Here is a 144,179-nt window from a genome sequence, read left to right as displayed (position 1 = left end):
CCTTAAAAAGACTTTCATCTCGATGTCTCGTCTTTGCACGTGGCTTAATTCCGTTTTTAGTGTCGAAAATGCAAACACTGGCGCAGTTCGCTAGTCTGAATTAGCCTTTGCGAGCATTTTACTTCCACTGCCCGGGCTGGGCCTAGGATGCTGAGTTGGGTCGTTGGTCGACTAAGCTGTTTGAGACCGCAGCTTGGGCCCACCTAACCCCCCACAGCTTGGCAGGTCTAGTACAATTTGTAAATACTTATCCAGAGCCTCTTAAACTTCTCCAGTGTGCATCGCATGGTGTTTGATGGTTGCAGGAAGGGTGTTGAAGAGTCTCGGGGACTATAATGTTTAAGGAGTTCTCCGTTTTCGTGCCTGTCACACCTTTAGAGTCAGAAGTCGTATTCTACATACTTTTCCACTCTCACCGTGCCAGTTACGAAGCTTTTCCAAGTGTAAGTCAGTGGCCTTTCCTTCAAGGATTTTCCAGGGCGTACAGCCCTAGTGATTTTTGACGTTCCCAGTGATTTAGATCCTTTACCAAGTTTATGTAAAATATGAGAGATCTCTGAACACTTTCTAGTTTTGCAGTTTTACCTGCTTTGTAGGGCGATGTTAGAACACAGCAAGACCTCTTGTTCATGAAAGAACTAGTGCCTTGAAAATTATCATCACTGGTTTTTCTTCCTTTGTCTCCAAAGTTTGCAGGATCCACCCCACCATCCCTCTAGGGGAGACAGCTGTTGTTTTGTTGTGGTCGCTGAAGTTTAGATCGTTTGACGTTATTACTTTGAGGTATTTCATTATTTCATTTGTTTCATGACAGTCTGTGTTTGTCCGGTGTTCTATGTTGTTTTTGATGTCTTCATTTTCGCCATACCGGAGGAGCTGAAACTTATCCTTATTAAAAAGCGCATTGTTCTCTGTTATCGAATCAACATCGGTCATTTCCCAGTTCTGGTTATTTAGTAAGATAAATTATGTATGTTAATGGGTCGATCATTGAAATGGTTGGTGAGGCAGACTCCGCACCGTACCGGGCGTGTTAACGCTGACACAATAGTTACAAGCGTAGACATAGTAGTGAATGAAAAGAAAATATTTGATTTAGTCTTTTGTATAATGACAGCGCCGTTTTTTGTTCTGGTTGCTTCGCTACATTAAAGTTGATGGAGCCAGTCATTATCTTGGTGGGGATATGGTCATCCTGTGAAAATTACAATGTCTCTCATTGGAGTACATGGGAAGGAGAAGAGAAAAGGAGACCTGATGGTCCATAACGAGGTTATATGTTGTCAGTGACTAGAGGTAGTGGTAGAGACTGCATTGTAAAGAAGAAGGTTCCTCCCCTCCCGCCTCTTGTGACGTGGTATGTCGACTCCTGATAATAGTGGTTGTCTCAGCAGGTCACGTGTGACCCTGTCCCAGTGGGTCATGGTGTGACCCCGGCTCCCGGTAAACAGCGACTGGCCCATCAGGTCTTGCAGTTGCTAAGTAATTGGCGTCCAGTTTTGGTATGATAATAGCTGTCCACTCTTTAATTACTGCCAGAGGTTTAATGATGATTTAGATTAGCCAGACAATTTGGGGGTGTTGTGAGGTAGTTAGAGGGGGGAAGGTGGACACGGATGGATAGGGATAGCACACTGGGGAGGGGCAAGGGGCTGGACATGGAGGAAGGGGCAAGGGGCTAGACGGGGGAAAGAACTGAACGTTTGAAAGGGTAAGGGGCAAGAGCAGGCCGAGGGGGGGAGGGTGGGGATGGCCACACACGAGGGAACCCGCTCGACATGGGGAAGGGGCAAGGGACATGACCTAGGGGGTTGGAGGAGGGGGGGCTGGACACGGGGAAGGGGCAGGACCCAAGAAGAGGAGGAGGGGGCTGAACATGGGTTAAGAGGAATGGGACATGATCCGGAGTGAGGAGAGAAAGAGAAGGCTAAACATGGGGAAGGGACGAGGGACAGGACCCGGGTGGCCGAGGACGGGGCTGGACGCCGAGGAAAGAGCTGGACATGGGAAGGGACGAGGGACAGGACCCGGGTGGAGAAAGAGGGGCCTGGGTACGGGGGAGGGGGAGGTTGTGAAGTCTGCCTGGTGAAGGGCCAATCCTTCCACCAGATGTTATCAGGTTAATTGCCTCGTTAAATCTTTATGGCTCTTGTGGTTGTCCCGATAGTGTGTTATTATCAGGTGGGCCGCCCTGTGGCCAGGCCTGCAGCCCTCCCCACCCCTGCCCCTCACGCTCCGACCTGGTTAGGCTCAGACTAAATTACACTCCTTCACATTCCTCCGTTATTTCCCCGGCGCCCATATAGTCTCATCCTAATTTCTGTTGTCGCTAACAATCCGAAGCATCGTATCCAGTGTTCGCAGGTGTTCAGTATCGAGGAAGAATGGACAACGTTCATATGATAAAGGCTATTGTCTGACCGTGCTTGATCATCTGTAGTCAGGGAGAAGGCGGCATGAAGATCGTGATATTCAGTGAGAGCTAAATTGGGGTTGTGTTGTAGAGCCCACCACCATGGTCATGCAGTGGAGCTTTTGTCTCGAGAACTTGTGTGTGTGTGTGTGTGTGTGTGTGTGTGTGTGTGTGTGGCGTTCCAGGAATGGGATCCTAGACTTTACATACGTTGCTAGAGCTTTAACAGCGGAATGATCTTCGGTTCATTTTATCCTGTAACGTGCAGAAATAGATCATTGTAGGATGTAAATTTTTTTTTTTTCGTACTAGAGGTAGGGTTCGCTGTGGGTAATGGATCATAGGGATGGGAGTGGAGCCTGCGGTTATCAGACGCTGGTCGACTCTGCTGCGAAGGATGTTACTTTTGGTGTGGTGGGAGTTGTGACTCCTGGGGCGTGGGCGGGGGCGGGCCACCGGGTCCTTCCTCCTGCACTCAGTGACTCACAGGCCAGCACAAGCAGCCCCGCCTCACCTGTGGGTCTAGAGCCCAACCTTACCTTTGTGCTCCCAGCTCTACGTCACCTATTGTGCACAGAGCCCGACCTCACCTGTATGCTCCAAGCCCCGCTTCACCTGTGTGCCCCTAACCGAGTTTTACCTGTGTGCCCCGAGCCCTGCCTTACCTCCGAGTCTCGAGCCTCTCCTGTACGCCCTGAGCCATGCCTCACCTCTGAGCCCCGAGCCCTGCCTCGCCTGTGTTCCCGGCTGGACCTTTAAAGGTGTCTGTGACCTCCGGCCATGAGTGTGTGTGGAGAGTGGAGGGTTGGGGTGGGGGTACTGCTGCTCGTATTTGGCGGTCCGGTTCGCTGATTGGCCGGCGGAGGAACTTAATTATGTTGTTGACAGGGTGAACACATTAGTCAGAACCATCCTTGGCGTTTATAATTGATCCCATTGGCTCAGAGTCGTAAGTTAGGCAGACTGTCTGCCCCCAACCAGCTGATCCAGCCATTCTCCACATGGGCGATATTGACCCATGTATGGACAGTACTTTAGATTTAATAAACTTCAATTTGTATAAATCTTAGTTTTTGAAAGTTATTCGAAATTATTCGCTTATTCGAGTGTAAGAACGACTTACTTTTCACATGTGTGGACAGGAATGTGGGGTGTGTTGTGAAGTGGGATGGGCTAGGTGGGAAGGGGAGGATAGGGACCTGTGGTAGTGTGTGGAATGAGTGGTTGAGGACTGGTGGAGTGGAGGATGAAGACAGGTGGTGGATGGAATGGCTGGTTGAGGACCGATGGAGGGGACAGTGAGGACCTGCTTGTGGGTAGAATGGGTGGTTGAGGACTGGTAGAGGTGAGCGGAGGGACCGGTGGTGGGTTGGAGTGGGTGGAAGCGCCTGGTGTGGTGGTTGGGCGAGGGGGACCCAGTGTGTGGCAGCCCAACTGGGAAGGTCGCAGGGGTCATCTCATGGGTGACGACGCTGGTCTGGTCTCGTTTTCTATGGCAAGACGCGGGAAATCTTGGGTCGTCAGTGACACACACTCGTCTGGAGGTTGAAAATCTTCAGTTGTCTGACATCATCTGGCAGCACTGTAAGGATTCAGATTATTTTCACCAACGTTCCAACCTCTGGAGGACTGAAGTGCGTCTTACTGGATAAGTCGCCATATTTGGATGGATTTTTTTGCGTTCAGTTGGTTACTGCTTCTTGGTTGAGAATAAGGTAGAATCTTTAGAGATATTCCTCATTGAGGTAATAAAGTCCAGAGACGAAAGGTAATGATTCTAATTCATAATGTTGAATAGAATAGTAATGATAAGAATAATAAGAATGAAAATGATAACGATGATAATAGTTATGATTACTGTAATGATAATGGTTAACAGTTTCTATATTTACTTGGTACCCAAGACTAAAAATATAGATATTGCCCACAATACAAACAGTATAGCGATAAAGAGAGGTTAAGGGTTATATATAGTGGTCACAAACACTGGGGTGACAGTACTAATTACTAATTATATTCTCATTGTTTAGGATGCGGATGATCGTGAAACGGGGCTGCAGGAGGGAGTATGGGTTCGACACCCGGACGTTAGTGTAGAGTACGTCACCACCTTTGTATTAATGGAAATTAGAACGGTACCTTTTTAGCTGGATGCCACTGGCGCAGTGGTGTATCCCAACGCTTGGTCGGTGGTCTTCTTCGACCTTTTTTGGTTCGTGAAAACCATCTTTTGTGTTATCAGCGTCCGTCGTCGTACCCCAGCGTGGACGGCACCTGCGGCGTACGCTTCTTCATTTTACGGAAACTTTGTCTTGCGTAGGACTCTGAGACATGGACTTTCGTAGATGGAAATTCTGGCAACCGTCTGTGACAGAGAAAATAGTATAAACATCCGGAGGCCAGAATTGTTTTAATTCATTGCCTGCAGTCATTTGATGCACTGTGAACTATACAGTGGAGGAATGTAAAGAATACCCTGGACAGTTACGGAGTGTAGTAGACCAGGTAGACTGTGGTGCTCCGAAGGCTTGCTGCCTCCAACAGCCTCACTAAACAGAGTACCAAGGTGGCAGCTTGGTCGAGAGCAGAAATGTGTAGGTAGAAAACCTTCGAATTCGTTAAGAAGTTCGTAACTTTTAGTAAGGTAAGTTACACGTTTGCGATTGTCGGACACGATTTTTTTTTTTAGTCCATTTATATTGACGATTAATTGAATGTACGGGGAAGACTGCATCTCCTTCTGCTTCATGTAAATAAAAGTAATTGATAATTTATAATTTGTGTAGGTTTTTTTGACGGCCTAGAAGCATAGAGGAAGGACACGGGAAGGAGCGGACTTGCAAGGAAGGCACGTGCAGTAGAGGGTGTGTTCAGAAAAGCACAACAAAGGAGGAGGTTTAGAAGGAAGACAACAGGCAGGCAGGGGAAGACATGACAGGCAGACACTGTTAGGAGAAAGAGGAAGGCGTGGCAGGAGGGCCCCGTCGTTGATGAGTGTGAGAGGAAGGGCGCTGGTTGAGGAGTCTTAGGCAGGAAGGGGCAAGGCAGACCCTTCCGCAGGAGGAGGGAGGAGGAGGAAGGAGAGGACACCCATCACACAAGTGATGGGCTCCTTGTGCCGCCCGACGCGGTAGGCCGCTCCTGTTGATGGGCAGTGCGGGTGGGACCTCTTAACATGCATGACTCTACGATGTGAGGAACTTTACTGTGTTTTGTATGTCATAGTCATTGTTATTGATATTACTACTGTAATTATCATTACTAATGTTATTCTCTTCTTCCCCAGGTGAGGCTCCGGAGATGAGGTGGCGGCATCGGAGTATGACAAGGTCTGGAGTATGTTATACCAGTTGTATAACCATTTGTGTGTCTTAAGGCAAGATTATACTTCATACCAATGTTCTCAAACGTAGAGGAAACGCAAGTCGTATCAGAATTTCATTTTGGAATCTTTTAATCGTTAATTCGAGCTTGTGATATTTGTGGACCAGTTGATTCTGTACCAGAACTTGTTAGATTGGAAAATGTATATAAGATTAAAGATAAGTTTGTGTACTTGTTGAATCAAGGATGTAAGAAGACGCCCGTGCGTGTCTCAAGGTCACAGGACCCGGACCACTTGGCACAGTGTGCCTGGATAGTGGAGCGGCGGCGGCGGCTCCTGCTGGTCGGTTGTCTGGGGCCGTCGTGGGGCGCGGCTCTCAGGGTGCTGGTGGCCAGGCTGCCCACACAATCTGGTGGCCAGACTGCCCACACAATCTGGTGGCCAGACTGCCCACACACACTGGTGGCGAGACTGCCCACACACACTGGTGGCCACACTGCCCACACACACTAGTAGTTTGGCTGCCAACACACTCTAGTAGCCAGGCTGCTCACACACACTGGTGGCCATGCTGCCCACACACTCTGGTGGCCCGCGCTGCCCACACACTCTGGTGGCCAGGCTGCCCACACACACTGGTGGCCCGCGCTGCCCACACACTCTGGTGGCCAGGCTGCCCACACACACTGGTGGCCAGGTTGCCCACACACTCTGGTGGCCAGGCTGCCCAAACACTCTGGTGGCCGCGCTGCCCACATACTCTGGTGGCCAAGCTGCCCACACGCATTAATGGCCAGGCTGCCCACACACTCTGGTGGCCAGGCTGCCCACACACTCTGGTGGCCGCGCTGCCCACATACTCTGGTGACCAAGCTGCCCACACGCATTAATGGCCAGGCCGGCCACACACTCTGGTGGCTAGGCTGGCCAAACACTCTGGTGGCCAGGTTGCCCTCACACACACTAGTGGCCGCGCTGCCCACACAGTCTTGTGTCCAGGCTGCCACACTCTGGCCCTTTAGCAACATGAAGTTTACTGGTCACTGATAACTGTACCATGACTTGTTCCCTGTAGAGATTTGTACCTCCGAAGTACAGAAGGAAGTCTTTTACTATTCTAGTGCTCCACGTGTGTCCGTGTGCGCGTCCATAGCTGGGTTAAGTTTCACATCTGAGCTCAGTTCTCAGTGACTGTGTGATGTACGGTCAAGTAACTTCACATGCAGATGCATGTTGCCGTGCCCCTCAGCATCGTGCCAGAACTAGGTGGCCTTAACGCGCATTTCACGCCTCAGAGGCGAGCTCCTTACCCGGAGATTATTCTAGTGTTTCTGATTTACATGCTGCCACCGAAGGTAGCTTTGCTGCCACTTTGTCGTAGGAGAAGATTTGCTGTTGTGAATTGTGTGAAATAATAAGCTCCAGGGAGACGGAGGAGGTGGGGAGTCCGGTAGTATCTTAGCCTTGACCTTCCACTACACCCCATCCCCCCATCTGCCTGGTGTGGATATAGTGTGAAGGTGTCAGTTATACAGTGTGTGTACAAGTAGATTTACGCTCTGCGTCTCAGGCGTGGAGTGTTTTGGGGTGTCGAGTGTCGTGGGCGTGGAAAGTCCCGGGCGTGTAGTGTGTCGGGCTTGGAGTGTCTCAGGCGTGGAGTGACTCAGGCATGGTTTGGAATGCCTCAGCGTGGATCGTCAGAGGAGTGGAGTATTTCTGGTGTTGGGTGTCATGGTCGTGGAATGTCCTAGGCGTGGAGTGTCCCGGGCTGGTAGTGCAGGTCAGTGTCACATCCCCGGCCCTCTGTTATACCGCGAGGCGAATCTGTAACTTCCATGTTTCTCATCGAGCCCAGTTTTTCGCTGGCGGGACTGTATGGTGCTGAGTGACACGTGACGCGGAATACTGTAACAAAGTCACAGCAGCTTTGATGGATCGGGTTTGCACCCGGAAGTTACCGTGCACGTCAATAAAGCTGTCTAGCCGTAGGTGGAGCCGGAAGCAATCGGGCACGGCAATGATACTGGCCCTGGGGCGAGGTGGGAGCTATCGTACACGTCAGTCAAGCTCATTCGCCTCGATTTTGGTTTGACTTATGCCGCCCTCAGAGGCGAGTTTATTGTGCCGCTCATGCTCATCCTGTGAGCGGTAGCGCAAAAGGATTATAGAGGTCTTTGTCAGACCCCAGTTGACAGATACTCGTTATGTAGACTGTTACAAAGTTGGTTCATTGCTTAAGCTAACAGTCTCTCATGGTTTACTGACTAGCCTTTTGTTGTGTAAAATTATGAAGAAAAACAGATTTCTCGCCTTCCTTAGCAGATGCCTGCCAATGGCATCATCATACCTACTTATCTACCTTAGAAACTAATTACTGACAGTCTTCACCTGGAACGCTTAACCACAACCAGTGCTCTTAACTGCACTCGCGTTTCCTGTATCGTATCGCACGGTTCTCCACCTCCATACCTTCCACACACCGTCATCCCAGGGGCGGGGCGTGTGCTGGGCTAGCTTGTTATCAGTACGTCCATACACCGTCATCCCGGGATGTTTGATGTGCTGACTTGTTATCACGTCCCACGACTGCATAAGACATTTCCTGTCCCGGGCCGGAATTACCGACAGTGTCACCTCCCAATACCGGAGGCTGGAGTCTCGACTCGTTATGAACCACTGCTCTGGGCGGGACACCTTCTTCACCTGGCGCGCCCCTCCGACAGACGTTTTCTCAGTACTGCATTCTTGAAGTTCGTGATGGAAGGTCGGTTTGGTAGTTACCAGAGCACCGTTGATGTCAGGCAGACTTTGTTACGATACCGCCGCCGGGTAGGAGAACGCCTGTGTTGGTGCTCGTTTAAAGACACATTTCCCTTTGATGTGAAAGTGAGAAGGTGGCCGCTTGTGGCTTCCACACCTGATTGGGACTGTGTCTGTCTGGGGCTCAGGGTAGGCATCAGGAACATAGTTATGAGGATTTGTTTTATAGGGAGAGGCTGGTCCAGTGCTTGGCAGGGTAAGTGGTCCAGAGCATGGCAGGGTAAGTGGTCCAGAGCATGGCAGGGTAATTGGTCTAGGGCATGGCAAAGGAAGAGGTCTTCGTGGCAGTGTGCTTCACGACCCTCATCATCGCCAATACTTCTCCATCCCGCACGTCAGACATCGGACGCGTGAGATATGTGATTATTTTTTTCTTCGTCATGAAGCGAGATTTTGTCATTTTTTATCAAGAAATTATAGAGCACAAATAAGCATGCAACCCTTTGATGAGGGCCGCTGGTTGGCGTTGACGTGTTGCGACTTTATTGTGGGTTAGAACACAGCGCCGGGCCTCGCCGCCACCATACACCAGACGTCACAACCACTGCAAACCACTCCTTACAAACACCATACATCAGACGTCACAACCATTGCACACCACTTGTCACAGCCACCATACACGAGCCCTCACAACCACCACACATCCACAGTCACAACCACTACACTCCACCCGCCTCAGCCATCATAACCATCACACGTTAGTCGTCACAGCCGTCACAACCACATACGCTAGTCGTCACATCGCCACGGCCATCACACACACCAGCTGTCACAGCCATCATACACACCAACTGCCACAGCCGTCACACCATACACAACCGTCACAGCCTTCACGCACCAACCGTCACAGACTCCATACACCAGCTGTCACAGCCAGCACACCCTGACCGTCACAGCCTCTACACACTAGCCGTCACAACCACCACACACCAGCCACAATGCAACTGTGAACACTGACAGTACGTAAAGAAAAATCTTCTGGTATTCCTGTGGTGGAGGGGAGGCGGGGGCACGTACAGTAGCGTGGGTGGAAGGCACAAGGGAGGGGGGGACTGGTTCCTGGCTGGCTTATGGGGCCGCTCTGCTTCCCCGATGTGTCCATTAATTTACCACACGTACTATTACCCCGTCGCCTCGCAGAAGGAGAGAGAATTACTGCTTTTCTTCCATGTGACCTTAATGGAAGTCTATAAAAGGAGAAATTGTATTAGAGGCAGTTCAGAAAGCCGTCTGAGGATCTATAAAACTGGACGATTGACGCTTATCGATATTCTTCGTGGACCTGATGCCACACGGTCATGCAATGCAGCAGTCTCATACCCCACAAGGTGTCCTTCCGTACAGCAGACACTGCTTACCGCCACGAACAGTAGTGTTGCTCATCCCGGCTGGGTAACCTTGTCGGACAACCACAGAGTATCCATCAGTAATCTAGAAATGTCGGGTCGGTTGAATTACTGGGCACTGTGAAGGCTGGTGTATCCGTCAGTACGTGTTGGCGGGTGGACGAGGCTGGGGTGAAAAAGTGTAAACAAAGGAATGAGTGCGTCTGTGGCGTGCAGGAATGTTGGCTGCCGGTGATTGGCGTTGGTTAACACGCTCTTCATCCACGGTCCAACTGCAGCAATACTAATATTTGAAGCTCTCGTTTGCAGTTGTTAGGTCTGAACCATGGTGATGTTAGGCCCTAGAGCTAGGAAAAACTGGAAGTGGGTTTTTCTGTATGTGTAAGTGTGGGAGAGGAAACTGGTAGGGAGGGAGGGAAACCTGGTGGATTGCGGCCACAGATATCGCCAGTAATGTAATCCATTACACTCTGCACGGTTTCCTGGTTCAGTGAGGTGCTCTAGTTATCGCCACGGGCGGTAGATGGTAACCACCCGGCTGGTATGTACTTCATGTGATCAGTTAATATATTGTGATGTCATATCCTTGTCTTTTTACGTAATGTATTACGTAGCTCTCAGCTGTTCCATCACTTCAAGAAGGTTGGAGAGACGCTGGAGAGTTAACAAAACACAGGTGTGAAAAGTACAGACTCCCCAAAAACCTTTGACTTATCTGACCATGAAGCCACGCCTCACAAAATGCATAGAATAGGAAATAGTGGGAATGTGGGAGAATAGACCAAAGAACATCTTGAAAAACAAAGTGCAACGAGTTATGTGACTCAGGCGAATCTTGGAACCACCACGTTAAAGAGCTCTGTTCCTCAAGGAACAGTACTTACACTTCTGCTATCTCACATTTTCTCCTCGGTCATAGATGCAGACACAGACCAAAGCTTCGGATCATTTGCAGTTGATACCAAAGTAATTATAAACATGTCATCCTTTGGAGATTGTGAGAAGCTACAGCTGGATATTAGGCAACTCTTTCGGAGGACCTCGGAGAACAGCATGGTGTTAAAAGGAGATAGTTTCAATTGTGTTGTTACGTGGGAGATAGAAATTTTAAATCCCTTACATAACGCTGGACGACGTCATACAGTACTATATCACAGAGGAGTAATAGAGAGATGCTGGGATAACTGTCAGGTAAACTTACCTTCAGTAAGCACATAACCTCTTCAAAAACGATGTTGGGCTGGATTCTGTGAAGCTTCAAGAAGAGAGAAGTTAAACCCTTCATAGCACCCTTGATAAAACTGTTCATAGCACCTGTGCTATCTTGGGTATAGTACTTTCTTATTCTAACACAACCCTAAAGGGAAGCAACTTACAAGGTAAAGATACGTGCAGAGAGGATTGGATATTGGCATTGACTTGGAAATAAGCATTACCGGTGACGATTGAAATCATGCTTTTCTTTGAAGCGGATTAGGGTAAGGTCTGCGTTCTGCTTCAAAAACAAAATTACTCCGCAAATTACTTACATGATAGTTTATGAAATAAAGAAATTAGAATAGAATAATTTTACTTATCGCCTGCATTGCAGCATGGCAATGACACTGGCATGAGTGGAAATACTGTTTAGAAAATATGAAAAAAAAATTGTATGAAGTTCCTAACTCAAGCAAAACCCATACCAGAGTTCTCCATACTTGACTTATGGGTCGTAGGCCATTCACTGCCTTACATTCTGGGGAGACAGCTGGATAAAGGTTCCTAAATACGATTTGTGGTTTATATGTTTCATGTTATCAAGGTTATGTTGTAGATAGATTCAAGGGTGACAGACTGGTAGATGAACAAAGCGATCCCCAAATGTTTACTGTGCTACACAGGCGACGCAAAAGTGCTACACATACCAGGTGATACAATAATGTAATAATTCAAAAACGTACTCGACACAATCTGCAGACTGCACCTGATGTGCCAGGTTGTGGTGGTTACGCCAGCCAGCCGCCGCGGCCTGAAGTACCCTTGACTGATCAGAGGAGCAACTTACAGCTGGGTCCCAGACTCGGCTGTGGAGACAGACACGAGTTTCCAGAGTCACCTGAAGGTAAACGTAAGACTAGAAACTTTATGAATTGATTCGGAAGCGGGAGTCACACCGTAGTATACTATACCATGTTCACAAAACATGGTAGTAAATCGAACTACTCTCGGTATTTTGCACGTACAGTGTTGCATGTTACCTCTGCTGGTAGATACTGCGCCTTGATGGTGCGGTGTAGCATGCTTATCGTGGGTGGACACGCAGTGTCGTCGGCACACTCTTTTCGTGGACTTCGACTGGCGGGCATGAGACGGGTATTCGTATTTGGCCTTTTTACGCAGTTAGAGCCTTGGGTAGACCATCCGGGTCCATTCACGATGCAGAGAAGAGCCTGCAGTACATGCGGGGCTTGCGGTATACCGGTTCCTGAATGCTTTTGTGGATACCTGGTTGCTATGTGCCTGTGTGGGCTTCATGTGGACGGAAGGTAATATAGAGTGTCTCCCTCTAGCATATTATACTTTGTTTACCACTCCAGGACCCTGCCTACCTCTTGGCCCACAGATTCTATGTGTTTCATTCATAGTGTCATTTGTCAATTACAGTGAAGTGCCTCGAGATCCTGGTTGTGCTTGTCTGCATTCATCAATACTGGTCGTCCTCACAACTTGAGTTAACCTTTTCCTACAAACCTTTGTGCCATTTGTTTATGTATTTTATGTGCTCTGCTTAAAACGTCTCCAGGTGTGTTGCAGGACATAAATTAGCTCGAGAAGATAGTGTTGACACCGTAGTTAAGTGCTTCATCAGGCACGGTGTTATATAATGAGCGAGAGCCACTTCAACGATCCGGACCTGATGTTGTAGCCTTATAGAGGATCTTGACAGCCACGGGTAATGAGCGTGGCGGATATGTTGTGGCGGACCTGGTAGGTGGTGGATCTTGTAGGGAATAAGGAGGGTGTAGGAGGACGACAGTGTGTTTGCTTCACGGGGAAACTGGATGCCATCGTTACGCTTGATTTATAGAGCAGCGATTCTCCTCACCTCACAGCGGGAGTAACCGCAAACTTGAACGATGGATATGCGTCTTTTTGAGCTTAACGACCCAACCAACTTCTTCCTAAACAGTAATTCCCGTGTTGCTCATACCAGGACTCGCCACTTGGCCACAGGACTTCGAGAGGGCCATTGAGAACATGCCCAAGCACTCAACCCCAGGCCCAGACTCTAAGAAATTTGAGTCGATGAAAAACTACAAACCACAGCTTACAGCTTGCACGAGCACTAAACATCCGTGAGATCAAATTCTGGACACTGGGATCATCCCTGAGAGTTTGCAACTTGACTCACATCGCTACATCACTCCACAAAGGAGGAAGCAGAATATTCCCCCAGAACTCCCCCTCAATAGCAGTGACATCGCACATTACTAGAATGTTCCAGTGAGCGCTGAGACTTGAAATGACTGACTTCATGGAATCACTTGATATTCATAACCCAGGACATGGTGTTAGGCCAGTGAACATCATTACTGTCTCATTTGCTTGAACTGTGAACTTGTAGAGGTGCTCGAAGACGAAGAAAAATACTTGTTTCTTGGCAGACAAAAGGCTTGCGATGGGAATGACTGGAAGAATTTGCAGATGGATATACAACACTTCGACCAACAGGTCGCAACACCTTGTAAAATCAGGCTGTCTGGTGCCTCCATGTTAGAAGGCGTTTACTCCAGGAAGAATTGTACTGCATCCATTTTGTTCCTCATTCTCATTTTTGACATTGACGCAAATACGAGTTCATAGAGTCATGTCGTCTTTAGCAGATGATACTAACATAAGCAGGAGAATCTCTTCTGCAGAGTGTTCCCTAAAGTTGCAAACAGATTCAGACAAAATCTTTCCGCTGGGCCACAAAAAACAACATGGTTTTCGATGGGGAGAAGTTCTGACTCCTTCGTTAAAGGTTGGGTTAAGAAGTGGAAACAGTACAAAATATCGGCCAAATACAAACGAAATCATAATACGACTGAACGTCATAAATGACCTTGGAGTAGTTATGGCTGATGCTTTGACCTTCATCTAACACAACAAGGCAACAGTTGCCTCTTCCGGAGAGATGGTAAGCTGGATCTTGAGGACCCTTAAGACAAGAGAGGAAAAATCAATAATGAATTTCCTCGAGCCACTAATTAGCACTCTCATGAATAGAATATTGCCATGTGCTAACACCTTTCAGGATGAGCGAGATTAAAGAGTCAGAAAGTGTGCAAAGATCCATCACGACCCCATATTGACGCTGTAAAGAATCTGAACTGCTGGAAATGACTGGAATGACAAAGGGCCTGACACTGGAGGTATATTAGAATATACACTTAGAGAACCCTGAAAAGCATGGTTCCCTACCTACAATAAAAAATAGTTCCCTATTGACATGACAGGCAATAAACACAGCAGGAAAAAACACCCTAAACTTCTGTGGCGCAAGACTATGCAACACACTGGCTAGAACCATCAGAAACACTCTGGGGTGTACAGTGGGGAAAGTTGCGAAGGTCTTGGATAAGTATTTACAGTGTGTATCAGACCAGCTAGACAGTGGTGGTTATGTGGTCCTGAGGGCCAGTGTCCAGCATCTTTGTCGAGAAATGACCCAACTCAGCAGCTTGGACTCAACCTGTGCTTTGGAGGTAGAAGACCTCCAAATCCTTCTTAAGATAAATCCTTGCAGTGGTTGTGGAGGTGTTGTACCCCTTTAGTTCAGTCGGCGAGCAACCTGTCTTGTATTCACTTTGGTTGTTGGATGCCGCTACCCGTAGGCTTATGCATCCATGACGTCCTGGCTGGTCTGGTACAGTGTTCAGGTTCATTTTCATTTTTCCTTACAGAACACTCCAAAGTGATTCTATCGTCTGCAGGCAGTGTATTAAACAGTTTTTCACCCAAGATGTTTACACTTTTAGTGTACTTGTCTGAAACCTTTCCTCTCAATTTCTCTGGTAATGTTTTACTCAGTCATCTATTATGTCTTCTGTTCCAGTAGGGAACCAGTGTTTAGAGCACCCTTTATTTATATCACCCTATAGTTGTTGGAAGAACGGGATGTACTATTTGGATCAGTGTCCATACGTAATTGGACAGTAGATGTGTATATTAGGCAGGTTGTATTGATGGGCTAAGGACTTACTGTTTTATATAAAGGTGATAGAGTTGGGAAATTTAGGATATAGAAGAAAAGTGTAAGAGAACATGAGTCGTGTAAGTAGATGGTCACATAACTTATTAAAAGGAAAACCTCTGGGTTGAGGATCAGAGATGTTGTGACACTGTTTGGAAGGAGTGTCCGTAAGGCGCATCGCTACCTTTGCAGTGGGTAACTGGAGCTTGGGGGTCACCAGCAAGCTGACAGGGATACTGTTAATCCTTCAGGACGCCGGCAGCGACCACATCCCACCTCCTGGTACAATGATAGTGTCATATAACTGTGTGTGTGTGTGTGGTGCTACAGCACTGCTACACGGTCACAGGACAACGATTCTGCTTATTTTACCAGTCTCGTCGGAGGACGTCATTCCTTGGGAAGTGCTGCCTTCACAGGATGGCAACCTTCGTCATGTTACCTATTACTTGAGATGACGTTTCAAGGTGATTCTCTGCTTCATGGGACGACGACGACGACGACGACGACGACGACGACGACTTTGTAATAACGTAATCATCATTGGACGATAACTCGGAGAACGACGACTCTTTAAACGAATGTCGCATTCGTGAGCCAAGGACGCTGTTTTAGTGATGCTTACTTAATGTGCTGGTGACGATTCTTGGTCATGCTTGCTCTGTGGAACGAAGACTGTGTGTAGTAATGGCTGCTTTCACCACAGTACCATCGGACTAGACCAAGCCATGTTTCCTGGTCAAGGACGAGACTCTTAGAACTCTGTTTCTCCGTTGGAACAAACACTGTCTTCTCGGATGGGATTACCTGGACTGTGATGTGCTCACAGTGTCTAGAACTGACTCTAATGGTCCTACTGCCTTTTTAAACGAGGAAACAAATTGATTCCTAGAACCTGCCGACCTATAACGCTAACATTTACCGGAGCAGTGTTTGAAAGGGTCTTACAAGTAACCAGCTTGCATTATGTAGACATGAGGGCAGAAATATCATGTTTCTTTGTCATTGTTATAAACTTAGAGACACTCTGGCGAGTGTGATCGTGGAATCTGAGCTCACCAAATGTGGGCAACGATAACTCATGATAAGGAAAGACCCCAGTATGTCGTACTGAATCAGGAGAAATCGTTTGCCTGAGCTATGTATCCCCCGGGAGCTATACAACTTCCATGTTCCCTTCCGTCTGTTATTCCTACGTCTGCCAGTGATGCAGACAAACACGACTGCCTAAAATCATCGTCTGCAGGTGGTGTGATGTTCCTTATCATGGTACGTACCTGTTCCTGGACAGGTGTTCCTTCACTTGCTGGAGCCAGAGGCGGGCGTCATACAAAAACTTTTCGTGTTAAACTGCAGAAGTGACCATTATGTGTGGCCTTGTGCTGGGGATATAATTTTGCAGCGGGGTGGTGGGTGGAGGACCCGAACATAGTGTATGTGTGACCGTATTAGTGTTAGGTGTGGCGGAGGGAGAACAGAGTGGGAGGGGATGTGGCACATTGGTTACTCCCTGCTCTCTTCACCCCTTCACCTCCTGCTGCCACACACCACTACCACCTGCTAGCCACTTGTATCGTCATGGATTGTCAATCAGCTACCACCGCGGTCATGTTGACAATCCCTGCCTTGTCCCATGTTGGTACTGCTACCGCCTAGGACCTAATGTAAAGGATCTGTTCACACCTGGTTACGTGCACGACAACACCATCCCTGTTGTGTCCTCTTGCTGTCGTTGCAGTGCCTGGGGCCTGGCCATAGGGGCCAACCTTGTTCAGGTGCACAGTCCATGTCCTTTCCTCTTGTATTCTTAACACGGCGTAGGACCCTCATAATCTGTGCTTACGCCAGGACAGATGCGCAGTCTCTGCATTGCTTTGCAATCAAAAGGTGCTAGTCTCAGTAAACGAAAACTAGACATCCAGGGACAAAAGTTGTTCAATACATTGCCTGTGTACACTAGAATAACTGAACTTACATGTACGGTGTAGATGTTTCACAAGGACCTGGATATGTAATTACTAAGTACACCAGACCAATTTGTATATGGTGAATACGTAGACCTACGGGCCGCGGCCTTCAGTGGCTTGACTGAGTAGAGGAGCAAGACTGCAGTTTCGTCTTGGATTGAGCCGTAGGGGTAGAAACCGACATTAGATGCATGTCAGGTAAGGTGAGGGAAGGTATACCGAGGATATCCCTTAGGGAGTTGTGGCCACATCTGGCGACGTTTATGACCCCAGCCATGTTCCCTTCTGGTTTTCTGTAGCGCTGAAGACAAGCCTGAAAACACCGTGTTTAAACTTTTACCGCATGCACTGTCCATTTTGTGATTATAGCAGTCGTCTTGAAGACCTTCTTAAGGACTTCCTCCACCCAAAGACCCAGTAGCACCATGAACCAACCTGAAGTGTTCCTCAAGTCTGGTTAGATTGACGTTTTCTGGCACGCCCACGATGGGCCCTGAAGCATCGAGAACCCGCCGGAAAAATTGTTTTACATTTGATCAGGTGGAGGAGGCAAGGACCCAAAGGGATCAGCAAGGTCACACCGAAGGCGTTCAAGGTCTTGATGCCCACTCTCCTGCCGCCCTCACAGTCCTTCGACGCCTACAGTATTGTGGTGTCGTTGTTTACAACTTTGACAGCCATGCGTCCAGAGCAGCTTTAAGCGCTGTAGACACTAGAAGGTCGCATGTAGCTACTTTTGTTGCTTGTATGTACCCTCCCTACTCGGCCAACCTTCTGTGGTAAACTCTAGATCTGTTTGTTGACGCAGCCTCACTGTCATCATGATATCCTCACGTGGGCAGGTCAGGCACCTGTCTGGTCTTTCTGGAGTACATCAGGTGGTCTTGCGAAGATGCTGCTTCTGGTGCTTGCAGGCAGCAAGTAGGAGTTATTAGGGCTCCGTCCGTCATTATATTTGACTGTGCCTAAGGCACTTCGTTTTTTTACAGTGATGTTACTTTGCTTGATATTCCAAGCCTGCCATTCCAGAACGAGTTTTTTTTTTTTCCCAGGTTTAGAACGAGTCCTCTCGGTGTTTTCCAAGTGTACATTATGATGCTCCTCTCTTGTCGTGATTCCCATGAATATGATTTGAATGTTTTTAGCCATATTTAGTAGCTTGAATATAGGAGTGAACCACATTCAACAGGCATTGAGTCTAGTGGTTTAAATGTAGTGAACAAGTTTGCTTACTCCCAGTGGTGATGTAAATACCACAGAACTTTCCAGGCACCGCAGTACAGTTGATATGATTACAGTCATCACTAGATTTGCCTCTGATGGTGTGCAGTGCCTCGGATGTAGCGTTAAGTCGTCGTTGCTGAAGGTTGAACTGCTCTCTTGTGTTGGTCTGAAGTGAGGTCTTGGTTATATGTCTTCGGTATGGGGAACCCTGACTGCACTGTGTGTTATATCAATACTGGATTTCTTCCGTTATATTACATAGTAAATGAATAAAGATTCCAATTAAACTTGTTTGTTTTTTACTGCCGTTAGGTAGACGTGGGTAAGACTCTGTAGAACCAAAGTTCATTTGAGTTCAACGTAAGAGTGAGAATGAGGGAAACAAAGGCCCACCAGTGGACTTCAGGGGACCACGCTTTTGTCAGTAAAGGTTCTTGAATACCTGCTTTACTGCCTCCTCTTAGGAACTGTTTGTTAAGAGCTCAGTACCCTACTGCTGACACAGCTGTAAAGCCATTTTCTCCCGAGCTGTATTCACGGTTTGATGGTATGCAGTCTGCCACCTTGCTTAGCACCACGCTTACGCAAACATTTTGATGCGAGTCAAGTTTAGTAATATAAATATATATATATATATATATATATATATATATATATATATATATATATATATATATATATATATATATATATATATAATTCCTATGAGTCCACGGGGAAAATGAAACAATATAAATTACCAAGTGCACTTTTGTGTAATAATCATAACCATCAGGGGAGATACAAGAAAGAAGTGTAAGTCAGCTGATATACGAAGAGACGTAGCTAGAACGCCATTTGGTAAACACATGATTGTTCAAGACAGACAATGAGCGTATCATAAACTTATTATGTGGACAAGAAGGGGAATTGTTTACAAATTTTATCAACTATAAAGCTATCCAATTTGTATAAACCTTCACTAATATAAAGGTTATAATTCTTTGTGTATTTGATAATAGAAGATTCAATGATATTTCTCGTGGTATTGGAGTAAGAGTTAATAACTGAGATGGCATTACTCCAGTCATTTCATTGATCATAGTTTTCAACGAGATTGAACGAGGCATTTGATTCTTCTCCTGTTCTTATACTGTATTTATGTTGCTTAAGTCTAACAGAAAGATCCTTACCAGTCTGCCCAACATAAAACTTAATTTCTACATGGCACTTTATAGATGCATCCAGAAGAATCTTCTGGTGGGTTCCTGATTAAGATATTCTTTATAGTATTATTGTTGCTGAAGGCAACATTTACATTAAAGTATTTAAGCAACATGGGAAGTAAAGTAAAATTATCATCAAAAGGGAGAACTAAAAGATTCTTAGTGTCAATGGGAGCTTTGGGTTCATCTCTCTCTCTCTCTCTCTCTCTCTCTCTCTCTCTCTCTCTCTCTCTATATATATATATATATATATATATATATATATATATATATATATATATATATATATATATATGATTTTTGTATGAGGGACTTCAGTGGATTGTTGGGTGCTTTGTCATGGTCCTCCGTCAGTCTAGCTTTGGGTTAAGTTCAAGTGTCACCTCGAAAAGAGAATATTCCTTGTAACTTCGCATTGCACTGTTTCACATGCATGTTTATTTATTCCGATTTTGTGTTCTACGTGAACATTATATACATTTTATAAACTAATCGGTGATAAAAGAATTTTTCATATAATTTACATATACTAATTAGTAGTAGTAGTTGTAGTAGTAGTAGTAGTAGTAGTAGTATCATGATTATTATTGTGTATCTGTTTGTTTATTCATTTGGTTGGACCAGTTAGGATATTGACGTCAGATATTGTTTGTTGGTGTACAGCAAGTGTGTCAACGAGTTATGGTGATGGTTCCTGCTGTCTGGCTGCCCCTTGTGTGTCGCCCTGTGTAGCGTATTAAGTGTGGCGACCGAGCCTGTAGCCAGAACGGCTGCGGAGAGCGACAGGAGGAGAGGAGAGCAGGTGTGGCGGTTGGGACCGGTCCTTGGGCATGTGGGCGTGAGGACAGGTTTACGATGCCGCCCACGAAGCCGTAGTACTCTAGAGCGTCGCCCGTGCCGCAGCCTAATACGGGGTACCCGTGGGCGTGTGTGGGCTGGGAACGATGACGTTGTAGCGGCTGCCTACATGCCGCTGTAGATCTACGCCTACACACACCCGTCCACGTAGCAATGCACCAACACCACATTTTTGTGCGGCCAGACTGGGATTCCTGCATGGCCAGGCGCACCCGTCACACCCACGCAATCTGTAGGAACGTGTGAGACCCGGCTGGTGTCTGTATGATTCTTGTCCAGTAGATGAGGTGTTCCTGTTACCTTACCTTCTGCATGGCTCCTAAACCCCAGAGATTAGCATGGTTCCATGCTGATAAGCGATATCTTGGTTATTAAGGCAGCTGATTAGGAAGGACCACGACGCTGAGGCTGTGCTCTGTAGAATGCAAACGAGAGAAATGAATAATAGATTATATTCTGAAAATTCTGGAAGACGTAGTTTGCAGTTTATACTTAATAGTTGTTCCCTATTGGCACGCAAGGGATGTAAACTTTTAGGCTAAACATTGCATGTGATAACTCAGCTTTTAATAACAGAAAATGGTACTGGCCCACTTGGCTGAAATTGTGTTATACGTTGCGTGCAGCCATTACGAGCACAATGGACTTTACAGAGTTTAAAAAGAGCCTGGACGATTTTCTACAAACTGCACCAAAACAGCTGAGCTGTGGTGGTTGTGTATGTAGTTTGTAGGCCTTTAGAAGCCTGAATGAATCGCGGAGCAGGACGGCATTCTGTTCTCAAACTGAACCGTGAGGTTAGGCTAGAGGACCTCTGAACCCAGCTGAAGGTGTAGGTAAGGTAACGTAAGAAAACACAAGGAGTCCCGCAGAACGTTAAAGGTTACCTGCACCGGTCTGACACGTTGGAGGCTCCACCGGCCCAGCCTAGCCTGGTGTGGAGGCGTTGCGGACAGTGTCCAGGAAGCTGGTGCTCCTGGATTATTGTTATGCTGGTGTCGCGCTGCTCATGTGTGAGGTAGTGCCCTCTTGTCTCCACCATTGGTAGGTAGATTGGTTTGATGGCTGTAGGCCATCAAGGCGGTCAACGACACCCCCCAGAAAAATCTGTTAACAACTACAAATATCAAACTCTGTTGAGAATTTCTACAGGTGTTGATGATAATTCTAAGACCATACACTCTTATTATGTATATGGCCCTGGTCGCCACCGCCAGGGGCTCATGTGTAATGCCTGGCACAATATTTCAATGCCTTTCTGTAAGCTGGAGGTAGAAGAGCACCACCTTGTGCCACCACAGGGAGGGAGGGAGCCACTCACTGGAGTTGCATTCCACGGAAGATGAACTGTACTTCCTGGTCTCTCTCTCTCTCTCTCTCTCTCTCTCTCTCTCTCTCTCTCTCTCTCTCTCTCTCTCTCTCTCTCTGCGTATTTCACGTCATTTCTGTAAATCTTTCAACATTTGTCAATAGAAATACACAAGCATGCAAGTCCACGTGTCACCTGCCCCTTTGGTGACCCCGAAGTGGCCCCCTGATCCCCTAGTGCCCTCCATAGTACCCTGACGTGACCCCCCTCCCTCTTATACCACAGTATTGCCCCCTGCAGTGATCCTCTGTTACCGCAATCTTGACCCCCTAGTGACTCCCGTAGTGCCCCTTTGGTACCTAATAAAGGCCTTGCTGGATACCCTATATCACTGGTTCTAAACCTTAATCAGTAAGTGTAACTCATGGCCAAGGAGGAAGGCATTATGTACCCTTTCTCAATGGTGACTTAATTTTTTATTGAAATAATTTTATTCTTCATTTCTCTTGATAAATCTTTGCTAGTGCTATGATTAGACGAAACAGCCCAGAGGCATTATACCTGGTGCTCTTCGAAATGTATCTCACGATCCTCCTGAAGAGGCTCCACTTACCCCCTGGGGTTGCATGGACCCACAAGTTGGGAACCTGTACTCTATTTAGTGCCTGTATAGTTACCTTGTAGTACCCTCTGGTAAAGAATCTTAGAGGCACTGGAGAAATAGAAAATGCTGATTTGATACACAGATACTTTGTAAGAACATTTAATAATTGTGACCATTGTGTCATAGCACATAGATTGCGTGAGTTAGGAATAATCGGTAAAGTTTGAAGATGGATATACATCTTTTTATCAAAGATCATAACATGTGGTTGTATATCAGTGCCTCCACTGTGAAAGGGTTGGTTCCCCAAGGAACGATACTTAAGTCCCTTCTGTTCGATTTTCATGTAAGTAACATTGACGCAAACACGAGTCAGTTCCATATTATCCTTTTCTTGATGATAAGTTGGAAAATCTTGTCTGTAGAAGACATTAAGAAACTACAGACTGACACACAAACATAATCTTCCTCTGGGCCATGGAAACTGTCATGCTTAGCAATGGTGATGTATACTGGGTGAGTGATGAAGTTAAGGGCAGGACAGAATACCGGAGGGACACAGACACTGTCATATCATGACTGAATAACGTGAATAAGAGGGGAGTAATGAGAGCTGACGACCGTACCTTCGGCAAGAAATAACGAGATAGTAGTTGCCTCTTCCAGAAAAAAGAATGGTCGGCTGGATCTTGCGGACCTTCAAGACAAGGGAAGGGAAACCAGTGATATGTAGAGCAGAATCTATTCACATTTTTTTAAGTCCACATTCCATTCCCCTCCTTATAGTACAACAGAATAATGTCCCATCCTTGTCTTGATTAGAACACTTAGGATACAATACTGTTGTGTACAAACATACATAACTTTAATAAGTGGGTGAAATTGCAGTTATAGTATTTGGATAACTTTTACGGAACTAAATTACTGGGAACAACTGATATCACCGTGGCTGTATTTTCTAGAGTTTACATGGAGATTTGTATCATTATTTACACCTGAAAAGTCCTAGAAAGTTTGTTCCCCAACTTGTATCAACAAATAATTCCCTGTTGGCGCAATAGGCGTGGTAAAATGTGTAAAATGTTACCCGAACATTAAAAGCACAAAAGGAGAAAAAAAAACCTTGAACATTCGGGGCCCAGAACTATTCAACACGTTGCCGACGACCATCAGGAACACTGTGGTATACACAATGGGGATATGAAGGTGTTCCTGGCTATCCAGACTGGTGGTTACGTGGGCCTGTGGGCCGCTGCTTCCAGTGGTCCACCAACGACCCAACTCAGCAGCTATGAACCATCTCGAGCTGTAGGGGTAAAAGACGTAACAAGACTACCTCAGATATGCTGCTCCTCGGTACCCCTACTGTGACATGATGCCTGTGAAGGAGGGATACGAGGTTTCAGTCAAGGTTATATTGTTCAGTGAAATTTGTGATGAGAGTAAACGTTGCTTGCGTGTCCTGCTGATGAACCTGGGCATATCGGAGACATGGGTAGTGAGTGGTAAGGCATAGGTCTGGGCATGGGGAGTTGGTGGGGGGTATAGGACTTACGGGGAAGAATGTGTTGGTGGTGAGGCTTGAGGACGTGGGTTGGTGGTAAGTGAGGCTTGAGGGACGTGGGTTGGTGGTAAGTGAGGCTTGAGGACGTGGGTTGGTGGTGGCGTGGGTGTTAAGCTTAGGTAAGATAGCGAGCGTGGGTAGAAGGTGGGCATGGCTGTGTAGGTGCATGGTGAGTGTGGGAAGAAAGTTATGAGGGTAGTGGGCGTGGGTCGGCTGTGGGCGTGGTGGGCAGGTGGGAGATAGGATTATGGAGATAGTGGGCGTGGGTCGTGGGGGAACGTGGTGACGTTGAGATAGTGAGCCTGGGGAGGTAGTGTCTTTGGCTGGCTTAGGTTGGACGTGGGTGAATTGTAGGCTTAGGGTGGGCTGTGGCAGTGTCGGCCGAGGGTGGGCTGTGGCTGTGTCAGCCGAGGGTGGGTTTTGACTGCGTCGGCCGAGGGTGGGTTGTGAGTATGCTTGACAGTATCATTATTGTGATATTTATTTGGGTGTTCATTATCTATTGGTCATCCATATTAGTGAACGTGTTTATCCATTATATCCTTCTAGCAAGACGGCACCACCCTTGAGCACGACGGTACAACCCTTGAACAAGATGGTACGACCCTTGAGCACGACGGTACGACCCTTTGGTTATGATAACCCTTAAGAAGGTCAAAGACAAGGTCAGCAAACTCAATGGTCGTACCGTCGGTCTTGCTCAAGGAATTCGAGTTAATAAATGTGATGCTGGAGGCTGTGAGCCCCGTGTGTGTGTGTGTGTGTGTGTGTGTGTGTGTGTGTGGCTAGCCCGGTGGTGCAGAGGAGCCCACCTCGCCCCACCGGCTGGGTCTGGTGCATATCTCATTTTAATCTTGACTACAGCCTTTTACAGAGTTAATTGCTCTGTTGCGTATCTCAAGAGGTAAAGTATAGAGAGGAGGTGGTCGATTGGCGGCCTTAGCCTTGTGTTCATATTGGTCCGGAGTGAGTAGTTGTGATTTAATGGTGAGGAGGGAACTGTGTGTGTTGCCCTCATAGTGTGGGTCAGCCATATGTATGTCTTGGCTCAAGTTTATCCCGTAAATCTTTAAGCGAAACGTGTCTCATTGTTTTACTGTGTAGGTTAAATGGAACGAAGATTAGTGGAATAAAGATGGTTCTGGGGTGTGTCATGTAATTAGGTAAATGAATGAATACGTGTTAATTGGATTAATGCAGCAGTTCGGGTATTGCAGTTGGGAGGTCATGATGGTAACTAGTTCGTTAGGCAATGGCCAGGGATGAAGGACGAGACGTATATGCCTGTGAAAGACAGTGCAAGATGCCGGGCCCAACCTGTGCTGTGTTTGTCTCTGTACACTGACTACATGGGGCTTACAGCTCATACCTGTAACATGACTGTTACTTTGCTGTCAGTATATATATATATATATATATATATATATATATATATATATATATATATATATATATATATATATATATGTATATATATATGTGTGTGTGTGTGTGTGTGTGATTACTGTCTCATCCTTTACGCTGCTATACTGAACACATGAACACCTGTCTAATATTCACTTGTATTTTGTATAACTTAGTTGTATAACCGTCGAGTGCTTGTGAACTGATTAACTTCCGGGGGAATAGTACTTGGTGGTCGAACACGGTGGACGAAGGCTGGGGTGTCCAGGACAGCTGGGGTGAGGAGTCGTCATCTGGTGACACATACGTATCTCTCTTCTCGTGAGAGACGATCAAACTGGGAACAGGGAAAGTTTGAAATGGGATTAATTATTTTGATGAGCACACATGACACCTGTCCTCTGGACGTGTTAGCTCCGCTGATATTCACAAGGTGTGTTACATCGTCTGCCAAATACGTAAGTCCCAGGGGTGGTCCACGACGACAGGTGCAGTCAACCAATGGTTCATAACCCGGATGTATGGGCCTCCACGGTTGCTTCACGAGGTATACGTAACAGTACGATGGCGTAATGAGCGTTACTTGGCCAGTGGTCAGTGTGACCCAGGCGGTGGTGCTGCTGCCGGGGAGGTAAGCCGCTTGTTTACGAGTGCGTGGGGTGGGGTGGGGACGGCTGTGGTTGGCTCTGGCCGGTACTGGTGGCGGCCTTCGCCCAGTACCGGCCAACACCAGTGCAAAGCTCTCTCCTCGTAATACTCAGATCACACACACACACACACACACACACACACACACACACACACACACACACCTCTTTGGCATATTGGTTAGTATTACTGGCCATGAATCCCTGTATGGGTTCGAATCTTGGGCGCGGATGTCGACCTACACCCAACCCAGGTGTTCACCTTCCTCTGGGATAGGTCGATAATTGGATATATGGCTGAGGCTTGGGTGTATGTGTATATACACATATGAGTAAATACATGGCTAGTATATACAAGGTTAAGAGACTGGGCCACGCGAGTGTGAAACTCTCGACCTTTAACACACAAATTGTAATCACACAGGCAGAGTAAGGAAAATGAAGCCGTGTATATTGGATAACCATAACCGGGAATATTGGGCATGGTGTCCATTATGACACTTGCTCTCCCATCGAAGATGTGAACTGTTTCTGGGTAATGGGTTCTGTCTGGTGTGTTCTGATGTTTGTATGGCTTGGGTGGCGAGAGTGAAGCCTGTACAGAGCAAAGGGAGTAACATCTTTTTAGAGACTACACCGACGTTCACAACTTCGCGTTGTTTGTAATGTTGGTCAATGTTGTTGTACGTGGCGTAAAGCATACCTCATTGTGAATACTTGCGTGAATGTTTGTTTGGATGCTTTGCGTGAATGTTATTTTTAAGAATGAAATGATATATACATATGATTTTGAAAGAAACATGACTCAGTAATAACAGAGTACTAGAGGAGGCAATAAATTTAAGTGTGAAAGCAATTGCAAGATTGTTCGAGTGGATGATAATAGTGTGTGAAGTGTTAGAGTCGGGTGTGGGCGATGATGAGGGCGCGAGACGAAAGAACAATGGTGTTGGGCGGGCATCGTGGGACCGTGCCGCCCGCACACCACCCGTCTTGCATGCAGATTGGTCATGCTAATTACTGCCTGAGACGGGAGGTAGAGGCGCCCCGAAGGCCTTGGCATTTATAGTTCAGCCCCAGCATGACACTTTATGTTGGTGCATGACACCCCTGGGCTGCCACCACCGCCTGCATGTGTAGGAGAGGACCGTGGTCATTTGTCTGTGACCAGAATGTAAGTTTAAGAACAAAATTCTTGTTTTAGTTTATCCTTGGTTCTCTAAAACCTAGGAAGCTGTTAAGAACAAAAGACTTTTCTTGATTTAGTTTGTCGTTGGTTTTCTAAATCCTAGGAAAGTATACATTGGTTGGACACGTTGGAGAGGGAGGCGAGGAGTTCCTGTTGGCCCGAGATACGTGAAAGAATCAGTAAAAATATTTTACCGTCGAAATACTGAATCCTCGAGGACCAAGACTATCTAACTCATTGCCTGCAGCCCTCACAAATACTATGGGGTATACAGTGAAGATGATCAAGAAAGTCCTGGGCTAGTATTTACAGAGTGTATGAGACCAGCCTGGCCGTGGCCTCCGCTAGCTGGGTCGACCAACGACCCAACGCAGCACCTTGGCCTCTGCCCAAGCTGTGGGGGTAGAAGACCTCTGAAGTCAATTCTTAGTAAAGTCTATCCTCTTGCATTGCTGGTGGGGCGTGGGTCCCTCGCCATATCCCACACCTTCGTAGTCTCCGCCCGGGTCGTTCCATCCTACCATTTCCCCCCAGGCTAAGGCTGGTGGTAATATAGTGTTAGAGACTTCCCAGAGCCAGGTTTATTCTTCCACAAGTATATACTCACATGCACACGCACATGCAGTGCAGCTGACGTTGAATATTTAATGTGACGTTGCCCAAGACGTGGCTAGAGTCTTGCATGTCTGTAGTGTGTACAATGTTATTGTGCTAGTGACTGCCTGGCCAGCACCTGCTCTCGTGGCCAAATTTTGTTATGTTCTCTGAGGCAGTGCCGCCTGCCTGAATGGTGCTCCTGTCTGTATCCCTCTCTGAATGGTGGCACCTCACCCAGCCTGCCTGTGTCCCTCTCCCTGAATGGTGGCTCCTCACCCTGTCTGTCTGTACCCCTCTCCCTGAATGGTGGCACCTCACCCAGCTTGTCTGTATCCCTCTCCCTGAATGGTGGCACCTCACCCTACCTATCTGTATCGCTCTTCCTGATTGGTGGCTCCTCACCCTGCCCGTCTGTACCCTGCGCCCTGTATGTTAGCTCCTGCTCTTGTCCGTCTATATTCCCGACATGTGTGTTCACACCTGACCCTACCTGTCTGTGTCCCCCGCAACATGTATCCCTTATCCAGCCCATCTGTATATCCCGCCTTGTCTTGCTTATGGACCCTAGAATGATATAGTACTTTTCCTTTCAGTTTAGAACGTTTTACTGCTGCTGCACGTAGTGCTACACGTGGCTTTCTGTTCTCTGTAGTACCCTGCCTGCACCAGGAGGATTCGCTGCCTGTCGTGTCTGTAGCAACTTAACTTTTCTGTATGTTGTTTCTGGCTGAACCCCCTCTCTCTGCACTGTCGGGTTCTCTGACTCTCGCGTGTCCAGCACCTTAACGTTGTGTTCGTGAAACCCCATCATTTCCGTCAGTAGCCACATGCTTCTTCCTCTTGCGGCATCCCTTATTCTCCCGTTATATATGCCATCCCTCTTCCCTGTGTGGCCTCCATCTCTTTCCCTCATGAGGTGTCCCTGTCCCTCTCCGTTCATGTGCCTTTCCTTCCACCTTCCATAAGTCGTTCCTCTTTCGTGGCTGCTCTGCTTCTTGTCCTGGTCTTTGGCCTCTCTTCCCTTCCCATCAGAGCTGAGCACTTCCCCCCTGTTTATGAAGCTACCTACTTCCCCTTCCATTCGGTTCTGCCTTCCTCCCTCTCTTGTCCATGACACCCCACCCACATCTGAGTTTAGTCCCCACCACCTTCCCCTCCCGTCTCTGGCTTCCTGGCCGCAACCTATTTTTTCTCTCGTGTATGCGGCAGCTTCCTCCTCCTCCCTCTCCAGTCTCCTCCTACCCTCCCGCCTGGGAGCTTCACTCCTGTCTCTGCATGCGCTACACTTGATGACATGTTGACAAAGTGAGGAGTGTGCGCACGGTCACAGACCCACGACCGGCCAGGTGCAGTCCGTTTGTCTGGGTCCGATGATGAAGGAACGAGTGTGGGTGTCGTGGTGGAACGCCTTGTTTGTAGGATGGGTGTGGGCTGGGGAGTGGGTATGGGTGGGGCGTGGGATGTATGAGTCGTACCTGCGGGGCTATCATCTCGCCAGCCGTTTCGTTCCACTTCTTCGTTGTTTCATCCGTTGAGTCGCTTTATTTCCCTTCGTTATCTGGTTCATTTGATTATCCCTCAGTAGTCACTCTTTCTCCCTCTATGGTGTAGTGATTGTTTTTATCTTTTTTCATATCCTTTGTTAACCTACTTTTTCCGTATTTTCCCCTGTCTCTCCACGGTACATTGATCCGGATCTTGTAACAGTATGTCTGGCGAGTCTCCACCCTGGCCAGCTCGGTAACATCCGTTGCACGCACTTAATGCCTCCCTTCACTGGTAGCCGACCCACAACGCTCGTCTTGAGGCGCTTCCTGTGTGGCAATGGGTCGAGCCACAGAGTCGAGTGGCTGCTGGAGTGATGGCTGCTCATTATCTATTCATCGATTCTGCGGCTCTAGCTGGCTGGTGGTCCCCAGCTCCAGCCCAAGTGGATCTTGTGGCGTGGTGGGACTGGTGCCAACCATCACCACCTTCACCTTAAAGTGTGTACCACCTGACTTGCCAGCAGTCATGTCCTGCTCACTTGGAATCATGCTTCAGTTAGGCCTAACTTAGAGATGCGCCTCGTTTTCATGTCATCGTTGTTATTCTCACCCAAACTTATTTTTATTACCTTCTGTCTCCTAACATCTATGTATGTTTAGTCCAGATATATGAAGCGACGAAAGAACCCACTCTCCTTTCAAGGATTCGCGACCCGTGGCAGGGAGGGGACGGCAGTTGTAAAAGTGTGAGTAATGATCCCCCAGGTACCCGCATCTGGTGATGAGCCCTCCCCCTTGCACTACACTCGGCTCCTCACCCCCGGACCTCTGGCCGTTATGATGAGCACCTCGTACCTCCCTGATGCTCTTGGTACCCCAGACTGATGGCGGAGGGAGAGGGGCAACACTGTACTTCAGCAGGAAGTTGATGTTCACGATGTCACGTCTTGTGGCGCCTACCTACCTAGGTGAGGCAGGACACGTGGGTCAGCGGTGAGGTGGTGGGTGAGGCAGGAGGGGTAGGTGTGCGGACACATGGATAAGTTATCAAGTGTTGTAACACGTAGGTGTGTGTAGAAGGAATTTGTAGGACAAGGATGATGAGGGAGGAAATGCTTGGCCACGAGGATGAGGGAGTAGGTTCTTGGATGTATCGTAGAGATAAACATATGGATAAGGGAACAGGTGTTGGGCTACCTGAGAGGGACGATGGGTCAAGTGGATGAGGTGGTTGCTGTGACACTTGATGCAGGGAGGAAGGAGGTGGCAAGATCTGTAGGAGTGGGAAGAGATGATGAGGTCTGTCTCTGATCGTTAACCATCCGATACAGCTCTTCAGAATATCCCCTTCACCTTGTTCCCAGGTCGAGTTTAACGACACAGATTTTAACTTGTATGTGTCTTTTCTCTCATGCTCGTCACACGCCTGGGGAGTGAGACGAAGGGGGCTCAGCATTTCTGGTATGATGGAGAAGCAGACGAATTTCAGGTAGAATCTGGACTTCATGTGTGCTCGCGGCCGCCTATCGCGGGTCGATCTAATCTGTCAGTTAAGACCAATATGAAGGGTCTGTATCACACAGGTTATCAGAAGATTATCATCCGGTATTCCACTATTGATAACACAAGGTGTCTTAGTACTACTCACAGTAGCGCCGCAAGTCATGGCACTCGAGATGAAGATTAGAAATGTTAAACCAAAATTTACAATCGTGATTTTACAAGGTATAGCAAACATAGCTACTTCTTATGAGATGTTATTACTGTACTGAAGACTTACAGTGTATGAGGGATTTTGTTCCTTTTAAGATATACTTTTTTTTACTGCTGTAGTGAATGTGAATCTTGTGCTGTGCGTCTTCACCAGGTTCCCGACCTATGTATGTGTACCCCAGGACGATGGACCACGATGCCGAAAACGAAGACATAGGTTTTTGGTGTTAGCTTTCGGATTGAAGATTAAGGTGTACATTTCCATGTGATCTCCTTACACGTACACTGATAATCCATGATCAAGGGAGGTAATTCCAGTACATGGTATTTAGGGGATACTACTGGCCTCTTCCCCTGCTGCCTGGCCAGGTGTATGTACACTGATGAACATACCTGCTGGCCCCTCCACCAGCAGCCTGGCCAGGTGTACATTGGTGACCATATCTGCTGGCTTCCTTACCTGCTGCCTAGCCAGCTTTACATCGATGAACATATCTCTGCCTCTCCACCTGCTACCTGTGTACACTGGTGTCCATACCTGTTGGCTTCCCCACCTGCTGTCTGGCCACTGTGTACCGATAACCATACTTGCTGGCCTGTCTACTTGCTGCCTAGCCAGATGAACACTGGTGACCATACCTCCTAGCCTCCCCACGTACTGCACTGCCTGGCCATATGTACGATGACCGTACCTGCTGGCCTCCCCACCTGCTGCCTGACCAGGTGTACACTGGTGGCTGTACCTGCTGGCGGCCCCCCACCTGCTGCCTGGTCAGGAGGTCATGATGGAGAACGAACGTAGGCAGACGTCAGAAAATATGACACTTGGTAAATTGTTAGAGTTTAGATGGTGGATTATGGGTCAAGATGTTAGGTTAGAGAAGTTGTACCGAGAAAAATGTTGAGAACAAAGATTTGATGAACCACTCACAGAAAGTAATATGCGTTTTGTTGGGGTAGATCTGTCGATGTATGTAATCAATGATATTTTAGACATGCGAACAACTGTAACACGAGGAGGGACTGCTTTACATGTTTGGTTGGGCGTGATAGCTTACCTAGGCTGAACCTGTCTTGGTCATGATGGTGGTGAAGCAGGGATTACGAATGTGACATATCACACACACACACACATCAGGGTGCTGGGAAGTCCTACCTCCACACAGCCAAACCCAGGACCTACCTCTGCATGCATTTATCCTCACAATCACCATCAGTTACCAGCCGACATGTGAGGTTAGCACTGTAATGCTTGCTTGCACGAACCTGTGTTGCGAGGCGACCACCGTTTTATTGGCCAGTATCACTCGGATGTAAATTACCTGGAGATATATATTTTTTCAATCAGGCTTAAGTATCATCAGCTGGAGGTAGGAGGGTGGCCTTGTGTTCGGGGCTGGCCAGGTGGCCGCCATTATCACCACTGTGGCCTTGTGCTGGGGCTGGCCAGGTAGGTGGCCGTCAAGGGTAACTGCCCACTCGGAACAATGCTGTGGCCGTACCTGAACTCCTGTGTATAATTCTTGTATGTACCTCACCGTGGGCTGTCTCCCGCTCCCCCGCCTCCCGTCCATCATCCACTTTTCGGTCATCTCCCACCTGACCATATCCCTCTGAACTTCACTTAGAAGGCCATCTCCTTCAAGACCATCGCTCCCTTGACCATCAACTTGAGGGCCATATTCTCCATGACAGTCTCCCTGAAGGCAATCTCCCCACTAACCATCTCCCCTATTACCATCAGAAGGCCATCTCTCCCGACTGTCTCCTCAAGACCGTCGACCCTTTAGCCACATTCAAAGGCCATCTGCCACTTGACCATCTCTCTCTAGACTGTTTCCCCCTTCGTTGATCCTCAGTGTCCAACTCCACACGACTTGGTAGGGCAAGAAACGACAACTTTATAAACATGATCATGACACCAGCTTCTCATTTGTGTCTGCCTCATTGAAACTAAGATGCTGGCGAGACTTGCTTATATAGATCTTAAACTTATTCTTCTTCTTGACTTCGTCTTCACACTTATTTCCACCATCTCTCTCGCATTTTCGGGATTCTCAGATTATTCTTCTCATATTTTCTCTTTTGCTCGTTTCTGAGTGAAACCTTGGCCCCATTGAGGACTCCTGGAGCCATCCTCATAAAAAGGAAGGGATGATTATATCATACGAGTTGGACCCAAACTCTGACAGTTGATAGAAGGGTAGAATTGTGGCGCTTCTGGTAACTGTGATGGGATTGATACCATATAGTGTTGGCAGTGATGTTGATGAGGGTTGTGTTTTATATTGTTGCAAGTGATGTTGGTGAAGTCAGTGCTGTATAGTGTTGGCAGTGATGTTAGTAAAGTTAGTCTGTATATGGTTGGCAGTGATATTGGCGAAGTTATCGCTATATAGTGTTGGTAGTGATATTGGTTAGGCTAGTGCCTTTTAGTGTTGACCATGATGTCAGCAAGGATTCAGTGTTGACAGTGGTGGTAGGGTGAGCAGCGTTCGTTAGGGTGGTGTTGCTGGGTGGGGTATCAGTGAGTCGAGGGTGAAGACCTTCGTCCAGGTGATGTGTGTGTATGGAGTATATGTGTGTTATAGGCGTGATACACACCTCAACACGCGCCTTCGTATACCACGGCCACCTGCTCCCTCGCTGGCCCGCCATTAATTCGGGTACATGGCTCTACCAGGTACCTGTAGCATACCTAAGGGTTTCACTCAAATCTAGCTTCACTTTTCTCCCCATATGAAGTATCAGCACCGGACGAAAGTTCTTCACGCACCCAGGCTTTGAAGTGAAACATGAACATAGAGCCAGGGTTGAGATAGTTAAGAAGGAGGGTGATCTAAGGTTTCTTTAAGTACAAGATCTCTGTCTTAAAAAGGGACATATGTCTGCATTTCAGAGTGACATAAGGAGGTAAAGAACGCTGAAGCTTATCAGCTTTGGAAAAGTAACAGACACCACAACGGCCACTCTTGAGTTGTCGATGGTCACACAGTAATAGAGTTAGTATATTATAGAATGCAGTATAAACCTGTTGCTTGCCGAGTATTACGTGGTCTAGTTAAGGATGGGGACATACTATTGGCAAGTTTTCGAGAGAAGAATTTGGAGTAATATCTGTAGAAGAGTGAAGGAGGTCCTGCATTGCGACGCACGGTAACTGGGCTGAGTTTTGAGGTTGGATTTGAAGAGTTTATAAGTCGTATTGCCTTAGAATCTCTTCCGTCACTTAATCATGTAGAGCTTTAACCTTCCGATATATGAGGGTAGTTATATATGCGAGGACGATCAAGTCCTTTGTATATTTGATGAGATAAATCTTTCGAGGAGAAGAATCTTCGGCATCTAAAAAGATTTTTCCAGTTTCGTAGAGGTATACTTAGTCATATGTTTAATGTGGGGTTTCTTAGAGATATTGGATGTTGTGGTGATACCAATTGTGTTTATTGCGTTGGGTAATGGAATTGAATAGCCTTCAGTGGAGATGAGAAAATTGTGATGTTTTAGAATAAGAAATGGGATTTAAAGGCATTAAATTTGATTAGGTCACGTTTGCCCAACTGGGAATCCAGTCCTAATTTAGATTCATAAAGTTGTGACGAGACGAGACAGAGAGGGAACAAGAAAAGATAGAGCGGAGTTGAAAGATGTGGAGGAATGCACTGCTGACGAGTCGGCATATGGGTGTATTTGGTTGTTTGTTGAGGAAAGAAAAGCATTGATGAAAATGAGGAAGGTCATAGCAGAATTGACAGATCTTTTAGGGACATCTATTTTGATAGGGTAGGAGGAAGAAGTTGATACATTGACTGTTATGGAGACAAACCGGGCCAGACGGGAAGTTAAAAACGAGAGCACAGTGCAAGAAAGGGAAGCCAAACGGATGTTTAATATGTAGATCACACCACATCAAAAGCTTTCGATATATCATGTGTTGCAACACAGGATTTCCCAGAGTGTATAAAGAATGATAAGTAGACATTACCACCACAGGAAAGAATATCGCCAGTGGATCTATACTTGTGAAAATCATACTGATGCTTAAGGAGTTGAAGAGAGTTTCTGAGACCTTGGAAACAGTTCTTTCGAACCTGCACTCAAAAACAGTTCCTTGTTGGCGCGAATGAATGGAAGATTGTGAAATGTGACCACAGAAATCAGAAGGCGCAGTAACAACAAAACACCTTGAACATCTGTGGCCCAAGACCTTTCAGTACATTGCCTGCAGCCGTCAGAAACGCTTTGTGATGCACATGGGAGAAATTTAAGAGGTTGAGGGCTGCGGCTTCCAACAACTTGGTTGACTAACGATCCAGTCCAGCAGCCAGGACCCAGCGCGGGCTGTTGGGAGGGTGAAGACCCCCGAAGACTTCAGGTATTTACTAGGCCCTTGCCCATACGTTCACGTATCCACCACACAGACCCCCAGCTGGTCTGGTACACCTGGTAAGTGCTTATCCACAACACTTTTGAATTTCCCCACATAGCGTTTCTGGTGTCCTCAGGCAAGTTTTTGATGGTATTGGGCTTGGAAGGTTCAAGACATTTTCTCTCTCTCTCTGCTTATGGCATCGTTTAAGCCCGGTAATTTCGTACAATCTTCCTTACCCATCGTGTTAATGTGAATTATATTTGTCACCCCATAATTGGCTACACTTGTTACATCGCCCTTGGCTGAACAAGTCATCTCAGTTTTGGTTTCATTTTTTACCACACATTTGGCTACACTTTACCGTATTAACCTCGTATATGGCTACACTTTTCTTCTCATATTTGACTACACTGGCGCTGGCAGCCGTCTCGTGCGGCGGGTGCCGGTGGTCCAGTCGTCTCCTGCTGGCCAAACTGAGCCGTCTGCTTTTTCGAAATGTTTAAAGACGACCAGAAAATGTACTTACGAATTACTAGCCGAAGACTTGACTTATAACACTTTTTAGATACCAAAAATCACTTTCGATTGGGGGGTTTCTGCTCCCTTGAACCCCTGACGTGGGGAACGCTGTGTTGAAGGTGAACCTAGTACACACATACACACTGGGCTACACTCGCTGGATCAGTCTTGGTCACATTTGACTCCGCGCCCGTGTTCCTCCACCCCCGTGCCGCCCCTGGGTAACGCACCGCCACCACGGGTGTCACAATTATCCCCGCACCTCAGCCCACGGTGCATTGTTCAGCAGCGTGGAGGTAATGGCGACGACTACAGGGTAGTGGGCGTATCGCTGATGTTTATGTCTCGCCATCTGTTTTTTTCATCTGTGTGGTGGTTATCGCACGGTGTTGGTCTGTCTAATCGCATGGTCTTGGTATTCGCCCATCATTATGCTCGCTGATCACCGTGACTTGAGCCAGACTCGCCATAGACTCAGGCCACCACCATCATGACTAGTTAGTCTGCACCCACCGTGAGTCATTTCACAACCACCCTGTTTGATGTCACATCTATCGTGACCCAGGCCACACACACACACCCTTTGACTGAAGGTAGAGATGCAGTGAGTCAGGCTTTACCCACCTGACTCTGTTACAACTCTAGTGGACCCGCTGCATGAGTCCTGTCCACCGTTACCCATAGCCACAACCATCCTGACTCACGTCGCACTCACCGAGACTAAGGCCACAGCCACGCTGACTAACAGAACACCCGCCATGACTGAGGCCAGAGGCGTGCATGCGTAGCGCTACGTCAGTGTCATTAGTGTCCCATGACGGTAAACTCCTACTGGTACCTGACTGTAATCAACACTTGGGTTCTAGTATAAACCTGTTTTCAAATATTCTAGTCTGGGAGTAAGATCATGGAAGCTGTACGCTCCAGAGCGCACACCGGATAAGGTATACAAGATCCTACAAGCCATGTCCTCAAACCCACACTCAAGATTAATTCCTTCTTGACACAACAGGAGTGGACGACTGAAAGATAATACCCCAAGCATCAAAAGGCGCGATGAGCACAAAACGAGGAAACATCTCAAACATTCAGAACCCAAGACTGTTCAATACATTGCCTACAATCATGAGAAACACTGGGAAGCACAGTGAAGAAATTTAAGACACTCAATTCGTATTAGCAAATTTTACCAGACCACCTGAACTGTGGTCGTCATATGGTCGTGTGGGGCGCAGTCTCCAGTAGCTTTGGTCGACGAACGACCCAACACAGCAGCCTAGGCCCAGCCTCCAGTGGCTACTCAGGGTAAACCCCAGGCACTGCTAGCTGCCTCTTGGCCCATTAATGTTGTTCTATTTATTACCACCATTTACTTGATAATGAACCAACCCCTGTCAGTCTGCTTTATGGTAAACCCGATCGGTTTATCCATAATGGAAAGGACCTTATTAATCAAAATTTTCTCAGATCAATTTTGACATCAGTTTATCCCACCGCTTAATGGATGTGGTGGCACCCACTGACGGCGAGGCGTGCAGAGTGCGGACCCTCCACCAGAGCTGGTAATGAGAGGATGACTGGATGCATGAAACAGTAGAAGCTACGAAGGTTGAGGGAGTGTTGTTTGTAGGGCGCCTCCACCACCCGTGGACACAGCCTCGCGTTAGGGAATCCACGTATGATCTGCGGGACTTCTGAAGCCTCGGGAGAGTTACTGAAGACACCACCCGTGCTGCTGGCTCATGTTGTGGGAGGAGCATGTGACAGTTACGCCGGAAGTGGTGTGTGTGTGTGTACACAAATAGGAATGAAAACATGGTATCTCTCTCTCTCTCTCTCTCTCTCTCTCTATATATATATATATATATATATATATATATATATATATATATATATATATATATATATATATATATATATATAAGGTTAACTGATGGTGCAGCACGAGGGTAAATCTCTCTCCCCGTAGCTCACAAACAGCTCTCAAATAGTAAACACACACACACATTGAAGCGTGAGAGGTAGTCAGGCATGTTTACATATATGTGCCCCGATGTGCGGATAAACAAGACAAAAAGTCCAAGTTGACGGTGTTTTGATGTGCCTATTCGACACAGCCATCCTGTGGGAGCAGATGATGAGGAAATTGATCCATTGTTGGTAGTCTTTACCCTTCCAATCCCCTGAGGGGGTCGAGCCATATGATCAACATGTGTCTGTCTGTCAGTATGTCTTTCTTCCTGCAGGTGGTACACGCACGCACGTGCGCGCATGTGCATGTAAAGTAATTTTCCATGTCTTGGTAATCAGAGAGTGAACCGATGGTTTACATGTCCATGACTTTAAGGCCTTTCCTGAAAAGTTCCTGTGCATGAAGGGAGCATGTCGGTGTGCACACGTGCATGATGCGAGGGTGATCATCGTGCCAGCAGCGCCTGTGTTGGAACCTGAACCTGGGGTAAAGCCCGTCTGATATGACTACCCAACAGGCCAAGTTTCTTCCTGACACTGTAATGAATAGTCCTGCCTGTTGTACTCTGTCACGATCGCGTGACCAAATTACTTTTCGCGTAACTGAAGCAGTTGAGTAGTATCACCGTGTGGTGTTCGTTAAGATGAAAATGCGTTGACTGACGAATCTGACAAATAGTGTGTGTTCGTCAATGTCTCGGTTATACAGTACTGTCATTTTGGTGACGTTAGATGACTCGTTCCTGACGCCTCTGTTCATATGCTGTTGCTGTCTAGCATTGGACCTATCCTGGGCCTGTCACATTTTTTTTTCAGTGCTTTTCTGTAAACTTTTACGTGCGGTATCAGACCATTAACTGATGTAGATTATAGGTGTTCTGTCCTACTGATTACTGTGTTACGTAGATATGTGTCTTTGCCTTGATAGAATATTATTTTGTGTATTGATTTTTAAACCTGTATGTTGTTTGTATATATGTATTTACCCATTGTATGCTTTGTTTCCCCATGTGTAATTCTTAATGTCTTTCTTTACCTTTATTAATAATGATTTTTCTTTGGTTGCACGCAGCACTGGGGATATGGCGAGGTTGGTACTTCCGTCGGTTTGTTGCCCTTCTGTACTTGTGTTGTCGTGATTATAGACCATAAACTGTGTTTGATGGACCTGTAGAGCTATGGAAAGAAGTAATGATGCATGCCTGAGGTTCAGGACCTTATTAAGGGTTTCAGGATTTACTTAGAGGAACTGAAGATCGAATTGATCAGAATTATGGAAACTGAAATTACTAAATTACCTCTGGTGGTGGTGGTGATGGTTCTTTGATTGAGGTGCGTACTAACAGATGATTAGAATAGACCCTGATGTACAGTAAGTGGTTTGTCAGTAAGTGGAGTGAAGCTATTGTTGTAAGTTATGAGGGGACGTGGGTGTGTATAAAGAGGTGGCCATTGTTGTAAGTTATGAGGGGACGTGGCTGGAGAGAGGAATGTGAAGAGGGGTGTTACTGTGACTAAGGGTGGGCACGGTTGTAAGTGAAGATGGGGCGTGGCTGTGGTTTAAGAAGGACTTTGGCTTTATATTAAAAGAGAGCCGTTTTCTGTAGGTGAAGTGAAGGCTTGGATGAAAGCTAAGAGGGGCCACTACTGGTGTGTAAAGGAACAAATATGTAATTGAATAAGGACGGCGCTATGTATGAAGAGGAGACTTTTAAGTAAAGAGTGGGGCATGGCAGATACTTGAGCTGGAGGTGTATGTAAGTGAAGACTTGGCTGGTATTGAAGAGGGGACTTATCTTCAATTGAAGTGGAATTTTTACAGTGAGGAAGGAAAGGGCGTTGATATGTGAAGTGGGAGTGTTGCTGTAAGCAAAGAGGGGATGGTGATATAAGTGAAGAGGAACGTGGTTCTAAGGGAAGAATAGAATGGACGTGGCTGTGAGTGGCCTGGGAGCATTGCTGAAAGTGAAGATGGGGCCTAGCTCTATGTGGAGTGGAGTCTCTGATCTGGATAATGAATGGAAGGGGTTGAACGTCAAGGAGGAATTAAATTTAAGGGGAAAATACGTGGCTGTAATTAAAGAGAAGACTTCGTTGTGTGAGAAGAGAAGATTGTAATTGAAGAGGGGCCGGGGTTAGCTGTTTGTGGAAGAGGGGGCATAACTGTGTAAAGAGGAGACTTTTTTTTTTTTACGTTGGGATGTGTTTGAGCTCTGAGAGGGCGTGGTTATACATAGGGGGATGTGGCTGTATGTGAAGGGGTACGTGAATGAAAGTGAGACGGGAATTGTCAGAAATGAAAGGTCGTGGCTCTGAGTAAAAAGGGAGGCGTGGCTGTGTGTAAATAGGCGTGCCTGCACCTAAAGAGAGATATGTCTGTACGTGAAGAGAGGGTGTACCTGCACTTAAACGACATTGTTGTACATGGAGAAATGACAGTATGTGAACAGGAGACATTGCTGCATGTAAAGAGGAAAAATAACTAAGTGAAGAAGGAAAATGATTGTATGTGAAGAGAGACGTGGCTGTATATGAAGAGACGTCACTGTTTGCGATATAAGTGAAGAGAAGTGGGTGTATATGAGGAGAAACGTGGCTATGTATGAAGAGGAGACGTGATTGTGCAGTAGTGAACATGTGAAGCGAAGACGTGTTCCTGTTGAGGTACACCAAGATGCGCCTAGTTGTAGAGCGAAAACGGATGTAGCTATAAGGGAAGAAGTGAGTGTATGTGTAAGGGAGGAGAATATGTCGTTAAGTGAAGAAAAACATATCTGAGTGAAAAGGGGCGTGACTGTAAATGAAGATGGTCGTGGCAGTAAATGAAAAGGAACGTGGCTCTAAGTTGAGAGAGGTTTGGCTGTAAAGGAAGAGGGGCGTGACTGTAAGTGGTGAGAGGCGTGACTGTAAGTGATGAGGGGCGTGACCGTAAGCAAAGATGGACTTGACTCTGAGTGCAAATGGATGTAGATGTAAGTGAAAAGGGGCCTAGTGTTAGAAAAGGGTAGAGAAGAGAAGGTATTGCTGTCAGAGAAGAGGGGATATGGCTGCATGAAAAGGGGGGCCTGGTTGTCTGAGTTAAGGAGCTTGGCGTTAAGTGAAGAGGGGCGTGACTGCGACACTGAGTCCCTCCTTATAAAAGTGAGCATGACCTCTGTAGCGGTGGAATTGTCTCAGCCGCCTGGTTTATGTGGGTGACTGTGAACTGTGGCGGCGGTGGTGATGGTCGTCATGTTGTCTTAGAGAGAGAGAGAGAGAGAGAGAGAGAGAGAGAGAGAGAGAGAGAGAGAGAGAGAGGTTGACATTAACTCTTTAACCAGTACTTGTAGGTGACTTAACTTCATTGGTAGCCCAGTATGTATGGAAGAGTAGACTGTACAGCTTACCAATGCGGTACTGTGGTTGGAGGAGTACTGCCTGAGTCTGATACTTCCTGTGATCTTCCTCCCCATCCCCATGTAGCCCGCCTCTCATTAACACTTTTCCAGTCGTCTCTCTCAATTTTCCATACCCACCATCAGCGCTTCCAAGTAATTTTCTCCCCCCCCCCCCCCACTCTCTCTCTCTCTCTCTCTCTCTCTCTCTCTCTCTCTCTCTCTCTCTCTCTCTCTCTCTCTCTCTCTCTCTCTCTCTCATACTAGCTTTCCTATGCTGTCCCTCCCTAATACCTCGTTGGCGCTGTTGCTCATGCTGGCACAACAGGTGCTGGTCACGAGTCTACCACACACTAGTACCCCCGACCTCAGCAAGCAACACACTCCCCTCGAATTTGTGGTCAGGTTCTGGAACACTGGTTGGACGTGGTTCTAAGAACCACAGGAAATTCTTCTTTCTTTACCGTGTAGGATCAGGCCTGGTTGCGCCGTCCAACCGCCCATTAAAAACTTCCGCACACCTCTGCCCCCCGCCACCATCACCACCACTACCACACCTGGTAGTCTTGATATATAGGTGCATGTTCAGCCCAGGGGTATGAGGGAGGATAATACTGATACCATACCGTATGAGTACTTGTGTCTGGAGGAGGTGACTGAAGTGATTCCGTTGCTGAGAAATTTAATGAGTCTAGCTGTGAAATGATACTATATCCTCATGAAACAGCGATGATGTCACACTTCATTATAAGATTTCCTTATCCTGTTTCCTCCCCTTGTATGGTACCTCTGTGGTGCCTTAGTCCTGGGAGTCTCCTAAGCCAGTGCCTCCTGCACCAACCACAAAATGCCTCCCAGTGCCAGAATCACACCACCAACATACCATCTTTGGTATATTGTTGACGTGATTAGTTGAGGAAAGTGATCCACACAGTTAGATTTCACGTTTGATTCCCTGTTGATTGAATATGGTGCTTAGAGTTTTGGTATATTTTTAATGTATGATGTAAAGTTACACTCACTCATGTATATACACACCCTTGTTATTTACTTGTCCCATCCTAGTATGTGTTTATCTAGTATTTGCTGATAACGACGAGGAAAATTGAAACAAGATAAGTTCCGAGTGCACTTTCTATGTAGATTACATGTTTAAGGGAGTTACGGAAATTGTGCTCATTTCTGTGTCCCCCTGAAGATGTAATTTACATGAAAGTGCACACGGGACTTATGCTTCAATTTTCCTCATGGTTATCAGCATATATATATATATATATATATATATATATATATATATATATATATATATATATATATGTATTTACTTATCTATTTATTTCACCATACATTCCTCCATTGTTGTACAGTTAGTAATAAATTGTCATCAACCTCTGTACATACAGTTATTATTTATTGTATTAGACTGAAGTGATTATCCCCCATGTCAATTCACTGTATTGATGTATAATCTGTTTGTCCAGGTGAACATTTCTGGATGTATAAAATGCCTTTTTCAGTTTTACGTACATTTCCTACATTGTCCTTATTGTTTCGTTTCTTCAGTTTTACGTACATATCCTTGATCATCATTATCCTCATCGTTTCGTTCTAAGCCTCTGTTGTTTTGTGGTGACGTGTCAGTGTGGTGCGAGGCTACCACATGTTGCACTATTCATTCCCTCCCCCTGTACATACTACCCCCAGTGTGTGTGGCACCACCACCGTGGCCCACCCTCTACAGTATTATCCAATCCCATCCAACCTCCCAGCAGGACTCGTCGTTACCCATCATCATCATGTTGCCGTCCTCCCATCTCCCATTTTTCCCCATCATCACACCCCAGCTACCCCACCCATCACCCTCCCTCCTGCCATGAAGATGGTGATATACTAGAGGCTAACACGTGTGGGCCATTGTCTCCCCCACAGCGCTACACGTGCATTACCGTCTGCAGCAACTTCAGCGACGACCCCGGCGGCTCGCCCGTAGTAAGTGTGTGTGTGTGTAGTGCCTCCCACCCTCACCGCTAGGCCAGGCTAGGCCGGCCACGCTTACTCAACGTCCGCGCTCATGTCTTCTCCTTTAACTTTTGTATCAGTTATGATCGTTTTCTTTCCATCGTATATTTTCTTCGTTATTGTAATGGTTTCCCTCTTGTTTTTTCAAGGAGCACCCTCGTCAAAACTCTGCTTGGTATTTATTTTCGTTTTTTAGTGTAGTGTTTTGGGCAGAACTTGGATTACTAGCGCTGCCCACGTATCGATGTATCATTGCTATTGTTTACTTAATGTCACGACTGTTCGTGTTTGTGATTTTTTTTTCCTTTGGATTTTTTTTGTATGTCTGTAGACATTGTAGCATGTGGTAGTAGTAAGTAGTAGCTAACATGACCATAGAGGACACAGACAGAGAGGGCATCATGACATCCCCGCAGCCTTGTTAGCGTAGCCTCACTGTGCCTGAGTCTCCTCCAGGTATGAGATGTGGACGCCCTCAGGCTCAGGCCAGGCCAGCAAGGTCGGGGTTCACCTCATAACTTGCGTCATCCATAATCATTAGGCACCTAACCCCACCCCCATCCCCTCTCCTCCCCTCCCAAGAGGTCAACACTTCAAACCCTACGGTTAATATGTTAGAATCCGCCTTATCCCTGAGGTTGATTTGTTGAGTCCACTTAACCCCTTGACTTTAACATGTAGAGTCCACCCCATCCCCTGAGGTTAACGTACTGAGTCATCCTCACCCCTTCAGGTTAACATGTTGAATCAGCCTCACTCTCAGAGGTTAACACGTAGAAACCACTACGCCACCTCAGACCAACAGCTAAAACCCGCCATATCCCAAGAGTTCAACTGATAAGAGTCCACCTTACCTCTTGAAGGTCTTCCTCACCCTTTGAAGATATGACAAGGTCCACCTCACCCTTCGAAATTAACAAGTAAAGTCCACCTCTGAAGTTACCGTGTAGAGTCCACGCCATCCTTGATGTTAACACGCAGTCCATATCACTCCCTAAAATTAACACAAGAGTCCACCAAACCCCCTGAGGTCAACTGGTAAAGTCCACATGTAACCCCTGAAATTAACACGCAGACTCCACCTCATCGCTTGAGGCCAGCACATAGAATCTGCCAATCGTGCACCCAATTTTAGCCACCAATATTTATTCCCATGGGTGAGCAATATTCTTATTGTGTCATGATTAAGACAGTCTTTATGGACTTGTTGAAGTCACTTGTGTCTGACAAGTCCGGACTACCATTGGTGATTGGATGCACCTTACCACCTAGCTGTTATGAAGCACCCCCCCCCCCCCAACACACACACACGCACACAAAAGCACATACACCTAGCAGCCTTGACCGCTTGAATATAGCTATAACCACCCTTGATATCCTGGGAGCTTTGACAGTCCAGTAATACAGCTGTAACCAGACTTGATAACCTAGTAGTATAACTGTAACCAGCCTTGATATCTCAGTACTTTAGCTATAACCAGCCTTGATATCCTAGTAGTATAGCTATAACCAGCCTTGATATCCTAGTAGTATAGCTATAACCAGCCTTGATATCCTAGTAGTTTAGCTATAAGCAGCCATGATATCCTAGTAGTATGGCTATAAACAGCCTAGATGTCCTAGTAGTATAGCTATAACCAGCCTTGATACCCTGGTAGTATAGCTATAACCAGCCTTGATATCCCAGTAGTATAGATATAACCAGACGTGATATCCCAGTAGTATAGCTATAACCAGCCTCAACAACCCAGTAATATAGCTAAGAGCAATCATAGCAATGACTCTCCGACCAGACAGGAGCTATGCAAGTGTGTGAGGGTTTGAGGTGGGTGGTTGATCTGGCTTCACACAGGTGAGTAACCCGGTCATGGGGATAGTCAGTCCTCCTGCCAGCCCAGGCTGGGTCAGGACGAGTTCGTGTGTGTGTGTGTGTGTGTGTGTGTGTGTGTGTGTGTAGCAGGACGAAGGCCTGGGAACAGGAGGACGCACTTCCCGCTCACTTTGATCTTGAAGTCAAAGACTTTGACGGGCGTTTCTCATTACTCAGCGAGAGAGGAATGGGTTAAAAAGTAACGATACACTTTTATTCGACGTGAGTTGATAATTAGAAGTATCTGCGGTGCCGAAGGGTATGAAACCAAGATGGTGTGTCTGTCTGTTACAGAAAACCAAGATTACACATTCAATTTGTATCCCATTAACTTTAATTATTTCAAGACATTAAATGGAGAGAAGAAAAGTTTTAGAGATTGGAACAGATTTAACATTTTTTTTCCTCTCTCGCTGTTTGACTATATAAACAGGCATGTCCCTCTTTGACGCCACTATTTTATGACTGTCATAACACGAGCATGAAGCTTCACCGTCACTGTGTCTCGACTCTCATTGGACGAGCTTGTGACGTCACATATGTGCCTGCTCTGGGATTGGATATCAGTTTCAGTCGGGTGTAAGGGGAGCACCAGGGTCGAAACCCTTCCCCTGATCCTTCTGAAACTGATAGATTGTTGTGTCTGGATCTGTCGTCTTGCATGATATTTAACGATGGATTCAAAAGATATGAAATTTTATGTATTTCAGATGATTTATTATTTTAAATGTTGTCAGCAAAATTTATAATCTAGAATAGTAATGACTTTTGTTGATCACACACACACACACACACACACACACACACACACACATGTATATATATATATATATATATATATATATATATATATATATATATATATATATATATATATATGTGTGTGTGTGTGTGTGTGTGTGTGTGTAAAGTACACTAGTAAGGAGTATACACAAGGAAACGGGAAATTATACAAAAGCGCTTGACACTTCATATTTTAAGTTTCCTTGTGGATATATATATATATATATATATATATATATATATATATATATATATATATATATATATATATATATGAATTTGACAGTTATGCCATATAATTGTTTGATGTTGATTTGTTCCATGCAACGTGAAAATTTCTTTGTGCATTAGTATTACTAATAAATGTTTAAAAGTAGTTTTAAGTGTTAGAAAATAGTGTAGGATCCTCCCCATCAGCACAGTAGTGTCTGCAGATGTTTGTCTCAATCATTAGCATACTTCAGGCAGCTGATGTGTCAATTTATTCGTGATTTCGGACACCTGGGGTCACACAGCCACGCTCCTCCCTGGAAACTCGTCAGACTTGCTCCTTGAAGTGACGGTTCACTGATTCTCTGGCCGCGTTTGTCGCGCCCACGACCCAGGGACTCCGACCATTGCGTCGCTGATATTCGCCGTCGTCTGGTCACTCACATTCTCGTCCAGAAATGATCGCCCATAAATATTTGCATTTTATGTTTGCTTCGTCCTCCGTCCTCAGTACCCGGTGAGTACCGGCTCCGTGCACTGCGACATACCACAGGATCGAAGAACAGCAGCAACGTGTGTTGTCTTCACGGATAGGAAAAGTTCCGCTCGTCTTGAGTCCGTTGTCCAAGTGCATTAGTGTGTGTGTGTGTGTATGTCTCTCGTGGAGCCAGAGGGAAGGAACACGATGATTATCCCTTCCAGTACGCCGGTACGGCTCTTGATAACGACGGTACGACTCCTTGGGTAGGATGGCATGGTCTTTAACTAGCCTGGTCTCGTGTCTTAGAGTCGTTCCGTCGTGCTCAAGGGTCCTTACTATCGTAAAGTTATCCTTGTCAGTTGTACTGATAAGGTTTACGTTAACACAAGATTTAGATCGATAAAAAGATTTAAGATCAAGGTGGGAGTAATCCATCGTTGATGATACTGTAATTATATATGTCAAAAACCAGATGCATCATGGAATTAATGATATGCATTAGTTATTCAATTACATGGACCCTAGTGGAACGTCGTCTGTTTTGCTGCAGTTTAAAATTTTGACGAGGCTTTTAATTTGAGCTTCCCATAAGCGCAATGCATCATGCGTCGTGGAGGAAGCCAGAGAAGCTTCTAACCTTCAGTACTGATCGTTGGTCGGGCTGGGGAAAAACCGGGTTTATTTGTGCTGTTGTGTTGGATGTGAGGTGCCGGGAGCCGGTGGAGGACAGCGATGACGGGCCTGACGACCGCTGCTTGTGCACTGGCTCATGTCCGGAGGATTAACTTAACTTGTCATAAACTATCTATTATTCAGGATAGTTCTTATAATTAATCTTTTCTATTAAGTGCGGTTAGTCACGACTGTAGAAATCAAGAGTTCAGTATGTCAGAGGAAATCCTGCCACTAAGTCTGAGATAACTTCACCTCAGCTCTCTTTCCACCTGAGTAAGATGCCTGCTTTCCTTCTGTCTCACCGAGGCTTTGGTCGCTGCGTCTAGCCGCCTTATAAGTTCAGTTCTCTGATTAAACATTGATGAAGGTCATGAAGATACAGAGACGTGTGTAGGTAAGGCAGGGTAGGGGCTGTTGACGGCCATATTTTTCCCAAAGTGACGTCAGTCCGAAATCACGAATAACTCCCCCTTGTACCAATTTCTCTCTCTGACCAGTTGTAACTAATACTCTGTTTTCCCTCTCCCTCCCTTTTACTGTTTCCCCCTTTGCATTACCTCTCCCCTTTTTTCACACCCTTCACGTCCTTCCCATCTTCCTTTCCTTCTCTCGCTTCCCTCTTCCGTGGCTCCTGTTTCTCTCTATCTCTCTCCGCTCACCTCGACTTGCGCCTCTCCAGCGAAGGGTAAGAAAAGAAATGTTTATAATCACATGCAACAGTCGCAGCTCGTTATGTCGCCCAGAATAGATAGTGATAATAATAATGATGATAATAATAATGATAATAATAATAATGATAATAATGAAAATAGTTGGAATAAAGATAATTAAAGTAATGATTCTAATGATAATTCAAAAGATGGGTTTGTACTTTCCGTTTAGTTCCTTTTCGTTGATAGTGTAGAGCCCAGAGGAGCCACCCAGGCCTGAACTCACTCCCTCTCGCCGTCATGACGTTCTTGGAAGGAGGTAAGGTGACGTCACTGACTCATTGCACAGAACGTTCTTGTGAAGTGTCTTCGTGACGTCACCATTATGTAGACCACAGTCATGCTGGTTCCCCTGTAAGACTGATCGTTCGTCATTGATTCCCATTTCAAAGTTTTCACTGCTAGAAATACTTCAAGTTTTCTTCCAGCATATATTATGGGATTTGATTGATTTAAATGAACCCAAAGCAGTTGCTGATGTCAAGAAAGTCGGGGATCCTTACTACACAAGTTGAGTAAGATATGAGACGTGACGGAGGGAGGAAGGTAATAATGGTTGTGGGGATGAGGCCCCGCGCGGTGATGCACCCGCGCGCCGCCAGGGGCGTCTTCAGCAACCTGCTGCGACTGTATATCGTAATCTCGCTCACGCTTCCATTCCCTTTAAGTTGATGCTCTTTCTTTACGCAGGGGTTGTTGTTACGATGCTAATGGTTCAACTGCAGCCCCATCACTGACATGAGGGCATTATGTGTAAGGGTCACGTATCAACAGTAGACATTTGGAACGTTGAAGTGTTTCATAGTGTGTGGCGAGAGGTGTAGGGGATGTTATTGCTTGGTTATTTAATAAGGGAAAGCAGTTGGAATTCAGAACTGATTAGCTAGTGGAAGCAGGTCTTTCTTAAACATACTTATGCTTGTGGATGCTCAACACAACAGAAGTAGGCTGTTGTGGAGAGAGAGAGAGAGAGAGAGAGAGAGAGAGAGAGAGAGAGAGAGAGAGAGAGAGAGGATGATGGGCGGGTGGGAGGAGGAAGGGAGGGTGGTGAGATGGAGGAAGTGAGGGAGGGTGGAGGTAGGCAAGGCACCGTAGGTACGGTGTTTGCACCTGTGACACTGTAACAGCGCCGTTCCAGTGTACGCGTCGTCACGGGTGGGTGTGCATGACCTTGATGTGAGGACAGTGTACATTACTGTGGTTAGTGGGCAGTGGCCAGCATGGGCGGGGCCTCGCCACACGATCATGATGCTGCTATATTGAGTAACTGCTGTCTCTCGTACGCCTTCACACAGGATGATAGGAATGTAGATAATCATTGTCAGTAATGTGAAGGTGCAATGAGTGATAGGAGTATATATAACAATTGTAGGTCCTACATATTGACATGATTGAAATGTGGCGATAGATTTCACGGCTATTTGTGTATGATGGTTTTTTGATGATAGGACTTTGGGGTAATACAGTCAATAGGAAAGATGATAGGAAAGGTAGCCTATGCAGCATGTATTGGGTGGGCTGTTCAAACGTAGGACCAGAAGTTAATCAGTCAGACAGAGGTGAGGAAACAGGTCGTATATAATGTGGGATTAGAGGTCTGCAAATTCTGTTTTATTACGACCAGATGATTACAGAAGCAGTTGTATTGCTTTCATTACTCTTGCCTGCCACCGAGCCTCCCCGTGTCACGCATGTTCTGCCATGTTATTCTTTTCTTGCACAATAAACATTACACTGTACTGAATACTTGTATATTTGTATGATTACCTTCATGTAATATATATATATATATATATATATATATATATATATATATATATATAGATAGCGGTATGACATTTTTCTTTTTACGCGTCTAGTTACACATCCTGTTGTAGTGTTGCTTTCAATGTCCTTTGTAGTTGTACTTTTATTAGAACCACTATTTATTTTTGTAAACATGTTATGTACGTTTATATGTGATATGTATTTGCCTGTTTATGTATGTATTATTACAGCTTTTTGATGTCACAGAATGTGACGCTTTGGTATCATTCTCATTGGCTTTTATTGTGCACTTTGTCATCAAATGAACGATGTAGCTACTGTGTATCCCATGTTCTTATGACACTTTACTAACCTGTTATTTGGTGTGGCTCCTGCAGGCGGGAAAACAAGTGCGGGACCTGTTCGAGGACCTGCGGGACGGCCACAACCTCATCTCCCTGCTGGAGGTGTTGTCGGGCGAGCATCTGCCCCGGGAGCGTGGCCGCCTCCGCTTCCACATGCTCCAGAATGTGCAGCTCACCCTCGACTTCCTGAGGTACCGCAAGGTTAGTGTCCCTACTTATTCCTTCCATGGCCAGACGATTCCTTGTCTTTGCCTTTAGTATTCTTAATCCCATTAGATCTGTCCATCATTAGATCCTTTTTGTAAGGTAACATTAGTTCTGTGTGTCAGGATATGTTGGTGATAATTGGTCATGTTCGTGTCATAAGAGTTTCACATTGCCGTTAGATCCACTAGCCTTGATGATTTTTATGGTACTAGGCTCTTTCGGATGAAGGCCAGTCTCTCTGAGTCCCGTTTGGCTGTTCATGATATCATGAGGCTCCATCTAGAGTGAACATATCATATTGCTTTGAGGTGCCAGTGTGAGTGATCACATGATGTAAATGATCCTATTTGGAGTGAATACATCATAATGTTAGGGGTCCCACTTGGAAGGTAGACCTTATATCAGGAGTGTAAGGTGTTCTTTTGTGTTCTTATGTCCGTCTCTTTCATGGCTTTAAGGCTTTCATAGTGTTATGGTGTCTGTTTGCCACTGGCGGTTTTTTTTTTATTTCCCTCGAGCCAAGTAAACTAGTAAATTGAAATAGAGACCTGGGGAAAAGAGGACAATGTATAAAGCTTCCTGTACCAGATCTAAACTGAAAAAGTTGTGTATAATGTAATTACAGTCTTGTAGGAATGAACCTGAGAGCCAACCACGCCCGCACTGCCTTGAGTCCTCCCCCGCCCATCCTCCCCCAACTCATGCCGTCCCTCCCCAACTCCCACTCACCCTCGTACCAGCCGCTGCCATTTTCCGCACCGAGCTTGGATCATCCACTGCCCCACTTGGTACAACGTAGTGCCCATCAAGACAAAGGTTTCCAATGTGAATGAACAGCTGAGCACACTAGCCTTTGATTCAGTGTTTGCAAACGAAAGTGGAAGTGGGCCGGCTAGGCTGCAGCTTCATGAGGGAGAAACACACCATGTTCTCACGTACATTGTTGACCTCTGCATCGCTCTCCAGATATACGTTGAAAGTGTTCTCTCAGAACTCTCTCCTTAGACCGCCCAGTCATCTGAAAATGAAGGACTTTCGTTCCAGATGCCATGAGTTCTTCGGTATCCTCAAGAAGGCATATTTTATGTATTAAGTAAGTGAAGATATCAAGATTTACATACATGTTCATCTGAAAGGATTAACCTGTGCCCCAAGACATGACCCATTGAATTGGTGGTACGACAGTCATTCAATACAGAGGTTTGCGAACACCACTGACTTTCACAAGTACATCAGAGAGGAATTTTCAAATTAATTATGTTGTTTAAATGAAAAGCCGAGTGAGAGCGCCATCCGTGCGCACAGCGGTGCGCAAGAAAATGAAGTTTCTTTAGCCTCCCCTTACCCAGTCTAGGGAACCTAATAGAAAACGGAAATTAGTCGAGACGTATTGCTGCCAAACACGAGAGCAACCCAAAGGAAACGAGGCTCACAGGTCATGAAGTGAATATTGTAAACAGTCAAGTCGGCCACAGAGGACTGACGTTTGTCTTTATGTCTTGAATGAATTTGTATTCAGAGCAGTTACTCAGGCTACAGGGAGGGTTCATTCATTATTTTGTAGATTACTTGCGGCAGCACAGTAGCGGAAGATGTTTTCAGTCTTCACGATAGCGTTCATTCAAAAGCAGGTCGCCCCATCATTTCTCACTTTCCCATCTCTCATTTCTCAGCTTCACCTCTCTGTTCATCGAGTTGTTTCTGCTGTCTCTCTCCTTCACAGACATTTCTTAGTTCTGTTCCCTTGGAGTTGGCTGTTTGTGTGCCTCAGCCGCTGAGTGGATCATGTAGTACCCAACAGGGCGCAGCATCCCACAGATATTCTTTAAGCTTTGGTAACTTGAGGAGTAGCAGCGTCTGTGTCTGCCTCGTTCCATACACACCCTAAGTTGTCCCGACTCCTGAAATCAAAGGAGATGGTTTATCATCACTTGAGCAACCGGGCATATTTTGTTTCAATAAATGCGACCTTGATGTTGATACCAGAAAAAGTATTAATTGAAAAATAGAAAGCAGGAGGAAAATTGGTGTTTTGGATGATATTATCACACGAAATGAAAGAGGGATGGTAACTTCAGAAATGAGGATGTCCGTAAGAGCAACACAGGTGAACATTTCACGTAAAACAGGACAACTGAGACTGTGACAAGTTTGCCATTCACTACCAGGGGCTAACGGGAAGAGATTATACGTTGTATCTGAATTCCACAGATAATATGGACATGAGATACATCGTCACCATCCCCATCTCGCGTCACAGTTGATCCAAGTGCCAGCGAACCTGTACACCAAGTCAGTTACCGACCATCATTCGTCATGGCAGGAGGGAAATTGGTAATTCGTTTCTCCACAGTAAACGTACGATGGGAAGAGATAAACAGTCAACCATCTTCATTACAGTGGGAATCCCTCGTCAGGGGCAGAACAACAACGGAGTATCTTGACGGTTGTTCGGAAAAGCACTTGAAGTGTGCAGTGGACACGTCCTAGTAAGGAAAGAAACACGGAAGGTCCCATTTTAAACCAGAGCGATACTGACTTTCCTGGAGAAAGAATGGAAGAATGTCTTATCGGGCAGGAGCTCACTCGATAGGTAGAAAAATTCAAAATTCGAAGTGAAAAAGATCGCCAGTATGCCTAATTGTCACTGGAAACTCGGGGGAAAATTACACCAAACGCCGATAACGAGATTTTTTTTACATGCAAAGTTATAATTGAAAACCGCAAGTACCACTGGGCCAATACTGGCCTTAAAGATGGTACACGCACATGAGGAAGTACGAAGGTTGGATGAATTATTGTACCTTGGCCGCCCTGTAGATAAGCATCCTTGGTGAATCACTTAGTGCATGTGGCTACAAGATTCCACACTACACCATTGGACTTTGTGAAAGAGGTTTGGTTGTGCGAGTTTTGTGCACCTAACACAGTGGACGGCCAACCCTTGCGTCTTGCTCCAGACTCCCGGAACTGTGTCATTATGAATGGAAAATTCCATGGTCAGAGACGCTAAACATTATCAGGAGAGAGAGAGAGAGAGAGAGAGAGAGAGAGAGAGAGAGAGAGAGAGAGAGAGAGAGAGAGAGAGAGCGTAGACTTTGGTTGTATTGCAAAAGTAAATGACATAAATAGCACCTTATCTAGAAGGAGATTCATCAAGTCTGCTGACCTCTATATAAGATGGTATATCGTCTCCGAAGAGTTGCGTGTTGGCTGGCTGGCTCGAGTAAGCATCTACGGGTTTCCCTCTCCACTGTCTGGTGACGCTGGAGCACTTGGCTCTTATCGATGGACTGTAGTAACAAATGGAATATCTATTCCATGATCCCAGTCTTACATCTTACTGTGGTTATGTGTGGTAACTACGGGAAAAATTCCTGTTTATTTTGATAAGCTTCTTTTGATATAAGACACCGAGTACTCTGCATTGTGCAGGTTTCCGAGTCTATAAGATCGGCCTTCTGTTCTATAGACTTGGTGGTAGTTAGTCACGCTACAGGATACGATTGAGGCGTTTTTTGTTCGCGAAGCTGTACATTTTGCGTACACTGATGTCTTTCATTGTAACGATACAGTAGTGGCCAAGTTAGAGTGGTCAAATCACGGTACGTTTCTCTACATTTTTTTTTTTTATATATGTGTGTGATTACTATTTGTGTGTATACGGGAAAAGAGTTTTGCAATGGTGTTGCCCCCGTGTCTTAACCGTGTACATATGCATCACGTCTTCCTTCTTAAATCAACACACACAACAGCCATTTGTAATTATCCTAATTAGACTAAGCCATTTATAATCTTCCTCTTTGTAATTATCCTATTTGTAATTACCTCTTTGTAGTTTGCGGGGAATAAGTTTTACAATCGTGGGGCCCCATCTCTCAAACATTCTCTGTCTGTTCCATTCATCCACCATTGTTATACCTTAAAAGTATATCCTTACAATGTGTGTATGTGTGTGTGTGTGTGTGTGTGTGTGTGTGTGTGCGTGTGTGTGTTAAGGTTTATGTTTACACTGTATAACTGGTTTTAGAGCTGATACTAGAATTGACACTGTGCATAGTGTTGTCATGCTAGTCCGATGCAGATTGTGTGGTCTCATGCATAGCGATGTATCCCCTGAGGCAGTGGCCGACGCGCTGGTAGCTGATGTAGTGTTGTCGTAGATACTACAGCTGTGTCCTTGTTATAGGTAGTGTGGACCTGTTGATGCTGTTGTAGACATACTCTTTCAGGTCATCTGGCCTAGTTTATTTCATTATCATGATTATTATTAATATGGTGATGGTGAGGTTGTCAAGGACAATACCTTGTCGCTGGTGTGGGAGATCAGTAGATATGTTCATGTTGTTGTAGAGTACATGATTATCTTGCTTTTGGAGGTGGTATGTCTCTATTGTCGATGTTGGAAATAGTCTGCTCCTGTTGTAGGAGGTACACTATTTATGTTCGTTTTGTAGTTCATGTAGCTTATGTTTGGTGCTGTCCGCGTGCAACGTTGCTGTTGCAGATACAGTTATATAAAGTTTCTGCTGGGTTTATTAAGAAGCTTATTAGTTCTGTTGCTGCAGATGAAGCTGGTGTGGATTAAGCTTATTAATGTTTGTCATGTTATAGATTAAGCTGACTCATGTTCGTAGTGTTGATGTTGCAGATCAACCGTAACTATTAATGTGTATAATGTTATTATCTCAGATTCAGTTGGTTAATGTTTTTGCAATGTTTCAGATCAAGCTTGTGAACATCCGGTGTGAAGACATCGTCGATGGCAACCCCAAGCTGACACTCGGCCTCATCTGGACCATCATCCTCCACTTCCAGGTAGGTGCAGCGTCCTCTCCCACACATTCGTCAAGGCAACGGAGACTTGATAGGGTATTGTCGGAGTAATGACATCTAGGGAAGCTGAGGGACATGTGTTAGTGTCATAGCATACCCCAGCGCTGGAGGGGGTGGTACTGGATTTAGTGTCGTAGTCTGCCCCAACGCTGGAGGGGGAGGTTTGGGGTTTCGTGCCATAACCTTGCAGGAGTGAGAGGTGTGGGGTGGGGCACCACATAGCCAGCTTTGGGCGAGCACCGTGGAGAGGTGTTGCTTCTGTACCACCTCAGGCCTGACAGGTAATAGAGTGTTGACCATATAATCACATGTTGCTTGCAAATAGATCGATGTTCAACATGGCCATTCATGACGGCTTGATGGTTGGCCACGGAAAGCGTACATTATTCTAGGATTACTGATGAAGGGATAAACTTTATATGTAAACAGAATTTACTAATTCGGATAGATTTTGTCATAGACAGTAAAGGTGATAATTCAGGAAGAGTACTTATTTTCCTAAAAAAAATCCTCAGACCCTTGCTACTGTTAACTCTGAAGACCATGTTAATCCTTGTAGCTGGATTGGCATATTACTGTGCGTGTGAGAGAGACGCGTATTCGGTTAATAATGACGATCTACGAAGAAATCTACGGAAAGCACACACAGGAAATCAAACTCTAGCGAAAGATTCCTTGAAATGCGCTGTTGAACGTTAATCCTCGTGTAGTGTAGGAGTAATAGATTTTTTTTTTGATACATACTTGTGTGGATGTGCATGTAGGCCGGCACGGAAAGTAGAGAGGAGCTACAGTGAGGCAGAACAGCTGGTGTCCAGCCACAAACTGCCAGTGATATGCCCGTTACACCAGCACCTCCCTACATTGAGGAACACGTTACTTCAACACGGATTTACAACTCGTTTATTTCGTTTGATAAACGTCCCCGAAAATTTATGAACTACTTGAAGACTAGTTCGAAACGTGGTGGTGGCTGAGGTGTGGAGGCTGGTCGAGCCTCAGTACGTGCTAAACTGTAGATGTTCCAGTTTGGTCCTAATTCAGATGACTGCGCCATGCTTATAACCCGTCGTTTTCTGTTCAGAGTTTATTACATCAATGAGTTTAACACCAGATTTCACTGCTGTAAGGAGTATAGTAGATACCAGAGTAGATAAAAGTGAAGATAGTTGAACAGAGCAACTGGAGAGGAAGATAGTTTAACAAGAAAGGGTCGGTACATAGCGAGGATCTTGGGAATAGTAACGCTAGTCATACTAGACTTCATACCTTTGTCTTCTGTTGGTAGAATAATGACTCTGTCGTGACACCACCTTGCGTGGCACCTCCGAGTTTTTCCTTAGTATGTGTTATTATTCCGAATTGTCTTCAGAATGTTTTTGAACATCAAGGGCGAACTTTTTTCTATTTCTTTCAAAAGTTAAGACTCGTGTAACTAATCATAGGAGAGTATGACAGTAAAATGACATAGTTAACGTTCCGTGAGCTTAGTTTATGGTTCGCTCGTCTTGGACTCTACCTCACGGCTCACCAGGTGAGCTGCAAGACACACGAAGAGGTGCCAGCATAGGGGAGGAGTCAGCGTGGACCACCTACTGGTGAGATGGCTTGAATCCTATGAGTTGAACAATGCTGCCACCAACCGTGGCCCTCAGAGAGCGTGTGCCGAGTCTCATATACACATATGGTTAAGAAGAACTGCTTAGATGAGCACGAACATGCAAATGAACGAGTGATTGAGTGGATGAGACTAAAAATGAGGGGTTAGTTCATAGGAATATTTTTCTGTACGAGGTGTCGTAAAGTTAAGGGTTGAGGGAGGGGGAGATGTGTGGGGAATGGGATGTGGGCTGGCTGTGGGGCGGCTGAGGCGGCGTGTGGGAGGCGGAGGCGGCGTGTGGGCGGGGGATGAGGCGTGTGGGCGTCGCATCGTCCTCCTGGAAAGGGAAAGTAATGTCTCGGTGGACGACTGCCGTACCTGGCCGTCCAGCAGCTTCCTGGAACCCCTGAGTTATACCCCTGGTATTCAGAACCAAATATGGTAAAGGTAGAGTCACCGTCTGTCTGGGTGGACGGGCTCGCCATTCACTGGGGGGCCTCCATGTGATCCATCCCTCGCGTCTTGGCTTCCATGTTCGTTTGTAGTCACTGATATCTTATGCTGGGGGCAAAGCAGCAGCATCAGCCTGGCTGCATCTCACGCCACTTCACTACACTAACTAACCTTAAGAACACATGTTGACTTTTAGACTTGAGCCAGTTATTCTGCAGAGGTTGCGGGCTGCTGTCCGTAGTTACGATGGATAAAAAGATTTTGCGGAGAGTAATTTTTTGTACTGTAAAGCTTCTCTTGACCTAAGGGACCGAACGTTTAAGCAGTCAAACAGCTTTGCAAATAATTCAGGTATATATATATATATATATATATATATATATATATATATATATATATATATACGTGTGTGTGTGTGTGTATTATTTACCTTTTCATACTTGATCGCTGTTTTCCACGTTAACGAGGCAGCGCCAGGAACAGACTAAGAAAGGCCCCATTCACTCACATTCATTCACTAACTGTCATGTGTAATGCACCGAAACCACAGCTCCCTATCCATAATCAGGCACCACAGACCTTTCCATGGTTTACCCCTACCTGTTCACGTGCCCATGTTTAGCCCATTGACAGCACGTCGACCCCTGCATACCACATTGTTCCAATCCACTCCATCCCGTACATGTCTTCACCCTTTTGCATGTTCAGGCCTCGATGACTCAAAATCTCTTTCTTTTTATCCCTCCATCTCCAGTTTGGTCTACCCCTTTTCCTTCTTCCCTTCACTTCTGACGCATGTATCTTCTTTATCAGCCTTTCCTCACTCATTCTCCATATGTCCAAACCATTTCAACACATCCTCTTCATCTCTCTTAACCACGCTTTTTATAACCGCACCTCTCTCTTACCCTTAAATTACCTACTCGATCAAACCACTTCACACCACATATTGTTCTAATTCTATTTTCATTTCCAACACTTCCACCCTCGTCCACACATCCTCGCTCATGCACAGCACATGCCTCGCACCCTCGTCCATACATCCTCGCTCATCCATAGCACATGCCTCGTATTCATATAACAGACATACCCCTTTTCACCCTCCATGATAACGCCCTCTCTATCCACATTCTTCACAGCTTCTAGAACCCTCGCCCCCATGCCCACCCTATGACTCACTTCAGCTTCCATGGTTGCATTCGCCGCCATATCCACTCTCAGGTATATATGACACTCAACCTTCTCTAGTGTTTCTCCATCTAACCTGACCCTCAACCCTGCTAAACCTAATAACTTTCCTTTTTTTCACATTTACCCTTAACTTCCCCCTTTCACAACACTTCCAAGCTCTGTCACCAACTTTTACAGTTTCTTTTTCAAGTCTGCCACCAGTTATGTATCATCAGCTAACAACAACTGGCTCGCTTCCCAAGCTCCTTCACCCCCTACAGACTGCATACTCGCCCCTCATCTAAGACTCTCGCATTTACCTCCCTCACCACCCCATCCATAAACAAATTACACAGCCATGGTGACATCACATACCCCTGCCGCAGACCAACTTTCTCATGGGACCACTCACTCTCCTTTCTTCCCACTCGTACACATGCCTTACACCCTTGATGAAAATCCCCTCTGCTTCTAAAACTTTCCTCCCTCAAGACCTACAAGCCTCGCGTGCACACAAACACACACACACACACACACACACACACACACACACACACACACACACACACACACATTCATATATATGATTCTAGAGCAGGGGTTCTTTACCTATGTATTATGTATATGGACCACTTAGAGACACTCGCTGAGTCTGTGGACCACCTTCACATATCCAGTATTATATCTGGTCGGAAATAACAATCATGAACAAATAATGCCGCTGAAACCCTTACTCGAGGTAGTACTGATGGTAAAACTTATTCATTTAATTATTTTATTTTTTGTATATTAATTCATTTATCCGTATGTGGACCACTGGAAAACGGTCCATGTACCACAGGTTAAGATCCCTTGTTTGGACGCCGCTGAATTAAAGAAATATCTAAACAAGTACACTTGAACATTTGTCATGTGGAGGGACATATTTACGTTTGAAATAACAGGAAATTACTCATGATGATGCGGTGTCTGTCACATACGTGCCTGTATGTGGTAATCGACAGTTTTGGAAAATTTCCAGTTTTGATAATGTTGACATGCAACTGTTGTTGGCGACGTCACCGGGCGATGTTTGGGTGGGTGGCGGGCCCTGCCTCCAATGCTGTTTGCGCCGCGTCAATACTGCCCCGAAATTCACACACGAACGTACGCACAAGGCAAATGTTATGCACTGTCAGGATTCGAGAATGCTGGAGGGTTCTGTTATGGTGTATATTGGCAACGTTATTCATCTGGTTCACTTTCGTCTGCAGAAGATCCCAGATCGATAGAGTAAAGTAGTTTAACCTCACTGTAGTGATATCGTGGGATGGCTTTGTGGATGGTAATGAGGATCTAGCAGACTTTGAAAGAATAGAAATCAAAGGTAATTACTGTATTTGCGCCACTATCATACTTAGGTATTAATGGACTTAGGCTGTGGAAGAAATTGTGCTGCAATCTCTGAGATTATCAGAAAGAACTGGTGTGTGAAAAGAGGAATTTAATAATTCATTGGAATTTAAATCCAGCGTGGGTTGTTTCATCTGGGGGAAAAAATTATGCTGCTGTTCTCGATGTTCAAACGAAAGCTACATCCGAATCTTGTTGAATACAGGCACTTTGATTCTAGGGGAAAGGTTGATAAACTCACGAGTTAAAAAAACAAAAGTAAGAAAGGCTTTTAAATATGCTGGGTTAGAAGTTTGATTAACCAGCCTTATCTAATCTCTAACTGTGGGTGTCTGTTCCTCTCCCAAACCTAGTTTAACCAAGGGACAAGCCTAGGAGTTCACTGGATGAAAGTGACATGTAAACAGAAAATAGCTTCTGCACAGATACCGACTTGAGTGCATATTACCTAATACTGGCTTACGCTTGCGCAAGGGAGAGAGAGGTTGTGTTGATGTACAATTTGGTACGCTATCTCATGTAGTGTAAAGAACATGAATATCGTAAGATCTTATTAAGTTAGCAAGAAAACATGAGAATAATGAAAACTATATAGAATGAGACTGACGTAGGTTCAAAAGAAAGCAAACGTTTGCGTCCACAAAGTGATAGTGTAATACCGAAGCTTTGGTAGATTACTGTAACGAGAGAATGCGTAGATGATGATAAACGAAGGATCATTGACGTCCTCTTGAAAATACAGATCAAAAAGACGTACAACTATAATCTTGGTACATTTTTGAAACGAAACTTTGATATGGCCAAGAGCTGCCCCACAACGACTTCTAAACGTAATCATATTTGCCACTGAAATTCAAAGTCATATTTTCGAGCATCAGAACAGATAATGATTTTTGATAACTACAATAGCTTTAATGCTATACGATAAGGTGATCGGCCCACATATAAGATGGCTTAAGGAAAGTGAATTATTACCGTATGATAAAAGAAAATACTGTGATGTCTGTGTCGAATTTGCAATTTTTCTTTCATTTAGCTGCCCCTAGCCGTGTGAGCCATAGTAATTACCTTAGCGTTCAGGGAGGAAGTATTTTGGCTTTCGACCGTAGCCAGTGTTTTGTCCATTGTTTTGATTGTGATCAGAATAGCAGGTCAGGGAGAGTGAAGGCAAGTGACCGAGATGTGAACATGGCGGTGGTGGTGGTGTTCCTTTCGTAAGTTTATGGACGTTTTGTTAGGCATGTGGGAGAACCCACTATTGTCTTGGTTTTGTTTGATGAATATCTTGTGATAGTAAACTTGATGGTCCCAGCCAAATCTCTGATTAACTTGCCACACGCTATAAAAGGCGGTGATAATTCCTGTAGACTCGTAACAAATGCTTGGCAGTGCTGGAATTTATTTTTTATTGCTTCAGTTTACCAGTAATTCTGTTTGAACCAATAGATATCATGCGTAGACGGGAAAATTGAGTGTAAGCTTTGCGACAAGGTGCTACTCCTTATAATTACAAGAGAATGTGTTGAGAAAAAGACACGCTTGATGGATGAGGCAGGTGAAGTATTTGACGAAAGCGTGTGATACATACTGTGTTTGACAACTGTGTTTGATGCATATCGTGAGGTGTGAGTATTGATGATGGTGGTCGTTGCAGGACCAGACGACGCAGGGAGGAGTGGTTAGGGTCGTGGTGTAGATACTGCACGTGTCGGGGTTGCCTAGAAGGGTCCTGAGAAAGCTGAGAAGGTTATTATAAGCATTTTTATGATGCTGAAGGAATCCTGAGGAAGGAGACGGAATAGATGTAGTGAAAATGAGAGTGGTGAGGGACCACGGAAAAGAAAACGGTGTAAGTGGAAAGATGAAGGTGCTTATGAAGGGTAAGAGACATGCACTTCACGTCAGAGTGTGGGAAGAATGGACAAAGAGAGAACACATGCAAATACTCATAGTTCTTGATACTGATGTTCAGTATGCCTCAGTGTAGTTCGGCATGGTGTGGGTGATGACAGAGAAATTGAAATCGACTGCAAGGCATGTTAGTGTAATTACCGGATTGGTTGCGTATCACGCACTGCTGCTTTGAGAAAGTACGTTTGTTGTTGTTTTGTGCCTGCAAGCTGTATTGGGAGGTTTACTGATTACTCGGGCGTGATAGACTAAGCATGATCAGGCAAAAACGAATTTGGAATTATCTGTGAAGGATAGATTTGGATTCATGCGTAAAGTATGCAGTAGCAGCATCAACATATTTCACGTCACTTTGGACATGGGGTTGGCAAACACAAACACAAAGAGTGTTTGAATTTCTTTTTACTGCTGTCCTAAAAAGAAAAGGAAAGCTTACAAAACACTTAGGGTTGGTTGATCTAGAGTCAGAAGCACAACACAGACCTAGAATTGTACACAGTTACAGAACAGTACCTAATACTTAGGAAAAAAAAAGTAGTCTGCGAACGACTGATTTAAAAGCACGTCATAGCCAGAGTTTGTTCCAGTGTACTGGTGGGGGTGCGTAAGACTGTGATGCTGATTAGCTCAGACTGGTTCCCAGTCCCATATTGTTACGGTGAGGATGGCTGGAACCGTAATGCAGACTGGGTCTGTCCCCCGTAATGACATGCCTGCATTTTCTCTGCCCGGAGAGAAAAGAAGAGTCAGACCTGGGGATACGAGGCGGCTGTGACTACTTGTCGTCCCTGCCTCGCTGATGATCCACGCCCCGCCACACCTGTGTCTACAGCCACACGCGTCTGGCGAAGTGAAAGTCAACCCCTTGAGCACGACGTCACCACCCCTTTACGGCGACGCTACGACTTTTTAAGATAGATGACGGCTTGACTTTTAAAGGTCAAGCCGTCATACATTTTAAGTCGTAATGTCGCAATGTTAAGGGTCATAACGCTGTTCTTAAGGGGTCATTCTTATGGCATTTAGGCCGACCATGTTGTGTGGACTCCGGTAAAGCTACAGGAAGCACTTAGACCCACGCTGAGTTAATGCCTCACGAAATGAGTGAGTTACTGACAACAGAGACGAGAGGAGTAAACCAGGTTATGACCTGGAATAAGGCTTTAGGCTAATAATGTTATGTCCTCCATGAGTCAGGTAGGTGGTAGGGCGAGCAGTAGGCAGGCATTCCTCTTAACGGTCCATTTACCCGCACTCCGCCCACCAGCCGCTCTGTCGTCTCCCCCAACACCTCCCTAACGTCAGCTTTCCAACACTTATGCTTCTTGCGTATCAAAAGAAAATCATGAGAAAGCGCTCTCACTAATGGTTCTTGTACAGTTACATAGGAGGAAAGTTTCCGATGGGCCAGTGCTAGGTTGTCGTAACGGTAGATTAAGACAGTGGTGATGACAGATATTTGAAATACTGGACATTGTCTTTTTTACTTTTCAAAGAAAAAAAAAAAAATGAAGAGAAGGGGGCCAAGTGATGATATTCCCTCAAAGGCTCAGTCCTCTGTTCTTAACGCTACCTCGCAAATGCGGGAAATGGCGAAAATGTGTGTGTGTGTGTGTGTATATATATATATATATATATATATATATATATATATATATATATATATATATATATAATATTTCTTGTCGGAGAGATATATTACTATGGTTTTACATTATCTGTTGTTTTCCCCATGAAATCACGTCGCGGGCTTGGCTTTCAGTTTTGAGACAAGAATTGAACAATTCTGATTTTACAAAGAAATCCATTTTAGATGAACACCGACTTCCCGTTGACCTCCATGGCTTCATCTCAGATCCCAACTGATAACCTGCTTGTAGGGCCATTGTGTCCAGACACACAAAGCGTTGTTATGCTTCAGAAGGATGACAGTAATAGTACTTTGTTTCCCGTGTGTTTTAATGATTCATTTTGGGGATAATCTGTTGTCTGGGTGGTGTGAAGTCGTTTCTGACTGCGGATCCAGAAAGCAGGTAAGTTCGTTTTCAGCGCCAAGATCCAGCGTTGTCGATTACACGAAGTCAAACGCTTATAAGACCATTATCGCTGCTCCATGTGTAGTAGACGAATTCAAATAAGCACAAGTAGAAGCATTTACCATCACACTGGAATGTGTGAAGTAAAACATGTATGTTGAGAAAGTAATAAGATCAGCAGATTACATGATTGTTATAATTACTAGAGCAAGGATAGACTAATAGTATTTTTTCTTATTCTTTCGTTAAGGCTAGGCTACAAGGTACTTTTTTCGGCGTTAGTACTAGGTTAGGCTAAAAGGTGCCTGTTTTTGGCGCTTTGGCCTATCTGGAAATGTAAATTACGAGAATTTTAAAGATTGTGGCCAAAGATTTAGACACAAAGTAAAACACTAGGTCTTAGATTATGAAAAAAGAGCCCTTTAGGATTAGGTTTAATCAAACCCTGCAAGAAATGTTACATCTTATTGTTCATCTAATCAGTAAAACGTACCACATGAAAGACTATGCAATGTTTGTAACACCTATTGTAATTATATAAGTACACTGAGGTCTGACAAAGACCCTTTGTGACCTTTGCGCTACCGCTTACAGGGTAAGTAAGCATGAGGTTCACAATAAATTTACCGTGGATACCGGCACGAAGCAAATCATCTACTGACTGTGACTTTGAACCAGTTGAATTAATCTTTAAGCTGACCTGGTCATAAATAAGCTAGAATGAGGTAAACTTGATGTGTTCTGCTAAGTACATACCTGTCGAGATATTAGATTGTTTTCCTTGTAATGTAGAGATCATCTTGAGAGTGTCCCCAGAGACAGAAGGAAGAGCGTGTGATCCGCGAGTATTTTCACGAGTCGTGTTCATGTGGTTGATGTTACAAGTATTAGGGACAGATCATCGGTTATGGGTTAGTTGTACTTCCTGAGATGAACTAGAGAATCACTGTACTTTTTTCAGTAATAGAATATTTATAAAGTATTGTATTTTTGTGTTTGTCGAATTTGTCTAGCGTTTTTAAAGCGAAAATATTTTTCATTTTCAAAGTGTAATCTGTGCTAAAAGGTTTTCAGACTATAATAGAGAAAACTGTTCACAGAAGCCTAAGTTAACTTTGTCAAGAACTGGGCAACAATTATTATTTGTCTGTGACGTGTGTCTTAGAACGTGTGTGGAGAATTGGTCGTAGGGGAGAGTGGACGTGAGGCCCGGGCCTGCGTGTCTGGACCGTCTGCCGGAGGCATGAACGATAGGCCATGTACAGGGAACAGATGAGGTGTCATGGGCTGATTAGTTGATGCTTCTGTCTCCTTCACCCAACCGTGTGTGCCTCAGGTTAATGCTGCCTGCCGCCCCCCCCCCCCCCCCCCCCCCACACACACACACACACACACACACACACACACACACACACACACACACACTTTATTACTCGGTGTATCGCCTGGCCTTTTCCTCACTACAACCAAATGCTCTTTAACTGTGTGGCCGCCCTGCCGCTCCGTGCTGCGTCCACACACACACAAAGAATTTGACACCACCACATAGGAGGTTGAGTAAGAATCTGGAGCTTCAGGCAGTAAGAAAGGGGAAACTTCTTCAGTGGAGTAGTGGTAAAAAAAGGACTCATGTCAGAGGAGTTAAGGTCAACGCTGGTGCATCGCAGGGACCATTGATCTTGTGCCAGAGGGACAAGATTTATCACTAAATATGTTTACGGGTGATGCTTAGGTCTTGAGGGAAATTAATGATATGTATTGTTTTACGTCGAAGTCCAGAGTTGGTCAGATACAAGGTTGTTGGAACCTAACCTGAATAGATGCAAAGCAATGAGGATGGGACACAGTGAAAGAAGGCGTCCATTCGATTATCACCTGGTAGGAAATACGTTAGTGGGATCTGTATATGGGAGCGACTTAGGAGTCTACATAATTCTATGCTGTAATTCACCTAACGCCAAAGTTTTACGTTATGGGAATTGTAAGAAGGCATACTGTCTGCTGGTAAGATTAGAGACGCATTTAAGTACATTGATAAGGATGTGTCCAGCAGAATACTCATTTCATATATTAAAACAAATTTATAATAGACTTTTGAAGTATGGTCTCCACACTTAAAAAACAAAACATGAGCAACTGATGCAGAAAACCCAGAGGAGGGCAACAAAGATGGTTCCAGAATGCTCACTATGTAACAGAGAAAAGTAAGGAGTGACTTGATCAACCTTTAGCTCCTAAATCAGTCTGGTGACGTCGACAGTGAGTGAATGATTCTGTGAAAGACGAGAAATTAGTGCAACCAGAGACAATGACAAGAAACTAAGCAAGAAACCTGTAAGAAAAAGAGTTTTAAGTAAATAATTCCATATATCGGAGTAGTGGGTGAATGAGATAAGCTAAACGATAAAACTTTAAATACTGACCTTACAAAGGTTTCTGAAGTTGTATTACAGCAATCATAGTGCAAGAGATGAGGTCCGAGTGTGATAGTGTGCAGGAAATGGGGCCCTAATATGATAGTAGAGAGAGTGCATGAGATGAGGCCTCAGTGTGATAGTAGAAACAATTCAAGAATGATGACGTAGTGTGATAGTAAAGAGAATGAAAAAGATGGAACCCCACGAGTGTAAAACTCCCTCCTTGTACTATGCTAAAAGGTAATTACACATTTCACAACTAAAAACGTGAATAATCTCCCAAATAATTCAGATACAGCCAGTATAATGCAGCTTTGGAAGTGGAGGACTCTGTGCCCCTTTGAGACATGACGTCAACAGGTGTGTGTGTGTGTGTGTGTGTGTGTGTGTGTGTGTGGGAGGCCGCGTTCACTGTAGTGAAATGTTGTGTTGTGATCCCGTAGGCTAGGGTGTGTCTGGCAATCGACCTCTTCCATATTTTGTTCGTAAGCTTTGAAGAATTTTCTTTTTCCTGCCCCCAGCGTACACACACACTCACACACACACACACACACACACATATGTATATATATATATATATATATATATATATATATATATATATATATATATATATATATATATATATATATATATATACATTGTGTGTGTGTGTGTGTGTGTGTGTGTGTGTGTGTGTGTGTGCAGTAACGTCACAGTGATGCGTGTCATCCAGTATTTGTTGATAATCAAGAGGAAAAATGAAACACGACAAGCCCCAGGTGCTTGTGGTTTGATACCAAGAATATTTTAGTCCTCCCATGTAGTGATCATCCTACCTTAGTTCCCAGCTTGCATAAATCCTTCACTGTGAAAGTAACTTTCAGCATTAACAATACTTCAATAACTTAATCAAAAACTCGCCAGAATAATCTGCGTGATGTGTTTAAAGAATACCTTGTAAAAGCTGTAATACCTTTTATGTTGGGCAGATTGGTAAGGATCTTCATATTATACTTAATAACAGGACAAGAACCAAATACTTTGCTTAATCATGTTAAAAATCATCACTATTGTACTGCTAGAAATAGTGCTATTTCAAGTGTAACCTTTTACTCCTTGACCAAGAGAAATAGTGAATCATTTCATTAGATACACAAAGAATTGTGACGTGAATATTAGTGAAGGTCTGTATAAGCTGAGTAACTATGTCGTAGGGTAGATATGTAAACGGTTTTCAGTCCTGTCCGCACAGTAAAATGAAATTTTATGACAAGCACAGTGCCAGACCCGAAAACTATAAATCACAAACACTTGTGTACCAACGGCATCTTTGCTCCTCCGCCTCTCATATATATATATATATATATATATATATATATATATATATATATATATATATATATATATATATATATATATATATATATATATATATATATATATATATATAATATATATATATATATATATATATATATATATATACTGACTGTCGTAAGTCTTTTATCTCACTCTCGTATCTCCCATGACGATGTGATCATACACGAAAGTGCGCTCGGGCGTATCGTGTTTCCTTTTCACTCGTGGTTATCACCAAATACTAAATCACGCACACTGTGACTTACTGCAATATATATATATATATATATATATATATATATATATATATATATATATATATATATATATATATAGTAGTGGTTATGTACTTGACAATAACTAGCTCGATATTCAAGTATCATTTCATATTTCTCATATATAGGAGATCATTCAGTAACATTATTGTTTACCATGTTAATGTAACTGTTAAAACACTGGTGTTGAACCAGTTCTCCAAGGACAGAGCTTTTGGTAGTATTGGTAATATATCATGTGGGTTGTGGTCAGATCAGCCCATCATTATCAGAGCGTGGGGTCTTTTTCTCGTGGTTCAGGTTGTGTAAGAAGTTGTTTGTGTGTAGAGGCGTGGGCTGGCTGCCATAGCGACACCTGCACCCCGGGGGACACCACCAGTAATGGAGAGGTGTAGCGTAAGGGCTTACCGGTGTAGTATGTATGTGTGTGTGTGTGTGTGTGTGTGTGTGTGTCTAAGGTGGCTTGCGAGTCAGTGTACGGTAGAGAGAAAGAGAGCTTGATTGCGTGAATGTACCAGGACGAGAAGCAACAGGTGTACACGAGTGGCAGTACTCACGCTACAGATGAGCGTTTACGTATAGTAGCGACCAGCTGGGCCTTGTGTGGAGCCTGGCGCTGCTTACGTTTCACCTTATTAGGGTCCTCCGCCTACGTGCACGGCTACTCCTACGTACGTTCTCTGGAGGGCGAGGGCGTCGCCACACCAGAGCCGACCAACTTTCTCCCGTTGCCCTCTTATAGAATAAGATGGAGTGGTGGGTTGAAATGGCCAGTGATCTAGCAGAAGAGCAATCAGATTCGAACCCCAGGACTGCTGATTGAGGTCAGGCTAGCAGAAACCTCAGGCTGTGTGCTGTCCATGACCCGTCTAAAGGGATTGTGGGCTTGTCATTAGGGACTGAGGCCGGGGACTGTGTTGAGGTTGAATAAAGACTGGATAAAGAGACCAGGTGAGGGGACTGAAGACTCCCTGGGCTCTGAAAAGCAGGAGCTGTATGCTTTCCTGGGGCTGTGAAGGCCAGACACGAAACCCAACAACACAAAATGAACAAAAAAAAGGTTGCACGAGATAATCATTCTCAGCTGAACTAAAGGGGAATATATTTTACCGCGCGTGAAGTTGATACATCTGACATCCACGGAATTGTTCAGCAATCACAGAGATTTCGTCTTTAGAGAGATTCATATCTTTGAGAAAGTGGATGAACTTGTCCGAGTCATACGCTTTAGTGTTCTCATTTGTTAAACTTTGAAGCAGTTATAAGGTATATATTGGGGTACTTTTTCTTCTAATGGCTCCGCGTCTTTTCTACGCTCATCGCAATCCTGTGGTGGTGATATACGCACGTGGTGATGCATAGCTGTGAGTAACAGCCTAGTTGGGTATGTATGTTTGGTCCTGTGCTTTGTGTAGGAGTTCAGGGCATCGATACTCCTGCAGGCCAGTCCTGCCACTCCCGGAGGCCGGTCTTACCACTCCTGGAAGCCATGCTTTCCAGTACCTGCAGGTTTAGGAGGTGTTACCTGTCATTCCAGAAGGCCAGTCCAGCCACTGTTGGCGGCCACACTTGTCTGGAGGTTAGTTCTTACTCTTTCGGAGACGAGTATTGCAAGTGTTTACACTCTCAGGCGTCGGTGCTACCACTTTGGTGGCCAGTCCCGCAACTTTTGAAAACTGCGAGTGACATTCTTTGAGAGCACTTACAATCTTGGAGGCTAATGTTGTCCAGTATTGACATTCTTGGAGACCATTCCTCGAGGTTTGTTCTGGCAGTGTCGGAAGTTATTGTTTCTATCGCAACGTGTTAAAGGTGATTGTTGCTGCTCATGGAGGAGGGCTCCTGCATATTCCTCATTGTCGTTGCTGCCACTGATGAAGACCTGAAGCGTCACTTGTGGAAGTCATTTACATTTTCCTCAAGACGGCGAGACCTTCTTCAGTTTAGGGCTCATACTGACGCTCTAGGTCTATTATGCTTTCATCGGAGGCCCTTCCTCTTCGAGGGCCACTTGTGCCATTCTTTAGAGGCCAGGAATGGTATTTTAGTGAACTAAAACAGTTCCTTTTGGCAGCCAGTACTCCCACAGTTGGAGACGAGCACTGCCACATTTGGAGGCCAGTACTCCCACAGTTGGAGACGAGCACTGCCACAGTAGCAGGCCATTATTGCGACAACTAAAGGCCAGTGCTACCACAGTTTGAAACCATGACCAACCACAGTTGCAGACCAATGCTGCCACAACTGGAGGACAGGACTGCCTCAGTTTGACTAGTACTACCACAGTTGGAGGCCACTACTAACACATTTGGAGGGCAGTGCCACCACATAAAGTTTTTGATACGTGGTAACAAAACCCAGTACTACATCTCACACACAAGCCAGACTTCATCCCCTGTATCGTGTAGTTGTAGTTATGAAAGTCGGTGGAAAAGGGAAAAGTATGGAGAGAGAGAGAGAGAGAGAGAGAGAGAGAGAGAGAGAGAGAGAGAGAGAGAGAGAGAGAAGCGGAAGCACTGTGGGGATGGCCACGTACTCACACGTGACCCAATGTAATCGTCGTACATACAGATGTACCGTCAAACTCGCGATCCAATCTAGGGTGCGCGCGTGTTGCTGTGTTTATTATTTGGGAATATAAGCCATATATATATATATATATATATATATATATATATATATATATATATATATATATATATATATATATATTATCCCTGGGGATAGGGATTAAGAATACTTCCCACGTATTCCCTACGTGTCGTAGAAGGCGACTAAAAGGGGAGGGGGCGGGGGGCTGGAAATCCTCCCCTCTCGTTTTTTTTTTAATTTTCCAAAAGAAGGAACAGAGGGGGCCAGGTGAGGATATTCCAAAAAAGGCCCAGTCCTCTGTTCCTAACGCTACCTCGCTAACGCGGGAAATGGCGAATAGTTTAAAAGAAAAAAAAAAAGAATATATATATATATATATATATATATATATATATATATATATATATATATATATATATATAAGCCATTTATATATATATATATATATATATATATATATATATATATATATATATAGAGAGAGAGAGAGAGAGAGAGAGAGAGAGAGAGAGAGAGAGAGAAGACTTCATACATTTTCCCCATTTCCCGCTTGAGCGGTTTAACGTCAAGAACAGATGACCAAGCCTTGGAGCGAAAATCCTCACTTGGCCGCCTTCTCAGTTCCTCCTTTTGGAAAAGTTAAACAGGAGGGGAGGATTTCCAGCCACCCTCCGCTCCCACCCCTTTTAGTTGCCTTCAAGGTCACGCAGGGAATACGTGGGAAGTATTCTTTCTACCCTCTCCCCAGGGGTAATATATATATATATATATATATATATATATATATATATATATATATATATATATATATATATATATATATATATATTCTTGGAGGCTTACGAGGTTGAAAGCTATGGCACATTCTCCTTGATTTATTTTCCTCTACAGTTTCTATTTGCCTTACAATTTTTTCTGTGGTCTTCTTGAAGTTTCTTCCGGAGTTCACCAGAGAGCAGCGACGTTTCGGTATTACCTTGTTCCATCTTCAGGCTGGATCTGACGGTTTTGTCGTGGGTGGCTACTTATATACGATATATATATATATATATATATATATATATATATATATATATATATATATATATATATATATATATATATATATATATATATTATATATCTGTGTGTGTGTGTGTGTGTGTGTGTATTACAATACCACAAGAAATAAGAAAAATACCCGCATGGATTTTAAAAACATCTAAAACTAGAAACATGGTTGAAGTTTGTCCCTGATGAACCTTAAGTAAATGATTATTCGAGAAGAGTAGCAGTGGAGAAAACCATTAGGATTCATGAAGCAAGACTTGCAGTGAGTTGTATGTACCAGTCCTGCCCTCATGGCAAGATCTTGTCGTAGATACGAGTAGGTAGGTTGGTACCCTCCCTCTACAGTAGAAAGAGGTAATTACACACACACACACACACACACACACACACACACACACAAAACAGTCCAGTCAGTTGCCCACTTATCGACCAGTCCCGAGTGGAGGATGATCACTTGGGTGTAGGCCAACTGCCTCGCCCAAGACTCGAATTCATGCGGGCCCCTGCTGAATCGTGGTCACTAACGCTACCCACTGCACCACAGAGGCCCGAGCGTATGTAGAGGATGTGGATGGTTGTGTAAGACTTTGGTACCTGGATGAGAACAGCTCAGGCTGAACCGAGCCGCACGCACACACTGTGTTCCCGCCTCACTGGTGCCGTGTGGGCGAACACCCTATACAAACACTGAGGTTGTAAACGTAAGACATGTCCGTCCAACAGTCCAACTTGGGAAGTTATTGGCAAACCGTCAAAGAAAATGGGGTTAGGCTTTTGAGAGCTTTGAAATATGTGACATTTCTTCTGGCCTGCTGTGTGTGTATGTGCACATTATCTTGTCACATGTACACAGTTGTCGAAGAAGTACGTTTGGATGTTGTGTGTTGTTTGTATGTAGCATTGCAAAATATTACTTGGATGTAACACACATTGTGAAATATTACTTGGATGTAACACTTACATTGTGTTGGTTGGATGTAACATTGTAACCTTATATGTTGCTTGGATGTACCACTGTCACGTTTTCTTCACGTCACGACGTTACATTTTCGCGTGACATTGGTCGGTAAAATAACTTTTTCAGATTGGCTGATAATTCTGTAGATTGAATGTTAGTTCTGTCGTATGGCAGATGGTCCTGCTGACTAATGTTATTGATTAAGGTGATTATAACGATTTGTCCACTTTCACAAAGCAAGATTTACTTCTCCGTCAAAATATCTTATTTCCATTTTCGTCTGCATTTTTTCTTTCTCTCTCTCTCTCGCCTGTACAGAATCTGACCTCTCCTAGGGCTTTTGTCCATGCTAGGGCCTTTGACTTGAAAAATATGATGGTTACAATATACTATCCTGTCTCGTGGCTCAGAATTATCCCAAATACTTGTGAGTTTAATACACCTCTGTCCTATTGGCAGCACCTGTACTGTACGTGCCCACGAAGAGCATCGTATTATAAAGTGTCAAAAAGATTAAATGAATATGACATTCTGTATTGGATCTGTCTGTCTGTCCATATGTCCATAATTGAGTTGGTGATTTTATAATGTTTCAAGTGCCCGTTTTTCTGTTTTTATTATTCATATATATATATATATATATATATATATATATATATATATATATATATATATATATATATTTCCCTGGGGATAGGGGAGAAAGAATACTTCCCACGTATTCCCTGCGTGTCGTAGAAGGCGACTAAAAGGGAAGGGAGCGGGGGGCTGGAAATCCTCCCCTCTCGTTTTTTTTTTTTTTTTTTTTTTTTTTTTAATTTTCCGAAAGAAGGAACAGAGAAGAGGTCCAGGTGAGGATATTCCCTCAAAGGCCCAGTCCTCTGGTCTTAACGCTACCTCGCTATCGCGGGAAATAGCGAATAGTATCAAAAAAAAAAAATATATATATATATATATATATATATATATATATATATATATATATATATATATATATATAGATAGAATATTTAACATGGGCTGTAACACTGGCTTAAGAAATGTGTCCTTCTGGCTTGGAACAACACATTACGCCCCCATGCGTCCCTACGCGTTACCTTGGGAGGCATTCCAGCGACGGGCGTATGATGGCGCATAATAAGTAGCAGTGGTGCTGGCAGGCAGAGTTGGGCGGCTGACTGTGTCTGCCCCTGCCTGTGCTGGGGTTATCTTCCTGCATTACCATTACTTAGACAACACACACTCGTACGACACCCGTGAGGACAGCGCTGTTTTCAGCATAGCTCCCCAGCTAGATCGTAAATCATCATCGTTCTATCCCCAAAATGATATTAGTTTTACATTGTTTACCTCCACCCACATTTACATCATCTGAAGCACTCGTCATTGACAGCTCCTCTGGCAATGCACGCTTCCATGGTCAGTATGTCATCCAAAAGTAAGATAGCTGTACCAGTACTACACACACACACACACACACACACACACACACACACACACACACACACACATACATACATACATACATACATACATACATACATACATACATACACACACACACACACACACACACACACACACACACACACACACACACACACTTAGGCACCTGGCTTAAGCTGGGATGTTTGTGCGTGTGTGTGTTTACACAAAAGAGTAAAGACATGGTACATAAGTGAAAGGTTAAGAGACGGGCCAACATGAGTGTAAAACTCTCTCCCCGTAACACACAGTTAGCAATTACACACACTACTGACAAGTACTTGAGACTAGGTGTAGCCAAATGACCAGGGTTAGTGCATAACACTTACTGCAGGAAAATCTAAGTTACGAAGAATGAGGTGCGTGTTGTGTGTGAGGTGTAGAGAGTTTATGTTTGTGGCCTGATAGCCAGTAGCCCAGTTGGGGAGAGAAAGACCCTGCCTGTACTGAAGAACAATTCTTGTGCCAATATTGTCCCTACGAGTAGAGTATCGTCGCCTATACTACCCCCAGCAAGGAAAGAATCTCTTGCTCTACTTCCAGGGAAATAGTAACTTTCCCTGTCTTACCCGCCATTGCTAGCGCATGATCTATAACCAGTATCACATCATAAGGCCAGCACTCGTACTGGCACTTCCCACACAAAGGCAATAAGTCTCTGCGTGGACTACCCCTCACGAGGCCAGTACCTCATCGGATGCCTCCATGATAGGAATGTTTCTTGGACCAGAACTCCCACAACAAGGACCTTGCTAGTATTGGGCAAACAAGTACTGCTTATAGTAGCCATTCCAGCACTAACCAGAGTACATGTGCCTACATAACCCTCACAAAGACTGTATCATGAGTGCAAGTCTTAGCGGAACAGCCTTCCTGCTTGGAGGACATCCAAAGGAACAGTCTCAACTCCAGTACCTTCCCTATAAGGACCTCTACCTGTAATACCCCAGCTGGCACTGTATCTTTATCAGTGCTTCCCAAAGGACTAGTATTAGTGCTAATTTCTGATTGCCCACTCCTACAGTTAGATATCTTAGAAGCTATTGAATCAGTCAATAAATGCATTACCCTCATTATCTTAGACTTTTTATCGTCGAAATAACTCATTCATAAAACTATTAATCTATCCCAGTAAATGACGAGAATTAGAAATATTTACCATTTATGACAGGTTTTGCAACATTATGAAAAGATTTTAGGATATTTCGGAATATGTTTACACCCACGAATTTATCACGACTGTTGCGTACTGCGTCTTGGATCTAAGTCGTTATAAAAAAAAAAAAACTATATTTGTATGAAGCAAAGCATAAGTGAATTCGACAAGAAAGATACACAGGTTTACACGAATATAAACTTTACTTATTACTTTGAAGCCTAGCATTACGCGTCGAAGCCTAGCATTACTCGAACCTCTTCATCAAGTGGTAAACTCGGTCGTACTTGATACCCTCATACACCAGACATAAAGCAACAATGTAAATTTTTTGTTCGCCATGAATATAGAGCTGCACGTCGTGTCATATGTTGATATCTCTGCTCGTAAGCTAATCTCGTTCCTGTCCAGTAGAGATGCGAAGTAATATGACGAACAACGGCTTCGAATTAGAATTTCTTATATCAAACTTTTGTTCATTTAGTGTAAGACAGTTCTATTATTATTCACCGGAGTATTAGAAAGAACACGTACTTACTTATGCCTCCCTTTTTGTAGCAGCCATATAGTGCCTTAGTGATCCTGGCAGGTGATACACCTAACGACCATCATGGAAAATATTATTATTATTATTATTATTATTTTTAATGATAGATACTTGATTGCCGTTTCCCGCGTGAGTGAGGTAGCGCCAGGAAACAGACAAAGAAATACCCATCCACTCATATACACACATATATACATACACGCTTATACACGTGCATATTCATACACATACACATCAACATATACACAAATACATACATATACTGACACATACACAGCCATATACATATATACCCATGTACATATTCATACTCGCTTGCGTTCATCCATTCTCGGCGTCACCCCGCCCCACAGGAAACAGCATCGCCACCCCCTGCGTCAACGAGGTAGCGTCAGGAAAACAGACAAAAAAGGCCACGTTCATGCACACTTAGTCTCTAGCTGTCATTCACACACACACACACACACACACACACACACACACACACACACACACACACACACACATATATATATATATATATATATATATATATATATATATATATATATATATATATATATATATATATAAGGGACACTGCCATATTATACTGACAGTTGTACCTGCACATCTCCCAGTACTACCTCCCTTAACGATGGTAACGTTACTTGTACTAACTCCTTAGAAAAGACAGCATAGCTGCCAGTGCTATGTCCACCAGCAGGATCAGTAAACACCATGATGTTGTTGTCACCTTACTGGGCTATAGATACTCATGGTAGTTTGCCCCTCTTGTTGACAGTGAACAGACCAAATGTAAACTTTGCCAGCAAAGTTGTCCCCCACACCCAGCAACATTATTTACGTGACTGTTATAAAAACATTGAGTTCACAGATGATTCTTACCAAAAATTACAAGATATGGGCAAACATTGCATCCATAACAATGTTATGTCTCGGATACTTGAAAAGTATCATGACTTTGGCTATTGTAAATAGTCCTTTTGTTATTCATCTACATACGTAATCCGATCACTGTTGTTCAACTGTTGTAAACTTCACTTACCATGTAATATGCCAAATTATTCATTGCGTTACCCAGACCATGTTAACACATTTCACACTCCGTAACCGATAATGTATTTCAGTATTGAGGGCTAGTCCCTTGACCTTTTGTGCATTCTGTATCCTCTTTTGCAGCAAAGATCAAAATCGAAATCACTGCTGGTGTTGTCGGGACGCTACCTGTGCTGCATCCTACCCTCAGGAACAGTTCCTGTGGTTGCATTCCCCCTCAGGAACAGCTCTTGTGGTTGCATTCCCCCCTCAGGAACACTTCCTGCGCCAGGTAGTTACTACCTAATTTTGAAGACCAGTTTTACCGCCTCATTCTCCCAGGGGGCCGCCTCGTAGGTCATCCCCAGGTCAATTTGAGCGCAGACACACTGGCTGGAGTACACAATGGTACACAGTAATTATTGGGCACAAGCGCAGCGCGCAATCCTGCTCGTGTCAGCGGCCAGCTCTTGCTGCCGCTACCCACGCCCTTCACACCAGACGCTCCGGTCACCACGGTTGCTTCTGTCTTGTGTAGATGGACTACATTTACCGAACTCAATGAGTATGACCGGAAATCATACAGGTTTTTCCTGCATCTTACGAGCGATGTATGGATTTATCGTCTGATTGCTATTTCCCGATTATTTTACTGGGTCGTCCATGGAATATTCGGTCAAGCTTTTCTTACTTTATATATAGATAGGTATTTAATGTACCTGTGGCACTGAGGGTGATTATTTTGCCCTGATGGCTGAAAGTAAGAGTAATTTCAGGTCCTGAAGGTTACCTTTCGACCAGAGAGCGAAAACCGTGCCGGTTGAAAGAGCTGGTGTAGGCTGTGTGTGGGAGTGATGGTGCGCCGCCCTGTGACATTGAGGGTTGCCGTGTAGGCGTAGGCAGGTGTGTCACCAAGAGAGGTGGCGCACCTGTTGATAATACTGCTGTTTCACCGGCTTTCTCAGCATCCTCAGTCTACCAGACGATGCTGGAGGGCGCATCAGAGGAGGACCTGTACCCTAGGGGGCGTGGGGGCGGGTAGTGCTGTATGTGCTGCTGCAGGACCCAGGCTTAAGTGGGAGGGCGAGTTGCCGCGGTGTTATTACTGGCCGTCGACCTCACCTCTCCCGGCAGAGGGAGAAGCCATGTGTAAGAATATCATGAGACAGCGGTAGGGTAGTAAGTCGCGGGAAGGGTTACAGAATCCTTAAACAATTTGTTAACCTGACAAGGTCTGCGGTAAATGTAAAGTGGAAACGACGCGTTGGTCACCCAGCCACCTGGCAGGTAGGCGGGGGTGGGGGACAGGGTTGAGGGGGGCACAGGTGAACTAGAGGACACATGGCCGATTTTTACTTTATATTAATTTCTTATATTTTTATTGGGTAACATTAGTGCGTCATTTCTCATGCAGTGGTCTGAGGTATTTCTACTGAAGTACTAGTATCGCTAAGTGAGTGTTGTAGAGGTTATGGTGTAGCAAATGTAAGATTGTGAGAGAGAGCGGAGGCGGTGCAGGGTGGAGGCGGCGGCGGTGGGGCGGAGGTTCCTCAGTGTGGCTGCCGCGGCCTCAACAACACCACCACTGCGCGCCGCGCTCCCCTCCGTGCCAAACCCCCTGCCTCCCTCCCTTCCTCCTCACTGCCAACTGTGCTCTTATCCTCTGTTAGTGAACTGCTCCGGTGAATGTGACACCAGTGTTAACGATGTATAGATTCCAACGTAGCGGAGGCCCTGGTGGCCGCCTTTTCCTGTCGGGTACGCGGCAGGGTGAAGACAACGACCGAATGTCTGTGCGATCAGGATCCCTGGCTGCCAACGACCACGATGATATAGACCTCCACCAAGTCCTAACCCACCGTCGCCTTACGACAGAGACACAGGCGAGCGGTCAGGACAGTACCCGTGTGGAGCGACGTGGTAAGATCAAGAGCACCACTACCAGGGTGGTCAAGAAGACGACCACTGTGACTCGTGGTGACCAACGCATGGTGGCCGAGGCCATCCTCCGCACCTCAGACACTCACCAAGAAGATATCAACAACGTCTCGCCACAGACCGGATGGCATTCCAGGAACACCAAGCGGCCCAAACTCCAGGCGGTATGTTGAGTATTGGTGTGTAGCCGGGCGCGACGGGCAGGTGGTGTGTTCCGTCAGGTGGTGACACCTGACACCCAGGACGTTCTGTCTCGCCCACTCACACAACCTCCACCATAACCATACCATATACTAACACTTGAGGTAGAAAGTAACAGAACTTTGATGGAAGGTTGAGCACTATTAGAGTGGGCATTGAAGCGCATTTGATAGGGAGAGAGAGCCTGTGGGCGGAAGTGCTGCTGTGTGGGTGAGCCGAGTTCGTGGGAGACCACCCTTATACACCCATCACCCATCGTTTACACCCACAACACATATACATCTCTTCTTATGTCCTGTTATTGTCAGTGCTACCAGGTAGATGGACAGGTTATTCATGGAAATCTTTAGTTGAACTGTAAAAAAAAAAAAAAAAACGTTGATTTGAGTCATGTAAAATGTTGATTCTCATTTCCCAACCCTACTGGCTGATCCTCATCTGTCATGTATCATTCCATTACAATAAACTGTTGATGTGTCACGTATCAGTGTCCCAGTCCCCGGTGACTGGAGGTGGTAACCCCAGCAGGAACTGGTTTGGTCATCCGTTCCCTGGATAGTGTGTGGTTGGCGCGACACATGATACCTTCCGTGTGTTTATACCGGTATGATATTGTGTAGCCAAGCCGGTCTCAACCCAGACTGCTGTGTATTGAGGCTCTGGTAACGAGGGAATATTAAGTTTCTTTGTACACTATACACGGCAACACCATACCAACATGACACGCCAGGATAACTACCTGGAAGCGTTTGAATCACCAGTCAAATGTTTATCCCAAGTTTACGAATGTATGGGAAAGGAACGAAGCTTTCGTCAGTTGTGGTTCGTGAGCAGTGAAGAGCGTGGGCGCGTGTGTGGGAACAACGTGGGCGGCGTGATTCAGGAACGCCCATGCAACAGGTCGGATTATCCAAATACGGAGGGACTCCCTTGGTCCCTGGTCGTCCCGTATTTGGCGCGGCATGACGTCACACACTCGCCACCACAGTGTTTACTGCCTGGACGGTGTGTGGACTGTCAACACCACACGCGGGCTGTTGTAGGAATGACCTTTTAAATGGGTGTGGCGTATGGAAGTTTTATGTTCGTACAGAATAAAGAAAATTTTCGATTCCTTCTTAATTGATATCAGTTTAATGGGCTAGTGTAAGGGGAGGATATGCGTATGGGGGGTGACCGGTGATGTTCAACGGCCATTGATATGGTAGGGGAGGAGGGGCGGTACAACGGCACATTATCATCACGGAAGAACTGCATCAACAACAGCGGGTTTGGGCTATTGTTCATTGTGGCTCGTGAAGCCTGCAGTGCTGCAAAAAGGAATTTTATAATGCACCAGTTTGCTGCTTGCGTTGTAATTGATTTTTGAATGAAAAATCTTAACCACAGGTTTTCTAATTACTTATCATTTTCCATTTTATTATTGACTATTAATTTAATTTTTTATTTATCATTCCACTATGATATCATATATCTTTTCCCAGATCAGAATTGGAAATTTATTTTTTTTCACTAAACTGGTTTATATTGACCAAGAGAGCCAATTAACTTTGATGTCGGAGCTGGGTGGAGCTGTAGCTGCCTGTTTTCAAGCGTGTGTCGTGGGGCACAGATGTCATCATATAAGATTGCTCTTAATTGTGGATGGTAACGTACGTGCAGCGGCCTCAGCTTTACAGCTCAGTCACATGTTAGGCGCCGAGGGACCAGCTGAGACATAGTTATGCAATTACGCTACGCGTCTCGCCTGCATGTGTCACGTATAACACAAGTCCTGCTGGGAAGTCCCACTGCATTGCCACCACTGCCCTCTCTCCCCCACACCGCCGCCACTGTCCTCGTGCTACCATATGACTCCACTGTTCTCGTGTCACCACGCTGCCACCAATATAGTTGTCCCACCATGCCATCACCACTGACCACGCCCCATCACGCCACCACAACTGTCCTCGTTCCACCACACCGTCACCACTGTCCTCGTGCCACTACATCACCACTGTCCTCGTGCTACCACACAACCACCACCACTGCCCTCGTCCTACCACACCACCATCATTGTCCTCGTCGTACCACACCACCACCATTGCCCTCGTCCCACCACGCCATCACCACTGTCCTCGTCCCTCCACACCATCACCAATGTTCTCTTCCCACCACGCCACCACCATTGTCCTCGTCCCACTACACTACTACTGCTGTCTTAGTCCCACCACACCATGACCACTGTCCTCGTCCTACCACCCTTCTACCACTGTCCTAGTCCTTCCACACCATCGCCACTGTCCTTGTCCTTCCACACCATCGCCACTGTCTTCGTCCCACTACACCATCACTATTGTCCTCGTTCCACTCTCCACTACACTACTACCACTGTCCTCTTCCCACTACATCACCACCACTGTCCTTCTCCCACCACACTACCAATACACCACCACTGTCTTCAGCCCAATTTTCCATAATCACAGTCCTCATGTAACCTTATCAGATATACTTCTTTGGTCAGGATTTCTTTTACTGCCTGCCTCTGTCCGTGTTGGACGGTCTGCTTTTGCTTCACTTCCCCTGTACCAAACCGACCTACCGCGTCATGGGTCCTTCATGGCTGTGCTGTCTATGATAGTCTTCCATCCAACATCTTTCATCACGTTTTCTTGATCTCACTCGGTCAAAGGATGTGCCTGCTTCCGGCATCACTTGTTGTGCGTCGACGTCCGTCCGATAACTTCAAACATTTGAATCTTTTCCTCGTGAGCAGCTGCACCAATTTGAACCATGCTGGGCAGGAATGGTCTGTTGGTGGATCCTCTCCTTAAGCTTGGATCAAATTTCAACTACAGCTAAATAGTTTTGAATTATGTAACTATCTTTTTTGTAAAATTTGTAGTTCTGTCGATTTTTTATTTTGTTATTGGGACATATTTTGTAAAGAATTCACATTTTTTTTTTTAATTTCCTCTCAAACCCACGGGCCAGTTTGAAAAGAACTTGACGGAATGGTTCTTGTGTGGTCTCATTTTAGAAATATTTCCCACTATCCCAACCATTATTCAAGATGGCCGCAGTATTTCTAGTGACAGACTTTTCCTCAAATAACCAGAACTTCGTTGTTTTGAGTGAAATTCATCCCAGATCTGAACTATACAAGCTACCTGGTCATGACATGAATTTATATTATTTTTCTGTGAACTGTTTAGTTGTGACAATTTTTTTTTTTAGATTGAGGCTCATATTTTGACAAATTTGAAACTATGTGAACGATAGAGGCTTATATGAACCTCTTCTCTTTATATGCATTCCTGTTATAACGTTTCAGAAGTAAAAAGGATGATAATATTTGAGGCGTTGTTGCTGACGCTGAGGAAACACTGAAGTGTAGCAGTTTGGTAAGGTTAACGTCAGAGACGTACGTTGGGGTAGTGAGGTGCTGGGTTGGTGGATATAACATCAGAGGTGTACGCTGGTGAAGTGAGGAGCTGGGTGGGTGGACGTAACATCAGAGACGTATGCCGGGGGAGAGGAGCTGGCTGGGTGGACGTGTCGTGTCGTGGAGTGTCAAGAGTCATGGTGGGCTGTGCGCCCCTCCGGGGCCTCAACCTTGTGTCGTCTTCACCACACACTTCACGGCTACCACACATTACGTCATTAGTTATGCACTGGGGAGATACTGTCTAGCAATGTTTTTAGCAAAAGGGAAATGATAGGTCGAGGAGAACTCAATGTGATGAAAGCTTGAGGCATTAGTTTGTACTCGTCAGTAAACGTGTAACGGGTCATGTCTCCAGTTAGAGAAAATGGTGACGTGTGTTTCGCCGCTGGAGTGAGAGAACACGTTAAGTTCTTCATTTGTGGTTCGACAGGTTTGCCGGTTAACTCAGAAGTAATTAAAGGTTCAGATGCGACACTCGTGTTTAGGAGTGTGCGATGCGTGTCCATAGCAGGAGTGGGGAGGATAGTCTAGGCAGCGACGGTGGCTGGATGTCGTAGTGGCAACGAAGGCACGAGTGTCGTGTGTATTAGCTACGTTCTGTCGTTGCTCTTACGCTGATGATGAGGCTGATGGAAAACTTAACGCGTTTGTGAAGGTGTACGTGTCAGTGGATATTAGATTCACCTGAGCGTATGGCTTTAGGCTCGTGTTTTGTCATCATATGGCTAGGTATCCCGCAACCTACAGACCTTGTGTTTACTTTCATCAGCTGACTGCCCCGAGCGGTCGCCGCGGTAACCCTCACTGCCCACACACCTGACCACGAGGCTCGGCTGCTGGGGCCGACACCCACACATTGCTGAATTATTATACTTATGACCGATGTTTTAGGACGCTTTGGTGGATTACAGTAATAGTTGGCCCATTAACACTTGCCTCACTATTGAATATTTGCTTGAGATAAGTTTTTGAGTATCTTTCATACATAGATGACTTAAAAATTAGACATTGCAAGAATGTCCTCTTACGAAACTGAAGAGAACCCTCTGTAGCCCACAGGATTTGGTTACCTTACGAAGAATTTGGAGGCTCGAATCTCCCTCCACAGCTTTGGTCTGAGGTCAAGCTGCACGTATGCTTTTTAGCTAGTTGAGCTGTTTGAGGTTTCAGCCCGCACCACTGCATATCGTTCATTTAGATCCGCTCTTCACAAATATTGTAGACCTTATCTTTGATATCGCCATCTCAAACACAATGTAATCTGATCACGACCTAACGCAAGTAAGATCAAGTATGTATGCTAAACCGCCCGGGCAAACAACACGCCACAGTGTAGTGCATTCAGTAATCTCATTTATATAAGTGGGAAGATGTTATCTGTGAAGTGTCTGCGATGCAGTGGGAAACCCTGCTGAATGCCAGAACACCAGAGTAATGTTTAATGTATGACCTAAAAAGCATTTGAGGATACAGCAGAGATGTACGAATGTGAAAGGTCTTGAATCAGAAGAGTTTGTATGTGAAATAGATTTTAGGTAGATGATGAACGAGGTAACAAAAATACAATATTAATTGGTATTAGTGAACCAAAAACCACCTTCAAAATAAACGATCCAACAGACTTCTTCCTGAACAGTCAGCCCCTGTGCTACACATAACATTGTCGCCACTACGCCTCAGGAGGACCATAAAGAAATGCAAAATACCATTTGCAGGAGAATTGGATATCATCTGGAGAAGAACTGCGGACTCTGGCATCGTCGCCGAGAGCTTGAAACTGAGTGACATCGCCTCACTCCAGAAAGCAGGTAGCAAACTATGTGACCCCTCGCCCTATCCCAAACAAACAAGCAATGATATTACACATTATTGTTGAGAGGTTCCTATCATGTATATTGACCAACTTTGTAGAACTGAGTAATGCGCATAACTCAGGACAACATGGCTTCTGGGAGGGTTGATCTCGCTCCTCACTTGTCTGACCACTACGATAAAACATTGTGGAGTCTCCGGAGCACAAACAAAATGCTGGTGATGTACACTGACTTTGCAAAAGCCTTTCATAAATGTGATCCTGATGTCATTTTTATTTATATTGGAGGCTCCAGTCACGGAAAAAAGTCCACAACGAAGCCGAACCTTCATTGAAGCATAGAGAGGATTCTAAAAAAGGAAAAAGGAGAGACGAGGAAAGGTATTTAACAGCTTATAACATGCATAAGATAGGAATAACTAGTAGAATTGGAAGATGGGTATACAACTTTTTGATTAACAGATCACAACACGTAAATCAGGTTGAATCTAGTTCCTCCACGATAAAAACCATCGCACTTTTTATGTTCCTCACTCACATATCTGACGAGTCACAGTTTCATGCTATCCAGCTCCTCCAGTATTGTGAGAACGAAGAGAATAAAAGCAGCACAGAATACTGGACGGTTACAACTACTGTGATATCACGACTAACCCTCAAGAGAGAAGAGGAGAAATCAGGGATGGCGCTTTTAAGCGCTAATACTTTGACGAAATAAATACTGTTGTGTGCTACCATCACCTCCAAAGTACTGGGAACGACATAAAACTCTGAGGCTGTATTCCCTGGAGCGTGGACTGGAAACATCATCGTTATTTACTCGTAGAAAATCCTGGAAGGTCTGGTCCACATCCCATTCTTAAAAAGAAACCAAAAACAAAAAAAAGAAGCCGGCTACCATGACAGGAATTGAGGATTTAGATATTACCACTAAAATTAAAAGGCGCGATACGCACAGGAGAAAGTACCTTAAACGTCTGGTTACCCGTTACCATTAGAAACATTATTAGATGCACAATGGAGGTGAAATTTACGGTCCTGGGTAATTAACAGAGTTGCGCCAGACCACCCAACCTATGGTGGTTATGTGGGCGTGCGGGTCGGCCTCCAACAACTTGGTCGACCAACCAATTAACTCAGCAGCTTGGACTCAGTCTGTGGTGTGGGGGTGGAAGACTTCCGAAGATTACTCCAGATGATCGAAGACTTTGTAGACAATATCCACTGTGCTCGTCTCTACTTCGTTTTCTTTTTTCCGGCCCCAGTTTTGTGTAGCATCTTACACACAGAAATCGCTTGGTCTGTTGTGGTCTTCATCCGTCTGCTCGTTGTCGGGAATCGCACCTTAACTTGAATCTGACCTTCGTCCTACCGTGAACAGTCCCAGCATTAGAATTTAATGGCTTAAGACCCATATTTCTCATTTGGATTATGCTCGAGTTATGCCTTTATATTAAGTTTAACCTAGAAGTGAATCTCGTTGATGATTTGAAGAACATTTCACGTTTAACCATGGAATTTAATACCGATGCATTTTCATATTCTCAAAATAAAGGAACATTCCATCGATTCGTATTTCTTTCGCAGGAACTCGGATAAAAAATGTCAGGGTTACCAGCACAAATCAGTCTGGAGGCGACATGATCGTTTGAACACCCACCTCGTCTTCTGTTATGCTTATGTCACTTTTTATTTTCATTGGTCGTATTTTACTAGTTGGAAAAAGTTTCAGAATATACATTGGAAACTTTACCTACCAGGATTTCCCACGTGTAGATTATATCTCTTCCGTCTGCACTATGGAGATAGGGTCTTAGGGATTTCAATCGCCCTCAGTGATTTGAAATTTTAGACTTTCAGGGTTCTTGGTGAATGTTCTGTGCACATAATTGAGAATCTGGCTCACCTTTAAGAGATATGTTGGCTTGAGACGATATTTCTGGGCCACAGAGTATACGGACATCGAAGAGTGACATCATCTGTCTTTGATAAAGGTTACTTCTGATGTTACTCAACTTTTGCATCACTTCATCATTATTTTTTCTTTTCCTCCAGTATTCTCGACCAGTTTTTCTACCTTCATTTCTGTACAAGTTTGGATCGGTAATTTTCCCCGTACGGAAGCAGTTGAAACATATTTCCAGTTTAGGGCATGTTACTCTCACTGGCTCACTGGGATCATATATATTGTGCACTAGGACAAAGAAGGTATATAGTAAGTGCAGCAGGGCTGAGAAAGAAAGCTTCGTGTGGTAAAAAGACTACGTGACGGTATTGCAGGACATGTCAGCGATATGGGATAGAAGGAACATTACATTTTGGAAATGTTAGTGATGTGGGAGGGAATAGAGAAGTGGGAATGATGGTGCCATACAGTTTGGGAGGGAAAGTGAGTGTAGTAGATTTATGTGTGAGGAAATTTATTTTGAAGATGTAGAGGAAGACTGTTTATATTTAAATGGAAGAGTAAGGCTTCATGATAATTGGAGGATACTTTGGAATGTGGAGGGAAAAAGCTTAGTGCGGGGTAGAGGGTACAGTGCCTCATTGGAAAGACTGATGATACAGGAGGAGGTTCTTGTAGCTTATGGAAGGGCAAGCCTGTATTGTGGGCTGGAGGTTGTAGTAGAAGATGAAGGGAAAGTAGCTAATGTAGCTGTGACAGTCACTACTCACCTTGGAAGGAGAGCTTCCAGGCAGTATCCTTGAAATTCAAAGTGACGGTAATTCGCCTCATCTGCGACGCCTCAGACCTGGTCGACCCTCGCTTAGTGGTCAGACAGGGTCTGGCCGACGACTTGGGCCGCGAGGCTAGGCGATGGTGGCATGCGTGGGCTGTGGACCAGAGGGGTCATGTACGAGAGCTGAGGTTATCGCACGGCCAGGAGCCTCTGCTTGTCATGTTTCCTAGGATACTGACGCGTAATAATACACACTAATTAGGTTTAGCAAAGTCGTGCATATGAACACACTCTTGTTTTAGCCCGTGAAGTTGGCATGTGGGGAGTTGATGTGGATGTGTAGTTTCATGTAGTAGGTTGTAAGACTGTAGAGTTGTGTGTTATGGTGTAGGAAGGTCCCTTCATAACTATGCTGAAGTGTACATTCTTGATGTGTGAAGGTCCTCCCGTGGTGGATGTGTAGGGTGTGGGTCCATGCTCGAGGAGTCGTTGCGATAACTACAGACGCCTCGCTGGGCACAGCTGGTGGAGACTGACACAGCTTCTCATCAAGTGCTGGTATGTGTCCATGGGGTGTGTCATCAGCTGCTGGTGTGTGTCCAGGGGTGTCATCAGCTGCTGGTATGTGTCCATGGGGTGTGTCACCAGCTGCTGGTGTGTGTGTCCAGGGGTGTGTCATCAGCTGCTGGTGTGTGTCCATGGGGTGTGTCATCAGCTGTTGGTGTGTGTATAGGGGTGTGTCACGAGGTGATAATTTGTGTTCAAGAGTGTGTCATCAGCTGTTGGTGTGTGTCTAAGGAGTGTGTCATCAGCTGCTGGTTTGTGTCACCAGCTGATGGTGTGTGTGTGTGTGTGTGTGTGTGTGTGTGCGTGTGTGTTTGTGTGTCTAGGGGGTGTGTCATCAACTGCTGGTGTGTGTCCATGGGGTGTGTCACCAGCTGATGGTGTGTGTCCAGGGGGTGTGTCACCAGCTGATGGTGTGTGTCCAGGGGGTGTGTCACCAGCTGATGGTGTGTGTGTGTGTATGGGGTGTGTCACCAGTTGCTGGTGTGTGTCCAAGGGGGTGTGTCACCAGCTGATGGTGTGTGTCCAGGGGGTGTGTCACCAGCTGATGGTGTGTGTGTGTGTATGGGGTGTGTCACCAGTTGCTGGTGTGTGTCCAAGGGGGTGTGTCACCAGCTGCTGGTGTGTGTCCAGGGGGTGTGTCACCAGATGTTGGTGTGTGTCCAGGGGGTGTGTCACCAGCTGCTGGTGTGTGTCCAAGGGGGTGTGTCACCAGCTGCTGGTGTGTGTCCAGGTGTGGCACCAGCTGCTGGTGTGTGTCCAGGGGGTGTGTGTCATCAGCTGCTTGTGTGTGTCCAGTGGTTATGTCACCAGCTGCTGGCGTGTGTGTCTAGGGGGTGTGCCTTCTGCTGCTGATGTGTACTGCGGTTGTGTCACCAGCTGCTGGTGTGTGTCCTGTAGTTATGTCACCAGCTGCTGATGTGTCCTGAGGGGAGTAGCGCACAGTTGGCCCTGGCCTGACGCTGCATGAGTGCACATCAGTCACAACACTGTCATGGCTCTCCTTGGCATAGAAAGTTACGTTTCATGCATTTAAAACATCAGATGTATCAGACGATGTTGAGACAGTCTACCTCAGACGTTTAATGATATATAAGCTTATTGAAATAATCTCTGGTTCTGAACTGCTGCAATAAGCTCTCTGACACGTTTATACATATATCTGACGACTTACTTGAAGCCAGTTTGTAACTGTGGTTTATTTGGTGGGAGAGCCTTCGACATGGAGAGGCAGGTGGTGTGTAGACGGTAGCTCGGGTATATAGTCTCGGCTGGTGGGTCAGGGAACGCTGGTGGGACCAGTGCTGGACGCCAGGTCAGTGTCTCCCCCCACGGCACAGTCGTGCTTGCTTTCCCAGTACAAACGTACAAGTTTTTGTTGTTGGTTTGTGTGAGAGGTGAGCTGATGAGTAAGGCGGGGGTGGGAGAGTAGGGAGGGGAGAGGGGTTGTGGGGAAGGCTGGTCATGATCGTGACCTGATTGTAGCAGGGGCCGACCTTGGTGACGTCACCTTCTTAGCAGGTATCCCCGGTGCTGGGGCTGGGCACAGTAAGTGCCTGGCTTGCTGGTGAAGGACTGTGAGATATATGACTAATTTGAGGAGATGCTGCAACCTGAGGAGCACTCAGCGAGTGACAGTTGTCCTGCGGAGGTGTTGTGTGCTCTGGGCTGGAGACGCGTGTACTGCCAGTCATCAGTGACATGAGTGACGGTGGAAGCTTTCCCTGCTCCAGGAACTTCCAGTTATCATTGAGCTTGAGGCTGTGGAATATTTGCACTCCCATTAAGATTAATCAAGCGATGGTGCTGAAGATGAGGGATCTTAGCCAGTGGCAGAGTCTGAGTTGCGGTGGACGGTGGAGGGACACGGAGGTCAAGGTTGACTTGACCGGGTTCCAGTCCCTCCTGACTCCAGCTCTCTCCTCGTTTTCTTTACACCACCTTCGCCTCTTGCCCTTCCCTCAGTAAGTTGCAGCGTGTCGTTTCTCTGTTTGCCCGCCCGTTTTATTGATCTGCAGCCAGTTTAGGAAGCAGTCTGCCTTCGTCGTAACACTCCCGGACGCTGCTAGGGAAACATTTTTGATGTTAACTGCGACGGGAGATTGTTACTTGACTCACGGAACGCCCTAGTATGTGTGAGAGAGAGAGAGAGAGAGAGAGAGAGAGAGAGAGAGAGAGAGAGAGAGAGAGAGAGAGAGAGAGAGAGAGAGATTCTTAATCACTTGCGAGTACTTGCTACGAGATTTTGCCAAAAGGCACGGGTAACGCAAAGCGCTCACCGTAGGAAAATCTGTGAATTCCGAAGAACGAGTCATGTCATGTGTTATGCGCGAGATGGAGAGATTGTTTTTCTAGACTGAATGCGTCCGTGTGGTCGATGAGGACGGAGAGATTGCACAGTTCAGCATGGAGGAGGCCGGCGTGCGAGCAACAGCATTAGCTTCGGCGGAAGTAACGGCGGCAGGGTCAGCGAACCGCCCCCACCGCACCGCCCGCCTTCCACGACCCACACCTCCTCCTCCTCTTGCTCCAGACTCTGGGCTCTTCCGCCCTGAGGTCTCCTGGGTCCTGCTCCCCACACATGAACCATTTCACCTGGGTCCTCCCGCCTTTACATGAACTAGTACACTTAGTTCTGCCGTCCTCACGTGAACCAGTTCACCAGGGTGGGGCTTCACTAGAGCTGGCAGTCACCTGCCTCACCACAGCAGGAGGCGAGGGTCGTCCGGTTTACGGTGGTTCTTGAGGTGCCTTTCAGGAAGAGACGGAGGCTGTCTTAAGAGCCACGGACCTGTATTAGGCTACCCTGGGAGCCTCAGACCTGTCCTAGGTTATCCTTTGAACCAGAAGTCTGGCCTGTCACCTTATGAACTTTAGACCTGTCCTAGCCTGTCCTAGGGGCCATATGAGCTTGTCAAGTTGCTCTAAGGCCTGCTCTTGGCTACCTGTTGAGCCTCATACTTTTGTAGGTTAATTTGGGAGCCAGGGACCTGGCGTAAGCTACCCTGGGAGCGTTGGACCTGACCGAGGCTAACCTAAGAGCCCTGTACCTGTCCTATGTTATCTTGAGAGTCGGGGTCCTGTCTTAGGCTATGCTAGGGGTTTCAGATCTGGCTTACGCTCCCGTGGGAGCCTGGGACCTGGCATAGACTATCCTGGGGCCTGACCTGGACTACCATGGCAGTCTCAGACCTGACCTGGTCTATATTCACACGGCCATCGTGGTCATGAGCTGATTGCGTTTCCGGTAGAATCTAGTGACGCACGTGGTGTGCGTTGTGTACGTGCGTGTTGTGTACGTGTATGTTGTGTACGTGTATGCTCAGTACGTGTATGCTGTGTACGTGTGTGTTGTGTACGTGTATGATGTGTTATTCTGTGTATGTGTGTTATGTAAGTGTGTGTCGTGTACGTGTGTTGTGTACATATATGTTCTGTTCACACGGTAAAAAAAAAGTATCCGGATAATTCCGATGAATTTAGAAATTTTCAATACGATTCGTGTTGTCTCTATAGGCATGTCCATCGAAATATGAAATTGATATAACATTTATTATGGCAAATGACAAGAAATGTCTCTGGCAATTGATGCATTACACTATCGTGAAAGCAGGGATACCAGTGTGAGGCCAGACCAATGAGCATTTTTCAAAATCCTTCTTCCACACAAAAAGTGGTAAGATACTTTTTTACTGTGTGTACGTGTGTGCCTGAGTGAATGTGTGTGTGTGTGTGTGTGTGTGTGTGTGTGTGTGTGTGTGTATGTGTGTGTGTGTGTGTGTGTGTTGGAACTGTTTGGATTTATGTTTGTGTCATGTTTGTCAATAGCGTGGTGTATCTCGATTTGTTTGGGTCCGTGTGTGTGTGTGTGTGTGTGTGTGTACACGTACATGCGTGCCACAGTGAACGTGACCTGCACGGTCATAAGGGCAGGGAAGCGGGGGGGGTAGGGGGAGGTACTTGGAGCCCTGTGGTACGATTATTACAGGCGCCGCTCCATCGCTGTCTCCAATTAGCATACTTATTCGTCACATGTGAGGCAGGGAACCGTGGAGGTTGTCTCACTTGCCCTGCGTGTGTTGGGCGCTGGTCTCGCTATATGTCATTAACGCTCTACCTCCGGAGCTCTGGTTCATGTCTTTATTCTTTGTCTCTTACTTTCGTTCTCTTCACCAGAGATGGCCTTTGGCAAGGCATGGTTAGCCCGTGCCACGTTGTGTGTGTGTGTGTGTGTGTGTGTGTGTGTGTGTGTGTGTGTGTGTGTGTGTGTGTGATAGAATTAACAGAATTTTAGAGAGACGTGTTCTGAACAATGATGATTCTGTAATGCATAAATACATATTAAATGTACTTTGCACACACTGAAGTTATTACGTATATTAATAACATTCTGTTGTAATAGCTGCTTAGTCTGTATCCATTGTGAACCTGAAACAAAAATGACATTTTTCTTGAACTTGACCAAAATCGTTGTGAGCTTTTGTTAAACTCGTTTGTCATGTCCCAGATCCGTTTCTATACTAAGTTGAACACCATCAGCGGAAGTAGATTACAGTGAAGTGAGAACAAGTGAGGCCAGTGATGTGCAGTGCATAGTGCAGCCTGTGCCAGGCGGAAGATGCTGGCATCAAGCTTTTTTATGTTGCTCATCAGGAAAAGAAAGCAAGATGGCGTCTCTGGGATGCAGGAAATGTGCTATGACTTGCCGTATTTTGTAGTAATTATGTCTTTCGATAGTATTAATCGGTCGAGTGAATCATTAGTAAAAGGTCTTTGATGTGAACACTCGATCGGAGTCTCTCTCTCTCTCTCTCTCTCTCTCTCTCTCTCTCTCTCTCTCTCTCTCTCTCTCTCTCTCTCTCTCTCTCTCTCTCTCTCGTGTGATGTAGGTGACATCACTCATGGAATATGAAGGTGTGGCTGGTCCGTCAAGCTCTGAGTGCGGGGTCTCGGGTAAGGCCAGCGTCTCTTATTATCAAGCTGCATTCAGTGTTGCTTCCACTGGGCAAACCTTGCCACACTACTGGCAAGGGGAAGCTCCAATGTTACGTTACGAACCGTGTCAATCCACTAAGAATAATGATACATTAGCTTAATTATCATATCTTCCTCAGCGTCGGCTGTGCATTTAAGATCCACAGTATATTACAGAGGAAATGGCCACGCTGTCTGTAATATTATGTCTTTTAGTGAACGCGTCTTGTACTTACAAGTAATGTTAACGGTACCAGCATTACGAAGCCTTTTAGAAAACAGTCGTGGATGACAGCTTTCTCTTCAGGTGTGCTCGCTCAGTATACTTAAGAATGGTGATTACTCGTGTACACTGACCTAAACAGGTCTGCTGCAGCAGGGAGTCGTCACTTAAGTTTTCAGTCAATTGTAACTGACCTCTGAATTGCCACCTGATTTCATTCCTTTGCTGTGCATGAACACTACAGTACGGCCAAGCTTCATTCCTCAGTCGTGCGTGCACACAATTGCTGCCAAATTTCATTTCTTGATCGTATTTGAGCCCTGAAATACGGCCAAATGTCATGCCTCCTTCCTACGTAAACACTAAGTTACAGCCAAATTTAGTTCCTAAATCGTATGTAAACACTAAAATAGAGCCAAATTTCATTCCTAAATCGTAGGTAAACACCAGAATAAAGCCAGGTTTCATTTATCAGCTGTATGTGAACTCTGACATACAGGTGAATGCCATTCTTCAGTCGTATGTGAGCACTGAAATAGCCAAGTTTCATTCCTCGGTCATGCGTGAACACGAGAAGTAGAGCCAAGTTTCTTTTCTCGGTCGCGCTAAAATAGGCTAGAAAATGACGGTCTTCCGTGTGGCGAAAATATGAGCGCTCACCACACAGACTGAGCGAATACTGTGACGCGGAGAAGCGTGAGGGTCCGAGGGTGATAACGTCAGATTCTCATGACTAGGCAGTCATGAGGAGCCTCATCTGTCCCCATAAGCGGTGATGAAAATATGACTTTCCGACACAGACAACGGGAAAGAAAGCCAAAGAGGGCAACCATGGGTGAGGTATTGAGAAAGGTTCCCGAGATCCGAGGCAGGAGTGAAAACTCCTCCAGCAGGTGAAGGAAAGGAAGGACAGGTACTGTATCCCTGAAACATGACCCTTCTAGAAAACCCTTACTGCTGGCAGACGAGGTAAAGCATCGTTGGTATTTACTGCACTGCGTTTATCGGCCGAAATGTCTTTATGTTCTTGCTAGTCTCCTGGCGGGATGAATAATGTAGGACGGACAGTTTTGAGGCGCCTTACACAGCATACGATGACCTCATAGCAACGTCATCAGGAGTACAATATTAACCAAAATACCTTCGGCTCAAGCACGATAACTTCTGAGTTTGCTCTGGAAATTTATCTCGAAATAGAAGGAATGTCGTTAAATACACGGGGAGTGTGATGCAGGTTCCGTGGACCGGATACAGGGACAGGCTGATGACTCAGAACTTGGCAACGGTCCACAAGTACAGTCCGGACACGTCTGAGGGAGAGGTGTTGTGACTCGTCGTATGGGTAGGCCTACCCGCCACGGGAGAGGTCAGGGACACGGCGTGTGTCCCGGCGCTTGACGGAGCACGAGGTTTGCGTGTGGGAGTGTCGGCACACAGACTGGGGTAGTAGAGCAAGGTTGTAGCTGCTACCGAGCGTAACTTGTGATGGCGGTGGTGGTTGCGTGCAACACTTGGCAAGACCACAAGCCTCCCCTCCCTTCCCTCCCTCTTACACCATCACCCGCTACCTCTACACTCTCACACTTATTTATACTCAAGCCGCCCTCACCACGTACGGGGAGCGTGTCTTCCAACCCGGAGTGCCCCCCGAGAACTGGGGCCGCTTCTCACACCGCCATCACCGCACGACGCCACCTCCGCCTCCACTGTATTATCATATTGCTCACATTATGTTTATAGTCCACTCGCGACTTTTGATGACGTTGGCTCCTGTTGAGGAAAATGACAAGTAATTTATACCGAATATTTTATTCGTTTGGCTCCAAGAGCGAATTTATTTGGGAGCGCTGCTGGCCATATAAATAATCTTTTCGGAATTTCTTGCTCGTAAATCCAGAAATATATCAGTTACACGACGGGAAATGGTAGCGATAATGAAGAGGGTCTGAGTGGCAGCAGACGACGGAGGAGGGCGGGCCGCAGACGATCGTACCTCGTGATGATCCACAGCAGGTGGAAACCGAGCGAGAGTTAAGATAATCGATGTTCTCATCACAGCGTCATTTGCCGGTGGTAGGGCCACTTTCGCTTGCCTGCAGAACGTGAGCGTTTGTCTCTTAATGCGACGGCGAGAAGAGATGACGTCATGTGGTGGCGCTGGCTGAGACTATCCCCCCCACCCCCCTTCCCCACCACCTCTCCCTCCTTTCTACCTTCGTTGTCAGTTTGTCGTCGTCCTTATTATCATCATCGTCATCTCCCGTTCACATCCACCTTTCACGTTTACAGCCCCACCACCTCCACTCTCTTTCGACGAAGCTGTTTGGCGTTTAATGATAATGAAATGTTTTCAATCATCAGTACACCCAACACATGTGTGTGAATCACGGTCGTTGGCAGTGCGTGTGGGGGACAGAGCCCGGGCCGCTCCCCCTCCTCTCCACCAGACGAGAATGAATATATGATATTTGTCCTGGCTAGTGGTATGATGAGTTGTACTCCAACACTGGTGACCAAACTCAGCAGGCGGTGGTGCTGCCACCAGAAGAAATTGTATTTCATTTTTTGACACATCCATTACATGGTACTGGTAACGTCACGAGAGTCTACACTTTAGACAGACCACAGACCCCTGAGTGACGACTCTCCCTGTGGGAGATAGATACTCCTGTCACACACGGCTCTCGCCCGTCTCTGGATCACTGGCGGTGAAAATGGTGCTCTCGGCTCTAGTCATGGCAGGATACTGATAATGAGCGTCTTACTACTCTGGATCATAACTTCTTACTGACTTAATGATATGTTTATAGTTACGTCTGACGGGGCTACCACAAAAGTTGGTCTTCCGTTTTCTTTTTAGAGGCAGTGTACGTGTTGTGAATAATGCCTGGTCTTGGGTTATAAGGTTAACAGTCGTATTATTGGTTGATCTCTGGGGTAGGGAGGAGGATTAAGGTCTTCTTCAGACATCATACAGACACCAACAGTGATAAGTAGTACATGAATTATCAGCATACGTATTGTTGACGCTACCACCACTCCATAATGAAATCCTGACTTAATATCGTCAATAATGAGTGTTAGATAAAGTTAGTAGCAAGATCGATAGTAATACTGCCTCCCAGCCATCATACTTCAAAACTTTGTCGCTAAGGCCACGACTGGAAGACGTTGAAATATTCACCAGTAGGTATAAGCAGTCTGGAAGTATTGGGATGAGAAAGACATACTTTTCTAGTGTGGCTTTCTCCCGCCTCCCTCATGTGCCGAGGGAACTGCACCCAGCGAGGAGCTGCCTAACTTGTCTCACCAGCCCGGCTGGTGTGACTGCTGCTTGGGTCGTCTGCCACAAGGTTGACTGGTGCTGCAACTGACTGACTGACTGGTTAGGTGACATTGGTAAGGTGACATTGATAGGTTGATAAGGAAGGAAAAGCCTGTGACTACTTAATACACTGCCGGCAGCCATTTTAAACGACGATTAAGTATCCACAGACTGAGCTAAACCAAGCAAGATGTGTTAGTATCGTCGGCCTACGGACCGTGGCCTACAGTAATCTGACTGGGTGAAGGAGCAACACAGCAGTCATGGTCTCAGACTGAACTGTTATCGGGGAGGGGAGAGAACTCCGAAACCATCGTAATGTGTATGTAAGATGAGGGTGGGAAGGTAAGGCAGACGGCTGGTTCGATAGGGAGAAAGTAAAGGAAACGGAGGAGGAAGGGGAGAGGTACACTTGTGAGGAAGAGAGTAGGAGGGAGAGGGAGAGAGGGGTGGGGGAAGTGGTGTTAGGGAAGGAACGGCCGAGGTAGAGCAGGTGCAGCGGCAGCCTGGGGGAGGGTATGCTGGGTCACAGGCGTCCCACCTCCCTGCTGCTGTCCCTCCCCTGCTGATCTCCTGTGTCCTTCACCCGCCCTGCTCCTCCTGCACCCCTCCCATCATGTCCCCTGCTGTTGCGCCTCCCACCATGTTTCGTGCTGCTGCCCCTCCCACTCCACCAGCTCCTGCTGTTGCTGCTGCTCACATCTACACCCTATTATATCCTCTCTGCTCCCACGTCATCAGTTCCTATCCCGCTTGACATAAATCCGTCATAAGAGTTCCTCTTGCTGTTCCTACTCTCCTCTCCTCTCAGACCGCAGAATAATACCCTCATTATGTCGAACTGTTCACTTCACATCCCGGGACCAATTTTTTTCCTCCTTCTGCTCCCAAGTAGCGTTATTGCGATGACTTCCGGCATAGAAACATTTTCTTGTTCATCATAAAGACGGTGATCAACTGCAGAAAATGAACATTTACTGGAACATGTGGTAAAGACGTTAAATTGCGTGACGATGACAGTGTGTGTGTGTTTGTGTGTGGTGTGTGCGTGTGTGTGTGTGTGTGTGTGGACGAGTCTGTTGATAACAATATGAATTAGAGAGGCGGCCTTCAAGTGAAGCAGCGAGGCAAAGTGGAGAGATAGGTGGTTGTCTGGGGAGTGACGAGGTTAGATAATACTAGTCCCTAAGTTGCCACCATCAGGGAAGTCAAGTACACATGACGAAGACAATGGCTCACCACACTGTTTGTTCAGCTGTTGGAGCATGCTGGGGGTGAGGGACGGCAGGAGGTGTTACTTATGACGCCCCTGGACACTGCCCTCAACCCTCCCGGAAATATCACGAGGTTCAGCTCCTGCTCCTCTCATCACCAGGCTCACTCTTGCCGTAAACAGAATGAGAGGTTTGGTTGTAATGGTAGGATTGTATGTGGACTGTACATAGATGTGGGTCGTCAGTTCGGTGGTGTGTTTCCCCGCCAGAGATGCTCTGTACATTATGTGCAGAAGGCACACGTGTGTGTGTCTACAGTTCCTGATTGCGTGTTATGGGGAGAGATTGATTTGATTTGTGCCGGTGACTTATTAGTGTCATCACATTTTACGTCTTTTTACCTTATGTACACACACACACACACCACACCACACACACACACACACACACACACACACACACACACACACACACACACACACACACACACACACACACCAACCTACGCCAGGTGTACTTGTGTGCATTGCTTTTTGATGTATACTCCCAACACAGCAGCAGTTAGCGCTTCCTTACGAAAAAGGTAATTCACTGGGAAGGTGACCTTGTATAAGGTCTTCTGCTGGGATTGTGCAGGGATGGGGGGGGGGAGAAGTCTGGATTCTCCGGTGAGGAGGACGGTTTACGGAGGACGGGGTGGGGTGAAGTATGTGGCATAGAATGGGTGGTGGAGGTGAGGGTGCGTGGGGGAGGCACGATGGACTTCGTTAGGGGGTGTGGTAGAGTTCGAGAAAGGAGGGAAGACGGAGTGTGGTGAGGGAAGGTTCAGGCAGGAAGCACGGTGGGTGGCTGTGAGGCACAAGTGTGCGACGGATGACATCATCCTGCTCGTCTTTGTCCCGCCTCCTCCCGGGCTGGGCGGGGCCGCGTCTGGAGCACCTCGTCATGGTCCGCAGCAGGAGGGTTACAGGATCACCTTGCAGGGCTGTGCCGCGGGGGATGGGAACCCTGCGGGGACGTACCGCGAAGAGTTGGCAGCCTGCAAGGCCATGTCACGGGGTTGAGCAACTTGAGTAGCCATGCTGCGGTGGGTGATGGGTCGCCTGCGGGGCCTGCCTGCGGGCCTGCCCGCGAGGGTTGGGCAGCTTGCGAGGCCGCCCCACGAGGGTTGGGCAGCCTGCAGAACCGTACTGCGAGAGGTGGGCAACCTGCGAGACTGCATCGCGGGTAGTGGGCAGCCTGCGGAAATGGTGGGCGACCTACAGTGTTCTCAGACTCTCGTTTGTAATAGTTGGTCGTGAGCAGGTAGTCAGGCTCAGGGGATGAGGTATAGTACCTGGTGTGCAAGGAACTCGAGAACTTGTTTGATAATAATATTGGAGGGGATAACGTGAATACTGAACTGTTTAGATCTTGAGTAAGCCACAAGGGATACAGAGGGAGTGCCCAGATCGTTGTGGTGGAGGGGGGGGGGGGGGGGGGGGGGGGGGGGGGGAATTGGCCAGTTAAGGAGGGTCAACGCGCTATGTGGTCACGAGTCACAATCCAACCTTTGACCCAGAATCCTGGATGACTCATCTCCTCGGTGACTGGCCATTGTGGAATAAGATCTTCTTTCGTATATATATATATATATATATATATATATATATATATATATATATATATATATATATATATATATATATATATCCATTTCTATCACGGGCAAAATTGTGATCCTTTCCATATATATATATATATGGAAAGGATCACAATTTTGCCCGTGATAGAAATGGATATATATATATATATATATATATATATATATATATATATATATATATATATATATTTTTTTTTTTTTTTTTCCAAAAGAAGGAACAGAGGGGGCCAGGTGAGGATATTCCAAAAAAGGCCCAGTCCTCTGTTCTTAACGCTACCTCGCTAACCCGGGAAATGGCAAATAGTTTAAAAGAAAAGATATATATATATATATATATATATATATATATATATATATATATATCTCATTTGAGTGCCTTAAGTACTTGTGAGTCTGTGACTGGACATGGCAGCGGATGGGACCATTGGGGCTGAATCGAGTCATAGCTTAGAGGAGGGGATGCCAGGGTCTTGCTGGGTGCACAAAGGAGAGGATGGAGACCTGCGTCCGTTAGGGCAAAGATGGGACGGTCTGAAGGAAGGTTAGTTCTGACAGTTTTATGGACGAGTCTTTTTCCTTGAAGGAAAACGGAAACAGGAGGGCGGACATGCTTGAAATGAAGTGACTGTGGACGATATGTCGTGTGAAGTGGGTTGACCGCTTAGGGAATGACAGTGTGAGAGATGAATGTGGTAGTGAGCGGAGTCTAATTGAAAGGGCCAACCAGAGTGTGCTATAATGACTTGGACATTTGGAGAGGATGATTGTAGGAAGACAGACTGAGAGGACTGATGTGTCTGAAGTGAGGGAGCGAGGAGGAGGCTGAGGAGACGGAGATGATGATGGAAGGTTGAAGTGAAGGGAACTTTAAGGGTATCGGGGCCTGAACATTCCGGAGGGTGAGAATTGTGTATGGAATATGATGAATTCGATTGATGTGATATAGGGGGCCGACATGCTGTCACTCGACTGACCAGGACATATGAATCTGTCAAGATAAATCATGGATTAATATCTGAGGCTTTGCTGTGATGGTAGTCGCTGGTTTCGACACATTAAACATGACAGTTAATGCAGTTGCGTGAATATGGGGCCGTTGTTTGTTTCTTCCAAACGCTTAGATAAAGGCACCAATCTTCTAGTTATCGTTAAAGGGATGTTATATAGAGTGCCGGATTCCACCGGCTTTAGGTTACGCTGCAGGGGAAGAGTAATCTTTAGCGCGGTTGTATCGTCATTAGGTGACAACTGAGAGTCGTCTCCTCAAAGAACTTCTCTCTTCATAGGAGTCTATCGTGTCCCTGCTACAGATCGAAGCGCAACCTTGGAACTGTAGGAGGTCCTAGATGGAATTTCGGGGTTATAACCCAAGACACCTTTGTAAAACGGGCCTGAAGGTTGTGTGATATGATATGAAGGGGCAATATGCGCTTTAATTTAAGGTGTATTGTTGTCATATCTGATAATGAGAGTTATGGTACAGCGTGTTGTTGTTAACACTTGTATGCATATATTGTTCTCATCTTATGAAGACGTGTAATGCGCTGGTTGACTTTGGATATTAATGTCTCCGTTTTTATGTGTGTTACAGATCTCGGACATCATGGTGGGCCAGGAAGAGAACCTGACAGCCAAGGAGGCGCTGCTTCGGTGGGCTCGCACCACCACCCACAAGTACCCCAACGTGGACGTCAAGAACTTCACCACCTCGTGGAGGGATGGCCTCGCCTTCGTCGCCATCATCCACAGAAACAGGCAAGTGCCCCCTCCCTCAGGTGCTCTTCCTACACCATTCCTGCGCACCACAGCCGCCGTACTTACCAGAACACTTGAACTACCACTGCAGTGCTGCGTCGTGGACATGTGATCGGTTGGCTGCCGTAAGCCGCGGATCGGTATGGTCGGTGTAGCCATGAAGTGAATGCGGTAGTAGGTATCACTTACCATGGACACTCCTGTCATGTTTTCTTTCCGTCATCGCCAACATAGTGGCCCTTACCCAGAGTTGTCACGGTGTCTGGTGTCAGCTGGACTCCTACTGTCAATGCAGTTGTCACATGTGCCGGCACCGTGTGCAGGCCTCTGCGGTCAGTGTCGTCATCCGTATTGTATTGACCGCCACGTTATGCCCCGCCCTACCCTGCCTCACCACCCACTCCTAGCGGGCCAGAGGTGCGGGCGGCTGTGGTCTCAGACGTTAGGCCTCCGCGAACATTCTAGGTCCCGAGGGATCAAGACTTAGTCTTGGTTATGTGGTTGTTATTACATCCATATTTTAACAATGACAGGGTTACTTTACACGCATCCTCAAGACGCATATTTTTTATTCTTCAATATTATGATTTTCAAAATCTAATAACAGCGTCGCTGACGTTATACCGAACGCCTGACCATTCATTATACGATTTTTGAGTCTTTGTTTGACGGTGTGTGTGTGTGTTGTGTGTGTGTGTGTGTGTGTGTTTGTGTATACATAAGCCTTTATCAGAGTGTCTTACAGATCCTCGTTTTTACTTCCTCTGCCTTTGGTGACAGGGTAGTCGTGTGTTATCGTGTTGGTCATTCCTCTTCACTCTCCCCCCAGGAATAATATCAGGAATGATTTGTTGTATCCTGTGTTAGGTGGCTGCTGAAGAGAAAACAGACATATCATCCTTATGATAGATGGGCGGCGACGGTAAACACTTGGCTTTGTTTATGATTGATCAGGGCGAGCGAGGATGACGATGATCACCTCTGACAAGCGAAGACCTCCGCCACCTGGTTTTGTGGAATATCATATAAAAGTAGATTTTGGCGAGAAAAAAATGTATTTCAAGCTTTGTATAGGAAGTAGAAGCGTATCGAATAAGCCTACTAATTCGTCGTTTGCAGTGTTATGAGGGCAACGTGTGTCTGAGGCACGGGTGTTGTGACTGTGAGGGTGACTGTAACGTGTGTGGTGCTGAGCTCGCTCGGAGTGCATTGTCTTCAGATATTATTGACCTGTGAATCAGCGCGTGGCGTCAGCATGGGTGAGCGTGACTAGGCATCATCCGTCCTCATGACGCCAAGCATTTACGTCGCCAAAGATGCCGGTGGCTCTTGCTAGCAGAGGTAGTTGACAGTGTTAGCAGTGCTGCGTAGGACATGGGTTGGATGACGCATCTTGCGAACTCCCGTCTTCCAGTAGCGACAGCTCCCAGAGAACGTGTATGATGAACCTTGTCCTTGACCCGCAGTATGTTTACGGAAGACCTGGGTTTACGTAGGCGTTAATGTCTTCCAAGGTAGTATGGTAACACTGTACGTGTATTACTGATATGTCATTCATGTTACACTATTGTTTTGTGTATATATTTAACACATGTATATTCTAGACTAACGTTGTTATCCACATTGCTGTATATTTTTAATGTCTAAAACTCTCAGTGTACTAGCAGTCTGCCACACCATCATCTCTTCAGCTTCCGTACTGTAGCTGGCTTTACCGCATGACACAGTAACACTTTTTTAACCTGCGTCATCACCAAGTGCTGTACACACACACACACACACACACACACACACACACACACACACACAACGTACCTGGCCTGGGCGTAGTAGCCACCTGAACAAACCCACGTGTTGTCATTCCACCTGAGTAAACATTAGATTTTTTTCTTTTAATAAACATCGACTTGCCCACATATTGTGAAATATACATATTTACTTTCTGCTTGTAGAGAGACCCACAGAGCTACACGATACATTTAAAGTAACATATATCATGGAAGTACACGCGCATGGCTACTTAACTGTGATTAAACCCAACTGGTTATATGTTAAAAGTTTAAAAGAAAATCCTTGCTGGTAGCGACTGATGTGTAAATAAACTCGGTGGATAAATGAACCCATGTGGGTTGCTTACTGTCCAGCATCACCGTCACCTGTCTTACTCCTCCAGCGAAGTCATCCTAACCAGAAGTTCATCCCGAAGTGGGGCCACCGAGCCTGAGAGGTCTGATCCAGGGGCCCCTGAACCTGTGCCGTAAGTCGCCCCGCCACAACCCCAATCCTTTTTGCTCATCCCAAACCCTTTTAGCACGGCCTCATGTCTCCTGGTCATGCCCAACCTGCACTTGCTGCGGCTTGAGAGGTAAACATGCTATATGTGGGTCTGGTCTGTCATGGAACACGATCTTAGCTCATGGACGAATTTAGGAATTTGCCTGTCCAGCAGTCTTGTGTAAGACGCTGGGATTCTTCTCGGCTGTGGAAGTGAGTGGTAGTCGTCGTTGTAACAGTCAGGGTTGGTCATGCGAACAGTAAGCCACTTCACGAAGTCATCTACAAATGATTGAGGGGTCGACTTTGTGAACAGCATGGTTGTATCTTCCATATTATACCTAAAATTCATAATTACTGATGTTTGAAGAGCGTAGAGTGACTCTGTGATGTGGGTAGTATTAGTCCGGTTAGCAGCAAGCTGAAGAAATGTACACGAGTACTGATGAAACGTGTGGTTATAGGTACTACATTCGCAGAACTGGTGACTTGAACCGGGAGCAGACCTCAGAGGCAGTGTTAAGGTTTCTCATGGACGTGTTCAGCTTGGAATGTTGCCTACCTAAAGGGAACTTTGCCAGTAAACATTGCCACCGGGTGTCATATGTTCTGCTGGAGTGTTTGTTCCCCTCGAGCCATGACGCATTATTTGTTTAGCTGAGCGTCAAACAATGTCCCAGCCATGGGTGTTGTTGGCTCTGTATTTCATAAATGTAAGATGAAGTTGCATTGAAATGCATCACCAGGTTCACAAGGGAGAGACGACGGTTGTAATCAATCAGTTCATGTTCTTTGTGTGGCAGGTTGATTCTGTTCCATGGTTAGAGATTCCGTGGCCTTGGAGGCTGTAATTCAGTTATTCCTCGTCTTTGACTGTGTTGGATTGCGTTGTGACCCTGGTCTTGGTGATTGTCGATGGTGGCTGGTGTTTTCATATGGTCCAGTGTTAGTATCGCCAGTGTCGGGTACAACAGGCAGAGAGTACGTGTGATGGTGGTGTGGGCGACGGCTGTGCGTGAGGCGGTGCCGACTGGCGTCACGGTGGCCCCATTACAGCTGGTTAACCGTCATTTGGACGTTAACAACCACCGCTGGACCTCATTGTTGCTGGATGGTGGTAGTGAGAACCGCCGGAAATGATTACGTTTTAGAATTTGATATGCTGTTACAATGTGTTCCTAAATATCACGGATTTGTGACACTCGTATGAGGAAACAGGATGAGGGAAGGTTATGCTTCAGGTCGACAGGGGTGAGGTGAGGTTGTTATGACATATTGTCGGGTTTATAGGGATAGTATTTCTCCTGTTTACATAGGTCTGTCGTAAGTCATATGCTTTACGTTGTATTATTTCATAAGACATAGTTCAGGCAGGATTACTTCCTCATAGTTACATTTGAGACAGTCGTAGAGCAGTTACCTCCAGTGAGGGCAGTGGAACAGTCACAATATGGTCGAGCGGAAACTTGATTGAATACGACACCACAGAACTGGTCCCTGGTGTGGTTACCAGGGCGTACATCACGACCCATGAGTGAGGGGCGGTGGGTGGAGTTCAGCCAAATAAGTGTGACCTTGGCCTCCCTTCCACCCACCTTCCTCCAACTCCTTCCTTACTCCCCCCCCCCCCCCCCAACCTCCTGTTATTGCCATGCACCAAGCCGCGCCTGCTGCACCAGAGATGGTTCCAGGCTCCTCCTGTAGTGCGACCCCACCCATAGTCCTCCCTCACGACGACCCCCCCCCCCCTTTCTCTGCTGTTTCCTTGATCTGGCTTTCGTGTGGCATTTTCTCCTCTCCCTCTACCTTCATTACGTCTCTGTTTTGATGTACAAATTTGTGTTCCTACCAAGTCCGGTGCATGACCTAGCTTCAAGTGTCAGGCGCATGCATGACTACCGTTGACCCCTTATGTGTCAGCATGGCATGTGTCAGAAGATTTGTCTGTCATATTGTCACGGATTTCCAGGAAGTGTTTTTTTGTGATGTTCTGATGGTGCCGCCTAGTGTGTTGTTTCGTGATTGTGTTGAGAGGGAGTTCTCGATGACCAGTGTAGTTCAGCCAGGTGAGCGGTGCCCATTTGTGGGAATTCGTGAGCGTTGGTGGCTCAGCAGTAGCCCAGCCCTCACAGCTCAGCTGCCGGACACGCTCCCTGGCTCACTCACGTCATCGGAAAAAATCCTTATCTTGACGCTGGTGTTGCCAACCCTTCTTGCCTTGCTTTCTGTGCTTAATCCTGTTTTTACTATGTTGTTGTTGGAGCTAAACCTGTGAATTACGGTTTTATTATTCCGTAATTAGTTTTTTCAGTAGTACGTCGAAATAGCCAGTCACTTCAAAACAAAGATGAATTTAAACCCCTGCTCTTTATATCTGTTCTTTATGTTCAGTTTCAGGAAAGTTTGCTTCTGTGTCTCTGTCCCTTTTTCTCTCGAACCACATTGTTCACCAGATCATCATTAACACAGTTACAGATACTAACAAGATAAAACCGGTTGCCCCTGACTTGTATGTATCATATGTGGTGTCTAACCCCGATGTTGTACCTGTGTCCGCAGACCCGACCTGGTGGACTGGCGTGGCCTTCGTCAGCGCGCCCCACGGGAGCGTCTCGAGACAGCCTTCCACGTCATGGAGCGCGAGTACGGCGTTACGCGACTTCTCGACCCAGAAGGTGAGTTTGATGGCTGTAGGTTTAAGTTCCATACCCTCGGCTAATGCCTTAAGGTGCTTAAAGATACAGAGTAGTTGTAGGGTTGAATTGTAGATTTTCTATATTATTTCAGTGTATAAGTCTGAAAACAGTATAGCTACCAAGGTTCGATGGAATTCGAAATGAGTTATTACCACAGTTGTATCGGAAAGATTGTTGTCTTTTTCTTCGCATAAGATCCTCTCCTCACGCCATATCCTTTGTCTTAAATCTTTGAAATACCATCAAGATTTTTTTTTGTTCATGTTGAAAAACAGGAGAAAGTGTGACTCACTTATTTGACGATACTCCTTTAAAGAAATATTTGCACTTACATGAGGCATGGAGAAGCTAAAGGGATAAGTTATTATTTACCCAATATGAAGTGGTCATGAAAGTGATAACACAGTGAAAGTGCAAGAAAATCTGGTAATTCTGCTGAGGGGAACCTTTGAACGGATAACCAAAAATATATTGACCATCTGAACATTATTATTTTGCTCGTGAGGGAATTATCAGACCAATGCCTACTAATTTTCCTTTAACTACATGACTTAGGAGGATCAGTGACCATAAATGTTCGTAATATACATGATCGAAACATGTACGATGAAGTCAGACGAAGTTGTAAATGGCTGTTGGGGACATTCCTTTCGTCAATAAGCACTTACAACGTACAGAGAATAGAACACATTGGGGTGATACATAACTGAAATGTTATTGTTTTGAAATAAGAGGTGTAAAACTCCAGATTTTCTAAATATTTTTATTGTATATTTTCTTTTCTTTTAATAATGTATTTCATTTTTCTACACAAATGTTCAGTACTCGGGTATATTTTACGAACAAGAGCAAGAAAATTTTCAGTGTAGCGTACAGCAAACGATAAGAAGATAGTGATATCTTGTAATTCGATTGAGAGAAGGTTCTTTAACCCTCCTCCTATAACTGATGACTTTCCAGTCTTAGTAGAGTCATTGCCAGTCAAGTAAAGCATCCATACTAGTACATGACAGTATCCAGATGAAATGTATATGAATTCTTCATCCTGTGCTTCAAAATGGAAAGCGCGGCAAGTGTAGCAGTACTCTTATTGTTGACAGACTAATCAGTATAACCATCAGAACTCAGAACAAAGAAATAACGCGAACTGCAAGTTTTAAAACCACCATAGACTACCCAGTAGAGAAATTGAAAACGGGGATATATATATGTATATATATATATATATATATATATATATATATATATATATATATATATATATCTTTCTTTTTTCTTTCAAACTATTCGCCATTTCCCGCATCAGCGAGGTAGCGTTAAGAACAGAGGACTGAGCCTCTGAGGGACTACCCTCACCTGGCCCAATTCTCTGTTCCTTCTTTTGGAAAATTAAAAAAAAAACGAGAGGGGAGGATTTCCAGCCCCCCGCTCCCTCCCCTTTTAGTCGCCTTCTACGACACGCAGGGAATACGTGGGAAGTATTCTTGCTCCCCTATCCCCAGGGATAATATATATATATATATATATATATATATATATATATATATATATATATATATATATTCATATATATATATATATATATATATATATATATATATATATATATATATATATATATATTTTCCCTCAATGGCCCAGTCCTCTGTTCTCAACGCTACCTCGCTAATGCGGGAAATGGCGAATAGTATGAAAAAAAAGAAAAAAATATATATATATAACTATACATTCTAATGTCTATATACATATACATACACAGACATATACGTATATGCACATGTACATATTCATACATGCTGCCTTCATCCATTCTTGCCGCCACCCCGCCACACATGAAATGGCACCTCCCTCTCCTCCGCGTGCGCGCGAGGTATCGCTAGGAAAAGACAACAAAGGCCACATTCGTTCACACACAGTCTCTAGCTGTCATGTGTAATGCACCGAAACCACAGCTTCCTTTCCACATCCAGGCCCCATAAAACTTTCCATGTTTTACCTCAGACGCTTCAAATGATCTGGTTCAGTCCAGCACGTCGACCCCGGTATACCACATCGTTCCAATTCACTCTATTCCATGCGCCCCTTTCACCCTTCTGTATGTTCAGGCCCCGATCGCTCAGAATCTTTTTCACTCCATCCTTCCACCTCCAATTTGGTCTCCCACTTCTCATTCCCTCCACCTCTGACACACATATCCTTTGTCAATCTTTCCTCACTCATTCTGTCAATGTGACCAAACCATTTCAATACACCCTCTTCTGCTCTCTCAACCACAGGTCTTTTTATTACCACACAACTCTCTCACCCTTTCATTACTTACTCGATCAAACCACCTCTCACCACATGTTCTCAAACATCTCATTTGCAACACATCCACCCTTCGCACAACCCTATCTATAGCCCACGCCTCACAGCCGTATAACATTGTTGGAACCAGTGGTTCCAATATATATATATATATATATATATATATATATATATATATATATATATATATATATATATATATATATATAAACTTTGCAGTCAATATTATCAAAATACTTCATTGAAAATGATAATGGGTAACCTGACCAACTCCATAGGAGCAAGCAAGTAGTTCAACCAAAGCTGCCTTCCTAAAAAACATTGTGTACAGTTGGACCAGCCAGGATTGTTAACCAGAGACCGCCTGTAGTGGCGTACTGGGGGATCAAGAGGTAAGAAACAGAATATCGGAAAAACGCGTTATTTTTTTTTTTCACTTATGTTAATGTTTTAGGTGATGGTAGTTAGGTTGCAGTCGCTGTGTATATAGCGTAGCCTTGATTTCCATCCTTGCCTCTCTCTTGGAGCCACCACGGACGGTCTGTGATAGGCTACGACCCCAATGTGTGCATGTTCTGTGTAGAAGCGCACAGGGTTAAGCATAGCTGTCGGTCTGGACTGTCCTGCCGTTCACACTACAGTGTATCTTGTAACTTAAGAAGGTCTTTGATATAGATAACCTTGGAGCTGTGACTCATGCTCGAAGGAAACAACAGGCGCAGTTAGTCAGTAAAAGACACCTCGACAAATCTGTCGCAGAGCGTTACAGGATTCATCGTTTCTACTCTTAAATTCTAACTCCTCCAAAACTTTTGCGTTCTTTTAGGGCTCTTCCTTTATCTGTTTCCGATAACGACTTACACTCCATATGGATCCTCTATGGATGACTGCAGAATTAGGCGGGCATTTTCCTGTATCGAAGACACGAAGATGTAAAAAATTATCTATTATGTGGATGATAAAGATATTGGGATTAGAAACGAATATATTTCATAGTTCTCTTTGTATTGCAGAAGAGGTGCATTATAGGCGGGGCTCTTGAGTGTGGGAAGATTCCACTGGTGATGACCATAAAGCAGTTGTCCCGCTAGCGAAGATAATTGGTTGGTTATTGAAAACCTCTAGAATCAACGACGCAAGACAAGTCATGACTTCACAGTACTTTTCTCCTACCTGGGAAACTGTTGCGTCACAGGACATTATATTTTAAAGCTGACGAGCACACTTGTAAAGTTCTTATAGTAGATATTGTCGTGCTTACAGAGATTTGATGAAATTACCATACGTGTAAGTTAGAAACACTCAAGCTAATTATGCCAAGTTGTAGAGCTAGTAAGGGGCCGTAAAACTACTATCAGTTATGCTAGGGCCATTCTTTCGGTGAATAGTGGTCATGACGCCCTTGTGTGTCTGAGGCAGCCATGAGGAGCCAGGCTGGGCGTCTTTTAAAGGTCTGTTTCTGTGCTGACGCCTTCCCATGGTGCCGCATACTCTGCACTTCTACCAGTTAGGCTGTGCGTCACTCAAGACAGTGTCACCTCTTCACTTACCCTAGCACAGTCAGCATTCTCCATTGGAAAAGACCAGTGCAGATAGGCTCCTGGGAGATAAGCCTGATGGAGGAGGGTGCTGGTGGACAAGGGATTAGAAGCCAAGGCTGATAGCCCTGTGGCCTTCATATTTACGAAGTCCCTCCATTCTCTCACGGCTATGATAACTCACAGCTGCACGTGAATTGTGTAGAAGAACAAAACTATGTGTTTGCATGTAGCATATAGGTCGGGGTCAAGGTGTGGTCGTTCCTGTACACTGGCTCAGCACACGAGTTACCCCTGAAGGCTTCGTTGTATGCATGTCTTTAGATATGAGATGGTTACAGAGGGAGTAGGAACATTGTCAACTCCAGGTCGAGCGACTTTGTGTACAACTTCTAAGTCTACCCTGGGAGTCACTCGTCTGTCCCCTGCCCGTGTGTGGATGGCTGCCGGGGTTTCGACGAAGTGTTAGTGATACTTGATGCAAGTTCAGAGGTGTGGTGGTCGTCATGATGAAGCACAAGATCGTAGTAGTGATAGGTAAGGCGGGCAGTTTGTCCGGAGCGAGAGTGTAAGAAAGCTAGAGTGGTGTCATTTCTTGAATGGTACCCCTTACCCAAACATGGTTAACGCCTCTATGGTGTACCTACAAGTATGGGTTTATTTATTGTACGTCCGGCAGCACAGTTCATGCTTTTAAGAATGGAATGGATTCCTTCAGATTGAAAAGTATGACCAAAATATCTTGCTTAACTTGACTATAGATTTATTTGAATGGTTTGCCGTATGCATTTACTGACGGCTGACAGAAATGTTTGTTGACACATTAGTTGGTGGGGACGTAGTATGTGCTATCAGGTGTTGGCATAGTGAAGGCAAGGGCGTATTTGGGTGTTTCCTGCCCGCCCGGAAACCCACATCCGTCACATGTTTACATGGCACCTCTCGAAAGTACCTGTTTTTATCCAACCTCTACCCTACAGCGAGTCCTTGGCCACCAGGTTCGACTCACTCCCCAGTATTCACCCCTGGGTACGCCTTCAGACAGGAGACAGTGGGTGCAGGCAGGCCAGCAATAAGTGCACACCCACTTTTATTGCTCTCTGCCTCCCTACAGTGTCGCCTTGTTGACCATATAAGTCAAGCTGAAAGTGAAAGTTTCACTTTTGCCTTTATATAGGCGTTAAGCCGCACACTTGACCCGGAGCCAGTTTTTGTGCTGCAGCGATGTTGGACCGGATGGTGAGGGGTAGCGCATTATCTCATTGATAATAAGCTGCGAGGGTTACTAAGAGAGCTTATGTGATGCGCTTGTTAGGATGTAGCGCGTTATAGCAGTAAAGAAAATTTTCAGTCAACATCGTCAGGTTTTGACATACTGTGTTTTGGCGGTTTACAAAGACCGTTATTAGAAACCAGGAGTATACAGATGAGCTGTCGAACCGGCTTTCAGAAGACACCAGGTCATTCAGCCTTTTCATGTTTGGGAGCATCATGACCTGCAGGTCATATTGCAGTGTTGAGGTTAGGGTGAGCACCGCAGGTCACGTTGGGTCAGGGATTGAGGCAGAGTATGACTCATTTCTCTCCTGGCCGGGGTGACGTGACTGCACTGTCCACTGCTAAGAGCCACACCCCGGTCCTTTCCCGGGTTCTCTCCGCTGCTATCAGGTGGTGGAGTTTAGGAGCCCATGGGTGACAAGCCTCGTGATGCTGGGGATCAATAGATCATTGTAAAGACTCTTTTTATGAATAATTTTCACTTACACTAACTGAGATATCATTTATTATGCTGAAGAAGTATTATTTAAACGTTTAAGCTGGAGAGTTGAACCTTGCACGTAAATACGTACAGATTTAAAGTTACAGTTACCTATTGAAAGTTGAAGTCTTCCAGAGTTAAATGGTGAATTGATGAATAGATGTATGTATGATGGTAAGTCAGTAATGTATTGTCAATCCATGCACAGTAAAGGAACAACAACAGCATGGAAATTCAGCCTCCCAGCACGACAGTTTATGGAGCGACGCGTCGGTAATGTAATGAACCGAGACGATGGGGCGGGCAATAGGTGGAGAGGGCGGAGCTCTGGTTGTGACAATGCTGCTATCGGGAGCCAGTCGACACACACACACACACCAGCAGTAATGCTTTGTACATTGCTGAAAAACTTAGCATTGGTAGGACTACCGGAGCCGGCCCAGCCGTAGCATACACTTGGGCTGGACACAGGATATCTCTCACTAGTATTGGATACCGGATATACAGTATTAATGTTGATAACCATATTTAGTTCATTATTATCCTTAACTAGATAGTTGTTTTGTTTCTTCAAAAAACTCACTTTTCTAAAACGTAGGTTACATTCAGTGCATTTGTTTTTGTGGTAAAAGGATTTGAGACCAGGCAATGCAGTGGCTATAGTAGTTGAAACTGACAACGCAGTGGCCCAGGCTAGAGTAGTTAACAGATTTTTAAGGCTATTTAAGATGCCAGTAATGGGAGGTTTAATGGCGATGACGCATACCAACAATGAAAGAACCCAGGTGCCGATGATCCCACTGGTGTTTGGTGTCGCATGGTTGCCAGGAAGCCCTTTTTTTTTCTTCTGTATCCCAACGTGGTGAGCGGTAGGCCACCAGCCAATCAGCACGAAGCAACATATACCAGTAAGCACGCGCTTTGTCGGGGTTGCGTGGATGACTCTACCAACGTCTCATTTCTCTCCAAAGTTTTTTCTTGCCGTGATACTCGTAAAGATATAACATGGATCGTAGAAACCCTGGGTTATATCTAAGGTTATTTCTGACGAGTACGTTTTATTTTCTTCCCGGTGATTCGGGCAGATGAATGCCTCCACGAGAAATTGGGCGCCTCGCCTCTCTTTATCTTGAAGATAATCTTGTTTTTGTCCGGCTAGTGTTTCATACATTTGTAAGAAATATTTGGTTTATTATTTATTTCTGTAGAAAGGTTTAAGTATAGATAATGCGTCACATTATAAACAAAAACGTACTTAAGTCAATTTACTACTCAGGCATCGCACCAAACTCCGACAAAGTGGGATGCTCATTGGTCATCTTTGCGCTCTACTGATTCTTGGATTGCATGCCACTTACTCTCCTAGGATGCAGTGAATGATGGTGGGGAAAGGAAAAGAAATCGTTCCTGGTTACCACCAGCTGACCGCAGTGCACGCAGTAGTTTCTTTTTTTTTTTTTTCAAGCTTTGCGGAAGCTTGATAAGCTCACTGACTCAAGTTAAGGGTGTAAGAGCGATTACTGGCGGTGAGCAGTATTGAAATAGTTATTAACCATAGGGTTAGATTTGATGATGGTTAACGTGATAGTTTGTTACTGATGCACTGAATGAATCCGTTGTGGATTCTTAGATCATGACCAGAACTGCCTTTATTGTAGATGTGTGCGTGCGTATACATTGCTTCATGATATATAAAATGGACTTCATGAAGGACATTAATATGATACCTGGAGGTACTAGTGTCTTCGATAGTATAAGGGTTGCCAACATTGTCAAGTTATGTAGCCATTTCATTATACTGCATTATTGAAAATGTTAGAAATATCGATAAAGTAACATTTGACTTTTCAGTCCAGTTAGTAGTATTCTTTATTCAAAGGAATTGCCATAACCTCTCTGTCATCCTGTGATACGTCTTTCTGACCATTTAGATAAGGGCATCGCTGACAACTTCTGTCGCTGTACCTTTCCTTCACTTTTCGGTTTTGGCGTTACTGTAGTTGTTTCTCGCGAATGCAAAGCAACTCTCATTGGTTCCTGTTTCTCCTCTAACTCTGCTACATTTCGTCACCCACTGATGCATCTCGTAAACTATTCTTTTTCCCTTTCCCGTGATCTCATTTCGAAGTCCGAAAATCCCTTCTCTCGCAAGGCTCATGTCCTGATGGCATCCATCCCTGTGTACTGAAAGAATGTGTCTCTGAGTGAACTTGCTCCTGTGTTTGCTCGTTTGTTCCGTTTCTGTTTAAAAAGCAGAACTTTTCCTTCTTGGAAGTATGCGTTGGTACATCCCATCGTTAAGTGGGGTAACCGTTCTAAACCCCCTAACAGTCGTCCTATTACTTTGGCATCTACAATTTTCAGTTTTTGAATCCCTTCTCCGCTCTCATAACCTCATACAACTTGAACCTCGCAATCTTCTTTCTGATCACCAGTAAGGCGAGATCCACTGGTAATATTCTTTCATATTTTATTGATGTCTGGTCATCATCCCTTAAAGATTTTGGTGAGTCATGTGTAGTTGCTCTTGACATATCCAGAGCTTTTTACTGGATGTGGCATCGGGGTCTTATCTCTAAGCTCTCTTCCATTGGCTTCCCTCCCTCACTTACCTCCCTGATATCCAGCTTCCTCTTTGGCCGATCTATCTCCGTAGTTATTGACGGATCAACCTCTCTCCCTTTTTCCATCAACAGCGATGTCCTATAAGGTTTTGTGCTATCTCATATATATATATATATATATATATATATATATATATATATATATATATATATATATATATATATATATATATATATATATTTTTTTTTCTACTTTGTATCACGATATTTTTCTTCAACAAATGAAAAAAATATCACTCGTTTGCTGATGACTCAGCACTGTATTCCTCCATATCCTTCAATTTTGCTGCTGCTCCTCTCATGCGATCTGCATCTCGTCTCGTCACAACTTCCTCAGTAAACTGGGACGAAATCTGGTTAAGTTTGATGCCTCCAAGACCCAGTTTCTGCCCATCTCTCTGTCAGAAATTTCACACAGCTTTCCCCTCTCCTTCGACGGTTCTGTGAGTACACCTCTTGACTAGGTGAAATGCTTCGTGTTACGGTAACATCCACTCTTTATTGGAAACCCCACATGACGGAAATAGTTAAGTCTGCTTAAAAAACAAGGGGGGGAGGGAGTCCTGTTTAGATGTAGAAATTTCTTTTCCATAGTTGTTCCATTTATACAAAGGATTGTTCCGTCCATACATGAAGTACAGATCTCACATCTGGGGTGGTTCGATTACTACTTCCTTACTTGAGAGGGTGAAGTCGAAAGCGGTCTGACTTATAAACTATCCCAGGCTAACTTTAAAACCTTACCCACTTGCCTTACGCCGCAATGTTGGTGCACTTTCCCTCTTCTGTAGGTATTAATTTGATTTTTGCTCCCGATAGCTGGCTGCTTGTGTGCCCCCATCACTAGCTAGGCCACGAAATACTTGACAAACTGCTGCGTCACAGGATCACTGTGTGGCCGTTAGCAACTCATGGTTGGACCGTTTTGATAACTGTTTCTCTCCCTACATCTCGAGATATGGAACACAACCCTTTCACGTCTTTCCCAGTAACAGTGACTTGGCACGTTTTATAAAAAACAGTTATTTTACTTCCTCCAGAATTCGTACAACTCTCCCTTGTCTCTTCCTTTTCCCATTTCATTAACACTATTTTGTTTATAGCTCAGCCTTCTCTATATTTTAATTAAGGCCCAGTCTTGATGTGGACTTTTTGCCCGTGACTTGAGCCTCCAACGAAACAAAAGGCTGCAAAGATGCATACTGTTATACTGAAAATAATGCAGACTGACGTATTCCTCTTAATACCCGGATGTGAGAAGGCCCGTTACTATCATGGCGTCAGGCACCGTCCAAGTCAATAGCGACAAAAGTAATGCGGAGGTTACACAAGAAACGAACCCCCTGGATGTCTGTAGCTTAATGGGTGCCATATACTGAGTGGTCACTCGCCATGAATAAACTAATCTACAGCCTTATGTCTGAGGATCGGTCATGTAGCGGGTGAGTAATGGACGGTTTACGTCAGGAGTGATTGACGGCACATCACCCTTGGGGGAAGGCACCAGAGACCCCTCCGCATACATCATGGACCGTATTAGGCCAGGACTGGGCCCCAACACACACTGGACGACTTTTGGCTTGGTGCTGGGCTACTGGGGCACAGGTAGTCGGGGAGAATCCTGGAGGACAGGTAGTTGGGAAGACTCCCTTACACAAGTAGTCAGGGTGACCCCTGGCGCACAAGACTAATCAGGACTAAGGTTTGACTCATGAGGCACTTTACTAGACAGGACGGAGGCTAGACTCCTTGCGTAGTAGGCTGGTATTGGGTAGGAGGCTAGTCTTAGGTAGGAAGCTAGTCTTGGTTAGTAGGCTAGTCGAAATGACGGTTAGTTCCCTGAGATAGTCGACTAATTGTGATAGATGTTAACCTTCTGGGGCAACAGGCTGGTTGGGATGGAAGTTAGACACCATGGACATGTAGTGTACTGAACCGGACGATCAAATAGGCTGTAATGGACTCGGAAGTGAGAACTGGGAAAGTCAGGGGAGAGTTTGATAACTGGGTCACTGAGGTAGTTGAGGTAGAGGTAAGATGCGGGAGGTGCTGCGATTGCCAGAACAGTAGTCTCAAGGGATGAGCTCGCACGGCACTCAGGTATCTAGGATAAGAAAATACATGTAGACTCGTGGGTCACATAAGTATTCGGGGGTGGAATTGAACTCTCAGGTCTTGGAAGAAGTGAGGGAACGGCTGGACACGGGAGTACCTCGATGATCGGGGTCCAACATGGGAGGATGCTGTGGTGTATGGTGGTCTCGACGTGTTTCTCTGCTTGTGCTCTTCGCCCCTCACACTACGTGTATGCATACTGTTCGTCATGTACGGTGGATAATTTCAGAACTCCAGTTCCAGTGAAGACAGTGCCTCTAATCTGTACCTTTTTATTCATAGGATTTTGACTTTGTTAATGAGAATGGAGGTGATTCTAGATTTTGTTACTGTCTGCTGTTAGATATAAGTTTGTGAGACGTGCTAGTAAAACGGAGATTATATTGAACTCATGGAAGTGTGGAGGCCGAAGAGAACTGATGACAGTCAAATTATTATCTGAAAGGTAAAAGTGTGTAGAATTGGTCGTATATATACTTGAAGACTACCTCAATGTGGTTATTTTCGTAAGAGCGTGAGTGAGTAAGTGAGAATCATTACTGACCAGAGGGATTTCCTGTGGTCATACTGTTCTACATGCGCCACCTTCAGTACCATTCAGAGCCGCATTGGTGTACGAAGCTCCGAACGCCGGGGATTATTTACAATCTCTAACGCTTCGTCATGACTTGGCGAGGGCAAAATTTTCAGTTTATCTACATCTTGATGTAATGTATGGACTAAGAAACAGCTTATATATTCAAGCTTTATTGTTTATCACTGTAAAACTTGAGGCTTATGTTATTATCGAGAAAGCTTTAAGACAGAAGAGAAAACTTTCGTGTATCTGGCGAGGCTGATGGATGGTGTGTTTGTCTTCCTGCAGATGTTGATACCCCAGAACCAGACGAGAAGTCGCTGATTACGTACGTGTCGCAGCTCTATGAGATTTTCCCAGAGCCACCCAGCATACACCCACTCTTCAGTATTGTGAGTACAGCACTCAGTAGTGAGGCTTCAGCGCACAAAGTCCCCTTTTTAATGTATTTTTGAAGTATTCGAAGAAGTGTTGGAAGTGTATGTTGTGAAGACATGAGTGACGGTAATGTTATGTACACATACTCTTATATTGACGCATCACTTTGTTTTGTTCAGGAGGCACAGCGCAAACTCGAGGAGTACCGAGAAATGGCAACCACACTGCTACACTGGATCCGTGAACACATCTCCATCATGAAGGACCGACACTTCCCCACCAACACCGTCGAGCTCAAGAGGATGGCCCAGGAGAGTACCAGGTGAGGCACCCGTCTGGAGCATAAAGACTGAATCACTGGAGTTATTTTACGTAGTTGGGATTCCTATGTGAATACTGTGTATCTCTATCTCGCCCTGTTCATATTTTGATTGAGAGGGTTGAACGGTTCATCACTTGAGTGAGCATTTGGTACCCCCATAACTGCAGTTCTTATCCTTGCCTCTTCGTTTTCGTTCAGATTCCGACAAGAAGAAGTGCCACCCCGACTCCGTGACAAGAACAACTGCCAACGCTTGTACCGTGAGATCCAGAAGTTACTTGATGGCACGGGCTTCCTAGAGGACGAACTGACTCCCGAACTGCACTACAACAACGTCGACTCCGAGTGGAACAAGCTCATGTCCCTCTACCAGGAGAGAGATGATGCACTACATGACTCTTTGTCTGGGTAAAACATTTATGTGACTTCGTTCTCAAGTTAATAATTTGACTCATTGAAATTATAGAAAGTGAAAATAAAGAAATAGGTGTCTGTAAACGCTTCTTTTTGTGCTTCTAATCTGTTCCCCTGTCTCTCTAGTGCTGATAGACTTCAACGACTGGCTGAGAAGGTGCACCGAGAGATCAAGCAGACAGAGGTAACTCTGGAAGAGGTAGAAATCCGTATTGAGGACGAGGCGAGAAGAGTAGAACGCCTCCATCCTATGGATGCCAAACGAAACTGTGATGCTCTTGACGGAGAACTTGCTCAGTGTGAAGACACCATCAAGACCCTCCACTCGGACGTGAAGCTCCTGCGTGAGGGCAAATACCACGAAGCTCCCACGCTCCACAAGAGGTAGGGGAACTGTCTAGAAAAGTTTGTGTGTGTTCTGTTAGAGTTACGATGCCGTATCTGGAGTCTTTCACCATTTACCTTGGTTGGATGATGACCTTCTTACCCGTAAACATAATAGTCTGTAATGGCTAAATTTCTGGTTGATTCATTTCCCCACCAGCCGTTGCCTATGTGTTCTCAGTACTTACATTCAGCGGTAACTAATTCATGTTGACTTCTTCCCCCCCAGGGTCGTGAAGCTGGAGGAGCGATACGTTAGCGTACGCACGTTGTTCGAGAACCGCTTGCTAATAGTTTTGAACAACAGATCGTTTACGCAACAAGAGTCGTACACGACAACGAAGAGAATAGTAGTGTCCGAATCCCGACTTGTCGAAACGAACGAACACTTCCGGTTCCTCCAGGAGTGTATCAACTGGTGTAAAGACAAACTCGTGAGTAATATAGTGACAGTTTACGTGGAGAGTTTAAATGAACGTATATCAGTCACGAGAACCATACTATGAATGTAGCAAAACATCTAAGTGTGATGGAATGGATGTATCTTTACAGAAAAAGCTGAACGATAGCGAATACGGCAACGACCTGGCTGCTGTGGAGAAGGAGTACGACAGCCACCAGAAGGAACACAAGATCATCCATCAGTTCCACACTAACGTGGACCAGTGCGCCGCCGCAGAGGTAACGGTTAACACATTCCTGCTTACTCGAGACTCGCGCGGCATTTCATAAAAAGTCTACGGCATTATGCATAAGAGTCGGCCAGATATCATATGATGTATCGAGTTTGTACAGTTGATAGGTTCTTATTTCCTGTTGAATTCTCCATATTTCAGGTTAGATCTACGTACTGCTTTCACGAAGAACCAGTGGTTGTGTTGTGCATTTGTCAGTGGTAATTTTTGATATTAGGTAAATGAATATATATATATATATATATATATATATATATATATATATATATATATATATATATATATATATATATATATAATTTCTGTAGTTTTAGATTAAACTCGTGATGTTTCACCTTTCCAGAACAACTTCAGTGGCGAGGAACACACTGTGTACATCAACTTGCTGTCGCAGCTGCGGAAGATCTATGCTGAACTCCTCTCGCTGAGCAACAAGCGTGTGTCTGACCTGCACAGCCTGCTAGACTTCCTGCAGGCCGCCACCCAGGAGCTCATCTGGCTCAATGAGCGGGAGGAACAAGAGCTCAACAGAGACTGGGCCAATAAAAGTCTTAACATCTCCGACGTGGAGCGATATTACGAGGCAAGTCGTCCACTGGGATACATTTTGATACAGAACATTCATAATGACTAAACATTATACATATTTTTGTATATCTATTGCAAATGACGTGTGTAACATGTTATACTGTCCGTTGCAGAAACTGATGGGCGAGCTGGAGAAGAGAGAAGTGCAGTTTAGTGCCGTCCAGGACCGTGGTAACAGCTTAGTTATCGGGCACCACCCAGCCAGTAAGACAGTGGAGGCGTACCTTGCTGCCATGCAGACTCAGTGGCAGTGGCTCTTGGAGCTGACACTGTGCCTTGAGACCCATCTACAACATGCTTCCCACTACCATACCTTCTTCACCGACATTGCCAACGCAGAGCAATGGATAATGGCGTAAGTAACAACGTCAAATGCTTGAACTGACTTTCTGAAATTGTTTTGTTCAGATTCTGATTTTTGTGCAGATTTCAGAGACACACGAATTTGTTTACTCAATTGCAGGCAAGACGAGAAACTGAATACAACTTTCTCTGTGACGGACTTCGGTCTTGATGATGGAGAGCAGCTGTTGCGGGAGATGCAGGACGTCCGCGAGGAGTTGGCTCAGTTCAACACCACTGTGGATGAGCTCATCAACAGAGCCAAGTCTGTGGTTCCCCTCAAGCAGCGCAGGCAGACCCTGAAACAACCCACAACTGTGACAGCGATCTGCAACTACAAGAAGATGGATGTAAGTACCGTGTGATGCAGTTGTAGTGTCTGTGTATCTCCTGCCTTTATTTCCACAGTGTTACGGGTGTTACTCCGGGAAATTGTGAACTCTTGTCTGTCACGGTAAGTCATTACTGAGCTGTAAGACATCTGATGAATAGGATGATGACTCATTTTATCAAGCAAGTACTTGTGACTCCACGAAATATTCATAGTTCGTCTGATTGTGGGTGCGCTGCGAGTGACCAGTCACTTTCGGAGTTGTATCATCGTAATCCAGTCTCATCGAAGTAATTGCTCCAGAGGAGTGCATCGCAGCCTTGAAGCTGCAGGATCCCTTGGAGAAGGGGAAATGGCTGTCAAGTGTTCCTCCCTGCTCAAGGTTACTATCTTTTCTATCTGCCTCACAAACTCCATCAACACACGTTTCATGTACCATTGGCCTTATCGTGGGTCCTTAGCCACTGCCTCTTTAGTTCCAGGTGTTCCTTCGTAGATTTGGATTTGCTTTTCTATGGTGCATTTATTTACCAGCCATGTCCCTTTCCATTACCATGTGATAGCTTTCTACCTCTGCTGGGTTACTTTTTGTTTCCCGCTGGTTCTTTTCAGTTCCAGTGGTTCTCTTTTCATCCCCCTGTTGCTTTTCTACTCCTCTTGGCTGTTCTTTTTCAATCTTTTCCATCCTTTTTGAGTTCCGTTCCTTCTATTTCCCCTCATCATACGTATTTTGTGCCCCTTTAAACTCCTTTCGTACTACTTTGCGTTTTTTAGCCTTTAAGAGAACCTTTTTTTTCTACCTCTTTAGTTAGTCAACCACTCTTGGATTCCCTTTCTCTTTTTCATGCCTGTTTACCACTTGGGTCTTTATCTGCCCTGTTTTGTTCCCCCTCTCTTGCTCTTGGGTTCGTTTCTAACGTTCCTTCTGCCCCTTGTTGCCTGCGTGGGTTCCTTTCTGCTGCTTCTGGGTTACTTTTGCCTAATTTTTGTTAATTTGTGTCCTCTGGGCTTCGGTTCTTTGTTCTTTTGCGTTCCATTTTGTTTCTGATTCTCGTCCTCCACATTCCTCCCGTCTCGTGTTCCATTTCAGGGTTTCCTCCCTCTCCTCTGTCGTCGTTGGGTGTAGGAAACCCTCTACTCTAGGTTCATGTCGTCGTTGGGTGTCTCTTTAGTCCCTCTCTTTTCATTCATTTTTTTTGTCTCCCTGGATTCCTTTCTACATTCATATTTGTCTCTTCATTTTTCAGTAGTGTCATAATGTGCTTCATTGGTTCAGTTTTGCTCCTCTTGCGTACCTCTACTTCACATGTTTTTTGAAGCTCAAATTGTTTTTGTTTCTCCATTTCTATAGGAGTTCGCAAGACTTTCTTTCTAGTTGATCAGAACTCATTTCCAGCCAGTTTTCTCCATCCGTTATTTTTCCTCCGTATTTCCTGTTTCACTCGAGGTTTACGGTCTTTCCGCAGTACGGGGGTTAAGATGAAGGCTCTGTTCTGCCCTTTTGTTTTATTCTGTTCGTTGGGTAGATGAAAATGGCAGGTTTACGTGTGTGTGTGTTGGTCATTCACTGTGTTTGTTGTATTTGTGTTGTCATTCTCTATGTTGGTTTGGCAAGGAAATCACTGAGCCAGTTTCAGGGCACAAAGCTACATGATGTCTGGCACTGTTACACTCTGGGCGTCTGTGGATCGTCGGTTTATTGCAACTCAGAAGCGATGTTGTTGGAGCAAACGTAACTCTCCCAGTTTTCCGGTGCATGACGAAGATGTTCAGTTAGTACATTTACATACGGGATGTGTGTTGTCGCAAAAAGACACGTAAATCCTTGGGCTTTGTTGTTCATTGTATACATCGATGAATGACTGGTCTTTCCCTTAGGGCGCTGAAGCTCCTGGGGAACCAACCAGGTTCGTGTCATGTCCGGTGCTGTTGCCGAGACCTTGATTATGTCAGGACTCAGTGTCTTCGTTGTCTCAGTTAGTGCTGTATTCTTGAGATGTTGCTTTTCATACATACGTGCTAGTTGGTTTTGATTAAGACAAAAATGTTGATTTTCAGTATTTTCTCCGTGTAGGCATTTTTCATCTAAGATGTTGAATCGCAATACTTCATTTTTTTTTTTACAGCATACGTGATTTGGAGGCAAGGCATGCAGGAGTTTAGGAATAGTTTGATAAAAGGGAATGATGGGTTTCAACACCTTTAGGTCTTGTCCCTCCTAGATTTACTAGAATCTCTACAAATCTATCAGTGCTGCTTTGCTTAATGCAGCTGTATTGCTATGGTTTACATGAAGCCCCGTAATGTTAGTGTGTAGCTAAACTTGTACTGCACTTCTGGTGTTGTATTCATCTGCCGTCTTTAACTATGCTGCTGGGTTCCCCTCTCCCAGGCGCTACTGTTGTAAACTTCTTGTATTTGATTATGTTTCCTAGTCTCCTGCTGAGCTGCTGAGTGTTCACTTTCCATGCTTCCTCCCCTGTGATGCTCTTACCGATATTAACTCCAATTTTCTCAACGTCCCCTGCGGTCCTCTGCTGCACTGAGGTTAGTTTCTGAATTTCGTAGGGTTATGCTTCACCTGAATTCATCTCGGGCCCCAGGTTATTTTCCTTGGCCTTGGGATCATTTCTGGCTTTGATATATTGTTTTCTGCTCATGCATCCACACGTGAGCAAAGGCTTCATATTTTCCTCATATGGATCATTTCATGCACGTTGAGTTCTTTGCTGACTCAGGTGATGTGTCTTCCTACCTCCCTATATGTTTTCTGTTTATCTGCTTTCGTCTTTGCTGGTTTATTTTCTGAGTACTGGCTTATACACACTGGGGACATCCTTACGATCAGCCAGTTTTTCATCCTGTGAGATATGCTCTCTCTCTCTCTCTCTCTCTCTCTCTCTCTCTCTCTCTCTCTCTCTCTCTCTCTCTCTCTCACACACACACACACACACACACACACACACACACACTCACTCACACTCCACCATTCATGCATGTAACTCTCTAGGGACTGTGTTCCCGTATTACTTTTCTTGTTGCGCTTCTGGTACATTTCTGTTCGGGTACTTCAAATTTATTGACATTAGGGTCCCATCTGCTTCCTGGGGTTTAATTCTACCGACCCTTAAATATGCTTCCTGCACCTGGGCGTTCGTTTCAGATTCTCCATGTTGTTTTGTTGGCTAGGATTAGTTCAGTGTTCTCAGGTTTTTGTTCGATAGTGGCAGCTGTTGTCTTGTTGGGTCTGCCGAGTCTTGGGAACTTTTCTAGAGTTCGAGGGGCTGAGCAGATCGTAGCTCTGAACCCGGATGTTTTAAGGCTACGTTGCTTATTCACGCGTATTGTATACAAGGATTTGTGTGAAGTGTAAACAAAATCAAATGTGAAAGTAGATTTCACGAATGAGTGTTCCTCAAGACTTAATTGTCCGTGGTGGGAAAAAAAATCATATATTGTATTGGTTTGAGCTAGTTCAGGAAAATATTACTGGCTATTATTTATTATTTTTTTTTTCCAAAAGAAGGAACAGAGAAGGGGGCCAGGTTAGGATATTCCCTCAAAGGCCCAGTCCTCTGTTCTTAAACGCTACCTCGCTAACGCGGGAAATGGTGAATAGTATGAAAGAAGAAGAAAAGAAATATATATATATATATATATATATATATATATATATATATATATATATATATATATATATATATATATAAACTGACTAGAGTTGTAATATGTGAGGACGGATTTTTAATGAACTGCCGCTGACGTAAGCATATCGAATGTCAGCATGACTACGTACATAGCAATAGTTGAAATGGTGTGTTCGTGTCTTGTACAGATGAGCATCAACAAAGGTGAGCGCTGCACCGTCCATGACAACAGCAACCGCGTCAAATGGAGTGTTGTGACCAGCTCTGGTAACAAGGGCATGGTGCCGGGCGTGTGCTTCACCATACCCCCGCCTAACCAGGAAGCCATCGATGCTGCCGAGAAGCTGAAGCGCCAGTACGAGAGATGCATAGCCCTCTGGCAGAAGAAACAGCTGCGCATGCGCCAGAACATGATCTTTGCTACCATCAAGGTTGTGAAGAGCTGGGACCTTCCCCAGGTAAGTTACGATACATTCACAAAAATCACAATAAAAGAGTAATGATTTTTGTTTTCACAGGTTACCTCCCTGTTCTGTCAGTTTGTTATGATATCGAGTAATTATTCAAGTATGGTCCAGATGGTGTTTGATGAAATGCATAAATATTTTTAATTAGTTCATAGCGATGGGAGCAGAACAGCGGAATGCCATCCGCAAAGCCCTGAACGAGGACGCGGAAAAACTTCTGCAGGAGGGCGACCCCAACGACCCGCAGCTGAGACGACTCAAGCGAGAGATTGATGAAGTCAATCGACTCTTTGACGAGTTTGAGCGGCGCGCTGCAGGTGAGTTGAATGTATGAATGACAGCATGACTTGAGGAGCTTTTGTTTTTAGGCATGGTAAACTAAAAGGATGTATACGTCTTAGGGCAGAGAAAATAGGAATAGGGAAACACGAATAACATCAAGCGTAATTCACCAACAGATAATTTTAGAATGTCATTATCAATACTTAGTAAGTGCGGCACAGATTATTCAAGAAATTATTGATTTAGTCTGACCGCTCTCTGCAAATTTGGTGCATTTGTCATGAGAAGTTGTTTGATTTGCGCCTGGATCATTGGCAATATTAAAATAATGAACTAGTTATTACGAAATGTTGCGTGTGTAATTTTGTGCCTAGGTTTATAATGCAGTCTCATAAACGAGGAGTAAGGGAGGGACTGCAGTCTGGATTGATTTCCAGAGAAAATGGGAACTCTGGCCGGAGAAAGATGGCAGCACTGGTGGTGGTGGCGGCGTGTTTTCCCAACATGGCTGCTGCTCGCCAGACATGTTGCCAGTCATCCACTCCTTCTCCGTGCTTACACTGACCCCCACGTTGCTCCTGGTTTCACCTAGTCATAAAGGGTGAAGGAGTGTTGATCGGTGTTGAATCTGACGTGCCAAACCTGGTGTTAGATTTACTTAACTGTGATAGTGTGGTTGTGAAAGTAAGCAACAATGATACCTCCCTATGGATACATGACCGTTCTCGGACAGATATGGGACACGCAAGGAAAAATTTTTAAATGTAGATTAAAGAAGTCTGGCGAAGATGTCACGGAGTATTTGGAAGGAACAGTTCTATTTTTGCATAAGGTGACATTATCAGATGATTCCAAATTGTGTAAAAATGCGCAATGCAAGTGCACCTGCCATGAGGAGAGGAAGACAAGCGGCAGTGACGAGCCATTTTTTGAAACTACTGAAAATTTAGATGAAAGTGGATTTTCGTCCTTTATTGATCCAGACGTGTCTGGTGAAGGTATTTGGTTTTATCTCTTATTGTGTTGATTGCTGTCAAGGGGTTTAACATGTTTACTTGAACTACCGAATGTAGCTGTTAGAAGAGACCAGGATTAGTGGAGGGTAGAAGAGTCTGGCATCGCGCTTATATTTTCATGTGTTACTTATAAAGAAAGAAAGCTTTGTAATTCATTGAGCTCATGTCCTGGAAATGTTAACGCGAGTGTACGAGACTTAACTTTATTTATGAAATGCGAGGAAAGATAGCTTTGCTTCCTTATTATTGATGTTACGTATATCATTTAGTGACTTTGCATTGATTGTTATGGATTATGTAGAATTGCCTTTTTAGACAACTTAGGAATATACATCGTTCTCAGAAAATTGAAATATTGAAACTTTACAGCCTTGGCTGTATTCAAGGATTTGAGTATAACCTTAAATATGTTATTTTGATAAGACCGAAAGCAGATTTTTTTTTTCTTTTTTGAAAGTCAAGAAATGACCGCACCAGTTAGTGGAGTGTCATCTACCGTACTTGTGCAGTAATGTCGCAGTTATGTTACTGGGCATTGCGTGCATCAAATGTTACTGTACATTACATTTCATTCCTTGTAGAGACAGCCTTCGAAGTAATTGTGAGGGTTTCTTTTCTATACTCCTCGTGAAATTCAAGGGCATATTGAGGTACCCGACCATTGTGCATATTTGCGCGCTAAAGGATATATGACTTATTGGCTTTTATAACTTATGTATCGGTAAGCAATGAAAATATTGATAGTCTTTTGAATGTAATGATTTGTTTTTGAGATTAAATTTTAGTAATGATACTTCTGTTAAGCCATCACTGTTAAAGGATATCTTTTTTTCTTTTTTTGCGTGTGTGTGACCGAAAGTAACCAATGATACTTCATCTTGCAACAGAACCCAAACCAGGAGCAGTGCTGGTGGAACAGTGCAATAGTCTAAAGGAGTATCTTGACCTGATGGAGAAGACTCTCATCCAGCGATGTCTAGCAGCTATCCCCAGGGATCTAGATCTTCTAGAACAGTTGGTCATCGAACACAAGCAGTTCGAAAACGACCTCTCCTCACATGAGTTGGAGGTGAGTGCGTTTAGGAGCATTATATGAGCTGGAGTTGAATAAAGATGGCACAGTTAGGAAAGTTAGAGGTACGAACTCCCATCACAATACCTTGAGGTTAGAACAGTTAGGGACATTACAGGAACGAACTCACTAGTTGGAGGCGTGTATTATTAGCACCGTTAAGTTTGAGGTGCTAACTCTACTCTCGTCAGCTGGAGGCTAGCACAGGAACATTACATTTACGAACTCGCTTCTCATAAGCTGGAGGTAAGTACAGTTTGGAATAGTACAGGTACGAACTTTCCTAATGAGCTGGAGGTTGGTATGGTTGGGATATGATGATCTGTTGCATAAGCTTCAACTCAAGAACTTGTCACTCATGATGTAATTTCTTGTGTTTCTTGATATGTTCTGTAAACATTGACACACTCTCTCTCTCTCTCTCTCTCTCTCTCTCTCTCTCTCTCTCTCTCTCTCTCTCTCTCTCTCTCCATGGGCCACAGGTGCAGTGAAAAAGATTTTTTCAATTGATGTATGTAGCTTGGTGGTGACAGCCTTAACTAATGACTTAAACGGTTGATAAGCCTAAAACCCAAACAAGCAACCATCTTTCTGCATTGGCTGTCATGTGCCACTGTGTTGGCCCAGGTAGCTGTCTTTCTGCTTCGCCCACACGTGGGCTACCACAAACATACAATCCATCTCACACATAACACTTGACAGCACGTAACCCACACGACTTGTTCGTAACTCTGTATTTTCCTGCGGTTAGCGTTACTCGATAGCCCTGCCTTTTTGCCAAATTTCATCCTAAGTATCTCTCTCTCTCTCTCTCTCTCTCTCTCTCTCTCTCTCTCTCTCTCTCTCTCTCTCTCTCTCTCATATATATATATATATATATATATATATATATATATATATATATACTTGCAGTTTCCCGCGTCAGCGAGGTAGCGCCAAGAAACAGACGAAGAATGGCCCATACACACACACACACACACATGATATATTTGTCATACGTATTCGCCATTTCCCACATCAGCGAGGTAGCATTAAGAACAGAGGACTAAGCCTTTAAGGAAATATCTTCACTGGGCCCCCTTCTCTGTTCCTTCTTTTGGAAAATTAAAAACGGAAGGGGAGGATTTCCAGCCCCCATCTCCCTCTCCTTTTAGTCGCCTTTTCCGACACGAAGGGAATACGTGGGAAGTATTCTTTCTCCCCCATCCCAGGGATAATATATATATATATATATATATATATATATATATAAACGCAAATATACATATTACCATATACATTATCAACATATACACATATTCACACATACACGTACATGTTCATACTTGCATGCCTTCATCCATTTCGGAGCTACCGCGCCCCACATGAAATAGCATCGCTATCCCCTGCTTCAGCGAGGTATCGCCAGGAAAACAGACAAAAAAGGCCACATTCGTTCACACTCAGTCTCTAGCTGTCATGTGTAATGCACCGAAACCACAGCTCCCTTTCCACATCCAGGCCCCACAGACCTTTCCGTGGTTTACCCCAGACGTTTTACATGTCCTGATCCGGTCCACTGACGGCACGTCGATCCCGGTATACCACATTGGACTACTATTTAAGGTTATACCGCGAAAGGAAAATCATTTTGGCAAGACTCTATCATTGGGACAATAGTTTCATCATGGAACTTTTCACCTCAAAAGAGTCTCTACATTCCTTTTTGGATGTAGCTCAGCCTTAGGTTGCAGGAGCCTCTAGAAAGGCTCCAGGACTCTTTCTTAGAGAAACGCTTGGAAGTATTGTCTTCGCAACAAAGTCATGGTTTGATGATGAGAGTACAAAAGCTAAGGAATGAGTAGCACTACTCCTAAAGTAGTTGTGATAATGTGTAAAAGAATGTAAGGAGGTGATCAGTAGACTGATATGGGTAAAGATGAAAGTGGATGGCAAGACATGGGTGATTATTAGTGCTTGTGCACATTCCCTTGAGAAGGAAGATCATGATAGGCAAGTGTTTTGGGAGCAGCTGAATGAGTGTGTCAGCAATTTTGATGGAAGAGATCATGTATAAGTAATGGATGATTTCAATGCAAAGGTGAGTAATATGGCAGTTGAGGATATAACTGAGGGCATTTGGGGTATTCAGTAACGTGAATGGAAATGAACAGCTTGTGGAGTTGTGTACTAAAAAAAGGACTGTTGACTGGGAATACCTGGTTTGAAATGAGGTACATACTCAAGAATATGTTTGTGACTAGGAAATATGGTATGTGGGCATTATTGGATTACATATTGTTCAGTTTGTAAAGTGGCGACTTTTGGATGTGATGAGTTAAGAGGGACATCTGGTGGGATCTTATCACTACCTGATGGAGGCAAGGTTGAAGATTTGTAAAGGTTTTCAGGAAAGAGAAAACATTATCGGTGAGAAAATAGTGGTGAGGGTAAGTGAACTTGGAAAGAGACTTGTATGAAGAAATACCAAGAGATATTGAGTGTAGAATGACAGAAGGTAAGAGTAAATGAATGTAATGGAGTAGTTGAGGAATGGGAGTTAATAGGGAAGCAGTGCTGATGTGCGAGAGATGCATGTGGCATGCGAAGAGTGGGTGGTGGGCAGATTAGAAAGGGTAGTGAGTGGTGGAGTAAAGAAGTAAAGTTGCTAGTGAAGGAGTGCAAATGATTGGGAGATATATAAGAGAAAGGGGCAGGGGGTCGAGAGGAAATTGCAGGAGTTGAATTTCGTAAAGGACAGATGAATGTAGGTGTGAGAGAGTATTGGTAAACTTAGGTAGACTGAAATGTTTTTGAAGGAGGTTAATAATGTTTGAAAAACAAGAGAACAAATGGGAACATCAGTAAAGGGGGCAAAGGGGTAAGTGGCAACAAGTAGTGAAGTGAGGAAGAGAGGGAGTGGAAAAAGATATCATTATCGAGGGCATAAGTGATATGTTTAAAGATATAGTAATTCCAAAAATGTTACATGTGTGAGAGGCACAGCCTTTAGTTGAGGATGAACGGAGGAGGGTGGATGTGTTGGAAGTAAAACGTTTGTGGACTATGTGGTGTGATGTGGTTTGATCAGGTAAGCAATAAAAGGATGAGAGAGATATGTGGTCATAAAAAGAGTGTGGATGAGAGAACTGAAGAAGGTTTGCTGAAAAGGTTTGTATATATGGAGGGAATGAGTGAGGAAAGGTTGACAAAGAGGTTATATGTGTCAGGAGTGGAGGGAATAAGGAGAATAGGTAAACCAAATTGGAGATGGAAGATGGAGTGAAAAGATTTTGAGCAATCAGGGCTTGGACATGCAGGAGGGTGAAAGGCATGCATAGGATAGAGTGAATTGGAATGATGTGTTTTACTGGGGTCAACATGCTGTCAGTGGACTGATCCAAGGCATGGTAAATGTCCAGGGTAAACCATGGAATGTTTTGCAGGGCCTAGTTGTGGGTGTGGAGCTGTGATTTCGGTGCATTACAAATGATGCCTAGATATTGGATGTGAGCGGATACGGCTTTTTCTGTCTATTCCTGACATTACCTAGTTAATGCGGAAAATGATCAGTGCCACCCCACCACACAGGAAACAGTATCACCACCCTCCGTATCCCCTACGGATAAGAGACAGAACATCACCCATGTATCTCCTGATTGTTGTACAAGGTGACTAAGAGGAGCAGGAATGGGGAGCTAGAAGTTCTTCCTTCCTGTATAACTTTCCATAAAGTGTAACAGAGGAAAGAGCCAAGTGAGGAATTTTTCCCTTAAGGGTATGTCATCAGTTCTTGATGCCACCTGACTAATGCAGGAAAGAGGGTACACATGAGAGAGAGAGAGAGAGAGAGAGAGAGAGAGAGAGAGAGAGAGAGAGAGAGAGAGAGAGAGAGACCTTCCATAGAATGGGGTTCTGAGGACGGAAGGTAAGGTATTTAGAGGTATATTGAGTGGTGCCGAATTTCTTGAGTATCTATATTGTATACGCTTTTGCATCTTATGTGAAATGCATTATCAAAAACTAGAAATTCTATTATATGAAGAGAGTTTAGATTTTTCTGTTAATTGTTTTTCATGTGATAAATATTTTATGAATTTTGATCGGTAGGTGGAGAGTATCCAGAAGAACTACCAAAACCTGACTCGACGTACACCTGCTATCCAGAGAACTGTGGAATCAATTACACAACAGTGGGATCGTATTTGGGCCCTGTCACATGTCTATATTGAGAGGTACTTGTAGAAATATTTGTACATGGTCCTTGAATGTTGCACAATGTTATATTACAAACTGTTGATGATTTTGATTTGGGTTTCCTCATAGATTATATTGTGTAGAAATATATATGTGGATTTCTTGGTGTATTTTCAGTTCAAATGCTGTACCCTTTTATCTCTCTGAAATGTTGTTCTTTTGTGTTCATTAGAATGAAGTGTGTTGAGATGGTGGTGACTGGCATTGAGGAGGGCTCACAAGTGGTCTCAGAAATAGAATTGAAGCTTGCTGAACATCAGGATCTGCCTGATGACCTGGATGACCTGGAGCGTGAACACCAGGAGTTATTAAACATCCAACAAGTTATCCATGACCATCAGGTAAAATCAAAAGGAGTCTTGGTTCAGATGTAAAAGTACTGAGTTTAATGATCACTTTTGGCCCAAGCTAGAGATAGAAACATTTAAGATTGGTTGGAAGTGCAGATCACTTGAGCCCCAAATTTGTGATTTGTTGTTGTTTAGTGCTGATGTTGATATTGAATGATATACAGTATCGCCATGAGCTTCATTTCTTAAAGGTCTAGAAAGTAATTTTGTTGAAAAGACAAATTCTTTTCATCAACAGGCTCTAATTGATCGTCTTCTTGAAGAATGTCGTAATGTTCACACACTTGTTGTCAAATCAAGACCCAGTCAAAAGATACATCCTGATGTTGATAAACTTGAAGAAGATGTGAGGAAACTTCGCATACGCTGGGAGAATAACTGTTCACAGATCATTGAAAGGTTTGTACACTAGAAGAGTTTCATAGTACCTAATGATAAGGAATTTGTTACACACAATATACTTTGGTAATTTTTGGTAATGTTATTTTTTATGATAGTGATGGCACATAACATTCATGGTAAACTGAAACAAATATGAATAATATTCTCAGACTACGAAGCTGCGAGGCTGCTTGTGAGCTTCTTACGAAGTATCGCAATGGCCATGACATCGAAAAAGTAGAGCTCAACGACTTTGAGAATAGCCTCCGCAGTCAGAAGATTGAAGACCTGGGTCCCTCAGAGGCAGAACTTGAACTTGAGAGGCTTAGGGTAAGCCTTCTCTCTAATATAGCAACAAGCATACATTCATTCTTTCTATCAGGTCTTCCAACTTACAGCATATCTTAGAACTGTCAACATTCAAACAAATCTGCTCTTTTAACTTGAGGAAGGCTCCTATATTTGAATATGGTGCAACTTAGGAAACTGAAGGTTTCTGTACATTACAAAAAACAGAACAGGGCACTTTTCTGTATCTACAACTGTATTTCCTTTCAGTACTAACTCGTAACCAGCAGTGCTACCACATACCGATACTCCAACCCACAACCCCATCCTATTATCCTTAAATCCACTCATCTCAGTAATGAGATTGTCATCAAAATCCCCTTTTATATTTCAGGATGACAGTGGACAAAGAAGATTGACCCAGACTATTAAACATGTCTTTTTTTACAGGATTTAAATTCATTCTTATTTTCAGGTTCATTAATGCATATGCCTTTTCTTTACAGAATATGTACATGAAAATTATAGAGAAGAAAACAAGCATAGAACATGTAAATACCCTTGGCGGCCGATTCATACGGGAAGCCAAGGTATGTTTTAAGATATGCACAAGCACACAAGTACATTTTAGCACAAATCACAGTATATGTACTCATTTTGTCACCAAGAACATAAATTTGATTATTAAACTTTTGATTTAGTTCATTGCAGGTTTTTGCAGGTGGTGACTTTCAGAATTCTTCTGTATATTCCATAAATTTCATTTTCATTACTCAAAGCATGCACTCCTTTCACAGGATTAATGAGAGTAATGAATTGGCATGTAAATATACTGTAATCATAATAATGTTGGTTTAGTATTCTTAACTGCTTCTGGTGGCTTGAGTCTTTACCTATCGCTGTACTTTTCACAGCAACAACGCTTCTAACCTGTAATAACAAATACTAACCTCCACTAATTTACAACACCCCTGTAGATCTATGACTTGCGCCTGTCCCAGTACAAGGCCAGTCTAGAAGAGGTTCACCCTAGTCTGGACGCGAGCCTGAGCAAGAGGCCTCGCATCCAGAGCGGGGGCGACAATGTCATACAGCAGCTCGACAAACTCAACCATCAGTATCAGTTCATCGCAGATGAGACCTATGATCGTATTGCCAAGATATACAACCGTTTCCAATATGAGAAGAACTTCAACGTAAGTATTTTAACTTTTTCTTCTATTGTCTTACATTTTTCCCAGATGGAATTTTGTTTAGCTTTTCTTTGAATTGTTCAGCCTTCTTCCTAGAAGGAAAATGCATCACCCTTTTAGAGTATTAAAGTGATATGTGCAGAATTGTTAGATGAATGAAGAAAGTAGAAATAGAATGATTTGCTCAGATGTAAACAGTGTTAATATGGTAAGTTATTCGACTACTTGATATGAATGATTAACTGAATACTTCTGTTTTAGAACAAGTACTAATTTTGACTCCTAATAAAGAATGAAATTTACCATTTATCTTAATCAAAAGAACTAGCTTCCTCTGTATTTTGTTTCTTAGTTCAGGACCCTTGAGGAAACAGGATGTTTACATCTGAGGATATCTATTATACTGTCATACAGTGTATAGCACAGATTGTCCATGTAGATATACACAAGTCATAATAGCTATTTGTATGTGCAGAAACTAGGACTAAGAGGTTGCAAAGAATTTCAGAAAGAATATGCAGTGTGTTTTGTAACAAAGGTTTGGTTTTTGTCTTTGCTGCACTGTAAAAAGGCAAACCACTCTATGCCCATGAAACTAGTTTTAAGATGAGATTGTTGGAATCTTGAGATGAAGGCTTATTGTTTACTCATTATGCAGTCTGTCTGAGTATTTTTAAAAAAGAAAAAAAAGTTGCACCAATTTTTTAACTGTGGCATAAGCCATGGCTTTAAACAAATGTGGTTACCTTTTAATCTGATATGGACTCTGATTTGGACATCATTCAAGTGAATTTCCAGTTGATCATAACTGGTAAGCTACCAATCAGTTTACTTGCATCTATTTATCTTTTCATCTAAAAGTGACTCATTATTATTGCTGTGCTGATTTCTTTAAAACTTAGTATGAGTTTCTTATGAAACTATTTTTTGCTTTGATCCACTTTGAATACTTTCTGTTTAACCATCTACTTACTTGGAATTGCCAAATTAAAGTGTCTAGACAAGTCTGTTATATGTAGCCCAAGTTCCATAGCTTTGTGCTACAGATTAGGCAAGTTTTTGGTTGCAGTTCAACGTGGCCATTATTATCAGTATATCAGAATATACATAATGCACATTGCAGACTTTAGATCAATAAATACACTAATTTGGCACTAATTTCCAAACTGATATGAAAGAGCCCACTTGTATGATAGATATAAGTATGCTTTTAATTACTTATATTATCAAGTGTAAAGAGTTAATTAATAGGGTAACTTTGTGCATAAGAATTGGCAAAAGATGCATTCCTTATATGAACATCATCTAGGTGGTCAAGAGTTGTATACCGCCTGGGATATTCTGAATAAATATATGGTGGTGTGTCAAATGCAGATGGACTGTCTCACACTTTCTTCAAAGCAGTGGATAGAGCTTATGTAGCTTTTTCCAAAATATTTTGAAGACTAATTTTGAGTGAATACATAATATTGGGTAATTTTGAAGTTCAGAAGGGACAAAAACAAGAAAATGTAATGGTATTAACTTCGAATTAAATTAAAAAACAGTATGATGTGTAGCAAATGATATGCTAAAGTTGTTATTGAAGTTGAACTTACCTTTTTGTAGATTTTAAAACGGCTGTGGCCATTTTAATTCCACACTCTTGTGTGCAGGATATTCTCAAGTTTTTTTAAAAAGTATCTCCATAGATTTATTATTATAGTAAATTGGAAGTTAATTTTCCAAACTATGTAATGTATCAACTCAGCCTGATGAAACTGTGCTACATGGCCTTTCATTTGTACTCTTCTGCTATCAAGCATATGAAGAGATGTGTGATCTTTACAGAAGTGTATTTGTCACAAACAAATATATGGGCATAAATCATTTACAGAATTCTGTGACATCTCCATTCATACTAACCACTGTATGGAGAAAATTTAGACTGTCCCATCTGGCAACTATACATGGGATGCCACTTTAAGCATTAATGGTTGTATATTTCACCCTGAGGCTGAGAGGGACAGTTCAAGAATTTTTCATGTGTACCACAACTACAGTGAACAGAAAAAAAAGGATTTAATGGATATATGCCCTAGTTGCATACAATAGAAGAAAAAGATGCAAGTATGTGAGTTCACAAAACCCAAGTGAAGCAAGATTGATTCATAAAATCTGAAAATGTTACAAAAGCATTGTATTTTTATATACCAAATGGGGACAAGTAAACCCTATGCCCTAATTTGGATTAATCGTTTTGCAGATTTCTTATTTTCCTTCCTCTTGTGAAATCTGCTTTACTGAATACTGTCTGTTGAATATTTAAGGGTATCTGGTGAGATTCTAGAGCAGCCTCCCTCTCTGAAAAAGAATATGTAATTAACGTCATACATTGTAGATATAGGTATATATGGTAAGTTTGTACAGCAATGCATGGTATGGCACCTCCAACAAGTGATCTCATTTGCGAATAAGAAATAGGGCAGCAACACTCTTATAGTTAGATTAATGCCAATATGGAAAAGGTTAACAGTTAATATCTTAGGTAACTTGAGATCATTTCCAGTTTACATGAGTTTAAACCATATAGGCAGTCATGATCGTCAGTGGACCTCTGTACAGTAGATGAAGGTAATTATTCATCTTGAATTGCAGTGTTTGAAATAAAAATTGCATTATGCTTTACTTTTAGATTTGTTTTCCAAGGAAAAGTTCAGTAAATGGAGAACCTTTTCTCTCATTGGTCTTACATGACCATCTTAGGTGCATTTTAAGTGGGTTTCGGTATGACTAGGCTTTTGATTTGTAGTATTGGTATTGTTTTGAATATAGCAGTATCATGTCGATGTGATTAGTATGACTTTTATGATTTTGTGAAAGTTAATTCAAAGTCTTCATAAAGTTTGACGAAGTGGTTATAGGCAAAGTGTATGGTTGCAGCCATTAATGAAACCTTGTAATATTGGAACTATATTTTTTCTTTTCTTTTAAACTATTCGCCATTTCCCGCGTTAGCGAGGTAGCGTTAAGAACAGATGACTGGGCCTTTTTTGGAATATCCTCACCTGGCCCCCTCTGTTCCTTCTTTTGGGAAAAAAAAAAAAAAAAAAAAAAAAAAACGAGAGGGGAGGATTTCCAGCCCCCTGCTCCCTCCCCTTTTAGTCACCTTCTACGACACGCAGGGAATACGTGGGAAGTATTCTTAATCCCCTATCCCCAGGGATATGGAACTATATAGTTAGATTTATTGATCTAATTAAAAGTCATCATTGCTTTCTCATAGGTTTAAGTTTTCTTTGGAGTTTTTATGGGAATTAGATCATCTTGAGGGGCCATATTTTGGTCAGATGGGATTATGAAATCCTTGTTAAGAAATTTAGGATATTGATGGATACTTGCACTGTAGGTGTACTTACATGGAGTTTGGAGTTGGTGGTACACAGTAAAATGTTTTTGAAAACATGTTAAACTGGTGATATTAGTTGAAAGACTACTTTGAATTTCATGTTTCTACAGAATAAGCCAGTGGAGAGAGAATTCCTCTTTTAGGGTTACTATACGATAACCTATGGGACTGACCATATCATTACTTAACGTATCGGTTTCACAGACAGAATGTGAAGATGCAGTGTTATGGGATATTGTGCATTTGATTACTGGAAAACTTAGTTGTAAGATGCACCAACTTGATAATAGTTTTTCTTGGAAGTAAATATCTCATTTTATAACATTTTGAAATGTTGTGATTGCAGAATCACTTGAAAATCAATTAGACTTCCTTAACCATTTTACTTATCTGTGCACTCCGTTGTTTTCTAGGGTGAAATCTGATGGAATGGTTGGTAAAGAGTAACAGATATAAGGTCATACAAAATAATGTTATTGTATATAGATTAAAGGAAAGCAAATGTGGATCTCAAAAAGGGACGCGTCTGTAAACCAAGGACATTGGAGGTAAATGGTTTCAGAAGAGGGATCTTTGTTAAGAGGGAAGGATTCAAGTTTGGGAGATAATGCATCACAGAGGATGATGTTTATAAGAAGTGGAGAGAATACTAAATTTAAAGAACGGATTGGGCCTGGCGATATATAAAGCTTGGGTATTAGCATAAGATTTGAGATAAGGGAAATGTGGAGAGGAAGCTATTATAAAGAGGAAGGTATGAGGAGCAGTGGTACCTGTAAAAAATTAAAAAGCCTGTAATGCCAATGGCGTGGACTTTAAGATGATGAAGTGTGGAGATGCAGCTACAGCTGAGTGTGTTTAGGAAGTAAATGCCAGTATGGGAAGGTGGTCATGTGCCAGATTGAACTAAAGGAATGGTTGTTCTACTGTATTGCAGAAAATTACTGTCTTGAAAGTTACAGAAGTAATGCTTCTATAGCTTAGTTGTTCACGTCGTAAATATTTCTTAAAAGGGTTGCTAAATCCTTCGCTGGGGAAATGTAAGATGGATTTGCAGATGGAAGAGGGAGTGAACAACCATAGCCAGAATTACCTCTTATGCTCTGAAGCAAGTTTTCAAAACATCACTATCCATACTTAACGCCTTCCTGTAACTCACTACAAAATTGGTCATATCGAATCTTTGTTGCTTACTGTTCCTTTTTCAGAATATTCATACTAAAAGATTTAAACATGGACCGGATTCTATCAGGATATAGTGGAGTAGGAAAGAGAGTCGACATCCACAATTTGGTTGATGTGTATAGAGCTATATTGTTTTTCATCTGTCTATTTATCTGTGTAGCTCTCACAAAAAAGTAGGATTTTCAAGTATTGCTATTTAACCTTAGAACCCTCCCTTCGTCGTTTTCTTACAAGAGTATACTATATGACCATTATATACACCCTGTTGGCGACCATATTAGTCGACTGATCTTTTCTTTATTCTAGTGACAGAGTGTGAGAAATCTATTTTTCTAACATTTGCAAGTATTTTAATTTTTTTGTGCATCTTTAGGTATGACAACAAAATAGGTTTTGTGTTGAAAAGATTCAGTACAATTAGAATAAAATGTGAAATCTGTTGATGAATAATTCATTTTCTTCATTTCTATGTGTCGAGCACACCTAATTTGACATTAGGCTTAATAGTTCCTCGATATTATAGTTGTCAATTGTCTTTCCTGACAAATATCTAAAAGAGCAATAAAATATTCGCAAAAGACATGCGCGTTGATTAGCTGTCATAGAAGTGAAATAGTCGCCACTTTCATCCGTTAGATGAGATTATTTGAAAAGTATGATATGGGTTACTGTTGAAAATGTACACAAAAACGAATGTAGAAACCAGAAACATTGAAATGCGAAAAGTAACGTGAGAAAACAATTATTAAAGAGAATTCCAAGATTATTGTGAGTTAAATGACAAGATGATGTACCGTAAATGTTGCTCAAGTAATTAACCATCGGTGAAAGGATGTTTTCTAGCATATAACACTTGTTCCTCTTTGTGTAAAGTTCATATTGGGTATCATGAGCGCACATTAATGACTGCGTCTCAGTACATGCAGTTAGTTCCTTTAGCCTTTCGTTGTCTAAATTCAGGCATGATCATTTGCTACATTGTATGTTAGGATGGCGAATGGCTTCATGAGGTGGCAGAATACGACTGGTAGTTAAATTAATGTACTTTTGTAATATTTTGATATTTGGTCTTCATGGTAAGAGGTTGATTACTAGATTCGTTGGCACAGTTCCAGTTTATAACTTTGTGATCAAATTAAGGGTGCGTTATTAATGCTCCATTTAACCAATCTCGTTGAATCTGCAGAATTCTGTGCCATTAGAATGGCTCATACGCCATACTCATTAGAACCAATAAGATACCTAGCCCATACCCCATTGGAACAAGCACAGTTCTTAACAATGATGTTGTAATTCTGTTAAGCCATCCGGTCAAGCTGTAGTAGAGGTTGAATGTTTATCGGTAATCATGATAATGCCAAGGCCAGCGGATAATTCATTATCTCTATTTTGGCAGTGGAGTTTTGTATTTTTATGGTTCAGTGTTACACGACGAAGTAAGATTCTGCTGTGGATATATATGGAATAAAGTACATTCGGAGAATGCAGTAAGAGTGAAAGTAGTTGTTGCATGTGGGTGACACAGTTTGCGGGCGAGTCGGTGCAAGAGTTGCTAGCACAATGTAAGTCTACATTAAAGAGCATAAAGAAGTTTTCTTTTTCGCTTTAATATAGTGAAAAGTAAAGAAATAAAATATATTACTATGAGTATCAAATAGTACGGTATTAATAGAAAGGTATCTTGCTGCGGGCTTGAACGCATTTGTTGACTCTGGAGAGACTTCTTTTTTATGACAAGTACGGAAATGACACATTGATACGAAAGAGTAAGATGATGTCAGGGTAGTCTTCAGATGACGCAGCATCAAGGGATATTCACTTTAATGACCACATGGAAAGAAATTGTTCTCTAGTGGAGTCCTGGTCAGGTTTACAGAGTTGGTTTATTGTAGTATTTTACAACTGTAATACGCGTAGAATATGCAAATATTAATAGGCCTTTATTTGGACGTACTGCACCGTTGGTGAAGTATTTAAAATGGTTGTATTATTGTTTAGTGCTTTAAAGCCGTCGTCCATTTATTAATGAACTATTTCGACTGTAGCATTCAGTTAATGGAAGAAATGTTATCTATAGATGTAAAGCAGGAATATGTATTGAGAGGTGTGTATAGAAATATCGTGCGAGTGGAGATTTCCTTGTCATTTTTTGTTTTTTGCCAAAGAACGTTGACGTGTTGGTATAATTCATATTGCATGTGCGGGCGGAGGCTAGTGAATAGGTGTAGAGCTATTGCTGTTCAGAAAACTTACTTGTGAAGGTTGGAGGGTTTCTTAAGTAACATGTATGATGTCATATATGAAAATAGAGATGAACCATCTTTACGAGAAAGAAAGTTTGAGGACTAGGATATGTGGGATAAGCTTGAGGTTAACGTGAAGTCGAAGAGATGGTGGAGGGGGAGGAGGGGTTGAGCGTGGGCTGCGGGGTGGAGTGTTCTGGACTGGAGCCCACCGCCACCCGTATAAGGGCACGAGCTGGACGACCATCACCTACTGCTTCCCTTCAATGCCCGACTTGTGAATTAAACTAGCCTCATGATGCTGGGAATGCCAGTAGGGTTCTAGGTCCGAAGCTACAAATCTAAGATCATGACGTTGTGCCTTTGTAAGTTTGCGTATTACATACAAGAGTTGGAATAATGGGGTTGATGATCGCAAAAAGTTTTGTAACATCTTGAGGTTAAAATAGATAAGCGCAGACACAGCATGTCGCGTATGTACCTATTTCGTCCAACAACGGTTATTGTTCCGAGAGTATTAATTATAAAGATGGAGGAAGCGGGAATGCTATGTGGGCGGGATAAGGGCTGGGCGAGGGTCTGTGTGCCAGGGAGAATGGGCGGGCCATGGTCCAGAGGTTCGTGCCCACCTCCCTCCCACTTATTCCAGGTCTAAGTCATGGAGATTTGCTTCACCTGGAGGAGATGGTTATCAACCAAAAGTTACTGTGTAAAAGTGTTGTGCCTCAAATGGGATTCTTTGTGATGTAAGATCTCGTCGATTATAATACAGGAAATAGTGACTGGTGTGGGCGTTGTTCATCTGTAGGGCCTTGGCGACATCGTGTTGTGTGACGTCACAAGCGTGTGGGCGGGGACAGGTCTGACCTGCTCCACCTATTATTTCTATCGTTTTTCACACTTTACTATAACCTCTTTTGGTTTTTTCAACAAATGCTTAGTTTATGAATAATAGTGCGAGAGTGGTATAACATTTAAGAATCTCGTTCATTATATAGAAATGATGGCATAAACCAGATGTGTGGGCAGAAAGTGGGCGGAGACTAGGGCAGCCGGCAGCTGGAACAGCAACTCTCGTCACCAACCAGCGTTTAGTACCCCTTCTTGGCTGGAGGGAGTTGGGTCTCGTAAAATCCAGTTGCCTAACACCAGCCAGTCGAACTCCCCTGACAAGTATAGTGAGGGATAGATGCGTTGTGTGACGTGTATGGCCACCTCTTTTAAAAACGCCTGTGGCTCTGCTCACATTTACTAGGGAAAATGAAGGCTCAGAAGTGACTGGATTAGATCGTTCAATGTTAGTTTTATGAACTAAGAGTTATCTGTGACGACATTAGTGAGGTTTTAGACAGTGCTTGGAAACTAAAGAAATGGAAGGTTTAAGGAGCAAGAACCTGCAAGGTGGATGGAGCTCCACTCTGGAACATAAAAGTGGCAGTACTATCATGAGTCGCAGTTTGACCACGCATGTTGTGTCCTCCAGTATGTCCAGAGCTGTATCAAGTAATGTGGCGAGCACGCGGATGTCAGGCTGTACATTTTCCAGCTCCAACATGTTTAGCTTCGATGAATCACGATCGAGCACGACGGGTGGAGACACGTCTCGTCGCAGTCTTTCCATCGCCAACATGGGGTGTCGATCCCTAAAGTCTCGTATGCCTACTTCTAGCCTCTCTGTTATTTCCAGCCCGAACTTTAGGCGCTCAAGTGACTCCAGTTCATGCAATAACTCCACTATAGAAAGTTCAAATACTTCAAGGTCACATTTGACCAGATCGAGTGCTACAAGCTCTGACATCAATTTTTCCAGTAGTTTACGAAGCTCCAATTCATCAGGGACAAACGGAAACAAACTGAGCACCAATAAGTCAAGTATGAACAGTTCCAAGGCTTCATCACTAGGGCATAGTTCCAAAACTAAACCAAGTTCGATTACATCGAAACCAAATCAACCGAGTTCGAAACCTAAAGGGTCCAGCGTTCCCAATTCGAATACATCAAAATCAAGCACTGCAAGTACAGGTAAACGAAAGCCGAACCTCTTGAACTCGGCCACTTCCAGCCAACCAAATGCTACTTCACGTACAGGGACTTCACGACGGACCTCCGTGCCCAACACACAACGAGCCGCGCCCACTAAGTCTGATTCCAACAGACTGTCGAGAATAAAAGAGCCTGGCAAAACTACTAGAAAAGTAAAAGCAGTGGGTTTAGACCTCGGTACAAGGGACGCTCGGCCTGTTAACCAATCCAAGACAAGTAGGGTTGAACCCGGTACCCAGACAGGTGGGGCTGACTCCAGCACCCAGGAAGGTGGGGCTGCCCAGGGCACCCACGCGGTTGGGGCTGACCTCGACGCCTACACAGGTGGGACAGACCCCGACACGCATACAGGTGGGGTTGATTCGTGTAAAGAAATGGGTGGTTTTGGTGTTGATGCTGTGACTGACAACACAGAAACCCAGTTAAATGCTAACCCTGTCCGTCACGGGAAAACCTCCAAGATGGGTGATCGCGCTGTTACTGCCGTCTGTGTAAGTCACCCCTTGATCGTCTTCTTTATGGTTGTGACCCGAAAAGTTCCCAACTACTTTGGGCAGAGAGTGAATGAGTGGAAGGTTGAGTGAAAGTAGTAAGGAGAAATAGTCACGTTATTACGTCTTCTGTTAAGGCTTTATTATATTAGAGATTTTAATAAACCTATGACGCAAGAATAACTAGTACATCCTACACATCCAGAGAACAAAGTGTGAGAGACAGCGCCTTGTTTACCCAGGAGGGCGCCACCAGGAGGGAGGGAGGGTGTCGCGCCCCACAAGATCAACATCCTCCTCGGGCTCTTTCTCTCTCCCAGTTGCCACTTTAATGGATGTGTGAGCGTACAATAAAATAACGGATGTTTTATTTTCATCACCAGAAGTGTTGTATTTTTATACTCAAAGATTATAGCAAATTGAAAATGGAATAAGAGATATTGATGGGGGGGGGCATGCCTGTTGAAAAACTCATCATAATGTTGGCAATCATCATTGTTGATTGCTGACTTGGTCTACTAGGAACCTTGAAGTAATTAACTTATGTTATTGCTGCTGTGAGCAAAAGGAAATATTTAAAGGCTTTACTGAAAATATATCGAGATGGATAATAAACGAAGGAAGTGCGTGAAAAGTCGTGCTTCCAGACTAGATAAGTAATTTATTCGCTACAAGGATTTTCATGGTGTTTACCGCCAGGTAGAGCAGAACCAGCTAATGATAATTTGTTTTCTTTGTCTCGTGTAATTGGTGTTCGGTCTCTGTTATCGGGCTGTCGTATATGATTTCGTTACAGTTATGGCCTCATTGTGAGTCGAGTCGTGGGCACAAATTGTTGTCAAAAAGTGGGGGATACACTTGGATTTCAAAGTTGAATGATTTTTGGCATAATGTTTTCTTTAATTTGTTATACTTGTTACTATGCGTAAGCTTCTTTAAATTTGTTCAAATGCACAAAACTGTGGCCTGTTAATTTGTTTTACGCCTTTATCCTCATGTTATATTAATAACACTTGCTTTTGAATTGTCATGAATACAGTTGTGAAATTAAACCATAATGCAGAATTTAAGTACGGATATCTGGGGAGTCGACCACACTGTTCAGTTGGGTGAGGGGGGGGGGGGGGAAGGGTGCATGTTGGGAGTGACGTGTTGCATACACATGCACGTATTTTTTTGGAACCATTTTTACGCTATAATTCCCGATATTTAGTGCCGAAAACTTGTCAAGCTGAAGGGAAGTGCTGTTGATACTTTATCCATGGCTTTCAAAAAGTGGTAAGCACATACCCGTTTATCCACCCAGCTGGCCCTTAAGGGTCTTTTCCTACGTGTTTAGTAAATAATATAGGAATAGTAAAATGTGATTTACAGGACCAAAGGTAGATTTTGTTTGAAGATGATTGTATTTTAGGCAGCATTGAAGTTCTAAGACGTTCTTGCGGGTGATGGAAATGTTTAGGTGGATGTGGAGAATATCGCTAAATGACTTGTATAATATAGTGTTGAAAAGAAAAAAGTTAGTTTCGATTGAAATTTGATAGATTTATGGAGAAAAAAAAATGTGGTCCTCAGAAATAACATTGGCAGTGAAAGTTGGAAGAAGGGGATAAGAAAATCATAGTTTAGAGAGCGATTGATAAGATTGAGGGACGTAGGACTCCTGAGAAAAGTCGTTCTCAAATAGAAAATCTAGGTGGAGTCTACCATGCCATGGCCGACCCACACTGGTAGTGGAAATTATGAACGAGTTTAAACAGGGCATCTCAGGCTGTAAAGTCAAAGCATTATCTATCTGTCTCTTTCTCTGCCGTACTCTCACGTAAGCTGCCGGCTTACAGTCGACAAAAATACTATAACTCCATCTTACACATAACACTTGATAGACTGCACAACTCGAATATCTTGTCCTTCACGTGGAGCTAGATTTTCTAAAGGAAAGCGCCTCAGGTTTTAGCCAAATCTCCTAAGTACTCTCTCTCTCTCTCGACAAGGTTGTGAAATTATATTCATGTGATTTGCAAACGATAGAGCGAGCAAAACAGTTGGTGATTAGGAAGACCAAGAAAAATTACAAAGAGACTTCTATGTTGATGGGCAGTAAAGACCCTACTGTAATTTGATAGAAATTTAGATAATTCACGGAACGTTTAATAGTATGTCAAAAACTCCCACTAGGACGTAGAAGATTGAGAATTTGTCATATCAGGAAAAATTCATGGGAACATGCTTAGAATTTATGAATAGAAAAGGGGGCCAGGTGAGGATATTCCCTCAAGGGCCCAGTCCTCTGTTCTTAACGCTACCTCGCTATCGCGGGAAATAGCGAATAGTATGAAAAAAAAAA

The sequence above is a fragment of the Panulirus ornatus genome, chromosome 3 (assembly GCF_036320965.1).
Source record: "Panulirus ornatus isolate Po-2019 chromosome 3, ASM3632096v1, whole genome shotgun sequence".
Taxonomy (NCBI): Eukaryota; Metazoa; Arthropoda; class Malacostraca; order Decapoda; family Palinuridae; genus Panulirus; species Panulirus ornatus.
This window is presented reverse-complemented; position numbering follows the sequence as displayed.